Below are 102,436 nucleotides of genomic sequence, written 5' to 3'. Positions count from 1 at the left end.
TAATAAGGAAATGGATAGCTTGATACAGTTCCTTTTTTCGGTTTAATTTTTTATGAATTTGCTTTTGATGTTCTAGCATGGTTGGTTAAGCCAAAAAAATTTGAATTAGTTGATACGTTAAGTTATTTTCTATAGTGTAACTGAGAGTAGATCGATTTGAGATGATTTCAATTTTTATCACTAATTAATGGTGTGAGGTTCGAATCATTTAAGATGGTGTATATTATAACTTACAAAAATCTCCAAATTTATTACTACAAATCAAGTTACATAAAATAATGAAATCATGGATAAATGTGATATTGTTATTTATAAATAACAATATCACATTTATCCATGACTCTACATAATGTATGGTAGTATAAGTATTTCATTAGGATAATGGTTAAATGGGGAGTATTTTTTCATGATTTTACATGTTGTTTGATTTGTAAGATTAGTCAATAATAGGGCCGTGTTTTTTCTTCAGTCCAGATAGATCCATGATCTCTCCATTTAAGAATTGATGGTTTTGGAGATTAATTTAATTATAAGAAATAAAAGTATTTAGTTTACATTACTTTATTGTTTTTCATTAGGTCCATATATTTTAATAGTAATATGTAGTACTACTAAAATATTAGGTTCATCATGTACATTGACGTTTTCAGTTTTATTTAAGTACGAATATCTAATTATACACTTTTCCAATTTAATGACAAAATATCTGGAAGAATAATAGCTGGTACATCAACAGATCAACTGAATCCGTTTAGTACTTGACTCATAACGCATTAAATAAGTTAAGATTAAAATAATTAATTATTTAATTTGAAGAATCCTAACTATAGTATTATTCCAGCAAAATTGAAAATACAAGTAAATCAATCCAACAACAAAGTTCATCTGTACTCTGATAGTTTTATTCCTGTTAGTTCAATACACACATGTGGTATTGCTCAGAGGGGGACCATATTATCAACAAAATGGAATCCATCCAAATAATAGAATTCGGTTGCGGAAATATTTTGATGATGTTAAATCAATATTACTCTCTTTGTCTACCAATAAACTTCTTATTTAGCCATTTGCATCGGTCTATCAATAAACTTTTTATTTACATTTTAGCCACTTTAACTCACTAACATTTCATTATACAATTAATATATAAAAATAAGACTCACCTTTCACTAACTTTTTTAACCAACTTTTTACTACTCCCTCCTCCCAAGAAAGATAACTAATTCCTTGGACGGCACGAGATTTTATACAACTTTATTTTGTGTGTTAAGTAGAGAGAGTAAAATAAGAGAGAAAGAATAAAATAGAGATGAATGTGTTTTCATTTTTAGTAATGTATCATCTTAGTTGAGACAAACCAAAAAGAAAAGGAGGTCATCTTCAGTGGAACAGAGGGAGTACATTTTTTAAAACTCATGCCGGATCAAAACCTCCCTTGTATTGGTGAACAGAAGAAGTAGAATTGTTTAGGTATAATCGTCTTAATATTCATGTCAGCCAAGAGGAAAACAAAGTTAATGCGCAAGAAGGTGAGAAAGTGACAATTGATTTAAAGAGATTATATGATCATTTCTCATTGCACAAAATACCAAAAAGAAAAGTAGGTCATCTTCTATGGAACAGAGGGAGTACATTTTTTAAAATCCATGCCGGGTCAAAACCTCCCTTGTATTGGTGAACAAAAGAAGTAGAATTGTTTAGGTATATCGTCTTAATATTCATGTCAGCCAAGAGGAAAACAAAGTTAATGCGCAAGAAAGTGAGAAAGTGACAATTGATTTAAAGAGATTATATGATCATTGCTCATTGCACAAAATAACGAGCAAGAGAAAGATATAAAAACAAATTGTTTTACAAATAGTGATCAGCTCAATGTGTGAAATGCAACATGTGTACAATGTACCAAACATTGCTTCTCCCTAGCATTCAAGAATAGCTCCAACGAAAGCAGCAAACGACGATGTGGCAATGTTGCCTCGAGCAATGTCTAAGTTGCCACGAAACATATTCATACACGAAATCTACCTCACAAAACTTGCAAAACTAGCCCAGTTGTTTGACTCAAACAAATGCTTGTCCAGTCGAACTAAATTGAAGGAAAACAACAGTGTCTCATATCCATCAAAGTAGAGTTGTGTCATTCTAAGCATCTGTTGGAACGATTCTTCTTTTAATTTGGTGGAACAATTCTGACTCTCGAAAGGGACATCATCGATCTTTGCGGCCATGAGAAGCCAGCTCAAGGGATTAACCTCCTCCTCTACGACATCTTGCATCTTTGAAACCATATTTTCCAAACATTTGGGCAATTGGTACGAGTCCATCTCTAATATGAGTGTTGTAGTATCCACAAGTTAACTCTGAGGGGTGAGACTGTGTGCCATAGTGCCAGTGAACCTCGACCACTTTTCCTGACATATTGATTTCCCTAGCTCGGAAAATCACCTCTGCTTCTTTACAGATCCTTTTATGTGCAAAAACAACATGCTTGAGTACCATTCTATTAAGAACTCTCCATACGGCATCTTCCAAGTACCGTTTGCTTTAAAAAAATCGGTTCTTTCTAGATTTTGCATCAAACTACTGATACGCTCGGATTTTGCACTGTTTTAAGGCCTCTATTTGGTCCTTTTTAATGTCAAAGTCGCATTACACTTCCATCATTTGCATATTTATACATTTTGGTATTTTGATGTGTTTTGTGAGAAATGTGCATATTTGAGCTGAAAAAGGGAGTCAAAACGCAAAGTTTGGAAATCTGGAGTTTCAGGCGGCGCCCGACGACCTACATTCTGCAGCGGTCCGCCTCGGAAATTCTGTGCTAAAAAAGAAGTCTCGTCCGGCGACCGTCGGAGAACGCGTGGCGGCACGCCATCAATGAGTCAGAGACTCTGGACTGCTGCGTGGCGACCGCCCGCCGACGTGCGGCGGCCCGCCGTGAAAAGCGACGAATCAGATTTGACCTAGATTTCTCTCCAAGATTTACCATATTTTGAAGATCTTTTCCTTTTAGAATGAGGAACGACTTTTCCCTATAAATAAGACCTCAAGCTTCATCAAAACAAATCCTCTTTTTGCAACATATTTCCCAGAGATTAAAAGCTAGAGTACTTCATTTTGCAAGGAGTTGAAGACGGATTCAAGAGCATCAAAACGACAAGGATTCAACATACGAGTTTTATTAGCTTTAGTTTTATGTTCCAATTATTTTCCCTTCAATCTACGTGTTTAGATTATTACATCATGTGTAACTAAATTCATAGGATTCTAGGGATGTGTTAGTAACGACTTTAGTTATACAATTTCTTTTTCTATTTAATATTCGTTTTGTTTTTACTTTGTTTCTTCCCTAAGTTAATCTTGACGCTTCACGTTTGAGTGACACATTCTGTGCTGATCTAATATAACTTGCTTCATAATTGTGAGAAAATTCTAGCGAGTTAGGTCCACTTAGTATACACTACAATTAGCTTCCCTTAAAACAACACTGTTAATTGAGAGTGAGGACAAGGGTCTTAGGAGCTTTTGGGAATTACAGATTTAGGATTGACAACCCTAATGTTAGTAACCAACGTTTGCATCGCATGAGCATAAGCTAGGTGACTCGTCCTATCAAAGTACTCCATCCGTTCCTTCATAGTTGAGTCATTTCTCCATTTTGGGTAGTTCCCTCATAGTTGAGTCATTTCCATATATAGTAATTTTTTCATCTCTCTTACTTTACTCTCTCTTACTTTATTCATTTTTTACTTTATTCTCTCTACCTTTTTTCTCTTTCTTACTTTTTTATCTATTTATTTAACACACTCAACATTCATTTCTTAAACTCCGTGCCGAAAAGTTCCGCCTCAACTATGAGGCAACGGAGGGAGTATAAACTGTGTTAGGGTATTGTAGTTGGAATTTGTATAACCATAACTGTGAACGGCTGAACGCGCATCCCTGGAATTCCCTTATCTCTATACTTTTATCTCCGTTATTTATTTGCAATCAATTGTTTACTGCTTTCAATTGCTTTCAGTTTTCAAAATTCTCAAAAATCTTTCGGTTCTCCAAATAGTAATTGAGTTTTAGTAGAAGATAGACATTCATGTGTTTGTTTTCCTCGTTTTTGATATCCGGTACTGACCTTTAGTTATACTGTTCCTACTCTGTATACTTGCAGGTATTAATAGTGCTAAAAAATAGTGCATCAACTACCTGTTCCAAAATAGCATGCATCTCCCTATTCACACTTTTCTATGTTGTATGCACATGTATTTAGAGACGCAAGCATATACTGGCAAGTGGAATTAGGAAAAAGATATGTTCAGAATCACTATCTGGAAAAAGGAGCAATGACCGCCCGAGACAGAGATGGATGACTTTTTTCATGCCTTTATCATAACATTGAAATTCTCCCAGTACGAGCATACCAACCCCAATTCAACATATGAGTGGGACATGAAGGATATCTTAGTTCGCCATTAGGACCTAGTCAAACTTGGACCCCTTGAAACGAAAAAATTGCAACGAGAATCATATTTCATTTAGGAAGCAGCATCACGATATAAAAGAAACAAAATGACATCATATAACAAAGAAAACCATGACATGGTCGGTGTTACAGTAATCACACCACCAAAAAATGGTCTGAATGTGTCCCATGAAATCACCATATGCTTGGATTGGCGATCGTCCACATAGAACAAAAAGAATGTCATATCCTAGAGAAATGTATTCCATACTCCTCTTCCCAAATCTATCTAAAAATGATACATATGGGTCTCTTCATAGCTTCAAGCACCCATGAAGGAAGTGGAATCCTGGTTCCATCAGAAGGGTGAAAATGAGATCCAATACCAAGAGGACAAAGTAAGAGCAAATAGAGGGAAAAACGGAAACAAGAAATAAATAATGTGCACAAAGTAAGAGCAAATAGAGGGAAAAACGAAAACAAGAAATAAACAATGTGCACTGAAGAGTCAGCATCCAAGTCAAAACTTGAAACCTGCAGAGTGGACATGCTCAACCAATCTCATTTCTGTCAGGATATGTAAAGCTTCACTATCAATGCCCCTTGTAGAGTTGGGGTTACTTGTATATTGGCCAGAAGAAGAACCATATCGCTTTGAAGAGCTTGTAATTCTTGAAAAATTGGTACTCTCAAGGCAAGCCTCCCAATTTGTCCTTCATTCTGGATCCGATAATTTAATAGCTTCCTGATCAAGATGCAGAACAAGAATTAGAAACTAGCACGAGGGTCATAACTTAAAAATTAAGAACTTACCAAATCTGAACGTCACCTCTCTTCATGCAATATATTTTGGTTCTAACTTGATTATCCTCGTAATCTGTTTTGCAGCCTCCCAATTTCTCGAGTTTTGTGTTGAATGTTATCGTCATTTTCTTCCACTCTTTAGCCTCAAATCTTATTTTATACATATACCATGCTTCTCTTTTTTTTGTGATCATATCATGGAACAAATCTATCAGCAATTTTACTACTTGGATATCGAAGAGCAGACACATTTCTCCTAAATCTGCATTCACCATATCATTTCCCATTTCAATACAAATTCATACAAATCAATAAAACTTAACCAAACTCTATTGGGCAGATGCAATGTGTAATGAGAAGAGGCAGAGCTATTCTTAATATGTACTCCCTCCGTCCCATAAAAGATGTCACACCTGTGGGACGACACGAGATTTTAGGAGGTTTTGTTTTGTGTGTTAAATGGAGAGAGAAAATATAATTTTTATATTCATGTGAGAAGAAACTTTTTCCAAAAAGAGAAATGTGACATCTTTTGTGGGACAAACTAAAAAGGAAAGTGTGACATCTTTTGTGGGACGGAGGGAGTACTTATTTCCTCCTTATAATTTGGTATAAAAATTATAACTGCCCCTCCTAAGAAGCAGAGTTCTACATAATATATAAGTCAAGAACAGAAAAGTCACTGCTAAATTTCATTGCTTCCATGTTGAATAAACTCTACAAATTCCTGACTTATTTTAAGTATTCCAGAAAGTAGCATAACATAGAACATAGCATACACACCATCTGTTGAAGAATGGAACTAGAAAATTTGAAAATGAATTTGGCAGGCCCCCTCTGTCACAAATTATGACGTATGCTCGACCACTTAGGCCGACCTTAGGCAGGCATTTGTATTAACTTCATATGTGTAGTATCTTACAAATGAAACAGATTAAATATGATCCAAAATTTTCAAAGCATAATAACTTTGTAAATACATTTGTCAAGTATAGCATGTACACTACTTTACAGCATGACCAAATCTATATATACATGGGAAAGAAAAACAATAGAAATAAGCAAGGACCTCGATGAGAAATTTGAGAAACAAGAAGTAGTAGAAGCAAAATACTTACCTTTAGGTTCCTCTGCTCTTCTTCTCTTTTTCCTCTCCACTCTCCTCTCCACTCTATCCTCTCTCCTTCTCTTTTTATTTATGTGAACTTCATTGGATGACGAAATGGAAGAAGTCATTTCAATAGGATACGTAAAATCTTTCGAATGCTACAAATGTTATCAGAAGTAGGTGGAAGAAGAATTAATATTCCTCTGTTAATGAATGAATGCAATTAGTATTGTTGATATACAAAGTTGGCTGCGAAATAGGGTTATCCGACCCGAAATTCCAAACTCAAACCCGAAAGTTGGCTACATGCACCGATTTGAAAAGGATTGGATGGTGGTCAGAAAAGGATTTGATTGTTGCAGCTGATATAAGAGGCGGTGATATAAGAGGGAAGAGTGAGAAGCGATTTAAGAGTAGGTGTCAAATTCTTTTCGGCACGGAATTTAAGACAATAATATTTATTGAGTCAAGTGTATATAATAAAGTATGAGAGAGAAAAAAATAGGAGAAATAAAGAGAGAATAAAATAAGAGACATAAGAAGTGTTGCTTTTTGAAAAAAAATGTAATCAATCACTTGCGGTAACAATTGATCATTTACGGTAGTCGGTAGGACAAACCCAAATCATATTTAATTTGTAAGAATCGTCAAATAGCTGGTACAAACTAGGGCGGCTGGGGTCTGAACAGCCACCGAAGAAGGTACCGGTGCCTGGCCGGTGAAGCTCACCGGCGGTTACAGCATATTGAGAGAGATAGAGAGATAACAAAGAAGGATAGATTTCATTTCATTAAGCATAAAATCTCAATTGTGATTGCAGACCCTATTTATTGGGGATAAACTGCCAGCTCAGCTAACTAATCAGCTAACTAATTGACAACTCAATTAACTCATTATTCACTAATCTTCTTAACCATTTAACCTCTCTTCTTCTTCACTCCTTTTCACGTATCAAATCATCCCACCCGAAATCAACCTTGTCCTCAAGGTTGAAAATTTGAATATTTTCCGCAGCAAATCGTTGAAACCTTCCTTTGAAAACCCGAAAGACGTGCTCCGTACGATGCTTCGGTTCTTCAATCTTATGCCGAGCCGATTCAATTTCCCCATTCCTACGATTCCCAAGTTTGAGAATGGCCTCCAAGAGCTGGAAGAACAATCTTCTTTGGCCCAACTTCGAACAACCAACCTCGAAAACTTCAAATGATTATTGTAGCATTGACATCTCTTCATGAAGCTTGCCAACATAGAGCCTCAACTCTTCCTCAAATGAAGCATCCAAACACATTATTCTCTTCCCAAGGCATGAAACATGCTAAGAATCTGCAGTGAAGATGAACCTAGCTTCTGGCAACTTGCACCAGTAAATGCTGAGGAGATGTCTAGCTTCTTCCACTGGCCAAGTAAAAGTCGAACCACTTCCATCTATATGAACAATTGTCATTCCGATTTTTCCATCCCCGCCAAAAATCCAAACTTCATATCTGTCTGAGGGGGAAGAATATTTTGAATATAAGTCCATACCAATGATCGATGCTTCCTCATTGATATGAGCAAGTTCAGTCCACTCGACAGTTCTGCTGTCCATGAGCCTACCATAACCCGATGATCTTGGTCTCGAAATAGCAAATGTTTCAAATATATCACTGAAGTTATCTGCAACAAATGTTCTCTCTAATCTTTGAGAAGAAATATGAAGGTGGTGCAGCTTAATTGCTGAATTGAACCCCAGAATAACCAGAAGCAAAGAGACATAATTATATAAACATCTCCATGCTTCCCTCCCACTATGCTCCTTGATCTCGTTAAGTTCTCTACCATGCTGGTCCCTAACATGGCATGTGCAGTCTTCACCAACCGTGATGATTAAAGATTCACATATATAGAAGTCCCAAATTCTTGGATTATGCCCAAATAAAATCAAGCCCTCAGAATGCTTGATCTGTTTCTCAGTGGCAATGAATGAAATTCTTTTCTCCGTCTGCTTCTCCCAAATACAATCACTGCAGTCATTAAAAATGGAAACAAGTTTAGTCTCTTTCGAGAACCATGCCCAACAAAAAGGTGAATCTCCATGCCTTACAAGACTACTTATAAGATCATCTCTGTATGTGGACCTATGATAAGAGAAGCCCTCATCACCATTCAGCTGCAAATGGTCTTCAACATGACTTCTACTATGTATGTCCCCATTCTGACAATTGAATTCCCAACCAACTACCTCATTGAAGATAGTACCAAAAGCAATACGGAAAGATTCAATATCATTCCTAAACATTCTCATCGAATACAACAGACACCTCTCTGTTTCGTAGAAGTGTCCCTTTGCAACTTGAAGTAGTCACTCTGTACGATGTCTTGGTTCCTCAACTAACACCCGATGGTGTGAATATGGACTCTTCCCCATTAGAAGCACACATAACATAAATCCAAAGCTAGAAGCATCCACTATGTGATGTGGTGGAAGAAAAAATCTGTTACTCTCCTCCGGGGGTAAAGAACCAAACAAGCTTAGATTCAGCGAGCAACCTTTTCTTATGGAGAGTGACAGGTGCGATGGAGAAATACAAACAACTTCATCTCCTTTCATTCGAATCAAGAATGACACCCAATATTTATGGTGACCCAGCTTGAAAAATTCCCTCTGGCTCATAGCCTTTGTTATTGTCAAAGCACCAAGGTTTTGCTCTCTCTCTTAGATTCATGTGTTTTACTCATCAACTCATAGCTGCCTTCAGGTGGGAATTCCTTCTCCCCCTCGGTCACTACTAAAAGCATTTTGGCTCCTTTCACCTCTGCACATGCAAGGCTTCCTGTCAATGCAAGGTGTTCTATCACAACAGTAGCAGCTGCATCTTCTTTCCCTTGTTCCGTCTCAGCAATCTCCTTCTCATTGCACATGACTTCATTTGATCCTGTAGTGATTTTATAAGCCAACTCATGAGATAGCTCATGTTTAGTTGACGGTCTCCTGAAGCCCTCTTCCCCCTATGAACCTTCAAAGTCAATGATGCAACACCGAAGCATGTCTTCAAGCACTTGAATTACTCTCTCGGACTGTCCATCAATTTGCGGATGAAAAGCAGTGCTAAGCTTCAACTTGGTTCCTAAAGTTTCTTGAAAACTTTTCCAGAATCTAGAAGTGAACCTTGGGTCACGTTCGGAAATTATTGATTCAGGCACTCCATGCAATCTAACAATCTCAGCCATGTAAAGTTCTGCTAGTTTATTCAGAGAGAAATCCATTCTTACAGGTAAGAAATGGGCAGACTTAGTGAACCGATCTACTATAACCCATATAGCATTATTCTTTTTTTGTGTTTGAGGTAACCCCACTACAAAAACCATAGTCACCATCTCCCACTTCCACTGTGGAATTTGAATAGACTGAAGAAGGCCGGAAGGAACTTGATGTTCGGCTTTCACTTGCTGACACACAAAACATTTTTGTACAAATTCAGAAATTTCTCTTTCCATTCCCGGCCACCAATAATTCTCTCGAAGATCTCGATACATTTTATTTCCCCCTGGATGCATTACAAACCTACTACTATGAGCTTCCCGGAGAATATCCGACTTCAATTCCGAGTCATTAGGTACATATAATCTTCCTCGAAAACAAAGAGACCCTTTTTCATCAATACTGAAGTCACTACGAGTATTAGATTCGCAGATTTTTTTCTTAGCCATCAATTTATCATCAAATCTCTGGTTGTCTCGAATTTGCTGAGCTAGCGTCGGTTTGATTCTCATTTCAGCTAGTAACCCACCAACTGTATCAATCTGAAATTCAACCCTCATAGCACTTAACGCACATAAGGATTTGCGACTGAGAGCATCTGCTACGACATTTGCCTTCCCAGGGTGATACTCAATAACTAAATCATAATCCTTGAGTAGTTCAACCCATCTTCTTTATCTCAAGTTCAAATCCTTCTGAGATAAGATATATTTTAAGCTCTTGTGATCAGTGTATATTACACATTTTTCTCCATATAAATAATGTCTCCAGGTTCTCAATGCGAATACAACAGCGGCCAACTCAAGGTCGTGAGTTGGATAATTTTTTTCATGCACTTTGAGTTGCCGCGAGGCATAAGCCACCACTTTTCCTTCCTGCATCAGAACACAACCCAACCCTATTATCGAAGCATCACTGTAAATTACATATTCCTTACCTGATACTGGTTGGGTCAGAATAGGAGCTTGAGTTAGCAGCCCCTTTAATTTTTCAAAACTAGACTGTTGTTGGTCAGTCAAAACAAAAGGAATATTCTTTTGTAGCAGTTTAGTCATCGGAGCGGCAATGGTTGAAAAGTTCTCGACGAACCTCCTATAATAACCTGCTAACCCTAGAAAACTTCGAATTTCAGATATATTTTTTGGTGGAATCTTCCAATTTAGCACAGCTTCAATTTTCTGGTGATCCACCTGAATGCCCGCAGCCGAAATGATGTGACCTAAGAAGCCCACTTTTGATAGCCAGAACTCACACTTGCTCAACTTCGCATACATCTTTTTTTCTCTCAAAATTTGAAGAACGATCCGAAGATGGTTATCATGTTCTTCTTCGTTCTCGGAGTAGATAAGAATGTCATCGATGAAAATAATTACAAACTGATCAAGATATTGCCTAAAGATGTGATTCATCCAATCCATAAAGATTGCAGGTGCATTGGTAAGACTAAAAGGCATGACTAAAAATTCATAATGGCCATAACGAGTTCGAAATGCAGTTTTATACACATCTGCCTCCTTTACTTTCATCTGATAATATCCAGACCTTAGATCAATCTTCAAAAATACTTTCGCTCCCTTCAATTGATCGAAGAGGTCTTCTATCCGAGGTAATGGATACCGATTCTTAATAGTAAGCTTATTAAGTTGACGATAGTCCACACGTAGCCTCATCGAACCATCTTTCTTTTTCACGAAGAGAACAGGGGCTCCCCACGGCGAGATGCTTGGGCGAATGAAGCCTTTATCTAGTAATTCTTGTAATTGAGATTTCAATTCTTTAAGTTCTACTGGGGCCATGCGGTATGGTGCAATGGATACCGGGGCTGAAGTTGGTTCAATCTCTATCCCAAATTCTAATTCTCGATCGGGGGGCAAGCCAGGTAAATCTTCTGGAAATACATCCGGATACTCATTCACTGTCTTCAATTTCTTCAAGTCTAGGCCATTCGGTCTTGTGTCCAGTATGACAGCCAAGAAAGCTACACACCCTTTTCTGGTCATATCCAAAGCTTTGAGTGCTGAAATCAAGCCGCATAAACTATTTGCCCCGTTCCTGGTCACTATTATCTCACTACCCTCGTTGTGCTTCAACCGAACTTTCCTAGTTTTGCAGTCAACCACGGCACTAAACCTTGACAACCAATCCATGCCCAGTATCAAATCATAATCTTCAAACGGTAGTTCTAATAGATTGGCGGGAAAAAAGAAGTCTTGTATTTTAAGCGGGCACTCTCTACATATTCTCCCAACATACACTCTCTGACCTAGCGGGTTAGAAACTTCTACAAGATAGCTAGTTGGCTCGGCACATAGTCTTAGTTCATGGATGAGAGATTTACGAATGTAGGAGTGTGTAGAGCCTGGGTCAAATAATGCATAAACAGGAACATAATAAAGCTCAAAAGTACCTGATACTACATTGGCAGACTCAGTCTCTTCACCTGCCTTGATGGCATATGTGCGAGCTGCAACTCTCGCATCAGAACGGCCAGAAGGTGTAGTAGTGGCTTTCTGTCCACGACCGCCAGAATACCCTCGTCCATTGCCCCTACCCCTGCCACTTGTTGGTGCTGACCTCTGATTAGAAGCCGTAATAGTATGAGATTCATCGACTTGAGGGCAATTTCTTATCAAATGGTCTTTAGACCCACATCTGAAGCAAGCCCCCAATCTTCTCCAACAGGATGATAATGGTGACATGTGTTACATTATGGAACTGGGGTTCCACTGTTAACCCTACTGCTTCCCACGGATATAGGTTGGGACTGTGACTGTCCCGCCGATTTCTCACCTTGGAACCGATATGGTGTGGAGTGTAGACCTGTTTTGGCACTCTTGGAGAATGTCTTAGAAGGCGGGGCAATTCTCTTACCCTCAGACTTGGTTTCAGACGGTTTATGCATATATTCCTCGGCATAACGGGCTCGTGTTACCATGTCAGCAAATACATTATCTCTGTGGGGAGCGATTTATCTCGAATGGCAGGGTTAAGGCCTCTGAGAAAGCGGCTACACTTATTCCTTTCTGTTGACACAAATTCAGGAGCATATCTGCTTAATCTCATATATTCAATATAATAATCTTTAACCCTCGAGGCCCCTTGTTCAAGATTCAAAAACTGAATCTGCATACTCTCCATAAAAAGCTCCCCTACATATTCTCGCTTGAATGCATCAAGAAAGAACTTCCAAGTAACTTCACCCTCCGATATTGATCTTCGTTCCATTTCCCACCAGTGATGTGCTTCTCCCTGAAGGAGAGATTCAAAACATTTTAGTTTTTGTTCGGGAGAACATTCAAGATTCTTAAGTACTCGCTCGGTACTTTCTAGCCATGCTTCGGCCTCAGAAGGTTCGATTCCAGAAGTGCCATAGAACTTCTCAGCCCCCATCTTCTTAAGGTGCATAATAGGGTTACTAGGGGTCGTATGCGCCGTTGAAGTGGCAGGTGGTGGAAAGACTTGCGTAGCTTGACCAAGAAGCCCCATCAAATTATGCATGAACACTGCAGGATCAATGTGGGCTCCCTGAGCCGCGCCTCCGGACATAGAGTGTGTAGCACTTTCATTGACTTCCTCTTCGGAGCCATTTACGGGATTGACTTCAGGAGTAGACGACAGCAAAGATTCTGGATGATTTTCATCATCCGTATTACCAATAACAGAATTATCAGACATTCTGCTAAAACACAAGGGAAAAAAAATAGTGAGATTAGGCCTGTCGATAGCACAATTTAAACTTGTTTCTACAAACCCGACTCAGAAAAAATATGGTTAACATAATTAAAATACTTCACAAAAGAGAAAAAAAAAAAAAGACAAACTTACTTTAACATAATTATTAGAACTTTAAAACACACAAACGAGAAATTACAGAAATAAAAATACTTAGGAGCGACAATTAAAACAGCTCTCGGACTTTTCCCTCAAAGTAAAGTATCATAAAATATCATGTTTTTTTTTTTCTTTTTAAACGAAGCAACGTTAGTCACCAGCTACAGCTCTATACACGCACGATGACTAGTGTTGTTACGCTACCCAACAAAAAGATTTCTCCTTCAAAAAGTTTAAGTATATGCCACTAGAGTTTTAGTTCAAAATAAGTATGTACAGGCCAGTCAGATGTGCTATCATGCCATAATCTCTCGGTCTCCTTTTTCCTTGCTGAAACTACAAAAGAAAGTAAACAAAAGAATAAGCCACATGTACTTAATTAGTGACAATATAAGTTATATAAATGCCAACATACTAATAAACCCAAACACATCTCCATAGGTAAACTGAAAGCATAACTGAATGCTTATATATAAGAAAGTTTATCTAATGATTTAGGCTTTTATGCTAAAAGTCCTTTAATCAAGGCTCGCGAAGTGTTTAGATTTCATAACGGAAGTTCCAGAATTGGAACTAAGCCCTCCATAGAGGATACAGAACGGAGGCTTCTTTAACCATTGGGATAAATTCGGAATGAAAGTTGGACCATCCATATGTTTTTCTTTTACAGAATGGAGGCCAAGTCTTCCATAAAATAGGTACAGCCTATTCCAAAGAATTCCTGATACAATACGATATTGTACCGGCCACAGAATCCCAATATTTATAATATTTCATCAATACATTATCTAAACAAAGAAGTGTGATGAAAACATTATGAAAACACATATTTTCCATTCAACCCTCATAACCTTACTGAAACTTTCATCCACTAATTGTAAAATAGCAACACAAATAATTTTATCAATATACTCTATCATTCACAACTTACCATGATCACAAAATAAACAAGAACTTCTTAGGTATTCATAATTTGCATTATTTAAAGATACCATCAATAGCAATGTATACAATATGACGAGATTTTCCACATGGGTGAAATTGTGCTTAGTGCAATATACATATCACTAACCGATTACGAAGACTCGAGAATTCCTTAGCCCTTGATGGAATGAGAAGCTCTTCCGCTGCAATTAACTTCTTGAGCTTCAAAAGCATACCACAGTAATAACACAATTAAATTAGTAGCAATAACTCAAAGAAAATCAATTTCCTCCAGTATGTAGAGTAATTTAAAATGAAAGCCACAATTGATTATAAAAATTAGAGAAATTTAATAATCATTTAAGTCATTCAAAACTATTCACTATATGGAATAAAATTCTTCACGCCATTGAGGCTATGAAATTCCTCCAATTTCAATTAATTAAAAGAGAATCTAGGTCAATTGAAGAACAATTCAGCTCAAAACTCAATTAAATTTGCAGGGAAGGTCGAGCTCCTCCTAAATTTTGCAACAACTCACCTTAGATGTGCTTCAAGCCTTAGGCCTTAACTTTTCTGGGAAAGATGAATAAGGGAGAAAGGAGATAGGAGATAGACGAGTATATACGTCCTGATCGGAGCCGGAGAGTGGATTGGAGCTGGACCGAAGAGGACAGAGAAAGATATGCTATTCTATAAGGGATAACTATGTGTTTGTGTGTGAAAAGGTGTGTTTCACGACACCTAAGTTTTGAGGGAGAGAAAGATTTATATTCTTTCCCAAATTAACACCCTTAAGCCCACCTAGCAAGTTTCCCATTATTTAACTATTTTTTTATTTATTTTAGAAGCAACAAAGTAAACAAAAAAAAAAAGATCTTCTCTAATTTAGGAAAAACTTATAGCTCCAAATTCTCATGAACTCTAGGCCCAAAATTTTGGGTCATTACAGAGATTGGATCGACATTGATAGGGATCGAACAAGGTAACTGATACCACTTGGTACAGACTAGGGCGGCTGGGGTTTGAACAACCACTGAAGAAGGTACCGGAGCCTGGCCGGTGAAGCTCACCGGCGGTTACAGCATATTGAGAGAGATAGAGAGATAACAGAGAAGGATATATTTCATTTCATTAAGCATAAAATCTCAATTGTGATTACAGACCCTATTTATTGGGGATAAGCTGCCAGCTCAGCTAACTAATCAGCTAACTAATTGACAGCTCAATTAACTCATTATTCACTAATCTTCTTAACCATTTAACCTCTCTTCTTCTTCACTCCTTTTCACGTATCAATAGCATGCACCATTAAATCAACCATTTCTCCTCGCTCTCCTCTATTATGGGTCATTCCTTAACTTCAAACATCTCAATCAATTCCAAAGCTCTACTTAATCAAATAAAACAATATGGGTGGTGTGGCTTGATAAGGAGTTACGGGACACCTAAAAATACAAACATCTAGTATTATGCAACCACTTAATCATACCTATATGTTATGTATCTTTGTTCTAAAAGCTCAAACATCAAAGTATCAAACAAATAGTTTAGACCTCAACACTTCACAGTGAAACTTTTAATATCAAAATCTAAGTAACATGAACACATGGATCAAATGCAGGCACATATTAGACGAAGAACATTCCAAATTTCCATTTCATTCATGCATGTCACTAGCGGCGAGATTAATAAGAGAAATCAAGAATTAAGAATACTTACGCTAAGACCTAACAATTCAAACACTTAACCATTCTAAACAGATTTGAACAGACACAAATAACCTAACAATTGAGGATATTGTTGATTTCGGAGATAGAATACCGATCAGAAAGGGTTGAGAGGGCCCATACCATGCTGATAGAAGGCAATCATAGCCCGAACTCTGAGCTCGTAATGCCTCTCCAATTCCACAATCTCCAAATAGCCGCACCAACAAAATAGAACTATAAATGGTGACGAAGGGAGTAAAATGTTACGTGAGATTTTTAAACCAATGTAGACCACCAGTTCCAGAGAGTCTACTTAATTGCCTAAAAAACATTGCTTCAATTATGTTAACTTATGTATAAAAAAAGTACAAGTAATATGTTACTTGTAAAACAAGAGAATTTTGGGATGGGATCCTAATAACATTCAAAAGAAGCAAAAATATAGAGAAAACGAGGTTAACGAAAAGCATCATTATGAAAATTGAAAAGAAAGAAAGAAAAGCAAAAGGGTGAGAACCATAAATAGAGTATAGATCGTTTGACAGATTAGAATTCAGAAGTGGTGGTGGGCTTTACTTATATTTGAACTCTTTAGCATGAGAAATGAAGCATAAAAACAGTTTTAACTGATTTTTGCATTTGAATGAATTGTGCAATTGGTAAGATTGTAATTCGCTTGATTTTTATTATTAATAAAATCATATCGTGTAATGTTATATGTGTTACTCATTTACAACATTTCATTTGCTAATATGTATGTACATGTTACCCAATAAATTGAGAGATCTCTCAAGTGACTAAATATGGTGAATGATAGAGCTTTGACACACACATCTTCAGCATCGACCTAAACACCAATCGTCAGCCCACCGAGCTCGTTGACCGCATTGAGCCAAAGAGCCCTCATAACTAACAATTATAATTTTCAATGTATTAAAACAAACTAAATATATAAAATAAAATAAACACTGCTAGATATGCATTAACTAGCATGGTGATCACATAAGCATTATTTTTATATGTGTAGATGCATTGCGATTTGATGCGATATATACTTATAATTGGTTCCACAACATAAGAAATAATATCATATATTATTTGTATATATATTTTACTTTGGAGTACTATATTCCTATATTCTAGTGTTAACAATATAAGAAAATATCCATATTCCGTGGGATATGCCTTAAGCCCGCTAGAATGCATTGGGCTCAAACAATAGAAGCGATTGGGCCTGTAGAATTTTGACGTGGTCTAAGTCTATACTTAATCCCATTATTTTATACTGTCATTTTGTGTTTTGTACACTGTTATTAATAAAATATGGGGTATTCTTTACCAAAAATAAATAAAATAAAATAAGATATGGAGTATTAAGTATTAACCTTATCGAATGCTAAATTATTTTTAATGACCTCAATATTTTACTGTAAAATTTTAAATGACCTCTTCATATTAATTTAATTCATGATGTCGGAATTGTATATGGTAATTTAGTAGTATTAGGTTTTAATTAGCATTTTTAGTTCGGTTGGAAGTGTCATGACTCGTATTACTCCCTCCGTCTCATAAAAGATAACACAATTTCCTTCTTAGTTTGTCTAACAAAAGATGTCACATTTCTATTTTTAGAAAAAATTCTCTCTCATATGAATATAAAAATAATATTTTTTCTCTTCATTTAACATACAAAATAAAATCCCGTGCCGTCCCACAAGTATGACATCTTTTGTGGGACGGAGGGAGTAGTATATATATAGATATTTAAGTGCATTATGATTTATGAGTGACAAATATTCAGAAAATTACTCGCACAAAGATACGGTAACAGCTGGTCCCAGTTCGGTCAACACCGTCCAGGATATGGAGGTCCGACAAGCTTACGCTGGTAAGAGCACTCCCAATGGTTAGGTGATACACTCGGCGATTTTTCGCCGAAAATCGCCGAGTTATCGCCGGCCGTTGGGATGGTTTCGGCGATAATTCGGCGTTAATTCTACCGAATTAACGCCAACTCCCGATTCATCGCCGATTTATCGCCGAATCATCGACGCCCACTGTAGGCGCGATTCGGTGATTTTTCGGCGAACTTTTTTTTTTTTTTTTGCAACGGCTATAATTCCTACATTATATGTAATTCCTCCTCCTCCTCCATTCATCACACACAATCTTCATTCTCTCAATTTTTCAATCTCATTATCTCAATCTTCAATCTTCAAAATTATGAGTTCAAGTAGGAAAAATTCCCGAAAAGGTAAGGGCAGAGAGCCGAGTAAGCAAATTCCCAATCCCACTGATGAAGCAAATCAGCAGTGGATGAACTCGTTGTTGTCGATGGGTTCTCCTCCCGACCAATATCCATATGCGGGTACGTCCCCATTGGAGACTCCTCCGGTGCGCAGACTTTCTCCGTACTTCCAGTCTGCCCTCAGCATGCCCTCTCCAGCCGACGATGTGTATCGCCCCCAGATAGTCACATCGTTGTTCGACACCCCTGGATCAACCCCAGACAACGAAGGATCTCAGGACGCGACGTACACAACGGATCCGACACTCAGCACGGACGACTACGAGGTGGAAGAAACGCCCGCCGAGCCGCCTTCCAGGAGCAGGAAGGGGAAGGCGCCGGCGTCGACGGCTGCGACTGATACGGCTTCCGATGAGAAGCCAAAGCGGGTAAGGACTACTTACACTATGGAAGAGTCCGAGCTGATAGCCAACTGTTGGGCGGACACGACGCAGAACGCGGAGCGCAACAACTACCAGACTGAGCTCATGTTCTGGGAGCGGGTTGCGGAGAAGTACACGAGCAACAAGACTGCCTCGATGAAGGACCATGGCAGCGAGGCGATCCGCCGGCATTGGGAGCGCCTCATGAGGGACTGCGGCCACTTCAACGGTATATACTCTAACTTGATGACGAACATGACGAGTGGCCAGAACGAGCACATGGTCCGAGATGAGGCCATGCAGAGGTATAATGGCCAGTTCTTGTCGAAGGGCTTCAAGTATTGGAACATCTATGATAGGCTGAAGGATCTCCCCAAATTCCGGACAGGGATGCACACCGCGCTGCACGGGAAATCGGTGCGCTCGAACTTAGCGGTGCAGAGAGTGAGGGAAGCGCGACCCCCATCGACTTGACTGGGGATGGTCCGCACGAGCGCCCTGTGGGAGCGAAGAAGGCGAATGGGAGGCGGAAGGAGAAGGGCGCATCGTCGGATGCCATACAACAAGCCACGCTCTCTACCAATGTCGCCAATCTGACGCAGCTGTACACGTTGTACTTCACCGGCGGCGGAACCCCAGAAGAGAAGCAGTCCCTCTGGTCGACCATCCAAAATATGAAGATCCTGATGGGCCTCCCGCCGGATGCCCCTCCCTCTTAGTTTTTAAAATCTTTGTTTTTTATGGTTTTTTATTTGTAGTTTTTTTTTCTCGTTGTATTATATTTTCCAATGATTAATACAACGATGAATTGTTCATTATAAATCTATTTATTAAACACATTTGTAGGGAAAATTAAACAATATTAAAAATGATGATGCAAAAATGAAATGTTGAGTTAGGGAAAAATAAGGGAGAAATAAGGGAGAAACCATTGGAGCAGTTGGCTAAAAGTTGGCTAAAAACTGAGGATAAATTTTGGTGCTGATGTGGCGCTGATGTGGCAGGAGTTAGGGAGAAATAAGAGAATTTTTAGCCGGACCATTGGGAGTGCTCTAAAACTCACTTCCTTGTCCTTTTATAGTAGGAGTAGTTTTTATATTTTAAGGATCAATACACAGTTTGACATAACGTCACAAAAGTGTATATAGTTAATGGCGTAAAAATAAATTTACATTAATTAAAAATATAATATGTATATTTAAAATATATGGACAAAAATAATGTCAATATTTAAAAAATGCGCATCCAGGGAATCGAACCCTGGTCAGTACCGTGGGAGGGTACTATGATACCACTACACCAGATGCGCTTGATGTTACGCTTGGATTTAATATTATTATATAATATAACTAAAGCTTAGGTTTTGCTATTTGATTTTGGCTTTGTGCAGCTTGCTCGCTTAGTGTAAACTTCGACCGTGAGGTTCTGCACTGTTTGTTCGCGTTGAACTTTATAATTATCTTTGTTGATTCCGTTTATTTATTGAATTATTCACCAATGTTTGTATCATTATCAGCCACATTTAACAATTGATCTCCATCAACTACTCTAATTTTGAAATACCTTGATTCTGCTCAGATGTTCTGGTTTTCATTCCTCAATTGTTTCCAATCTTTCAATTGAATGAAAAGAAAACTAGTGCTGCAATTTCTTTGCTCGCATTGTCTATAAGCATCATGAATCAATCATTAGACTATTCGGTTCTTCTTTTTATCGGAATATCCAGTGTAATTCATTTAATTTTAGGTATTTTTTTGAGAGAGAGTGAATTTCAATGTTACTAATGTCAATGAATTGCAACGGATAACTGATTGGATGTATGCCTCGGGAATTGGCTGGCGGATGTTAATGGAGATTAGTTTGAAGAAGCATTTGATTCATGCCTTATTTGTGCAGTAATAGTTGTTGTGACCTTTTCTTAAATGCTGATTTTGGTATGTAGCTGATGTTTCCCAGATGAATGTGTTTGTACATCTGCTCCTATGTAAACTGCTGATAAGTTCGAATTGAACTCCACTTTTGAAGCTCTTTTCCTATAATTGAGCAGAGATTGAGCTTAACGTTTTGCACAGCACCGAGACAGCTCAAGATTTGTTGCATTGTCGAGGGAGGAATGTTCGTCTTCACATTATTTGGAATAACTAACTATGATTACTTATCTGCACTGAACTTTTTCTTTTGTGCATAATTGAGTAATGTGAAGGAAAATATAGCTTTGTGATTATGCTATAATTTACTCTGTGTGAAAAACACGAATGGATCGGGTTGCTTGAGTTACCTGATCATTTTATATGCTATTTAGGAGAATAAACTGATTGAGATTTATTAATCACTATCACAATTATACATTCTAGGGATATTTACAGACACAATGGTACTCAATTGATGCCCTACTACTTGTAGCTTCACATAAGTTTACATGCTTTGCTAAATGCCAAACTAAAACAATAGGATTAATCATAATCTATAGATGTTTACCTATAAAACTTATATGAATCTAATAACCTTAATAGCCACTTGCTTGGATATGCTTGCCTAGTCATCGTTTTCCCTCCAACAGATTAGCATGTAGAGGCAGCGGCGTATAATGTAGAGCCTCGCCCTTTGCTCCTTGAGAGCCTCGCATCTTGGGACGTAGATTCTGCTGCTGTTCTTTTGCCTGTATGGGACTGGCTTCCCCATTGATATATCTGCTTTCATAGTAAAGTTTACCTGTGGAGAAGTTGAGTTGTTATTATGGTGGAATTTACTTACACTTATCTTGGAAAATTGGTTTTTATTGTGTTGAAAGTTCAAAGACTGTTAGAAGCCTCACTTTTGTGCAGTGAATTAGGGGCCTTGTTTCCTGCTTTCAAGAGGGGGTTTTTGCAATGTGTCGAATGAGCCTGCTTTCGTGGTGTGCTGCCTCCTTGCCTTTTTCGTTTTGGATCGCTTCTATTTATTAGGCTTGTGTATACTCCTTGACCAAAACAATTCTCTTACACAGTTAACACCTCGCCGACTACTTGAGGTGATTGGATTGGCTCCTCTATCAGGACGGCATCATTCAAGGTAAATGCTCAGCAACATAGTCTTTGAAATATTTGTCTTTGTGTTGGTCAATGTCAAACTTAGTTAGCACATTTTACGCATAATTATGGAGGCTTTTATTAAAATACTCACTCGAGAATCATGAACCCCTCTCGTCGAGTCTTAGCAGAGTATTCCCTGTTTTAGCATTGTGTTCGTTATGTTCTTTTTTTTTCCGTGGTTGCTGAATGCTGCTCCGATGATGAAGTCTAGAGTTGTACCATATCGTTCCAATTGCTGAACTGCTCTTGCATGTTAGTGGTAATGTAGAGATGAAGGGACAACTGAGGAGCTTGTCTTGTCTTGCACAAAATAGTATGCATCAATTCTTGAGGGTCACCTTCCAAATCTCTTTGCCTTTTTTAGTTCTTCTATACCAAGGTTTTTTTCTGCCACTTTTTGATGGGTTTTTTGGTCTTTCTTCATGCCAAGGAATGTGTTTCTTATTTCTTTGAATACAGATTTATCCATGGATTGTTAGAGATAATTCTGCATACATTAATGAACCTTTTGTTATTATAAGTATGTTTTCGTATGTATGCAATGACATTCATACTAAAAATAATACTTTATTCACAATGAATATAATAAAATTGGTTTTTACTATAAATAAATTTTCTATATATGAGGAGAAGAATGAATTTATAACTTTTCTTACGTAGGAGTTTGTTAGAATGCAATTTGACCAATAAATTTCAAACGATATACAGCGTCATAAAAATTTATAATCTAAATACTAATACTAACCATTTACATCAAACTCAAACCCATTATTGAATATACGTCACACAAAAAAATAGTTTTACTCCAACTATTTAAACCAAATTCAATATTTACACCATTTTTGAGTTTTTGTCTTACAAAATTTTTGCAGTAACACTATATTTGGTATTGTTTCACAAAAAATACCAAAAATGGATTTGAGTTTAGTGTATGGATGGAGAAGATTTCTACACCAAAACTCATTTTTGGAGTATGGTTGGAGATGGTCTAAATACTCCCTCTGTCTATGAATAAATGTCTCATTTTTATCAGTTCGGGTTTTAAGAAATTATCTGACTTTATAAAAGAAAGTGATAGAAAAAGTTAGTAGATGTAATAGTAAAGGGAAATGAGACATTTATTAGTAGACGGACCATAAATGAAAAAATGATTTATTTAACTGCAGAAAAAGGGATTAATCCATTTATAAAGCTGAAAATGAAAGCGGTGAGAAAGAAGAATATGCAACGTGCGGTTTCACGATGCATGGACCGAAATGAAGAGAGAAAAGTGATGGGAATTGTAGACTTAAAAGGTTGTAGTGTCTGTCACCATAATTGAATAGAAGTTTACTAGCAATGCATTGCATAATAATATGACCGCATTTACAATCACGTCTCATAAATGCTTATCATAAGAAATCACACGTGTGTAACCATTATGAAACTTGTTACATATACCAATATTTTATAAATTATAAATGAGTGTTTTTTAATTATAAGATTATGAAAAAATAGGATGGATTTGATTTTTTTGAAATTTATAAATTAACGATTTCAATAGTACATGGCTATTTAATCTTAATAAGAATGAATGATATATAATCATATGAAAATTTAAGTAATGGTGGTGGGCTTGAAGTTAAAGACCCATTTGATGACCAGCTTAAAACCACCAAGTATATATTGTCCTCACTTTCATTTTCTTTTCTAGAGATTGACACCCCTTTTATATAATTAACACGATATAATGGAAATCTCTGTTAGTATAATAGTAGTTATATTAATATTTTATACCATGTCTTATTCTAATGAATTCGAAGCCAATGTCATCAAAATTAATGTTATATTATCACATTCAGCAAAGTATATAGTATTAGACTATCTACTTCAATAGATTTTCGATTGTTTTGTGATTTGATGTCCCTCACTGTGTTTTGAATATCGATTATGCATTTATTAGATGATAATATTTCCCCTCTTATTGAGAATCATTTACAGACTAAAGAATCTCAACTAATTTAATCCAACATATGCATTGAAATACAAATAATGCATATTTGATAGCTGGCTAGACCAGTTCCAAGCCTCACTCGCATAAAATTTTTAACATTTTAGTATGCAGAGAGAGATTTTTGTGGTGCCAAATCTTGAAGCGGTGGTGCCAGTCCAAATGATCATGCGACAGCTCAAGCCACATTTTTGAGACAATTATCAAAGTTATCAACACCAAAAAAAAATTGAGATACCCTTCTAATGGATTGTATAATGTTCATATACAACCTAAATAAGATAGTTAAAATAAAAACACCTGGCTTTGTTAGAGGTCAATGAACAATAATTGAGGCAACAAATCAATTATATTATTTATGATTTCTGAAAAGAAAAAAAAAGGTTATAGATACAAGATGCCCAAGTGATTGCCAAATAAGAAACCTATATGACAACATACATTAATAATATTTAGTTACCACACTCAACTATGTTAGTGTGTGTGTGTGTGTGTGGAGACAATAGATAATGTTTGAAGAAGAAGACACAAATTATGGACTTGCTCAAGATTGAGTGAGAGAAGTGAAGACTACTAAAGTGAACACCTAATTATGCTCCAAAGGGAGTGGAGTTAGTTGTCCTTTTAGTTTAAGTCATAAGTCCACATCAACCTAATGAAATGACAAAACTTTTATTAATTTTTTGCACCCTAAAATCAGCCATTCAAAAAATTAACTCTTGTATATGCTATAGGTTTGTGGATTCATGACATCAAACTAGAGATCCCCCCATTTAATAAGTATGAGAGTTTGATTCAAATCTACCATCTTTCTTAAGTTGGGTGTGTTTGGTGGTGGGTCATTTCATTAGTGGAAGTCATGCACCTTTAATAACACACAAAAAAGCCTAAAGTTTTGGAGATCAGTAGAATTTTAAACTAACTATTTTGGTGTATATGAAATGAATTAATTATCATATGCAAGTTTAGCAATATAATTATGCTAATTGTATCATAATTATATCTTTCTTGCAAGTTGCAACATACATAGGACAATCATCACCCCCATTATTGAAGAGTTGGTCTTTCTGGTATTAGAGGATGCTTGTAATGATAGGAAAAAGACAAATTATTATCGAAGTATTACTATAAATATTACTTACTTAAAAAATGGGTGGTTTTTAAATAAATTACCTCTTTGTTATTTTGCTCTTACTTTTCTAACCTATGCAAATGAAATACTCTCTCCGTCCCAAGGTATTAAACCAACTTTCCTTTTTGGGATGTCCCAACATATTAGACTCATTTCCTTTTTTAGCAAAAAAGTATCTATCTTATTTTATTCTCCATCTACTTTTTTCTCTCTTCTCTCCCCTACTTTTTCCCTCTCTCATACTTTACTCTCTCCACTTTAACTATTTAAATATCAATTCCTTAAATCATGTGCCCAAAAGAAGTGAGTCTAATACTCCGGGACGGAGGGAGTAGTATAACTTATAATTTTTGCAATTGGGTTCCAATTATATCTACTGGTTTGAAAATCAAATTGAAATTGTAAAAAGAATGTAAGTTGGTTATATACTTTGCAATTACCTCCCACAAAAAGTAAGTTAAATAATCCATTGCTATATAGTACTTACTTACTAATAAACTTTTCTTTCATATTAGATTCTAAATAATTTATACAGATCTCTCTTTATAAAGTTTGGCGTGTTTTACGTTTTGATTATGTGATAGATTGATCTTTCCTTGTTTTAAGTGGATCCTGATCTTATTTCACTAATGTCTTTTGTGGAAATCATTATATGGTTGTAGATTGAGAAAGATATAAAGTAATGGAGGTGGAAGCTAGTCCAATCAAACAAAGATTTATTTTGGAAAAGGGGATTAATTAATTAACATGCACAATTAACTATTAATATTAAGGTGGGGAAGCTTCAAGATTCTGGGTTCCCACAGAAAGAGTGGCAATCATTGAAATTTGGAGTATTCAATACACACCTCTATATTTTAATTTTATTTGTGAAAAGAGAAAAAAGTTTTCATTTAGAGAGAAGATGGAGTTAGTGGGAAGTCAATACAAACTCCACAAAAGTGTATAACCTAATGCCTTTATTATTGTGAAATTTCAGAGCATTGGTCAATAAGAGTTGGCTACAAATCGTCGGTTTAGAACGAAATTGTATTTAATTGATACTAAACTAAATTATTTCACGATTCCGCGTATCAAAATTTGCAATGAACACAATATATCTTTCGGTGGGAAAAACGTGAAAAATACTAATATAACTTGTTTTTTTTATTACTATAGAATAATTTACTTAATAATAATTTATTGTATATAAATTTTAATTCAAATTAAGGGCACTATGCACGTCAGCACGTGTACATTTATGTTAATTTATATTCACTATAACTTATTTTCTCAAGACTAATCTTACGCTGTCAATGTATTAAACTTTAAAATGCATTTATTATACTTAAAAGAGAGATCAATATAGATCCGTTTTTATTAACAAAATGGAGTATGATATAGACTCGCACCGCTTCTTACGCGGTATGGCTTAATTCATTGAGCAATATATCTATTTTTACGTAAGATATTAATATTATATTTTGTTAAACATGAGATCGAATCGCACGACTCAATCCTAGATGGATAATCATGAGATAATTAGTCAAGATTTTCCCCCTTCAACTTAAATAATCTCAAAGCTTAATCCTAGATCGTATATTGGTACTATTATATTTAAAGAAATCGAAGACCATCTATATATAATCAATATTTATATTGCATATCCGACCTAGAAGGTGGTATACAAAATACAAAAGGCCAACACAACGTAGCAAGGAGATTGCAGTGCCGCACGGCCGGGGAGTCCCGGAATGAGGCACTGTGCGTGCGACACGAATTTCAATTTGACAACTAAAATAGTGAATACTGTAAATTAATATGAAAGGCGTGAGGAGAGGCACCACACTAGTGCGAGTAATGGCCTGGTACAGAAGAGAATAATGACGTGACAGAGAGTTGGGACGCGATTAATTGATGCTATAATAGCTCGACCTCTAATTTGCTATTTGTGCTTTTAAAGATTTTTTTTAGGATTTTCTTTTTTCTTAGATAAAGTTTTACTGTAGTATTTTTAATCCATTTGGAACTTACCCATATGACTTGTACCTGGATGTGACAAGTGTTTGCTTACATTAGTCGTACACGCACCACAAACAAAATGGAGTACTATATCAAAGTGTAAATGTACACGCATGGCATGTACTTGGATGTGACTTGTGTTTTGTGCGTATGCTTTAATCGTATGTGCGGGTCAGTGGTGTATATAAGAGCGTCTCCAATGGCGGACGTCGCGGTAGGACGTTGCCGACGTCCGCCGTAGTGAATGGGAAGGGCGCCCATGCCCGTCCCATGTCCTCGCCCCTCAGCCCCACATCCGACCAGAGGTCCGACACTGCGGCGAAGGTCGGACGTCCGCGTTTTTAAATTTTTTTTTTTTTTTTTTTTTGTTGAAACTCTATAAATAGGTCTCGTTGAACTTCATTTCATTCACACCACTTGTGTTGACAAGTTTCTCTCTCTAACCTATTTTTTCAAGTATATCTAGAATGACGAGTAGTCGTGCGGGTGGTAGTGGCGGAGGCGCTAGTGATAGTTATAATGAATTGGATCTCACTGTGCAAGAGGCGATTGATCGATTGCTCCGGCAGAGACGGCAGCGGCGGCAGCAGGCGGCGGCGGCGGTACCTCGGCCGATCCATCGCCGACGTCATGTACCCCGGGACCACATTGCTGCACATATTCGGTTATATGAGGACTACTTTGCTCCGCAGCCGCGTTTTGGGGATGCCTTATTCCAGCAACGTTTTAGGATGCATCGTCCTCTGTTTATGCATATCGTGGGTGCTTTAGAGAGAAGATACGAGTTTTTCGGGATCAAGGAGGATGCGGCTGACAAACCCGGACACACGGCAATACAGAAGTGCACTGCCGCAATCAGGCAACTAGTGTACGGAGGCCCGACCGACATGTTTGACGAGTACCTCCACATTGGCGAGTCTTCAGCCGTCGAGTGTCTGTTGAATTTTTGCGCGGGCGTTAGATCGATATTCGGGGATCAGTATCTTCGGCGTCCGAGCCCCGAAGACTGCCAACGGCTGATAAATATGCACGGGTCGGTGCACGGGTTCCCTGGGATGTTGGGCAGCATAGATTGTATGCATTGGGAGTGGAGGAACTGCCCCGTCGCCTGGAAGGGGATACACACTTCCGGTTTCAAAGCCAAGCATCCCACGATGATCCTTGAAGTTGTAGCTGACTACCGGCTGTGGATATGGCATGCTTATTTTGGAGTTGCCGGATCGAACAACGACCTCAGCGTCTTCCAGTCGTCGCCCCTGTTCAACGATCAGTGCAATGGTGTTGGTCCCGCCATTAGTTTCGTCGCCAACGGTAACCAGCACAATATGGGATACTATTTGGCGGATGTGATATACCCAAACTGGTTCGTCTTTGTGAAGACGATCAAGCATGAGGTCGGACCAAAGAAGTCCTACTTTGCGACCCGTCAGGAGGCAACGCGCAAGGATGTTGAGCGCGCATTTGGTGTGCTCCAGAGTCGATGGGGGATGGTGAGGGGTCCGGCACGGCAGTGGAATATTCCCAACATCGGCGACATCATGTACGCATGTATCATTTTGCACAACATGATTGTCGAAAGTGAAGGGGACGAACTGACTCAGTGGACCAACGAAGATGATACGGTTGCCGGTCCAAGCCATGGCGTGGCCAGTGCGAATGTGAACATGAGGGTACCTCATGGAGAGGTTGAGCGGTTGTGCGCATTTGCCGACATGCGGCAAAGAGATGCTCATATTCGACTTCGGAGGATATCATCGAAGAGGTTTGGACGCGGAGGGGTGGACGTTGATGTGGTTGCTTTTTTTTCTATCTACTATGTAATTTTTTTTCCCGTATGATGTATGTTTTATTTTTAATGAAATATTCGCATTTCCCCGTTCGTATTCGTGTCGAATTTTTATTCCGTAAATTTTAATTTTAATTGTGAATTTAATTTTACTGCGGGAAGTCCTAGTGGGAAGTCCTAGTGCAGTGGGAAGTCCTAGTGATGTGCCAGTAGAATAGGAAGAGCTAGTGATGACGTGGCAGGCAGTTTTGTAGGAAGTCCTAGTAGGAGGGGCGTCACCGGAGACGCTCTAAGCTCTATCATCAAAGAAATCATAATATAAAAAGTATTGTTATACAAATTACAAAGTACATTCATTTATATAGAGAAATTACAACTCTAATCTTTGGACTTGCAATCACCCAAACTCATTGATCATTTGATACATAAGAAACTTGGCTTGTGCCAACTTTAAATTTCAAACACCTTAAAAATTGATATGATTCTATAGACGAGACTAGAGTTATAAATATAATACTGATTCATTCTTGCGTTACAAGTAGTTTAAGGTGGCGTTCGGTTGACATGACTAATTATCATGAGATTATCCATCTAGGATTAAATTGTGGGATTATTTTAGTTAAAGGGGGGAGGCTATGACTAATAATCATGAGACTATCTATCTAGAATTAAGTTGTGGGGATCAATCGTATGAACCAAACATAATATTATATATTTAATCATGAGATTTAGTCTTGCCAACCGAACACCCCCTGAGTGTATGAAACTCTGTCTAATGTTAGATTTGTGCAAGTCAATAAGTTGGTCATCAAATTGATATAGACTTTGGAAAAATTAGTAATAAGTCCACATTGTTAAGTTAAAAGGTAATCCTATCTATAATACTCCCTCCGTCCCATTAAATATACAATATTTGAGAAACGACACATATTTTTATGTAGTATTGTTTTGTGAGTTAATGAAGAGAGGGTAAAGTAAGAGAGATGAAAAAGTAGAGATAGAGATGTTTCCATTTTAGGAAACATTTTATTTTTAATGGGACAAACTAACAAGGAAAACGTTTTATTTCTAATGGGACAGAAGGAGTTTGCATGGTTCAACTCATCCAATCAGAAACTAGTATATATAATTATTACACTAACCTAATGTGCAAAGGGAGTAAGACCTATATGGTAAAAGAAAAAGATGAAGCATGATTCGTGAAGGATGATGATAAGAATTGCAGGAAAAAACACCTTTGGCCCCTTTTCTTTTTAATGGAAGACTACAACACTATGGAAGAACACTGAAGGCCCTCGAAAATTGTACCTTTTTTTTCTTTTTTTTCTTTTGATTTTTGACAATCATTTTCGCACGCCCATCTTTAAATTGCTTATCGTCGCTCTATAAATTAAAAATTGAATCTCTTGGTTCATATTCAACGGTCTATACCTCGAAAACTCTAATAGCGCCTTGATAAAGTCAAACAACTTATTCAAATTGAGTGAATTGAATCCTCTCAAAAAAGAGAAAAATATTCTGAATCGGGAATTATTTAAAGTGCAAAGTAGTTAGGTTCGAAGAACTAAAAATCAATATCATTACTATATATGATGAGAACGGATTATTGTAGATCTTGTTTTGTTTATTGTACATTGTTTAATTTTATCACACAAATTTCATTTGACTATGTACATAATTTAAGGTTAAGACGAAAGCCTCTTCTTAAATGAAAAGGAGTAGCTATCTTATACCGTATGGTTTGTGTATTTGCATTTGTATCAACATATGGTTTGTATTTCTATTTGGATGTACTCTAGCTTTAATGTCTGCTCTATACTATATATTTTTTTTGTTAATTCTATATAATATACGAATGTATATGTAAATTTCATGACGTTACACTCTCTCTTCTCGCTCTAAGTAGAACATTTCTAATTCAGCACGATATTTTATGTAGTTTTGTGTTGTAAGTAAATAGATAAAATTATGTTTTTATATTTAGAAATGTGTTATTTATAGTGAGGCAACTTAAAAAGGAAAACGTATCACTTTAGAGTGCACGGAGCGAATAATTAATTTGAGCAAAACTAATTTTCAGTTACAAGTTACAACTGATGATATGCCCTCACTCCGTATTCAAAATAATTCAAGTCCTTGATCTATCAATTAAATAAAATGTGTTTGTATTTCAATTAAGTTGCATTCTATCGTTAGATTTTCAACTATTATTAGTAAATTTTTTATTATAAAAATCTTGGTTAACAAGTGCGGTTACCTTCATTGTGTTTTTACCATCTTACTAAAATACAACAAGAGTGATTGCTCTCCAAAACAAATAATATAAGTAGATAAATAAATAAATAAAATATTGCTAGAGAAAAATAATAAGTACTGAATTTCCTTTAGAAAAAGTATTAGTTGGCTCAGTGCAATAATTATGGAAAGTTGATATTAGTATATGAATAAGGGCAAGGTGCCATGATATGTGTCGATCATTTCGCTAGTAGGAAAAGAGTTTAAAAAATCTAGTTATTTCCATGTGCTCTGCCTAGTTCAAAATCTACAATATCATAGGATTACCAACCTCAAACAAAAATAATAGGTAAATATATGTAGTGTAGTTTTAATTCGTTTCATGCTCATACTAGCTATATATAGATCTCACATCTTATTCTAACTTTAATTTGATTTTAAGAAGTTGATTCTTGATATTTTGAATGAATTTTAAAAGGTACTGATCATCGAATTCATGATATCAACAATTAGCTAATTCATGAAAATCAAATGAGTATTTAATTAAGTTAAATAATTTTATTAATAATGGATGTTTGACTAAGCTTATTTTAGAGAATTTTGTAAACTCTTGGAGCTTATAAGATGTAACGTTTTAAGAGCTTATAAGTTGCACAAGTATTTAGATGATTGAGCTTTTAAGATAATTTTAAATTACAAAGAAGAAATGATAGTTAGAGAGAAAATTAACATATGAGATAGATGAAATTAAAAACGTTATTTTGTTAAAAATATTGCATAAAAATAATAAAATCGTTTTTATAATTTATATGTGTGGTTTAAAATTATAATTTGGCAAACATTATTGAAAAAGTTATAAGCTAGCTCTTAAACAATTTTGAACTCAGTCTAACACCTTTCAAATCTTTTCACTTATATCTAACACAAAATTGAATATGAATGAAACTAAGCTCTAACTCGACGAGACGACGATCATATATGGCGTCAATGCTACTCAATATTCGCTATTGTGTTTGTTAATTTAAATACACTAATCATTTCATAATCATTGGATGTTGCACACTTTAATTTATTTTCTTTATTCTCAATTTACCATAAATCAAGGATAGCAATCTATCATGACATAGATTGTCTTGGAAATATCGATAAGTTAATAGGGTTGTCCTAATCTTATCCTTAAAGATTTTGAATTATTAAATTTAATTTATGAGATAACCCGAACTTTATGACGTGGTCCGAAAATATAATCCTCGAGTTTTATTCTCTAAAATTGGACTTATAGAAATATTACTTAAAAAAGAAAATTGACAGTAAAGTCATGAACTTTCAACACAGTTTGGTTTTTCCCGTAAATTTTAAATGTTGCATAAAAAGTCATAAACTTTACTAAACTGTGAAAATTTCTCATTCGACTCGACCCGATAGATATGCGACAAAAATTTATCCTACGTGACGCACCGGAGGTTTGACTTGACAAATGACAAATTTAGGGTTCAATTCGAATCGTGGAATTAATGTTACTTTTATGCTGAATTCGATTTGTATTTTTATGTCGATTTGTATGTTTTCATTTATTATACTAGTATGTTTGTGATAACTCCTGAGTCAGATATTGCAAAAATAGAAAAGAAACAATAAGAATTAGTGGAGTTTTGCCAAGTCACACCTCTTGCACACCACGTTGGATAAGCAATTGTGTCAGAAATCTATCGGGTCGGATCCGATGGGAAATTTACCATTCCGGTAAAGTTCATGACTTTTCATGCAACATTTAAAGTTCACGGAAAAAACCAAACTATTGTGAAAGTTCATGACTATATGCAATTTGCCCAAATTAAAATATAATACTACTCCTAGCTACTTCCTTTGTCTCACCACGCAGTTTTAGGAGTTTCTTTGGTTAAAACTTTTTACGAGAAAATGAGTAATAAAAAGATTTTATGATTTCTATCGCTCTATATAAGAATTGATGTGGAGTAAACCGCAAGCGACACAGGATAGAAGAAGTGCTCTTTTTTCTTTATGCATGTTATAAGTTATAATGCCTTTTATTAAGCATCATGTTGTCAACTTTCCTTCCCTCGTCTCTTGTGACAGGACAACCACAAGCTTTACTTCTCTTGGTTCACATATTTTCTTTTTTCTTGATTGCCGGATTAATTATTATTTAATATCTTAGATTATCACTATATACTCACTCCATTGTTTATAAATAAATTTTATAAAACGATACGAGTTGTGAGTTGTAAGGCATGATTGATAAAGTAAAGATAGAGATAGAAAGAATAAAATGGATGAAATATTGTTAGTGCAAAATCAGTCTCGCCTCAATAGTGAGCGAAAAATTTTCTAAAATAAAAAGTTTATATTTTAAGGGACAGACTAAAATGAAAATAGTTTCAATTTTTAATGGACGTAGAGAATATATAATATCAGTGTGTGACTGCGTGTGAGTGTGAGTGTGGGTGTGACTGTGCGCGCTCGTGTTTTGTGTATATATATATATATTGTGTGTGTGTTGTGTTTGCAATGTGTGAGTTTGTGTGCGAGTTGTGTTGTGTACGTGCAATGTATGTATAATTATATGTGCGCACTATATGTACTTTGCATGTGTATGTGCAATATGCTTTATGTAGTGTATGTTACTATGTTATGTGTTGTATGTGTCTTATATATATGTGTGTGTGTGTGTGTTTGTGATGTCGCATTGCTATTATTGCATAATCTCTTAATAATTGAAATATATGAAGCATACAAGGTATTTGATTTTATGGATTTTTGGACCTTTTGATTTCTGGATATTAGTATTTGTTTTGGGTTTTTCGAGTTGGCTTGATTTTCGTTGTCTAGTTTTTGGTTTTATTCGGATTTCAATTTGGTTCAATTTCGTTTCATAAATCAGTTTTTCGATATGATCTTTGAAAAAAAATCAGATTGAAATATGAATGCTCAAGTCTAAGTTTATCCCCTTGGATAGGCTACACATAATTGACATGTTACCATGGCACGGAATTACAAAAATGAGTTAGTGTTTAGGGCTATTATCATACTATCGTTATCGTGTTGATACTATAAATACACATATTTTCTATTATATCGAATATAGACTCGTAAACACGATAAAAACTAATATGTTACTCCCTCTATCAATAATTAAATGTCTCAAGTTTCTTTTTTTGTCCGTCCACAATTAATTATCTCGTTTACTTTTACTATTGTTTTAATAAGTCTAGCATTCCACTAACTCAGTTCACTCATATTTTATTATAAAATTAATACTGTATATAAAAACAAGTAACACGTTGCACTAACTTTATCTATTCACTACCCACTTTTACTTTTTCCTCTCTCATTTAACTCATCCAACATAATTTCTTAATCTCCATATTCAAAAAGAATGACCTAACTTAGCTGGAACAGAGGAAGTAGTATACTAGACTTAACACGACCTCAATTTTATTGTAACGGAAGTCCGTCACACATTTTTAATTTGAAATGTTGAGATCACTATTGAGAGGGCAGAGCAATAGAGCACAACTTCTAATTCATTCTACAAGAAAGTATGGATGAATTGGCTTTATTTTATTAGAAAAGAGGCTTTTATCTATAAAAGAAAAAGGACAACATATATACCTGGGGCATTAGCTTTTATTGTTGCTAGATTACGATTTAATTATTTATTTGAATTGAAGAACACATTCATCATTAAAAAGTTATGATTACTTTAATAATGAGTAAAGTCAGGGTATGGACTTTTTATCGCTGAAAATTTAATCATCATTTTTGGATCGACTACTCACTTTACAGTGTCTAAAATTCCCAATTTTATTGAAGTAACAATGCAATTAGGGGAATAATTGCTCAGCATATGACTGATCAATTTCTAATTGTTTTAGAGCGTGTTTGTTTGGCTCAGATTATGCTAATTGGTAAAACGGGCCTTAATAACAATTAACAATATGAAAGATTTTCATTAAAAAAAGTATACTACAGAAAATCAGCCACATACATTTAAGACCTTATATATTTACTAGGCACCGATGCTCACAATCAAAATCTATTCAGAACGATCGTAATATTCATAATTTATTGTGTTTCGTTACATATAATGCGAATGAATCTTAAGATAAAAAGATGTGGATTAATTCATTGTATAAGTTAAAAATGAGGGAAAATATAATGAAGCCAAATCAAATTATTTGTCACACCAAATTCTGCGGTTTCTACTCGTCTCAGGTTAGAAAAAGAAATACTCCCACCGTCCACCGTGTAAAGAGCTATTTTAATTTGACACGAGTTTTAAAAAATTGATTGACTTTATGAAAAAAAGTAATATGACAAAATAAGTAGAATATGAAATTCATTTTATATACTACTACTACTATGGAGTACTTATTAGTTTTATGATGAATTATAAGTGTAAAATTAGTGGAATGATTATTTAAATTGTGGGTATTTAAAATGACAAAATGTTTCTTTAAATGATGGAGAAAGAGTATATTAGTAGTACAACTTGCATTTTATATTTTAATTAGAAAACAAACATTAGAGGTAGAAATAAATAAATAAATACAATACATAAATACTCTCTATGTCCATAATATCAAAGTTCATTTTGACACGACATTGGTTTTAGAATAGTAGTTCATTTTGACACGACATTGGTTTTAGAATAGTAGTGAAAGAAAGTGAATGAAAAAAAATAGTTGAATATAAATCCCAATTTTATGTACAACATTCTATAATATAAACCAAATTTAAAATAACACGGGGTTTTATGTGTTACGTATTTGTAAATAAGAAAGATACAAAGAATAATGTGGTGACTTGTGAGTATTGATAGTGTATATTAAGTCATTCATTAAAAAGATTTCATTCATTAAAAGATTTTTACGGAAATTGCTATTTTGATGAGATAGATTAAAATAAAAAAAATATATTTTTATGAGATATAAAAAAAAGTGAGTTAAACATTTTAGTATTATGTGAGTATTATTTTTGTATATTAGTTTTATATAAAAAAAATAAGTTAGTGAAAATAGGGGTGGCAAAACGGGTTACCTGTGGGTATCCGCACCCAACAAGTCGGGTACCCGTACCCGATTTTAGCAAAATTTGTTGTCTCAATACCCGCCCCGCGACATACTGGAATTACCCGATATCCATGTCGGTTATCCCGTACCCGACATTGCGGGTATCCGTACCCGACCTGAAATCCTAATAAAAAATTTGAAAATCATAATAACCGTCAATGGTTCATAATTTACTTTATTAATATTGATGGTAAACGTTGAATAGATTGAGAATAAAAGTGAAGGGACACTCTATAGTTCCGGTGAGTTTTTAATTGTATGTTCGTTGGAATATGAAAATGTTTTAAAAGACTCTTAGATTATACTATAAAGTACTTCCACTACCCCGCCTTAATAAAGACATTTAATTTTCTTCACTCATTTTGAAAATATAATAATATAAATACTCCTCTCTATATTATTATTTATCTTACTTTATTTTTTCTCCCTTCTAAATATTTATTTTTAATTTTTCAAAATGAGTGCGTATATGGCTATTATTATTTAACTATTTGAAACACCTCTATTAATATGGAACGGATGTAATATTAAAAGATGGAATATGGCTAATACTAATAATAACGGGTATTATCAGGACTAACAGGTATACCCACGCGGGTAGCGGGTACACCTGCTACCCACAAAATTCTAAAACACACTACCCGATCCCGCCCCGTTTCCCGTTATCGTCTGGTAGCTGGTACCCAATATCCGGCGGGTAGCGGGTCGAGATGGGAATTACCTATTATCCGCTATCCATTTTGCCACCCCTAATGTAAGGTTCATTACCAAAAGTCGTAAAATTGAAACGAGACAGTAATAAAAGCGACTTACCAAAATAAAAATTGAGACACATAGTAAGAACGGATGGAGTATTAATTTTATAATATATATAAGTACAATATTTAGGGGAATATTATGATTGACTTGCCTGAAATATTTGTTAAAATAAGGCATAATTTTGCTGATGAAGCAAGTATCATCCATTAATTTGGCTGTGGTAAAAGTCTTTACTACGAGTAACTATCCTAGGCAAAAGTAGTTATGACAAATTGGTCAGATAAAAAGGTGAGTTATTAAATTAATGAGGCGAAATAAAAAAAATAAGCATTCAATGATTAAGAAATTAAAATGAAAATCAATGAATGACAAAGATGTAATCCTATCTTAATTGATTCCCAAATCCCCACTAATCCTTGGTTATAAAAATGCCTCCACCACCACCACCACCACCACTACCACCACCCCCACATATACATACATACATACAACTTTTGAATCTATTCGCATCGCCTCTGCAAAACCTGCAGAAAAAGAAGCCTAGGCCACTGTTTCTCTCTCCTACTCTGCGATTATTGACTCTGTTCATCTGCAAATTTCATATTTCTACGTACTTTACTTTTCCATCTCACACACTACACACACCACTTTTTTTTTTCCTTCGACAAAATCATGCTCGAGACGATTGGCTACCTAATCGGCACCGCCGGCGCCAGCGGATTCAGCAGCAAGTCCACTGCCGAGCAAGTCACCGATCTCTGCCCCGATCTCCGCCCTATCACCGCCATAATCACTGGTAATTCACCGATTAATTAATGTGTTAATTTTTTTTTTAATTTGTGTGAAAAAAAAAAAATTAAATCTCTGCGGCGATCGATTCGCAGGAGCGACGTCGGGGATAGGAGCGGAGACGGCTCGGGTGCTGGCGAAGCGCGGCGCGCGGCTTGTGCTGCCGGCTCGGAGCTTCAAAGCCGCCGAGGAGACGAAGGGGCGCATTTTAGCCGAGTTCCCCGGCTCCGAAATCATAGTCATGGGGCTCGATCTCAGCAAACTCGACTCGGTGCGCCGATTCGTCGCCGAGTTTGAGTCGCTCAATTTGCCTCTTAATCTTCTCATGTAATTTTCTTTTTCCTTTTTTTTAGTGCGGTTTAAATATACTATTAATAATGAATATTTACATTTTAAAATATCTTTTTGTAGAAATAATGCGGGGAAGTTTTCGTACGATCACGGTGTTACCGAGGATGGGATTGAGATGACTTTTGCCACAAATTATTTAGGTATTTTACTATTTAATTTCGTTTTATAATTGGCTAATTGTAACTGTGTAATGATTAGATTTTAATTTTTTTTGTTAATATTTAATTAGGGCACTTCTTGTTAACGAAGCTACTGCTGAAGAAAATGATTGAGACGGCGAAGAGTAGCGGCGTGCAAGGAAGAATTGTGAACGTGTCTTCGAGTATTCATACCTGGTTTTCGGGTGATATGATCCATTATCTCGCCTTAATTACCAAGAATAAGAGGTCAGTTTTATTAATTACTCTTCTTTTATTATAATTTATAATCATAAATTATATTCTTTGTTGTTGGTATCAACTGTTTTTTCCTTTTATTTTCTCTCCAACTCAGATTTTGTCTCACAGATGCGCTCTATGATTAACAAATTAGTTTTTTTATATTTCAATAGATACTAGTAGTACCAGATTTATGATTACAAATTGAACATTAAGAATTTTAAACTAATTGCACCTTCTTGCTTCAAATTTGAGATTAGGAGATAAATGTAGAAATTTCATTTCAAATTGGGTTGTTTAATTGAAGCTATTCGTGCAATGTCAGTGGTAAAGTAGTCAAACTTTTTAGTAATAAAATTAGAAGAATAAAAATAGTTTATAGTATTTGATGTTTGTTTAAAAGGAGATGACATTTATTAGCGTATGCATTTAAATCGGTGGTGCGAAGAATCCTAGGATCGAGGAGATACTGTGCTAGGTGATGAGTGATATAAATTGGAAAAATAGAGTTACCATTTATAATAGGTTTGACTTTATGCTGATATAATTCGTGTCGATCTTATTTTATTTAAGATATTGATTTTTGTGACAGTGAATACGATGGGACACGTGCATATGCACTCTCGAAGCTGGCTAACGTTTTGCATACCAAGGAACTTGCCCTCAGGCTCAGGGCAAGTTCTTTTTCTTCTTCTATTTATTTTCTTTACTATTTAATTGCTATAAAAGTCATTTTTGTTGTTTTCTCACAAAAATCATGCAACATGGATTTTCTCCTAAATTTATTAAACTCGAATTATTGAAATTGCAGGAAATGGAAGCCAACGTGACAGCGAATTGTGTTCACCCTGGCATCGTCAGGACCAGGCTCACCAGAGACCGTGAAGGCCTAATTACAGGTTTAACATATTATTTAATTTCAATATTTTAATTAATAGTAATATCTACATTGAATTTACAAAATTTCATTTTTTTATGTGTGTGCAGATTTGGTTTTCTTTTTGGCTTCCAAGCTTTTGAAGACTATACCTCAGGTAAATATTCAAAATTGTCACGGTATTTCATGTGCGAATATATTATATATGTACTGATGAAATGAAATACGTGATATTTTACAGGCAGCTGCGACATCTTGCTATGTAGCGACGGATCCAAGGTTGGAGAATGTGAATGGAAAGTATTTCTCGGATTGCAATGAGGCTTCAGCGTCTAAATTAGGATCGAGCTCTGCAGAAGCTGCGCGGTTATGGGCAGCCTCGGAAGCTATGGTCTCCACGCCGCGGTAGCTTACAAATTAATGTAGGAAATTAAATGAGAATGTGAAAATTATGAAGGTTATATAATAGGAGGGATATGTATAAGTAGCATGTGTGTATAAATAGTTTTGTTTATATATTTATTTACCCACCAAAAAGAAGAAAGTTATACGTATTGATTTGAGTAGGTCGGTCATGTTCGCAGCGTGTAAGCTTATTTTTGTAAAATAACGTTACTATTAGCCAAATTCAATGTCATGAGTGATGTAAGTGGTTAAATTCATTGAAATATCTTTTCCACGTATTTTATCGCATACATAAGTAACAATTAACGAATAACAATTCATGTTGCTACTCCAACAATTTCTTTGGACCAATCCTTTTTCATTTATATCAATATATATAGGAAAGTTGACTATTAAAAAATAACAGCTATATATCTTTCTGTACAGAGGGAAAAAGTAGTACAATAAATGAGATTTTTAATTAGGAAAATTTGAGATACCTGTAATATTTGGAATAATAAGTTAGGAAGTTATGACATACTTATAATAAGAGATATGCGTTGGAGAAAGAAGTTGAAAAACTAGTAAGCGTGCAAGTATTTAAAAAGATGACAGCCCAGGTCAAAATATTACCAATAATGCATATATTAATTAATGCAGCTATTACTATTATTCTCTCACATAAGATTCTCTAAGTATACAAGAATTAACAATAACTAATTATAATTTTAATTTCGAGAGGAAGGTTTGGGGAATCCATAACATGGTCTTTGTTGACCAGCATGTGGGTGTTCAAATTTTTATTTAGTATCTTTGGGCGTTGATATATATTAAAATGGGGCCTACTAACATGCATTATAAATTTATAATTAAATTTAATCAAATGTTGAATTCTAACATACTACATAAGTCATAACACTCTAGGCTACTATATAATCCTTGTGAACATAACATATAGTATACCCCTACTTATTCACCAACATCAATCCATTTATACATCGTCGAATTTTTCTCCTTTTTTGGTAATTCGAATTCGTATTTCTTTTTCTTATCTATTTTGATATTGTGCACATTACATTAACATTACTAGTGTTGGCTGATCGAAGAGTTCTTCCCTTTATTATACATTTTTATACCATAATAATTATGACAGGAACTTATGCAAAAGGACAACTGCATCCCTCTTCGTGAGGTTTCCATTATTGGATATAGGGTCGTATGATATTTTTGTATATAATCGTGAAATTTTTGGGAAAATAATCATGAAGTTTTTCCCTTTAATATGAATGCAAAGTTCTTTCATAAAAAAGTAAAAGGAACTAGGTTTGTACGTGTTATAATTAATATATCTATACAATGACGGGTGGAGTTGAAGGTTCACCAACTTCACTTTCGGCTTATGAAAGATGAAAATTTTCATTAAAGTCAGCCAATTTTACGGTGAGATAGGGAATTTCTGAAAAAAATCTCAAACCTTTTTAAGTTGTGGTTCATTTCCATAATGTTATTGATCATCCATCGCAACTGATGACCACCTATTCATCCTCTACATTTCAACCATAACGAGAACCTTCTTCATTGTATCCGACCCCACAAATTAAAATCGGTTAGTAAATTTATGAATCTTGCTTCACATAGTAGACATATTGATGTGTAGTTAGTAGTTACAACTTACAAACATCGATATGAGACAGTTAGATCATGTAGAATCATAATGTTAAAAGTTGAATTTGTAGCTATGAAGCATGAATCGTGGAATACTAATCCTAATAATAGCGATACGTGTAAAATAGTTGGGTAGTAATTTTGTCTAATATACTTGAAATTACTTTAGACGGTGTAATATATTGGTAAAAAATAATAAATTAAGTATTTCAAAAATATAATATCTAAATAAGCCCAACATTGAATTAATCAATTAACTGAAATAAGTTTAGGACAATTTTGAATTACTTTTATAAATACACCCTATCAGAAAAAGTAAATGCTCCCATAAGAGATGAATAATATAATTAATAAGACTTTAATTTTTACATAGTTTGTAAGTTTGATGACCCCAAAAAAAATTTCGATTCGAAATATTAGGATAAAAAATAATATTTGCATGAATAAAAGTATGCAAATAGCATTTAAAATTTGAGGCACTTTTGGAGGAATGGGAAATGGAAAATGGTGGGCCAAATAAGCTGAAATTGGGCCTGAAAGAAGATAGCGACTAATGCTTTAACACGGAAACAACTAATTTGTACAACACAAATCAATATGGCTCATCTTTATATTTATGGGTTTGCCTATTATTCCTTCACTTTATAGTTGTTCCACCACTATCTGCTTCCCACCTTTTATTTCAAATAAATAAATAAAATGATATGCTCAATTTGTATGTCATGTCAAAGTTTATATCTATATAAATAAATAAATTAGGAAAAAATATATGTCACTTGTCAACCTCGAGTTGAAATCTTCGTGTGCATTTCTTATTAGGGTGTCAATGTTTGGTGAGACGTGATATTCCATTTTCAACCTGTGTAAGATACAATATACTACTCCCTCCGTCCCGGCTAAGATGACACATTACTTAGCTGGCACGGAGTTTTAGGAGTTATTGGTTAAAGTGTTTAATTGGAGAGAGAGAAGATGGGTGTAAGTATTAAAGTAGAGAGATAAAGAAAGATGAATATTTTAATAGGAGTGAGAAAAAGTGGTTGAGTGTATTAATTGGAGAGATAAAGTTACCAAAAAAGGAAATGTGCCATCTTAGTTGGGACAAACAAAAAAGGAAAACGTGTCATTTTAAGAGGGACGGAGAGAGTAATAGACAAATTATTCAGTGAAGCTCAGTCATTTTTTAATATTTATTTTTTATTTTCTATTTTTCGCTTATACCGTTTGTATATGAAACAATGTACATGTTCCAAAATTATATCATAAGAATTCTAATAATTGTAAATTCGAGAAATCTAACAAAAAGATTGGTTGTGTGGGTTAATCTTCAAATCCCATATCAATTCAACACCATATATTAAAAATGGAAGAGGATTAGAGAAATTTAAAATTTCAAGGAGTGAATTTATGGTGTCAATATGCTCAAACAATGCTCCAAATTAGTGGCAAATCCATGAATTTCAGATTGAGGGTGCTATAAACAATTTAATTTTATTTTATCCATTAAATAACTTTATTGTATAAAATTTGGATGATTTTCTAATGTTATTACTTGGAAAATTTTCACTATTTGAAGTATAAAAAATTGGAGAACTTACTTTAGTTTATGCTTATTTTAATTAGGTAAATAGAAAAATATAAAAAAAATATATCATATTTTTAAAGTATAACATAATTATGAGTTATAAATAGAAGTTTAAGTTTGACCATGCTTTCTTGTGTAAAAGCATATGTCGAGAACCTTTGATAATGTACCACTACTAGTTAATAGTAATAATATTTTTTATATGAACTCAAATATGAGAACAATTAGAAACCGTAAATAATGTACTCCATCTGTCTTATTCAAGATGTCCATCATTTAAGATATTTATATTCTTGAGTGGCACTCAATTTTAGGTGTAGTTGTTAAGTGGAGTAAGCAGAGAAAATAATAGTTGAATATTTTAATAAGGAGAGAAGAGAGAGTGGTTATTTTTAAAATATAAAAGGTGGACATCTTGAATGAGACAAACTAAAAAAGGAAAAGTGGGCATCTTAACTGAGACGGAGAGAGTAATAATGATTAATACTGACATGCTACATGGTGTTAAAAAACAAAAAGACAACTTAATTACAACAAAATGCAAGAATAGCAACAAATGCATTAAAAAAAACAATAAACGATAAAAATTGAATCAATTACTCCATCCGTCCTGTCATAAAATACTTATGAGAGATGATAAAGTAGGAGGAGAGTAATTGTGTATTAACTTATCAACAAAAATATGACTCACTTTGAATAGGACGTCCTAAAAAAATAACACGATTCACTTATAATGGAATGGGGCAAGAGGGAGTACAAAAATTTAGGAATCACACTATACAGAATAAAACAATTTGCTTGTACTTTCTCTATTCCATAGTAGTAGTGTTAGGGATCGACCAGCCGAAGGCTAAGGTTGAATAACCTGAGTCTACACAAGATGTGAGGAGATCAACCCTCACTTATACAGATCAGTTACAACGACCTCAAGATCTAGTCTATTACTTGAATAGATCCTCCTGAAATACTTAACAAACCGATTAGTAACTTCAAGGGAATCCACGACTTAACAAGCAGATCAAAAGTATGAACAACAGAGACAAAGAATCAGAGAAAGATTTGGCTCAGGTTGCACTAGGTACAACTGCACAGGTCCTTTTAATACCGAGCCCACAATATCCCAAATCACAGATTGATCTGCCACAAGGATGAAGATGTGAACAAGTAGACCGCAATCTACCAAGTACTGTATCTCGGAAACCCTAGATCCAGTGACCATGCTGAAGAACAACACGCACACCACACTCCAGAATCCTTCACACAAGAACCCTCTACCACCACTGAAGCCTCACAATCCAGTCAAGAAGCACAGACCAGAAACCAGAGGTTTCTTCACCAATCCTCACTCTTCACACACCAGTGTTTACACACACAGAAGGAGAGAGGAAACGTTCTCAAGCTGGAGCACAGAGAACACACCCAAGAAAAATCCCTAGGAGAGAAAACAGAGAGAAGCTGCGCAGTGAATCAAAGTGAGGAAAAGGGATTAGGGTTGGGGTATATAAAAGACTCAACCCAATCCACCACCCAACAGCCAACACGTGGCACCAGACACAACACAAGGGCCAAGCACACAACAGCAATGGGCCATTGGATATTGGACCCGGTTACTAGCAGGCAAAATGGGCTTCTTCAATAAGGACCATAAATCCTCACAATCTCCACCTTGGGCCTTATCAGAAGCTGTGAGGGATTGACCTGTGCCATTCATCATTGCCAGATAAGGCTTACTGGTTTTTGGAAAGTTAGTAAGCCACAACTTCCAAAGGGAAGAAAACATTTACAGTTTATACAAACACAAAGCAAATAAACAGTAAACTCTTCTCATGGAAGTATACCTGACCAATTACCTATCCTAAGTCAATATGGAGTTTTCTGATACATGAGAGCATTTTCTCAACTGATAGACACTTAGTTCCCATATCTGCTGGATTACTGTCAGTGTGAATCTTTTCCAGCAGCATTTCACCTTTCTCCACAATATCCCTGATAAAATGGAATCTTACATCAATGTGTTTTGTCCTGTCATGAAAGACAGGGTTCTTACACATTTGGATAGCTGACTGACTATCTGAGTAAACAACAACAGGATTTTTGAGGAATTTTAATTCCCCTGCAACTCCCTTTAACCAGAGGGCCTCCTTCATTGCCTCAGTAATGGCAATATACTCAGATTCAGTTGTGGACAGAGCCACAAAATGCTGGAGCTGTGACTTCCAGCTGATGCAAGATCCACCTAGAGTAAACACATAAGAGGTGGTTGACTTCCTCTTATCCTGTCATTTGCATAATTTGAGTCTACAAAACCACACAAGTTAGTAGAATCTGTACACTTAGAATAATGAAGACCATAATGAGAAGTATGCTTCAAATATCTAAGTAACCATTTGAGTGCTTCCCAATGAGGTTGTCCAGGATTGGACATATACCTGGACAGACAAGACACTGAGTATGCAATGTCAGGTCTGGTACTCACCATAAGGTACATGACTGACCCAATTGCATTGGAGTAAGGAATACTATGCATTTTCTGAACTTCTTCCTCTGTCTTAGGACATTGATCCTTACTGAGGATGAAATGGGCAGCCAATGGGACTGTGGAAGGCTTAGCATTTACCATATTGAACTTAGTGAGGACCTTCTTTACATAGGACTGTTGGTGTAGAGTCAGCTCTGACTTATTCCTATCTCTGACAATGTCAATACCCAAAATTCTTTGAGCATCACCTAAATCCTTCATGTCAAAGTTAGTGCAAATCATATTTTGAACATATTTAACATCCTTTGGATTAGGACCCATTATCAACATGTCATCAACATATAAAAGAAGGAAAACAGGCACAGAATTCAGATTTTTGAAATATAAACAATGATCAAAAGCACTTCTGGAAAAACCAAGATATTGCATGCACTGATCAAATTTAATATTCCACCTCCTGGGAGACTATTTCAAGCCATACAAAGCCTTCTTTAATAAACATACATGGTTAGGAAACTTGGGATTTACAAACCCCTCAGGCTGCCTCATATAAATGGGCTTATCAAGGTCCCCATGTAAAAAGGCAGTTTTCACATCCATTTGCTTAAGTTCCCAGTTAAAATAAGCACATAAGGAAAGCATTATGCGAATAGTAGTAAATTTTACCACTGGGGAGAAGATTTCTGTATAATCAACTCCCTCCTGTTGAGTGAAGCCTTTGGCCACAAGCCTGGCCTTATATCTCAGGCCATCTACTTCTTGCTTCAGCTTGTAGAGCCACGTACACTCAACAATAGAACAATCTTAAGGTTCAGGGACTAGAATCCAAGTTTTGTTCAGAATTAAGGATTTCATTTCATCCTCCATGGCTAACAGCCACTTTGGATAAAACATAGACTTCAGGGCCTGTTTGTAGGACTGGGGCTCATTCTCATCAGATTCATGAATGTTGAAGGCCAGGGCCAACAAACTATTAACATCACCATATCTCTGGGTTTTGGTGATCTTTCTCCTTCCTCTATCCCTGGATAAGATGTAGTTCCTGAGATCATTGTTATCAGAGGTGTTATCCCCTGTAGTGTTGGTCGCATTATCAACAATAGGGTCAGTATTCACACCACTATCAGGACTAACATCAGGAATATCAGCAGGAGCAACAATATCAGAATCAGGCAAAGACTCTACAGGGACAGAGTCAGACATAACAGGACCCTCTACCTCACTTGAGGTGCCCTCCACCTTACTAGAGGTATCATCTGACCTGGGTTTAATAGTTTTAGCAAGACAAGGGAACTCAGACTCATTGAAAACAACATCCCTGCTGACAAAAACTTTAAAACCAGGTTCATCCCTTAACCACACTCTGTAACCTTTCACACCCTCAGGGTAACCTAAGAAAACACATTTTCTAGACCTAGGTTCAAGCTTATCAGTCTTTTAATGTATGAAGGCACTACAACCAAAAACTCTAAGGTGTGAAAGGTTCAAAGGTTTTCCAACAAAAACAGACTCGGGACATTTCCACTTCAAAGGAACAGAAGGGGATCTATTTATTAAATAGGCAGCAGTATGTAAAGCCTCCCCCCAAAAACTTTTTGACAGACCACTTAGGGAAAGAAGACACCTAACCCTTTCTAACAGAGTCCTGTTCATCCTCTCTGCAACACCATTTTGTTGTGGTGTATAGGGGACAGTCTTATGCCTCCTAATTCATGAATTCACACAGAGATCATTCAGTTGAGAGTTGCAGAACTCTAGGCCATTATCAGTTCTTAAGGTTTTAATCTTTTTACCAGTTTGATTCTGAACAAGGCACATCCAATCCTTAAATTTTCCAAAAACATCAGATTTGTGCTTCAACAGAAAAACCCAGACTTTCCTAGAAAAGTCATCTACCACAGAAAGGAAATAAGAGCACCCCCCATGAGAAGTAACAGAAGAGGGTCCCCACACATCAGCATGCAGGTACTCAAGCACATCTTTACTAACAGATACAGGCACATTAATAGGAAAAGAAACTTTGTGCTGCTTTCCTAACACACATGTATCACAGAAGGGAAGAGGCATGCTCACATCATTATCACACAAATAACCATTTTTATGCAGAATGTGCATGCCTTTCTCACTCATATGTCCTGGTCTATTATGCCACAGAACAGTGCTATTCTCCTTAACAACATGGGCACAGAAACATCATTCAAGGGCTTAGCAACACAAACATACAAGTTATGCATTTTAACAGCCTTAAACAAACATAAAGATCCCTTAAAAATCTTCATGATACCATTACCCCATTTGCCTTCCAGACCATCATGCTCCAAGGAGGCACATGATAGGAGGTTATAGCATAGGTTGGGCACATGCTTCACATTTTTCAGAGTGTACACTGCTCCAGAGTTGAATTTGAGGCATATTTTCTCCTATTCCTTCAATCCTGCACTTTTTTATTGTCAGCCATTGAGACAAAACTGTTAGTAACAGGAGTATAGGCAGTAAAAAGATCTTTGAAAGGAGAAATATGATAAGTACATCCAGAATCTACCAGCCATTCATTCTTACTGAACTCATTCTGCAGTGATGCATTAACTGACTGAATGTCAAAATGCATAAAGCAGATACCATTTTCATCATCAGATTTTGCCATATTGGCAACCAACTCAGTAGTTTCAACTGCATTACCACCATTTTTCTTATTCTTCTTTAGTGGGCACTCCTTTCTATAGTGCCCAAACTTATTGCATTTGAAACACCTTCTGGATTTTTTAAGGTCCTGTGAAGATGAGGACCTGGACTTACTCCTATGGTTCTTTTTGTACCCTTTGTCATTGGACTTCTTGTCCTTTTGCTTTGATGTTGATTGATAAGGCTAATTTCATGCATCGGTTATATAGTGAAAAACATTAGATTTTGCTGGGTCTAACACGGTTTTTAAGCCAGGTGTGTGACAGAATCGCTAGATCCAGGAGATGCTGAAGGAAACAGTCTAGCGAAGGAATGAAGTAGAAGTGAGCAGAATCTAAGGAAAAAGAAGGCTTGAAGAAGGGAGTGAATAGCTGAGGGCAACAAAGTCTATCTATACCTCGTTGGGCCCCACTTCAACGCCTATAAATAGAGGAGCATGCAACACATAAGATATCACTCTTTTTCGCTCACTCTTAGCTCACACACAACACACACTTGGGAAATGGGAGTTCTGGGGTAGTTTTCGGTTTCAAGGGGTAAATTCTTCAGGAAATTTCAGTCGTAACACCGTCCGCGTGAGGGCGAAGATACAATCTCTTTATTTTCAGTTTGTTTTGCACTCTTTCGTTCGAACTTCACTTTTGGAAGTCGATTTGGTTGTTGATGCTACTGATTATCTATGCACTTCTTTTAGTTTTCGTATTATTTGTGTTATTTCAAGTTGATTTACGTTGATCCTGCTGTTGAGAGTTTTTATTTCGGCAAGTTGTATGTTGATCTCTGTTTTTGTTACTTTGGTGCTCGATCTGGGAATTTGGCTGAAGATCTGCGGTGTTATTGTTGATCGGAGGTTGTTGGTTAAATCTGAAGTTATGAAATGTTTCTTTTGGCTGGAGTTTGTGTCGGACGCTTGGATCCGGAGTGGAATTAGCGCTCGAGGTTGGATCTGAACAGGGGAAGTCGAGTTATGCATGGATTTTGAGTTTTCTGCTTGCTTTCTGTTTTACTTCGTCTAGCATCCGTAGATCTGTTTAGTTCTTAATTGTTACTCATTAAAATTGTTTTAATCCAGCCTGCTCTGTTCCGATTCCGCTCATGCTGCTTTCTTCTGAGTTTTTTTTACGCAATTTGGTTGGAGAAGATGATGTCGCTGTTAGTTAGTACCTTAGTTAGTTGTTTTTCCAGCTTTTCGTCCGTACTCTGCTTTTTCAGTTATGGTCCCCACCGTCAGTTTGTTTCCCAGATCTAGGTAATTAGAGTAGTTTCTTAGATCTAGTGATTGTTCGGTTTAGTTTCCGTGCATGCTTTTGTTGTTCCGCCTAAATCTAGATGTTAGCGTAGCAGTTTAAAATCCCAAGTTAAGTTTAATTTTCCTCAACCCAAAAAAATGCGTGGCAGCAACCAACCCAAAAACAATTCCCAAATCCTTGAGTATGATTATTACGCATCCATCTCTGTGGGATCGATCCCTACTTCCCTGTGCTAGGTTTTAGTAAAGTGGTTGAGGGTTTTTTTTGAAGGATTGCTCTGTGTGTCCGACGACCAGGATTTTCCGAAGACCAACAAGTTCCTAGACCGTGTGATCTAGCGGATTTCCTAGACCTAGGAAACCTGTTATTTTCTTTCTGTGCACACAGTGACTACCCCCACCTACTAGTGTGTACTAGTAGATCTTCAAATGGCGCCGTTGCCGGGGAAGGATGGCGTTTATTGTTATTGCGTTTAAGGATTTGGTGTAAATATTTTAATTTCTGTTATTTTCTTTCTCCTTGACAGTTTATGAACGCAGGCTTCCACTCTGGAAGTTGGGCGAGCTCATCTGGGTCAGGGAGTGGCCAATACAAGTGGCGAGTCAAGGAATCTACGTCTACTGAGAGGTCGGGGTTTTGCACGCGTGTCGTAGGCGCGTGTCCCTTCCTATTCAACAAGATTTATAAGTTCCCACTTTCCGAAATACTATTAATTAGTATATGGTAAGTTAGGGTGTCGAACCCACGAGGAACGGTAGCATCCGTTATGTATTTCCACACTTAGAAGGATTTGGCGATGCCGCCACACTTTAAATTGGGGGTGGGAACTGAACTACGAAATATAAATAACACTTAAGCTAAGATTGGGAACTAAACATGCAAATAAAATGCAATTAGAAGAAAACATATAAACTGGAACGCAGACTGGGCAAGTTGGTAAACTGGGCAACTTAGCAGTGGCGAAAATAAGAACATTTCGGAAATGAAAACAAAGCAGCATCTAGCAAGAATTTTACTAAGTTCAGAAGCAAAAGGAACTAAGTTAAAAGCTAAGGAAGAATAAAACTAAAAGGAACTCCTAAAGGAAAGCTAGAAAACTAGGAAAGTGACATGTTCAAAAGGTGAACTTTAAAGCCCTAACTAATGTGACTTAAAGCTTAAATGAAAAGCATGTGGAGTGCAGAAATTATCTAATCTAAATGGCTGCCAAAAGTGAAAAGAAAGCATGTACTTGTTGTCTCCCTAAACCCTATTACCCAAGGTGTAAAACCAATGGATAAAAGCCTACAACTAATGGTCCTTTCACTCAACTTCTAAAAGCTGATATCTCTCCTAAATCTACACTAAGGCCACGAAAATAAGGAGGAGAAAGAGAGTAGATGGCTGCTACATAATTAAAAAGGCAAGAGAAACACAAGATCATCAATTAAACTACCTAAACATGCATTGAAAACACCAAATGAGAAAGCTGAAACTTAACCACTCCATATAGAAGATAAAGAACACTAAGAACATTCTACAATAGTGATGAAACACATTAAAAACGAAATCAACAAGCAAAACACAAACAACAATTAACTAGGCAAGAAATGAAAGTTAAAACTTAAAAACAAGGATCTTCACCTAAAAAATACAAGAACACAAGTACTAAGAGTAAATGCTTTAACACTAGAGAAATAAATACACCAAAGCTCTTAAAGATCAGCCTCCAAAAACCATTAACTAGAGAGTTAAGATGTTGGAATTAAGTTTCAACACAAGTGCTACAAAGAAACTAAAGCATTAAAGAAACTAAAATCTACTACAAGCTTCAACCCATGGTGAATTAAGATCTTGGCAGCCTTGAGTTTGAGATCTCTCTTCTTAAGGAAGAGAGAAAGTTTCCTAGAGAGAGAAAGTTAACTAAACTAAACTAAAGCTAAAGTGATAAGTGGAATAGTTGTTGGTGACTAAGTCTTTTTAATACATATATCCAATAAATGATATTTTCCTTCTTTTTTTCTCCCCAGGGACTGATATGGGCGTGTGTAGCAAGTGAGAGTTGTCCTTGATAAGTGTGTGGAAGTGGCTTTAGTCATTTTCCCGTCAGGTTCAAACTGGCCAGTCTAACAGCTTGGGCAGTTTTGGTCTTCTCTGCCCTCTTCCTCCACTTTCTTCCATTCTTTGTCATTTTTCCCTCTTTTTTGCATGTTTTCCTCTTCATGCCTTCATTCAGCAGCTACCGAACTTAATGGTCCATTCCCTGCCAAAAAAACATCTTTTTCATGCAAATATTCAACTAATAAGTGCGAAAAGTGATAAAATCCGAGTGACGAAAACTAGCCTATCAAACCTCCTCACACTTGGATCATACTTGTCCCAAGTATGTGGCTGGACTTTTCACTCAATTGCTAGTTTAAGTCACTTCCCTCTTCTCTCAACACACACTAATTAAACAACACACAACACAAAACACAAACATGTACAAGACACAAACACAAAAGTAGACTCAAACAAAAACACACAAAACTACAAGGGTCAAGCTTATCAAACACAAGCCATCCTCAACCTCCCCGAAATTCAAGCAAGAATGCAGCCCAACTGATTTTTCTCCCCAAAATATGGTTCATGTTGTCAATTTTGTCAAGATCGTTAAGCACTACACATAAGTTTAAGTTTCACTCAAGTCACCTCTCAAAGTGTAAAGTGTTTCACTCAAAGCTCACCACAAGCACTCAAAAAGATATCACTTAGTCAAAATAGCTCGAAAGGGGCTTTGAGAGGGTTGTAGCGGGGCTTACGGACCTTTTGAATTGCATCGGAGGGATCCTAGGGGTCCTAAGCTTGATGTAGAGAGTGAAACCATGCATTTGAACTGTGTACACACTTACAAAAATCAAACCAAAGCATGATGAACTTATGATCTTCAAATATAGCTTTGTCGCACTTCAACTTCCTTCGTGCTTTTTGTGCTTCCTTCTCTTTTCTTCTTTTTCTTCTTCCTTTTCTTTTTCATTCTTTTCTGTAATGTACTTCTTTTTCTTCTTTTTTATTCTTTCCTTGAATTCTTCCTCTTCCTTCTCTGTTTTCTTCTTCTGTCTCATACTTTTTTTTCTTCCTCTTTTCTTTTCTTTTCATGTTCTTCTCCTCTTCTCTGTTTTTTTTTTTTCTTTCTTCTTCTTCTTCTTTTCTCTCTTTTTTTTCTATTATTTTCTTGATCTTTCTCTAAAAGTTCTCAAGGAAACACCATTCTTCATCTCCAAACACGGATAAGATTCACCACATTCGGCTGACTAAGTAAGTGTGTAATATGCATAGTTGGGGTGCGGATGTAGGCATTCATGTGGCTTGGGCAAATATATTCTTGGCTATGAATGAACAAGGCCTAGGCTTCAAAATGGATCACTAGGGATAGCTCATTAGGTAGGATTATCAACAAAATTAAGGCTCAAGTGGCTATCCTAATGCCCTCTAACGTTTGCCAAAATGACCAAGCGATATCCAAGATTGTGCAAGTCACACACACTCAATAACACTCTCAAAAAGATAGTAGAAAGTATTCTACTTTTAGAAACAAAAACTGAGGTTAAACAAATGAGTAGTGCTCTACTTTTCCGTCGTACAAACGTCATCCAACAACCCATTATTTGGAAAGAGAACTTTGCAAAACAACCGCATTCAAGCTCGTTTTAAGGGAAGATATTTTGCAAAGCTTATGCATCAAAGCTTGACTAAAAACAGAAAAAGTTTTTTTTTTTTTTTCATTTTTTAGAAAAACTGACACGTTCTTAACAAACTGTTTACACAACTAAATGACGAAAAACAAAACACTAACAACAAATGATCCCCCTCCTCACACTTAGACCTTGCTTGCCCTCAAGCAAGTTTGGTTGAAATGTTGGAAAAGGAAACAAATCACATAAAACTTCAAAAACTAAGAACGACACACAAGAATCCAACCTCCTCACACTTGGGCATTGCTTGCTCGAGAGCAAGTAGACCAAGTGTTTAGAGAAAGATTACTAACAACACATAACAATCACGAAGGCCGGCAAGGCCACAATATATACAAAACAAGGCCGACAAGGCCACGATTACAAACACTTTAAAGCAAACACATACATCACACACATAACACATATATACAACAATTAAAAGAGAGGGATGGATAGAAATCACCTCCCCCGCACAAAGCGGGGGGTACGGGCTGATGTGGCAGATGGTGCTAGAGCTGGTGCAGCTGCCTCCTTTGGTTTTGATCCCAGGCTCATGTGTTGGCTTGGCGGCTCCTTCAGCTTTGGCTACTTTATCAACTATGGCATTCAGACTGCCCAATTCAGTAAACCGGGCAGGTTCCATGTGTTCTTCAAAAAATAGATCATCAAATCTTGTTTTCCAATCCTTCCAAGTAGAAGCATTCAATTTCCTTTTAGGATCCCTGTAGAGTTTGGAACCCTTCTCTGAACTCATGTAAACCATGCTAACATTGGGACTTATACTCACGATGTTGTTGGCCGAAGTCCAACCGGCCACCTCCTTATACCTCTTCAAAGATTTGATCAAATCATTTTCTTGAGTTTTGTCTAGGCACCTATTGTTGATCATGGAAATGGTATCATTCTTTTCCAAAGAATTGAGGCCGGAAGGAATGGCATTTGGCTCCAATTTAGGTAAATGAATCTGCAATGGTAGCAACTCTTCTTTTTCTCTCGTGTTGGGCAGCTCATTCTGACTCAGTACTTCCATAGGGTTGGGCAGCTTACATCTCTCAGGCGGGTTTGTGTGATCCCTCTTCTTGCACCAAGTCATGATTTCAACTTCTATCTCCTCATCACTAAGCTCTTGAGTGTTGAACAACTTACATTCACTAAGTCCTTCGAGCTTAACTTGTTCTTCAATTGAGGGCAATGAATACATATCTTGCAAAAACTCAGCTTCAAGAAAGTTGGGACCTTTCAACTCTTTGATCAACTTCTCACCTTGGCCATTTTCCATATCACTATCGATGATAACAGGGAGAGTGTCACTTTCCCCAAGACAGACATGCTCGAGGTTGGTGGGCAGCAGCTTCAACTCCAATTTTGGTGACCGAACTTCCGACGGCACCAATTCCTCCTCTGCGCTCAGACTGGGTAGTTCGCCTAGATCGGGCAGCTTGCTGGTAGACTTTGCATGCTCCAATTGGTTGCACCCTTTCATGATGGCCGATTCTGGACTCAAAGGCATAGGTGTAGGCCCATCAGGTTGAATGATGATATTCTCTTCAATCTCCACATCGCTATCCTCTTCATCTTCAAACCAAGCAGTGTTCTGACTTGGGCAGTGTGCTACACTGGCCAATCTGGGCCCCTGCTCCAATGTTTCCTCCGGTCCGTTCCTTGAGTTATTGATGAATGAAGCTTTCAACTCTTTCCCGGACCTAAAGGTAATCTGACTAAGGTTCTCCTTCCTTGGTGATTGCACTTGAGCCGGAACTCCTCCACCATTCCCACGCATATCATTGATGGAAGTCGCCAATTGTGTCATTTGGCGTGCAAGATGATCAAGACTAATCATTTGCTCATATTGTTCGTCATGCATCTCATGCACCACATTGTAATTGGCTTGCAAATTGTTTTGCATGAGTTGTTGGGATGTGATTAGATCCTCCATCATTTCTTCTAAGCACTTGGGCGGCATTGGCGGATGATTTGATTGATATTGGTCGAATTCTTGTGGCTGGAAACACAGAGGGAAACCACTTTGTTCCTGAGGCCAATAAACATGATTTTCACCTGACCCTTGAAAAGCTTGGTGATATACTTGTGGTGGTGGACCTTGATATTGTTGATTCGGGTCCGTCCATTCAAAATAGGAGTAATCACCCCAGCCATGATCGTAAGGGTCTGTGAAATGATCCATGAAGCCTTCAATGTCGCACCACTCTCATAATTGTCTCTTGAATTGGTTTTCTCCACACTTTCTGACTAGACAAGCTGGGCAGTATGTTGAACTGGACAGTTAGATGAACTGCCCTGCTTATCTTCTCAAACCAGCTTCCTCACGCAGCCTCTTCGTCGTCTTGTAAATTCCAATATCGAACAACAACCTTGGAGAAGAGGACCTGCTCATAAAATAAAAATAAAAAGAAAGAAAAAAAATCAAACAAAAGGAAAACAAGTCAAAAGCTATATACAATAAGTGTAGAAAAACATAACAAGACAACAACACCGTTCCCCGGCAACGGCGCCATTTGAGAGGTCGGGGTTTTGCACGCGTGTCGTAGGCGCGTGTCCCTTCCTATTCAACAAGATTTATAAGTTCCCACTTTCCGAAATACTATTAATTAGTATATGGTAAGTTAGGGTGTCGAACCCACGAGGAACGGTAGCATCCGTTATGTATTTCCACACTTAGAAGGATTTGGCGATGCCGCCACACTTTAAATTGGGGGTGGGAACTGAACTACGAAATATAAATAACACTTAAGCTAAGATTGGGAACTAAACATGCAAATAAAATGCAATTAGAAGAAAACATATAAACTGGAACGCAGACTGGGCAAGTTGGTAAACTGGGCAACTTAGCAGTGGCGAAAATAAGAACATTTCGGAAATGAAAACAAAGCAGCATCTAGCAAGAATTTTACTAAGTTCAGAAGCAAAAGGAACTAAGTTAAAAGCTAAGGAAGAATAAAACTAAAAGGAACTCCTAAAGGAAAGCTAGAAAACTAGGAAAGTGACATGTTCAAAAGGTGAACTTTAAAGCCCTAACTAATGTGACTTAAAGCTTAAATGAAAAGCATGTGGAGTGCAGAAATTATCTAATCTAAATGGCTGCCAAAAGTGAAAAGAAAGCATGTACTTGTTGTCTCCCTAAACCCTATTACCCAAGGTGTAAAACCAATGGATAAAAGCCTACAACTAATGGTCCTTTCACTCAACTTCTAAAAGCTGATATCTCTCCTAAATCTACACTAAGGCCACGAAAATAAGGAGGAGAAAGAGAGTAGATGGCTGCTACATAATTAAAAAGGCAAGAGAAACACAAGATCATCAATTAAACTACCTAAACATGCATTGAAAACACCAAATGAGAAAGCTGAAACTTAACCACTCCATATAGAAGATAAAGAACACTAAGAACATTCTACAATAGTGATGAAACACATTAAAAACGAAATCAACAAGCAAAACACAAACAACAATTAACTAGGCAAGAAATGAAAGTTAAAACTTAAAAACAAGGATCTTCACCTAAAAAATACAAGAACACAAGTACTAAGAGTAAATGCTTTAACACTAGAGAAATAAATACACCAAAGCTCTTAAAGATCAGCCTCCAAAAACCATTAACTAGAGAGTTAAGATGTTGGAATTAAGTTTCAACACAAGTGCTACAAAGAAACTAAAGCATTAAAGAAACTAAAATCTACTACAAGCTTCAACCCATGGTGAATTAAGATCTTGGCAGCCTTGAGTTTGAGATCTCTCTTCTTAAGGAAGAGAGAAAGTTTCCTAGAGAGAGAAAGTTAACTAAACTAAACTAAAGCTAAAGTGATAAGTGGAATAGTTGTTGGTGACTAAGTCTTTTTAATACATATATCCAATAAATGATATTTTCCTTCTTTTTTTCTCCCCAGGGACTGATATGGGCGTGTGTAGCAAGTGAGAGTTGTCCTTGATAAGTGTGTGGAAGTGGCTTTAGTCATTTTCCCGTCAGGTTCAAACTGGCCAGTCTAACAGCTTGGGCAGTTTGGGTCTTCTCTGCCCTCTTCCTCCACTTTCTTCCATTCTTTGTCATTTTTCCCTCTTTTTTGCATGTTTTCCTCTTCATGCCTTCATTCAGCAGCTACCGAACTTAATGGTCCATTCCCTGCCAAAAAAACATCTTTTTCATGCAAATATTCAACTAATAAGTGCGAAAAGTGATAAAATCCGAGTGACGAAAACTAGCCTATCATCTACCATCACCACCATGTCAGGTTTAAGGACGAGAGACCCATTTCCGTTCGAATCAGAAAGTGAGAAGGAGTGGAACTCATTAGGAGAAGAGGACCCGAAGTCGTCCACCGAAACAGAGCAATCCGAGACTGAGGAAGAGGAGGACGTGAATATGGCACACGTAGTGGACCCCGATCCGGAAATAGGTTCGCTCACTGCGCATCTAGACGGCGAGCCGGCCCATGCATTAGTCTCAAACCCGCGTAGGAGGTCTATTGATATCAAGACAAATGTGCTCGGAGTTTTGCCCACATTCTCTGGACGAAGGAACGAATGTCCTTACGAATTCCTAAACGAGTTCAGTAAGTTGTGCAGCATTCAAAAGAGACCTAACGAGGCGACTGAGGAGGACTACCGTTTACGTGCAGTCCCGTTTGCCCTAAAAGGGGAAGCCAATACTTGGTTACTAAGGCTTCCACCAGACTCGATTAACACATGGAAAGATTTCAAGCTGGAATTCTTGGATTATTTTTTCCCTTCCAACAAGACGAATGCCTTGAAGAAGGAGATTCAGGAGTGCAAGCAGGAATATGATGAGTCTCTGAGTTCTTATTGGTCCCGGTTCAAGGGGTTCTTGGATGCTTGTCCGAACCACAGGATGATAGAAGCGGAGACCTACTATCTGTTCTACGAAGGTGCAAATCCTGAATCAAAGGACTTGATGAATTCCTCGAGCGGGGGAAACTTTATCAAGAACAAAGCAAGTGAAGCCAGAGAAACTTTGGGAAGGCTGATTGAGGCGAAGAAGGCCTATGATAACCCGCGAAGCATATTGAGGAGAGGGTCAGCCAATGCAGTGACGGAACAAGATGACAAGAAGGTGGAAGATAGGATCGATAAACTGGAGAAAGCATTGCTGAATGCAATTAAGAAATACAATCCGCATGCTCCAGTAGAAATTGAGAAACCCCCTGGTCCAGAGGAAAGGCAACTTCAGCCGTATTACAGTCAGCCCTGTGAAGGGGAGTGCCAAGCTCAGGCAAATTCGATGGGAAGTTGGAATCCCGATGGAAGTTGGAATCAAGGAAGACAGAGGGATGCTCCATGGAGGACTCACCCAAACTTTAGGTAGACTGACCATGATCAAGTCCAGCCACCCCCACTTCAGCTCACGAATTATGCACACCCTCCGGAGAGGCAGTCCAACTGGTCAGGGAAAGGTCAAGAGGGGCAATTGCAACTGGGGTACAAGAATCAGGACCATACCAATTGGAAAAATAGGAATCAGAACAATCCAGGGAGCTCCTATGTGCCACCTCATCAGAGAAATAACCAGGGGAACTACCAGAATTCCCAACCGAACCATCAGAGGAATCAAGGATCTAGCAACCAATACAACAATCATCAAGGGAACTATCGTCAGAACCAAGGTCAAGGACCAAATTCTAATCAATTCAACTCCAGGCCACAGAGGAGTTTGGACGACATGATCCATGACCTAGTGAATTCACAACAGCTCAGGCAAATTCGATGGGAAGTTGGAATCCCGATGGAAGTTGGAATCAAGGAAGACAGAGGGATGCTCCATGGAGGACTCACCCAAACTTTAGGTAGACTGACCATGATCAAGTCCAGCCACCCCCACTTCAGCTCACGAATTATGCACACCCTCCGGAGAGGCAGTCCAACTGGTCAGGGAAAGGTCAAGAGGGGCAATTGCAACTGGGGTACAAGAATCAGGACCATACCAATTAGGGAAATAGGAATCAGAACAATCCAGGGAGCTCCTATGTGCCACCTCATCAGAGAAATAACCAGGGGAACTACCAGAATTCCCAACCGAACCATCAGAGGAATCAAGGGTCTAGCAACCAATACAACAATCATCAAGGGAACTATCGTCAGAACCAAGGTCAAGGACCAAATTCTAATCAATTCAACTCCAGGCCACAGAGGAGTTTGGACGACATGATCCATGACCTAGTGAATTCACAACAGTTCATGCAGAATAACCTGCACTCCAACAATGACGTGGTGCACAAATTGCAAGACGCTCAGTCTGAACATAAAGCCGCCATGGATATGATGGCAAAGCAACTGTCCCAGATTGCAGTTTCCTTGAATGAGATGCGGGGAAATGAAGGGAAACTTCCCGCCACAATCAAACCACCGGACCGAGCAAACATTAGTCAAATCACCTTGAGATCTGGGCGGGGTTATGAAGGACCGACTTTGGAAATTGACGAGGAAGTACCTATGCAAGTTAGTGAAGGAAGAAAAAGTCAGATGCATCAAGGGGATAGCCCTAGACCCAGGGAAATCTTTGTTCAGAATGACCTCCAGAGGGGAGATTTAGAGGGATCCCTACCTCGACCGAGCGACCCATTCTTCCTAGACTCAGAACCTGAAGAAGTAAACAAGGAAGGAAACATGGGAGTTGATGAAACCCAGGCTGGGACTTCCACAAATGCAGTAAAGCGAACAAAGCCATTTCCATACCGAGGGGAAGCAAAGAAAAAGAAGGATGATACAGAGGATCTCATGGAGATTTTTAGCAAGTTGGAAATCAACCTGCCATTCTTGCAAGCCCTAAAAATGCCTGCTTTCAGCAAGTTCATCAAGGAATTCATTGCAGGGAAGACCAAGCCAGACGGGAAGATTGTTATCGGGGAGAATGTGTCTGCTGTGATACAAAAGAGAAGGATGCCCTCAAAATGCACCGACCCAGGTATGTTCACATTACCCATCTCTCTAGGGGACATCAGGGTCGAGCATGCTATGTGTGATCTAGGGGCGTCCATTAATGTTTTACCGCTTTCGATCTATAAGAAATTGACTGGAGTAAGGATGGTTGCTACCAAGGTAGTGATCCAGTTAGCAGATAGAACTTGCATTTGTCCTGAAGGGGTGTTGGAAAATGTCATAGTCAAAGTGCATGATTTTCTATATCCTGCTGATTTTTATGTGATCAAGATGAATGATAATGAGTCTGCTGAGTCTAGTGGCGTGCTTTTAGGGAGACCTTTTCTGCGTACTGCCAAGACCATTATCGATGTCTTCGATGGAACAATTTGCTTGGATTATAATGGGGAAAAATATACTTTTAGCATAGATGAGGGGATGAAAAGGCCTTTGGATGTTGAGAATCTCTATGCTATTGATGTTATTAACCCCTTGGTCCAAGAATATCTTGAGACGGAATTGATGCAGGAACAAATTGACAACTCAGAGTTGAGCCATTCAATTGACAAAGTATATCATGAGACGGAATCTCTAGGCTAATTTCATGCATCGGTTATATAGTGAAAAACATTACATTTTGCTGGGTCTAACACGGTTTTTAAGCCAGGTGTGTGACAGAATCGCTAGATCCAGGAGATGCTGAAGGAAACAGTCTAGCGAAAGAATGAAGTAGAAGTGAGCAGAATCTAAGGAAAAAGAAGGCTTGAAGAAGGGAGTCAATAGCTGAGGGCAACAAAGTCTATCTATACCTCGCTGGGCCCCACTTCAACGCCTATAAATAGAGGAGCATGCAACACACAAGATATCACTCTTTTTCGCTCACTCTTAGCTCACACACAACACACACTTGGGAAATGGGAGTTCTGGGGTAGTTTTCGGTTTCAAGGGGTAAATTCTTCAGGAAATTTCAGTCGTAACACCGTCCGCGTGAGGGCGGAGATACAATCTCTTTATTTTCAGTTTGTTTACTCTTTCGTTCGAACTTCACTTTTGGAAGTCGATTTGGTTGTTGATGCTACTGATTATCTATGCACTTCTTTTAGTTTTCGTATTATTTGTGTTATTTCAAGTTGATTTACGTTGATCTTGCTGTTGAGAGTTTTTATTTCAGCAAGTTGTATGTTGATCTCTGTTTTTGTTACTTTGGTGCTCGATATGGGAATTTGGCTGTAGATCTGCGGTGTTATTGTTGATCGGAGGTTGTTGGTTAAATTTGAAGTTATGAAATGTTTCTTTTGGCTGGAGTTTGTGTCGGACGCTTGGATCCGGAGTGGATTTAGCACTCGAGGTTGGATCTGAACAGGGGAAGTCGAGTTATGCATGGAATTTGGGTTTTGTGCTTGCTTTCTGTTTTACTTCGTCTAGCATCCGTAGATCTGTTTAGTTCTTAATTGTTACTCATTAAAATTGTTTAAATCCAGCCTGCTCTGTTCCGATTCCGCTCATGCTGCTTTCTTCTGAGTTTTTTTTACGCAATTTGGTTGGAGAAGATGATGTCGTTGTTAGTTAGTACCTTAGTTAGTTATTTTTCCAGCTTTTCGTGCATACTCTACTTTTTCAGTTATGGTCCCCACCGTCAGTTTGTTTCCCAGATCTAGGTAATTAGAGTAGTTTCTTAGATCTAGTGATTGTTCGGTTTAGTTTCCGTGCATGCTTTTGTTGTTCCGCCTTGATCTAGCTGTTAGCGTAGCAGTTTAAAATCCCAAGTTAAGTTTAATTTTTCTCAACCCAAAAAAATGCGTGGCAGCAGCCAACCCAAAAACAATTCCAAATCCTTGAGCATGATTATTACGCATCCATCTCTGTGGGATCGATCCCTACTTCCCTGTGCTAGGTTTTAGTAAAGTGGTTGAGGGTTTTTTTGAAGGAGTGCTCTGTGTGTCCGACGACCAGGATTTTCCTACGACCAACAAGTTCCTAGACCGTGTGATCTAGCGGATTTGCTGGACCTAGGAAACATGTTATTTTCTTTCTGTGCACACAGTGACTACCCCCATCTACTAGTGTGTACTATTAGATCTTCATTGATCTACCCCTAACCTGCATGGCCTTATCAAGAGCAGCTTTGGAGTCTGACTTTTCTTTCAATTCCAATTCCTTGGATTTCAAGGTACTAATAATCATATCCAGAGAGGCTGTGTCCCTCCCATACTTGATGGCAGCCTTGACATCACTGTAGGATTCAGGAATTGAATTCATGAGAGCTATACTAGTATACTCATCAATTGTTTTGTCTCCACATCTCTTGATATCATGTACTAGCTTTGAAAAACAGTCAATATTGTCATCAATGTCCTTGGATAAATTCAATTTGAATTTGAAAAGTTTTTCAAGTAAGTACATGCGGTTAGACATAGAAGTCTCAGTATACAACACATCAAGTTTGTCCCACAGATCCTTAGCATTATCAATAACACCTACTTTCCTAATGACAGAGTCACTCAAACTCAAGAAGATAGTAGAGCAGGCAAGTTCATTTATCTCAGCTTTCTTGACATCATCATCAGAGTCAGAGTACTTACCATCAATGGCCTTGTAAACTTTTTGCTGAAATAAAACACATTTCAGTTTCTGTTTCCATATACTGAAATCATTCTTTCCATTGAAAGAAATGAGTCCAAAGGGGAGGTTGGCCATTTTTTTTTCAAGTAAAGACACACAGAAAAGACCAACCACCAAGAACAAGATTTGCAAAGCGCCAACACACCAAAGCAAAGAAGACAACAGGCAAAGCAAAAAAAAGAATGGAAACAAAAACTGTAGCGAAAATAACCAAGTAAACAAAATGCAGGGTCACTATAGCCGAGCCCAGAAAGAAGATCCAACACCACTGAACACCCAAACAATGGATTTCCCAGTTCACAATCGCTTGATATATCAAGGGCGCAGGGGGTCACACTGTGGGGTCTCAGTCCAGTGGTAACTAAGGTTTTAATAGATCACTATCTGGACAGTGACACAAGCACTACCAGTTATTCTCACCAAGAACACAGCCAAACACACAAACACCCAGACCAGAGAGGCAAGAAAGAAACAGAAAACAACACGGAATAGAGCACAGGGCCCAACACAGAAAGCGGAGAGGAGGGGAGAGGGTACAGAAAAACAATACCAGAGCAAGAGACCTAGAAGCAGATCTCTTGGCCCACAAGAACCACGAAAGGAGCCGGAGCCTTGAAGAGAATGTAACCACAAGCCTCGGCTGATCCTAACGTGGCTCTGATACCACTGTTAGGGATCGACCAGCCGAAGGCTAAGGTTGAATAACCTGAGTCTACACAAGATATGAGGAGATCAACCCTCACTTATACAGATCAGTTACAACGACCTCAAGATCTAGTCTATTACTTGAATAGATCCTCCTGAAACACTTAACAAACCGATTAGTAACTTCAAGGGAATCCACGACTTAACAAGCAGATCAAAAGTATGAACAACAGAGACAAAGAATCAGAGAAAGATTTGGCTCAGGTTGCACTAGGTACAACCGCACAGGTCCTTTTAATACCGAGCCCACAATATCCCAAATCACAGATTGATCTGCCACAAGGATGAAGATGTGAACAAGTAGACCGCAATCTACCAAGTACTGTATCTCGGAAACCCTAGATCCAGTGACCATGCTGAAGAACAACACGCACACCACACTCCAGAATCCTTCACACAAGAACCCTCTACCACCACTGAAGCCTCACAATCCAGTCAAGAAGCACAGACCAGAAACCAGAGGTTTCTTCACCAATCCTCACTCTTCACACACCAGTGTTTACACACACAGAAGGAGAGAGGAAACGTTCTCAAGCTGGAGCACAGAGAACACACCCAAGAAAAAACCCTAGGAGAGAAAACAGAGAGAAGCTGCGCAGTGAATCAAAGTGAGGAAAAGGGATTAGGGTTGGGGTATATAAAAGACTCAACCCAATCCACCACCCAACAGCCAACACGTGGCACCAGACACAACACAAGGGCCAAGCACACAACAGCAATGGGCCACTGGATATTGGGCCCGGTTACTAGGTGGCAAAATGGCTTCTTCAATAAGGACCATAAATCCTCACAAGCAGAGTCATTTTTTTCATTTTGAGAACGATCAAATAGGTCTAATACATCAAGGGATATGCAATACATTAGCCTTAACTTAGTGTTTCAGAAAGAAATCATGAGCTCGAAACAATACATGTAGTGGAACTGAGCTAAAAAGAGTTTTTACCCCTATAAGAATGAAATAGTCACAAATATGGTTGCTGAATAAGGAGGTGAACAAAAGTCCCACTCAATGTGCCATTCTCAGAGGAGAAATTTTTGAACAATAGATGAAGTTATATCATGAGAGTTAAAGAAACCAGGATATTGATCTTGCAAATGGGGGCATCATAGGAGACAACAACCAACAAAGGTGTTTGAGAACATATGAGTCTTCTGAATCTAGGATTTGAAAGTAAGTCACCACCTTCGTTGAAAAAAAATGATAGTGACTTATTACTTGCCAAAATGCGAGTCAATCAAAAGTCTCAAATAGACGGTAAGACACCCTTGTTAAGGATGTTCAAAATGAGATTATTTCGAAGGGCATAGTCGTAAGCAACTTTAGAATCGAAGGTTTATGACCGGAACTTAAGAAGTCAACACTTTACATTTTTTTTTTAATAACGAGCTCAACTACTATTGCCAATAAACTGAAAGAGAGCCACAACTTTCATAGGAAAGGAAAAAGTGAGGCATTACTTGCATAAATGCAAGTCAATCTAGAGTCTAAAGTAGACGAGGGCATTTTCATTAAAGAGGTTCATAGAAAGAAATCGATGGGGATCCAAGTAAGTACTGTTGACCATAATCATCTGTTCCAGTTATGTGACACTTTCTTGTTTGTTATTTTCAATATGTTCTCGATAAGTCAAAACGGTCATTCTCGTAAAACATTGTACTCTCCATCGTGCTTCATAGCGTACTATAAGTATTGTTTCGAGATCGCATAGCCTCTTTGATTTGCTACTCAAGACTGGATCACATAATTAGATCGTAGGTACGATATCTTTCATGTAAGGATACACCTCCTTTACTGGATCGAGGGTACGCTCATTTTGGTTATGATTGAGATCATGAAGACAAAGGGAACTTCATGTTGTTCAGATCATTTAAAACGTTCACAGACACCCATGTGCCGTAGGTAGCTTCTCGTATCTCGTGTGATCGTTACCATCTAAGAATAGATGGGTTATTTATAAATTATAAGGTTCATTTTTGTACATTTGGAATTGATCCAAATACAACATCATGAATCGTGGTTCCGTCAAGACATAAGATGAAGGACAAAGGTGTGAGGTCCGTTTTCGGACTCATTTATCCATATTTCCTTGCCCCTTTTCTTCTTCTCCTTTTTTTTTTTACAACATTAGGGGTTTGCCCTAACTTGCATAAACTCATTCGTTTTATCACTTAGAAAAGTGGTTGGGAATCATCAACTCGTATTACTGTTCAAGAGCGTTCAGCCTAATGTACTTCTTAGGCATCCTATGTTCGCATGCATTAGTCATTTCGTAACTTCCTAAAAACTTCCTCAATCTATCATCATACTTCACGTAATCAAGCATGCGTAACTAGTAATACTTTAACATTTGTCTCAAAGACATCCTTATGCTTAACATTTAAAACTTGAAATTCCATGGTTCGTAGGAAAAATGGAATATACATGCTTTTCCTTTAAATCCTTGAACATGTTTAAAATATCTTCATAACGAAATCATTTTTCCACTTATCAAGTTCTTTCATGAATAACTGAAAATTTTCTGGTAAGAACTTCTTTCTACCTCAATGTTGCGGTTGAACGTGACGAGTCGAGGTGTTGGGTCCTTTAACTTTCCATTTAAGTCATATTCTAGCCTAGTGCTATCATTCTAAACTAAGGCTTGAAAGAAGGTTCTTGGGTCCAGAGCGAAAGAACGGTGCTCTGATACCACTCTGTCACGACCACAAACTTCCTAATGATAGTGACTGCATCTAAACGTGATTCATTAGCACCTTAGAGTCAAGGGATGAAAAATAAACATGATTTAAAAGAAGAAGCCTAGGACAAAAGTCTCATAGGTGAAAGTGAAATGGGACAACATAAAGTCAGAGTGCGGTCTAGGTTCACAATCCTTCTAACATAGAATCCTATTACAGCGGAAACGTCCAAGACAAGGCAGTATGTATGGAGACATACTACCCTGGGCTACCTATTGACTTATTCGAGGATTCATACCCAACACCATCGCCTGCCCGTCCACGTTCAACCTGCACATTTAAAAAGAAACATGCAGGGCTGAGTATTTGATATACTCAGTGAGCACATTGCCAAAAACAGTTTTGATTTTAATTGTCAAGCCACAGTTGAGAGATTCACGGGGTTTTTATTTAAAAGGCCCGAGTCTCTAAATACTTTTCCTTTCATAAGAATTTTGATTGCGCAATCACGTATCATAGATATACCATATCTGATCATTGTGTGAACCGGGAATGTGGCCACATTCCACGACGGTCACTGGACCGGCCAACCCCTTTTGTTAGCTCACGGTCCCCTTATGTGTACACTAGTCCGAGTAGGGTTTGCGGCCCTACTGGGACCCGAATTCGATTTAACATAAATTGGCGTAGCCAAGCAGATAGGTAATCATAAAACAAAACATGGCATGACAACATATTTAAACAAGGATTTCACATTTTCATACTAAAATCACATTTCGAAAGGATGCCCACCTCAAAAGCTAAAGCTCCTTCCGGAATTTCCTTAACTTGGTCTTAGATGACGTTCGAAGACGTCCCTTTAGGAAAGTAAAAAGATACTTAATTAGACTTTTGAGATATCCATTAAGCTTAGACATGAATGCATCCTAAGTGCGATGATCATTTTATTCTTCCTTTAAATTTTCTAGAAGAGTCCTAGAATCCTTGAATATTAATTAAATCAGTAGATTTAACTAAATTAGAGGAATTGTTCACTTAACTAGAGGGTGCTACCTCGCATGCCATTTATTTAAACATACTAAAATTTTGGCTCGCGGTCTAAAATACTCGTTAGCGTATCGTAATTTCTTAAAATTAATCACTTGAGCACTCTTGCCAATTTTCGGAAAAATTAGACTTATCTTCGTGGAGTTAACTTCCGGACTCTTAATTAATAAATCTGTAGTATAGCAAAGCCCATGATTTAATTAAATTCCTACTTTAAATTAATTAGTGGCCCAAGACATTTATACATACTCTACTGGCCCATCTCTTTAATTAATATGAGGCCCAAACTCTAGAAAAAGGAGAGGCCCAAACAAAAAAATAAAAGGGAGAAGCCCAAAACATCTCACAAAACCATCGGCTCTCCCTCATTCCCATCCCTAATTCGAAACCCTAAAACAGAGAGAGAGAGAGAGCTCGGCGGCGCCTCCTCACCTTCCGCCGCCAGCCGCTCCGATCGGCGCCTCCCCGTGCGTCGCCGGAGACTCAGCCGCTTTCCCCTCCTCTCTCTCTCAACCTCATTTTCGCAAACCAACTCAAAACCCTACTCCAACTTTCTCTTCTCTCTCGGCGGCATCGCCGCCTCACCCGCTCGCCGCCATCTCGGCGTCAACGCCGCCATCTATTGACTGGCGACGATCTCGTGCCTCTGTCGTTGCTGGAGGATTTGGAATCGATGCCGCCGTCGGTCGCCGCCTCTCCTCTGTACAGAACTGCCACCGCTAGTGTGCATGCACCGGCGGCAGCTTCGGCCTCCACCCCGCCTTGCTCCGCCGGCTATCGACAGGTGAGAGGATGAATTTTGACTCCCCTTTACATTTGCTTTATTTTCTTAAAATTTTGTCTAGGTTTACAAGTTTTGCAAAAACTATTATGTAGGTTTGCAAAGGCTGTGGCTTTAGTGATGGATTAGAGGTGTGAGGTTGTCAAAGCTGTCTCCCGGGTACTTTAGAGCCGTCGCCGGAGACTGTCCAGCCGGGTAACCTGCCGCTCGTGGGGTCCCCGTTGCCGTCTACGGTGGTCTCCGAGGGATCCCCTCGTTCTTTAAGCTACGTTCTCAATTCCCTTTCATTTCTATGCATTTTGTTGAGATTTAGGCAGTAGTTATGTTGGTGGCTTTTGATTATTGTGATTTGAGTTTGTGATTTCTGAGATAAAACTAGCTCACTGGAATGAGCTCGATTTTGGGGCTAAAGTGTTGATCTTGAAAAGGTTATAGCTTGCTACTGAAAATTAGCATAAAGGCAGCCTATTGTGCTCTTGTTCCAATTATGTGTTAAGCTCTAAGAATGCTACTACTGTCATGAGATTCCTATAGCCATGGTTCTATATTCTTGAGCTAGCATGATGTTCTAACAAGGGCAGGGGGTGTGCTTGTGTCATATTGGCTGTGGTTCTTAAATTGTGGTGCCTCTATAAGATGATATGAAAATTGATTTGTAGGAGAGAAAGGGGTGGAGGTGTATTACCTCTGGAAAGGTTGAAGGAGTGGCTGTCTTTGATGAAATTCTCGGCTATGTGCCACTCTTCACTCTCTATCTTGCTGAAAATTTGAAGTGTGGGTGAAAGGAGTTGGTGTGTGGTGTGGAGGGGGATTTATAGGCAAATTGTGGTGTACTCTTGAGCCTTAAATGGCTGCTGCATCGTTTGTTGTCATGCAGCAAAAATATCACTTTTAGTGATCTCCTTGTCTCTCCTTCATGGCTGCAAAACTTGCATCTTTATGAGTAACTAGTACTAGTTATAAATTGAGGTTTGTTGGGATTTTGGCAGAGATTGAATCTGGACTCTTTGGCTCCTTGCTAGCTATTCTTTTGGTGGTTTATGGAGTATGTACTCGTGAGAAATAAATGGCTGTTGTGCAATAGTTGTTGCAGGGCTGACTTGCCTTCTATGGCAAATCCTTGGTCCTCTATAACTAAAGGAAATGTTGTTCTTTTCTTCAATTAATAGCCCCCTTTATTTTCTTTTGATTCCTAGCCACTAAACTTGTTTTTTTTACTTATTTTGTAGGTGAAAGAAAAGGCTTGGCTGCCTTGCTGCTGCTTTGAGACGTGGGCCATGCTATCCCGGGCTCGACGGCTCGTTCGGATATGGCGCGGTGGTAGTGCGGCGTGGGCTCGGGAAAAGAAGTCCAAGTGCAAGCTACCCTAGACTTTATTTCCTTGAGCTTTTGGTTCATTCAAGAGTATTGTAACATTAATATCCCATCTCATCCTTTTGTAAGACCATCATGAACTTCCAAAGAAACAAATTTTTGGGCATTATGTGGACCTTTTCTTTCGGGAACACTTGAATAGCATTCCTTTTTATTCCGCAACGTACATTAGTTGGTTTAGTTCGTTTGATTATTTCTTTAACTTTTACTTTGCAATTAACACTATTAAGTTCATCAAAGGCTCGAGTTCCATTTATTTTCACGAAACAAGAGAACGATAGATTTCTAGTTCGACGTTAACATATATGAAAAGATAATAAAAGAAGCGGGTGCTACAGATTAACTTAGCACCACAGAATTTATGTGGTTTAAGATTATTCCATCCATTATCTTTTAAAATTGATCAATTTGATAAACGTGAGACTTGAAGAGTGACCGGTCCATTTCATGTGTTCCAAGTATCTTGTTTTTAGGCATAGAGGGAGTATTTTTTATGTTTTGTTCAATGTTTTTATTTGAAAGGACACATCAATAATGAAGTTGGTTTACTATGATAGGAAAAAGTTGAGATATGATTGATGGCCCAAACACGACATATGGCCCAAATTGCCTTTTGAACCTCAAATTCAATCGAGCCCGTTAAAATGATTTAGAAGCTTTATGGCCCAATTGAAAAGCCCAAGATTCAAAAATGGAGATTAATTATCATGCAGATCTTCGTCTGCTTCATATTACTACTTCTGAAGGAAAATGAGAATCTTGTGTTGTCTTTTTGTTTAATTCATATCAAGAATACTTGATTGGATTGATTCTATTACATTGTTTTTACTTTTTGTATTTTGTTCATTGGCTGCATTTTCCTATATTCATCATGATCAATTGATTCATTGCCTGGACTCTAAGTTGTTCAAATAATTTCTCTCCAATTCTTGTTACTCGCGTTCTCAAATTGGATTAATTATTTGTTATTTAGGGATGCCGTTAAAATTCTTAATATCTTGTCCCACGTCGACTTAGTAATGATCTTAGCTCACCTATAAAAGTATGGATAACTCTCCCCCTTATAAGGCCTTTTAAGGGATGAGTGGCCCATTTTTAATATGGTATCAGAAAGAGTTCTAGTCGATTATGAAGTTTATCTCTTTATCTCTTCTCTTGCATACCCACGTGATGGAAGTCCGATGTGTCATTCCGGCCTACACGTGAGGGGGTGTATTAAAATTCTTAATATCTTGTCCCACATCGATTTGGTAACAATTCTAGCTCACCTATAATAGTATGAATAGTCCTCCCCCTTATAAGGTCTTTTAAGAGGCGAGTAACTCATTTCTAATAGATGCAATCAACTAAAGCTAAATATGCAAATGAAATCGAAAGACTGAAATAGAAAAACTGAAACACAAGATCGAGGCCGACAGCTCTTCCAACGTTTACAATACTTGATCTCTCATAGATACTCCTCTCTACTCTCGCTGAAATTACACTAAGATTCCTACTTCTACTTAAATGAGTTGGGGCAAAATAGTTATTTTAAAATTTGGGCCTAGTAGAATGAGTTGGGGCAAAATAGTTATTTTCAAATTTGGGCCTAGGCCATTATTAAATGGGCTGGGAAACTGTTGCATTATGCATGCTTAATAATGGCCTGGGAAACTGTTGCATTATGCATGCTTACTTGCCTAGTACAACTCAATCATTGTGGCATGGTAATGGATAGTCTTCACACTGAAACAAATAAAATTATACTAGTATTACTACTTTGAGTTAGCTAACGGCTTGTTCAAACTTATACAAAAACAACAATATTTTACTCCCTCCGTTCCACACAGTAGAGTCATTTTGCCATTTTAGTACATTCCATAGTAATAGAGTCAATATTTTAGTCCCTCCGTTCTATAGTAATAGTCATTTTGCCATTTTAGTACATTCCATAGTAATAGAGTCATTTCCCTTTTTAGTAAAAATCAACACATTTTTCCACATCTACTTTACGCTCTCTTACTTTTTTCTTTCTTCATCTCTCTACCTTTTTTATTTTCCACTTTATTCTTCCTTTATTTAACTCACCTAACATAATTTTTCTTAATCTCCGTGCCGAAAAGAAATGTCTCAATTACTATGGTACGGAGGTAGTAATAAGTAACATAGTAGGAATAAGGGGTGTGATCAATAGCTAATTTTTTAAGTTGTTAACTCTGCTAATTTATTAATGCAGTGTATTAAAAATGTTACTACGACGATATTAAAAATGTCAATACTTAATTTTGTTGACATTTCAATATATTGTATTGACATTATGTGTCGATATTTTAATGTCACCGTGTTGACATTTTTAAAACACTGAATTGATGAGTTAACAAAGTTAACAATTTAAAATTAGCAATACAAATTATCTTCTCCTGAATTTTACTGGACATATACTACTCTTCATGTCCCATTACAAATGAAACGTTTTTTTTTTTTTTTTTTTTTTCATTAAAAATGAAAGATTTTCTAAAATGAAAACAACATTATATCTACTTTTAATCTCTTTTATTTTACTCTCTCTTCATTAACTCACAAAACAACATTACATAAAATTTAATATTTCATATTTATTAGAGGGGGAGTATATAGTATATAAGATCCTAATAGATTTCTAACTACAACTTAAACGAATAACTACCATCACATCTAGTTATTTTTAAAATTTTATGTTATACGCGGTAAGATATAAGATCTGTCGGTCGTCCAAAATATTTTGTTAAACTGTTATCGTTACAAATTTTTTGTGGACGAAACTCGATAGGGAAAAAATCTTTTTTAGTAAACAAAAGAACAGATTTTCTTTGCATGTTATTTGGAAAAGTAGTCAGTCCTATTCTATCATGTGAGAATTAAATGGTATATAGTACTACTATATTTATTCTAAAATAACAATCGTCCATAAAAAAATACTACTCATTTTTTTGTCTTCGTAGAAATTAGTCTCTATAAAGCATAGTTATAGTAATTTTTTTTAAAATAAAGTAAGTCTCATTTTTTACTAATAATATTTTATGAACGAAGGCAGTATTAACTTTTGGGAAAGTATATACTATTATTGTAAATAAAATATAAAATGTAATACTTCATTCGTCTCAACTAAATTGAGTCGTATTTGTTTTTGGAATGTTTCAATAAGTTGAGTCATTTACTTTTTTTTTTGAAAAAAAACAAATATCCAACCACTCTTACTTTATTCATTTACTTTACTTTTTTTTTTATCTTTCCTATTTTATTCGTATCTCCTAGTTTTCAACATAATTTCTTAATCATCGTGTCTAAAAATTTACTCAAGTTAGTTGGGACAAAAGAAATATTATTTTTAAAAAGATCATTTTGCCGACAAAAGCGTCATAATTTAGATATGTCTAGTAATCGATTGTAGACAAATAATATTAAGTTCGAGTATAAGTTTGATATCGAAGATCGCATCTATCAAATTAGTGTCGGTAATGAGTTTATACAGACCCCAGCTTTAAATCCACTGGTCCAACAATGCTGGGGAATTGTCACATGATATGATTTAGTCGCCAGTATTTCAGTTAAAAAATTTAGATTAAAGATTGTTTATATATGTATGTCACATGGTCAGATTATTTTAACTACATCACTTTTGGTGATGATGATATATTAGTATATGAATAGGGATGAATATACATAAACGGTATATATACATATTATTTTTAAATTTTAAATTCAATTCAATTAAATTATAAATTAGTTATTTATATTATAGCAACAAAATGATATAAAAATTATAACTATGTTTTATATTATTTTTAAGCTTGATTCAAAATAATTAAACAATATTCAATGTATCAGAAGAAAATATGAGAAATATTATCATCACGTCTCAACAGCACACTGAAATTTCAGCCTAATGGTAGGAGAGACTTCTTGGCTTAATTTGCCACTATGTAACTTTCAAATTTGTTACATTGTTAAATTTGTGAAAGAAGAACTCTAATTATTTTAATCTCAATTAAGAAAATGACATTTTCTAAAGCAATAATTATATCTATTTTTGTTTTATAACCCGCACGTTTTTTCGATATCGCATCAATTAAGAAAAATAAACTTCAATTATATATAAAGAAAATGAAACGATTTAGACCTACCAGAGGTGAACGTGCCACGAATCGAGGCGCATATTTAATCATAATTAAAGAATCTTACCAATTCCAATTAGTATTATTTGTACTTCAACACATAATAAAAACTTATTTGTTTTTTCATAGTTGAATTATTTTTCATTTTGAAAAACTCCTACTATTTCTTTCATACATCATTCTCTCTTTTTATTTTATTCAATTTTCTATTTTATTTTCTCTGATATTTTTCTTTTTTTAATTCATTGAATATTCAATTCATAAACTACGTGCCTAAAAAAGTGCTTCAACTATGAATGAACAGATGAATTATAAAAAATGACAACTACTTCGATTAAAAAAATTCAATCTAATTGATAAGAGATGATTGATGCATAATAATTTTGATAAATACTCATTTCGACGACTACATTGTGTTTCTAAGATATTAGGGTTCCTACCATAAGGTTGGTGTCTAAGAGATTAGGGGTTCTACCATAAATTAAAGAATATTTCTAAAAGGTTGGTTTACTCATTTAAGCCTTTAGGTTATAGCAACTGTACGTAGTTTATGAGACAAATATCCTTATTACAATAATCTACAAATCTGTTAGGGTCAGTTCGGTACACAAAATCAGAATTGAATTGGAATTAGAATTTTACGAATTAAATTTGAAGACGCTCCTCATGAGTCGAGGCCAACAGCTCTTCCACTGTTTGTAATAGTACTTGATTTCTCATAGATACTCCTCTCTAATCTCAAGCAAGTATTTATAGGAATTACACTAAGATTCCTAGTTCCTACTCAACTTGAAAAGTAAATCAATACTTAGAAGCCTATTATTGATTCAAGACTCTTCAATAAAGAATAAATTTTTAATAAACTAAAGATAGCATCCGAGACTAATCTTGAAGCTCGTTGTAATCAACCATATATCGGCCTTAGATTGTAGAGTTTCGACCGGTATGAGACTTTCCCCTCGATGTTGAGATTTGTAAAATGCAGGATATATTTTTGTATATCTTGCTTTATAAATTTTATTAAATGCAAGATATATTTTATGTGTATCCTGCATGAATATATTTTATGTATTTTTATATTTTATTAAACAATATAGGTTGAAATAGTTATAATTAGATGGTTTTGATTTATTTTATTCGCTTTAGTTCGTAATATAATTGTTACTACATGATTTTAGAAGTACATATAACACTAATAATATCTATTAAAGAAATATGCATGTCCAAGTGTTGTAATTATTTTTTGAAATTTAAATGAATAGAAATCATTAGAATAAAAAAATCAAAATTAAGTTAAAATTTGGATGTAATAAATAGTGTTAATAGGACCGAGTCTAATCTTGAAATTTCATGGGCTTGGGCTCGGGTTGATCCTCAATTTAGAAAAATACATATAATAGGAGTCCTGAGTTTCATTATTGACCAATTAATGAATAGTCTTCACACGCAAACAAATACAAGTAGTACTCCTGAATTTGCTAACTGTTTGTTCAAATTTAAACAAACAGCAATATTTTATTATATAATATTATTATCCTGAATTTTACTGGATATATCAAAATATGAATATTGGTTTTGTATCAATTGTACTAATCCAATTTAGGACTCTGAAAAGTGAAAACTGACACGGCTTGTCAAATTGCCAGAATATATTTTTTCAGCAAACTATTCAATTAATACATCAAATATTAATATTACCTTATTTTGGTTGTATAAAATTTGGTTGTTTATCATTACTCTTTTTTATTTTGACTTATTAGAGAATATTTGTTTGAGTTTTTTTATACTTATATATCTTATTTTTATTCCCCCTTGCTGATTAAATTTTTATTTTGACTTATTAGAGAATATTTGTTTGAGTTTTTTTATACTTATATATCTTATTTTTATTCCCCCTTGCTGATTAAATTCTGGGTAATATAAGTTTGATTCTAATTTATAAGTTATATTGCCACTAGAACCAACTTGATTTTATAAAATATTTTTGTGAATCACAAACTATTGATTTTGTAAAAATTGTCTACAGTCCATTTTCCGGCGTCAGAGTGTAATGACAGATTTAACAAGATTTTATAAAAATTTACTATTACCTATATTGGAAAGAATAAGCAGGCCCCTTTGCATCACGTGATGTTGTCTACTTGTAACTCCCATGCATTAGGAGTGTATTGAGATTTGAGAGTACTGACATCCATCGATCGATCACGTCACATGGGCCACCTTTCTGCCCGGCCCGGCCCATTTTCTTTAATCCGTTTTGACAAATAATTGTTGCATGCACGTTGCACGTGGTCTTCTCCCGGCTACCGGCTGCTCCGGTTACACAGTAAAGTTAAAATATACTATTCCCTCCGTCCGGAAAAATAGGGCAATTGGTGTATAACACGGGTTTTAATGAAGGATTGGTAAAATAAGTGAGAAGGGAAAAAAATAAGAGAGAATGAGAAAAAGTAAGTGAGAAATAGCATTAGTGAAATGATGCGTAGGGTTATTATTTGTTGAAAACTTTTCATAAATAAATGTGCTCTATTTTTTGTGGATGACTAAAAATGGTAAATGCACCCTATTTTTATGGACGGAGGGAGTATTATAATTCAAGCAATATTTATATTTTTTAAACATAGCAGCCTCGGAGTGCACGACCAACTTGGTTCGTATTATAAAATTTACGACAGCGTGAATAATTGAGGTGATTATGATGTAGTGACGCCAATTAACAATTTAATCAGTAATAAAGTTGTGTTTCTTTATGGTTTAATAGTTGTTGCCATGATGGTTGGATCTTTTTAGCAGTTGGTTTACACATTTTATAATCTAGATTCTTCATTCAATTTGCTATATACTAGTAAAATATAGTCTAACTATCTAATTTCTTGATTAAGCCCATAAAAAACAAAGAATTCTTCCATGTGCATTTTGATGTGAACATGGGGCAAGTGAAGCTTTTAGTAATTCTTAGATATGGAAAGTTGGTAATAAAATTGGACCTTGACCTTTGTGAAAAGCAAGATATCATCATTTGTTTTTCTGCATTATTGGGATGATCAGTATCAGTGTGGATATCATGAACTGTGGGATGATTATTTGGTGAAGTAGTGAATACTATAGATTAATTGAGTAACCAAAAGTGAGATATGAAAGTAGCAAATTAATGTAGTTTAAACATCCCTCTCAAGCTTTTTATTATTGTATGTTACTCCAAAATTGAATAGGAAAAATTAGATCATAGTTATCAAATTATTGATCTTCTAATAGAACTCTCAAGTTATACATGACTAAAATTAATTACTTGAATTATTGACATTTAATATAGTAGTAGTAGTAGTACAAATTATACATATTATAATAATTAAATATCCAAACTACCACAAATTAAACAAACCAAAAAAAAAAAAAATCAAATCTCAAATCAATTTTTACTGTACATGACTAGTGTGATATGACCAAGTTTTCAACACAAATATATTATACTACTAAAGAATTAGCATTAAAGCCGCAATGGTTCATATCGTGCCCAAAATTTTAAAAAATAAATAGTTTATGACAATTTATATAAGTACCCCCAATGGCGACACAAAAACAAGGAATGAGAAACCCTAGGCTCCCAACATTTAAAAAAAATATCTACTTAAAAAATTTCAAAAATTTTAGATATTATCTTTAGCCCTCACCGAATTAATGCTTTTGAAGTTAAAATTGACATAGATTTAATGGGAAGGAGGGGCTGAAATATAAAACTACATAGGAAAGCTTAGGACATCCACGATGGGGCGGACGATGCGACAGACGATGCATCGTCCGCCCCTTAGTCCGCCACTGCAGCAACCCGCCCTAAGCACACTCCTTAGTCCGCGGACTATGCATCGTCCGCGGACTATGCATACATTTTTGCATAGTCCGACCTATAGTCCGCCCCATTGCAGGGGCGGCGGACTATAGGTCGGACTATGCATACATTTTTTATTTTTTTTAAATTTTTTTTTGTATTTTCTTCTATATATATCACCAATTTTTTACTTCATTTCACACCTTTCACTCCACTTTCTTCCCCATCTCAATTTCTCTCTAAATTCAATAATGAATTCCGACGATTTCCATATTTGCAAGCATAAAATATAAAAAATAAAAAATAAATACTGACAATAGGATATGCCTTTAATTTGTGGTGTTTTTATATTTTTATTCTTGCTAATTAATATATTTGCAAACATAAAAAATAGGATTTATGAATTTTTGTAGTGTATAAATATTCAAATAATAAATAAAATGCTTAGGGCGGAGCTTAGGGCGGACTATAGTCCGCCCATTGCAGGTGGAAGGGGCGGAGGATAAAATGCTGATGTGGCGGTGCATAGGGCGGGGCTTAGGGCATCGTATAATCCGCCCCATTGTGGATGCCCTTAAAAGTTAAAACAATGGCTGCTGAGGAAGATTGGGAAGACGATAAAAAAATATTGTATAATTAGAGGTATCTAACGAAAAATAATGTAATTATTGTATAATCAATCGAATGTGTTGAAACTTAAAACTGAAATTCGTTTACAATTAACCCCTTATATTTTGCATGTGTGGTAGCATACAAAAGATAAGTAAAAGAGAAGAACTATTTGTGTGTTGGATCATTCAATGAAGGAATTCAAAAAATTACATATTGCTACAAGTTTACTTCAGTTATTCGAATTTACCTCCAATAATTAATTCTTTGTACAAAATAGTACTCCAAACCAATAATTAATTCTTTGTCGTTTGGTAATCTTCATTTTCTCCCAATGCATGTAAACCATTCATATATTTATCGAGACAAGATAGAAGACCCTCTCAATATTAAATTTGGCTCCATTTGTGCAGTACATATGTTAGGGTGCAAAACCACACTACAAGGTAATGTGTTGCTATTAAGGAGTCTATTTTGTAAACTGAATTATACATAGAGTTACTAAAATACTACTCCTTCCGGCCAAGCTTAAGTGAGACATTTTATTTGACACAATAGTTAAGAAAATATGTTTAATGAGTTAATTGAGGACACAATGAATTTACTAGTATGAAAAAAGCAAAAATAAAATATAAGAAAATAAAGTATATAAGAGGAAAAATAAGAATTAATTTTTGTTTAAAAGATAAATGACTCAATAAATATGGGAATGTGGTGAGTATTTAGTAATTTGAATGATACAAAAAAATGGGTAAATTAGCAATATGAATTGTTTCCTATTTTGATAAACTTAATTGTACACTGGACCAAAATAGGAAAAAACCTGTCGAATACATGGTCCATTAAGTCAATTATTTCTTCTAAAATCATCAAAACTTCAGCCTCCTATAATTGAAAACATGTCAACATTTAATTCTAGAAATCATTTAACAAGACACTCGATGTATACTCCCTCCGTCCCACTTAAATGAAACATTTAGAAATCGGCACGGAATTTTATATAATGTTGTTTTGTGAGTTAATGAAAAAAGAATAAAATAAGAGAGATGAAAAAGTAGAGATAGGGTTATTTCCATTTTAGGAAACGTTTCATTTTTAATGGGACAACGAAAAAAGGAAAATGTTTCATTTTTAATAGGACAGAGGGAGTATATATCAAGAGCCAACAAAGTTATAGTAAAACAAATAATAAATTGACCTAAATGGTTTGATGACAAGCAAAATAATTTAAAATTAAAATTAAAATACAAAATCTGTACCACTTCTATTATTTGTCCCACAAAATTAGAAGAGCTGGCCGAATCCATAAAATTGACAGCTTTCATCATGCTTATTAAGAACTTAATATAAATAATGAAACAAATTTTTTTTATGAAATCTCACATAGTACTCAATAAAGAGACGTTTTCAAAACTATGTCTGTTAGTTTAATTAAATAGTAAGTGAATAATGCATGAGATTAGAGTCTCGTAAATAAATCGTTTAACTTTAATATAATTATTGCAATATTTATTTTCAATCAACGTACAACTTTTTTGATTTGCAAATAGAATATACTCCCTTCGTCCCATAAAAATATAGACTTTGGTGATGACACAGATTTTAATGCGAATTTGGTAAAAATGAGAGATATAGAAAGAAAAAATTATTGAAATATTATTAGTGGAGAATGAAGATCCATTTTTATAAGAGAAAAAATATTTATCAAATACAGAAAGAAGCTATTTTTGTAGATCAAGACTAAAATGGAAAAATAAAATTATATTTATGGGCAAGAGGAAATAGTATTGGAATAATTATTTTTATTTATGTGGTCACTGAGATTGTCCATATATATACTGATTTGTTAAATTGTCGATTTTATGTGGGCGAAAATCAGCCAAGATTATTTATTTTAGAGTGAACTACATAAATGGTACATGATCTTTCACTTTCGCACGTAAATAATACTTGACCTTTATTTTATACTTTGGTACCTACAAATCACATTTTTGGTACCTGATGCAATTTTCTTCCCAAAATGTCCTCTAAACAAATGCATTTTCTCATTTATGCCATAAAGGATATTTTAGGTATACATAAAATTAGTACCAAAAGTGATATTTTAATATCTTCTCTCATTCTCCTCACTCTTTATACTATTATTATTAATCAATATTAATATTATTATTTTAATGTTATAAATTAATAATTAATTTGTTTTTAATATCATTCAAATATAGTAGTTAATTATAATTATAGTTATAATTATATTTAATTATTATAAAAATATTATTGTTATAATACTAAAAACTACTAGTAATTAATAAATAATTATAGTATAATCATATAAATTATGAATCATATAATATTATGTAATAATAATTGTGAATGGTATTCATAATGCTATAAAGAGTTGAATATTTTTAGTTAGGTATTTCAATCTTAAAATGAGTATAAAGTAATTTAATAAAAAAAATTCAATTGATTTAATTAATTTAAATAATTAATTTAATTAGACATTTTGTTCTTGATTTATATTATGAATGCAATTGATGTATGTATAAAAAACTAAAAGGAAAGAAGTAAAAGAAGAAAAAGAAGATAAAAGAAAAAAGAAAGAAGAACAAATATAAACTAAGGAGAAAAAAAGAGAGAAAAAAGAAAGATAAGATACTAAAAAAAAGAAGAAAATGAACAAAAAAGAATGAAGAAGAAACTAAAAAAGAAAGGAAGAAAAAATAATCACATATTGGGTACTATTTAATTGAAATTTCTAAAAATATCCTCCATAACAAAAAAAATCACATGTTTGGTACCTGAGGTTATTTTTGTCACAGGGTACCAAAGCCGATATAAAACAAAGATCAGGTACCATTTATGTGCGAAAGTGAAAGATCAGGTACCATTTATGTAGTTCACTCTTTATTTTATGCGGAAAAGTAGTGAGTCCTTTTCTGACATTAATCACGACAAATGGTAGTTATATTCAATCTAAAATACTGAAGTTTTTTTTCAGAGAATAAATAATACTGAAGCTAAAATATAATTTACCAAAAAATTTGGGCATGAAAATTAAGAAATTATATTAAGAAATAGGAGTAGAAAAAATAAATGAATTATGAAAGATGAAAAGAGAATAAAATAGTTGATGAAATAAAGTAAGAGTGATTGAATATCTTATTTTTTATCAAAAAGAAATTATTTAATTTAGTTGGGATATCCAAAAAGGTTATAAGTACGACTCAATTTAATTGGAACAATGGAAGTATTATTCTTCTATTTTAAAAAATCCATACACCGACTAAACGTCATAATTTAGATATGGCTAATAATCAATTGTAGATAATTAATATAAAATGTGACTATAATTAGTTTTGATATCAAAGATCGTATCTGTATCAAATCAGTACTATCGGCATTACCTAATCAGTTCCAAGTTTTAAATTTATTGGTCTACCATCCTGGAATTGCCACCTTGTATGATTTAGTCACCATATAAAAATAGTTCATCAGATTATTATATTTTTCAATTTTATTATTTCAACTAAATCACTTTCATTAAAGATTTTCTATTGGTATGTCACATTGTCAGATTATTTTAACTGCATCACTTTCGGTAATGATAATATACTATATATGTGTGTACATACATATAATTGTTGCATTAAAATATATTAGAAATAATATCATCAATTCATGAAATCTCAATAACAGGCTCAACTTACGTTCTATTGGTAGCGATTTCCACGTGTACTAATCAAGTATATGTGTGGCGTATAATTAGACACTTTTGCAATGTAATATATCTTATATATTTACTATATTAAAATCTTTTGCGATGTTATTAAATCAATGAAAACTTTCTCTATAAATAAAAACGACAAATAACATTTTTAATGTAATTAAGGATGTTAATTTGTGTTTCTAATTATACCACAAACGCTTTTAAAAATCCTCATGTCTATCATCCCAATTCAAATTAGAGGATGCAAATGAAAACATTCTTGAAATCAAAAGATTAAAATAATTTTACCTAAATTTAGAGATATTTTCTTTTAAGCCCTAAATTATTAGAAAAAATTCAGTGGTCACGGTATACCAAATGACAGTATGACGTGGTATGCCCCACAAATAATTTTTTGACACGTGGATTTATATAGACTTCACTAAATACATTAATTTCTTTACAAAAATAGGTATTATTATGAAATTTGGAAACTATCTAAAATAATCTAGGAGTTCCTATATTTATAACTTAATATACTTTACGTTTTTTTTGACCAAATTTCTTGCACCATGACTTATAGATTGTTTCAGCCTTTTAGTTATCAATAAGAACATGAATTTAACAAATTAAAATACTCTGTACATGAAATTTATATAGATTATATTTTGTTTATAGACGGACAAAGATTTAATATAACAAGATTAATTTTCATGTCATTTACTTACTATTATTAGCTACGATTATATTTAATACGGAGTAGTATAATTATTTATAAATAATATATGGTAAAATAATATATTAGAATGAAACTATAAGTCATTCATAATTTCCCATAGTTAACGTAATTTATGATTTCATTATGGTTAATATGTTTTGTTTTATTGATAACTTAAATTTCTTATTTTCTTTTTTTTTCCTTGTCAAATAGCAGTGATTTCCGAAATTATGAGTGATTATGTAAATTCATTCTTATAGCATTATTTTACCATTTTACATGTATGAATAATTATACTCCATTAAATATAAAGGTAGCTAATATAATAATTAGTAAATGATCTGAAAACTACTTATATTAGGTACTCATCTGTCTAATATAATGAGTAAATTCTAAAAATAAATATACAGGAAATATACTAATATTTCATGTATTTTATTTTAAATTCATATAACTAAAAAGGACGAAACAATTTATAATTCATAGTACAAAATTAGAAGTGAGTATAAGTTACTATAGCAACTTCTAAATTTTTGAATAGTTTCCAAATTTAATAATAATATCCATGTTTATAAAGAAATGAATGTATTTAGTGGGGCCATTATAAATCCACATGTCAAAAAGTTATTAGCGGGGCATACTACGTCACACTGCCATTTGATATGCCGTGACCATTGAATTTTTTCTCCTAAATTATGGTTATTTTTCAAAAAAATTCAACACAAGTAATTCTGTCTATATTTTTGTGTTCCTATGTAATGAAAAGAGCAAGATAGATTTTTGTAGTGTTTGAACAAACTTAATTTCAAGTAGCTAGTAATCTCTATGTAGTTCAGTTTCAGTTGGTAATGTACAGTGTATTATTAGCTTTTATTTTAAAGTTTCAGTTGGTAATGTACAGTGTATTATTAGCTTTTATTTTAAAACTAAAATATGTACAAGAAACATTATGTAAAAATTTAAAGTATGCACCGAACGCAAACATATGACCAGCTACATTGCACGAAGATGGAATGAATTGCAGCACCATAATTCACTTTGTTGCATTAGGAAATTTGTTGAAGAAGAAAGAGGAACAAATACTATATTATGACACTAAAAAGATAGAGAGCTTATCACTATCATTTTTATCAAGAAAAGACATTCCACACATTGAAATGAAATAGTCTATTTTAACCTGTTACATTGGATGTCACTTTTTGGAAGCAATAATTAAATCTAATTTGTTTTATAACGCCCACGTTTTATGCGATGTCACATTAAGACAAAATCAATTTCAATTATTTATAAATAAAATGAGACGATATAGACCTTAATTAAGGAGGTGAACGTGCCACGAATCGAGGTGCATATTTAATCATAATTAAAGAATCTTACCATTTCCAGCTAGTCATATTGTAGTACCTCGATATATAATAAAAATAAAATAACCTCATAAAGGCTCCACTACCTAGTTTGAATTACTCAATAACGGAATGATTTTAATAACAAAATAAAAATTCATTCTAATTTTATTTTATTTTTTTATTATTCAAAATGCTTGAGCCAAGAGAAGCGACCTGTGGACTATGTATCAACAGAAACAAAACGAAAACAGCAACAAAGGGAGCAACAAACTCCTCCCCAATCAAAGCTAGAAAAGAAACTACGACAAGCGATAGGAGCCGTAAAACCACTGTAAAGAAGGCCACGAAAAGCTAACCACCTAGCCTCAGGTTGACAAGAACCTGCCCACTTCATGACTTCCTCCAAATTATCAAAACTTTGTCCGCCCGAGAAGGGAAAATCGTGACACCAACCCCGAGTCCACATGCCGAGGCGCCAAAATAACATTTTTTTCTCAAACTCCCATTTCGGGTTGAGGCCTCGGAAAACATACTTATTCCCCCGATATCCCAAACAGTCCAAGTAATAATAGAGAACATTGACAACCAAGATTTCATATCAAATTTTGTGAGCAGTGTACCACGCCATGAGAGTAGATTTTCCATTGCATGGTTTGAGTTTAAGAAATTAGGGTTTCTGCAACTTTAATTTTAATAACCTATAAATCGATTTCTGTCACTTTTAATACACATCCACCCTGATTAGGTGACTTGAGCCCAACCAAATATATCAGTGAATGTTGCACGTTAGGGTGAAGTAATTGCCCCTTGTCTCGTCTCGTCGTTTTCACGGCTAATCAATGCTCCACAATTGTTGTTTCGAATAGTCCACATGCGTTGGAAGTGAGTCTCAACTCACGAGCTCTTTCATGAGTTTATCTTCGTTTCATTCTTATAACGTAATACAAGAGCATGAATTGACGTCGATAGCCACTCCATTAGCCATATTAAATTTTTCGAGATAAGTTAAAACTCAACGTGTAAATCGAAAATAAACTATGTGGTTGTAATTTTTTGTAATTTTGGTCTCATCAATTTTCATTGTCGTTACTCATAAATCATTTTCAACCGAGACCATGAGCGTCACGTGCATTCAATTCATTTTGTACTGCTCTCTCAAGTCTTATTCAGCTAATATAATTGTACCCAAAAGAAAAAGGATCGTGTGAGTGGCCACACGCAGTCCACACAAAATGATATGCAATATTGATTATAAATAAAGATATGCTACAGTTGTGAATCTTAAAAGTTGACTATATATATATCTACTGATTTAACTAATACTTCCGCAATTAAATTAAATGTCGACTCGAGATTTAATCAAGAAAATGTATAGAAATAAATCAATCGTCGTAAACAAAAAGAGGTTTGCAGCTGGGTGTTTTTGTTTAAATTATTTAAATGACAAATGTATATGCTTTAAAATAAATATTTCATAATTTTCATGCACTTCATTCGAATAGTAGAATATTCGGTCATATTCATAGATATGAAATAGCATTATGAGTAAAGTAAAGATAAGCAGAATCATACCAGTATATGTTTAGATCTATATACTTTTTTGGAGAAGCAGTACATTTGTTTTCTTTGGAATTTTATTTCTAATCCGATATCATCCAACATTATTATTTCACTTTAAAATTTCATAATATAATCGTCCCTCGTTGTTATAGAATTAAATTATTATATCTAATTTGAGACATGTTTGTTCTAAATTGGTGTAAGTATGTCCTTCCTTATTCTGCTGTTTTCACTGGACTTATGTCAGTGTGAGTTATCCTATTCTGATGTATTGAAGAATACGATTTTTCTTCATATACATTACTTAATTATCATGTGTTTCAGAATATATAAAAGAAAACTGGTAAAATATTGATCTTATAGTCAAATTCAATTAATTAATAGAGTGGATGTTAATTAAAGGAGTAATTTAAATTATTAGTCGAAAAAATAATAATTATCGTAATTGTTATTAGTCTAGTTTATTGTAAAATAATACTTTTTCATCCGTAAAAATTATTCTCATTTTTTTTTTATTTCTATTCATCAAAATTAGTTATCATTTTCTATTTATGAAAACTTTCTCATTACATTACCTATTTTTTCATTCTCTCATATTTATATATGCTAAGTAATTTGTAGGAGTATTAAAATATGAATCGTTTATAAATAATAGTAATCCTATTTTTTGTGGAGGGATGTGAGTACTATATACCTAATATATAAAAGTTCCGGAACTCTTTAGGAAAAAGATATCTAAGAAATGTTATGATATAAGAATGCTGAAAATTTGCACCATTAATTTACCTTTTAGGATTTTGAGTAATTTCTTGTCCGATATAAAAATAAACAGATACAGAAATTTAAAAATCACGAGCCAAAATTTTCTTTCCCAAAGCAAAATCATGCCAAACAAACAAGCTCTCTTTGATTTGTTTTGACTTTTGAATGCATGGCTAGTGGTGTTTTATAAAAACCAAAAACAAAAAAGGCTTCTAATTAGCTATTCTACAACTAATCAAATTTGAAATTGTTTTTCAATTTCTATTGTTGCAAAGGTAGAATCAATTTTGGAAAGGCGAGAAATATTAAACATATCTTATGATGGCATATCATCATTAATAATCACAACTACAACATTTTCCATTCTTCCTCTCTTCAAATTTATCAAGAAAAGTGAGAAAATGACTTTAGGCGGCCTTAATCGCCGGTCTGAAGAACTTATAACCATTTCAAAACTTAATTAAAATTTCCAAGTGGACTGTGGACGTATGAAAAATAAGAACTTTTTATTTGATCAAAGTAATGTACTCCTTCCGTCCTATATAAAATGGCTCATTTTTATTTTTAGTTTGTCACATCTAAAATGACCTATTATTAAAAATAGAAATTTATTTATTTCTATTTTATTTATTTTTTCTTACTTTATTCTTTCTACATAATGCATAAAATAAAACTGCATAAAATCACGTGCCACTCAAGGAAGGGGTCGTTTCCTTGGGACGGAGATAGTATTAATACTGGATGATGAGTTAGTTAAATGAAATAGGTAATGAATACTTCAACTACAAGGTACTAGATGTCACGACCGCGCTTTGCTAAGGATAGCATTACTCGGTAAATCGTGACCAGGGGAGGGAATTAAGAAGAGGGGGTAGAAAGGGAATGAAAGAATTCATGATAAGACATAAATATTTCTTCATAAGATGAGAGATGTTCACGAGACAACAAAGATCATGAGAAATTTGAAAGAATGTTTATCACAGATCACTCGTTACTGGTCGTTTTTCCTATGACCCATCTATTACAAAATACTACGACAAAAGCACAGCGGAAGGAGTTGTAACCATGTGGCCATGTGTATGAAGACACATGCCACGAAAATCCTACAAAAGAGATAATACGACCACCAACTCCACTCAGCCACCATTTCATCACTTGCTCAACCTGCACATTTAGAAATACATGCAGGGCTGAGTACGGGGTACTCAGTGAACACATTGCCGAAAGATACACATATAAGAAAAAGTTATTATCATGCCATCACAGTAACGCACGGGGGTTTTCTTAAAGGCCCGAGCTTACTAAATTCATTTTCATAAAGTTCGCTTGATCAAGCTAAGTTCATTCCATCCATCCGCCATATCTGATGGTTCATTCCATCCATCCGCCATATCTGATGGCTCATTCCGTGTCGGGAAGGTGGCCACCTTCCACGATCACATTGACCGGCCAACCCTTACGATGACTCACGGTCCATTCCTTCGTGCACATTAACTCGAATAGGATCTTGGTCCTATTGGAGCCGAATTCGTTTCATTCATTCATTCCTTTGGCATCGCCAAGCAGATAGGCATCATAAAACAAATAATTTATGGCACGATAACATTTAAAAAAAGTAAGTGCAATTTTATCAAACAAAAATCATTTCATATATTTGATAATTTTATCCACACTTAATGTGTTGGATATAAAGCCCACCTCAAAGCTTCCGAAAGAAATGCTACAACGCTTTGCCTTGGAAATCAAACCCCGCGAACACGCCCTTCTTGAAAGAGTATAATGATTTAAAAATTAGCTTTATGAACATACATAAGGTGCATGACATGACATGATCCTACATGGAGTATGTGTCCTACGTTCGGGGTTCGATCAAGATTACTTCTTTCCACTCAAGGAAAGTGGACCTCTATTTTATGAGACACCTTAAGATAATTAAATAATTATTTGGGAAGAGGGTTCATTAAATCCATACATTCTTATTTTCAAGAAATTTAATTAATTAATTTAGGAGGGCAAGACATTACTTTATCGTAAGATTAATTATTTAAAGGCTTCACATATTTTAAGAAATATTAATTCACAACTAAGAGATAAGGTTCATTTTATTTCTTATACTTCAAAGCCCAAAATTCCCATTTCCTCTAAATTCTCGGCCCAAAGAATTAATACTAGGAGACCATCTTGTTAAATAAATTCTTTGGCCCAAAGAGGAGGCCCAATAGGCAAAAGTGTTGCCCTAATTACTAAAAGAATTACTCCTCCCATTCTTTCCTCCATTTCAAACAAACATGCCTTCCCCTCTCTCCCACTCTCTCTCTCCCTCTCGGTTCTCCCCTCTGCCGGCGCCCTGGCGTCGCCGGCGAGCGGCGCCGGCGCCGGCGCCGACCTCTCCTCTCTCTCTCGGCCTCTATCTCTCTCCCTCTCGCGGCTCTCTCTCTCTCTCTCTCTCGGCTCTCGGCTCTCCCTCTCGCCGGCTCTCCCTCTCGGCTCTCCCCTCTGCCGGTGCTGCTTCTCGCCGGCGGTCTCGCCGCCGTCGACCGAAAAGGTAGGGTTCTCCCCCCCCCACTTCCCTTTCTTTCTCTTCTTCTTTATTTTTCTTAAATTGGAGGCCTAGGACTAACAATTGGGTCTTGAAATGTGAAGATTTGGATAGATCGTGAAAAATGGGGTCGGAAGAGGTTACTTTCGGCGCCAAACGCCGGAAAAACCACCGCCGCCGCCGCCGGACTGCCACCGCCGTCGCCCTGCCGCCGCCGCCGGACTGCCGCCGCCGGTCAGTTTCTTGTGCTCATAGGTGAGCTCTCCCAAAATTGTTATTATTGTGTGTTGAAGATTTCTTAGTGGATTAGGCTTTGTTTAATTGTTTACTTAGTCTAAGCTTATATGGATTAAGGCAAAAATTCTATTCTAGATAGTCATGCATAGTTGATATGAAATCATTAGGGAAAAGTATTCAAACACTACTATGATTTGTGGAACCCAAAAGTTCATGCTTGAAAAGTATAGAAATGGCTATGTAGTGAAGATTGTTGTTAGGAGAATTACCTTAAGAAAAGGAAGATGAGAAGGATGGTAGTGTAGAAATTTTGGCTCCTCTTCTTCAAACACTTGCTAGCATCATTAGTTGAAAAGAGATTTTGTTTAGAGAAATCTAGTGTTGAAGCAAAAGTGTAGGTGAAGGAGTGGTGTAGTATTTATAGAGGAAAAGAATGCATGGCTTTACATGGTTAATAGCTTGGTTTAGGAAGGCAATGCATTGTCCAAGAGTCATGGACTTTTTGCCAAAAGAGGCAAGTTGTCCTATCAATCAATTGTCATGCCAAAAATGGCAAGAATATTATGTCTCGTCACCTAAAAAGGCGTGAGCCGTCGTTTGGAAAACGTGAGCCGTCGTTTGGATTGCGTGATTGATGTGATTTGATTTCGTCGATTGTCTCGTCTTGATTTAACGTGCTTCTTATCCATTCGTGTAGGTATCGGGATTCAAGGTGTGGCTATTGCGCAAGGTCCGGAAGGCACGGAGAGTATTTTATTTTATTTTTAGATATTTACTTAAACGTTAAATTCGTGTACGGATTTTTATTTGAAACTCGGTCTTCACAAACGGACTTTTATTATAGCAACCATCTATATTGACTATTACTATTTTTTTGTTCACTACCTCAACATATACTTCACAACGGTTAATTATAACAAGAAGTAATAATAAGAAGAATTAGACGCGAAACTTATATTTATATATATATCGATGTTCTAAGCCTTAGGGTAAAAAGTCGGGGTGTTACATTCCTTCCCCCTTACAAAAATTTCGTCCCGAAATTTGTAAGGGTCTATTCAAACAGTTCCGGGTATTTTTCTTTCATCTCGTCTTCCAGCTCCCATGTAGCTTCTTCGTATCCATGATGCTTCCACAAGACCTTCACCGAAGTGATAGATTTCGTCCTTAGTTGTTGCACCTTCCGGTCTAAGATTGCTTCTGGCTTCTCCTCGTAACTCAAGTCTGGGTTTAACATCATCTCTTCATGGTGGATCACATGTTTCGGGTCATACACATACTTCCGCAGCTGTGAAACATGGAAGACGTTGTGCACGCTTCCGAAACTTGGTGGCAGCGCCAAACGATATGCAACGGGTCCGATTTCCTCCAAGATTTCGTAGGGACCAATAAAACGAGGCCTAAGCTTCCCTTTCACTCCAAAACGTATTATCCCTTTAGAAGGAGACACCTTCAAGAAGACCTTGTCTCCTACCTTGAACTGCAGGTCGGTCCGTCGAGCATCTGCATAGGACTTTTGTCTGTCTTGTGCTTCCTTGATTCTCCCTTTGATCTGCCGCACGATTTCAACCATTTCGTTGACTACTTCGGGACCCAGCATCTTCCTTTCGCCGACCTCATCCCAGTATAGTGGTGATCTGCACTTCCTCCCATATAGCGCCTCGTAAGGTGCCATATTAATGGTTGCCTGGTAGCTGTTGTTGTAGGCAAATTCTATCAGGGGCAGAATTGTCTCCCAACTTCCTCCCCTGTCGAGTATGACGGCTCGGAGCATATCTTCCAGCGTTTGGATCGTTCTTTCCGATTGCCCATCAGACTGTGGGTGGAACGCGGTACTGAAATTTAACTTCGTACCCAGTTCTTCTTGCAGACTCTGCCAGAAATTTGAAGTAAATTTTGCATCTCGATCTGACGTGATTGAGGCTGGGATACCATGTAAGCGCACGATTTCCCGCACATAAAGTTGAGATAGTTTTTCAGATCCATAAGTGATTGGAATTGGCAGGAAGTGGGCACTCTTGGTGAGGCGATCCACGATCACCCAGATGGCAGTGTTTCCTCGCTTGGTCCGTGGCAAGCCCGTCACAAAATCCATGGTTATGTGTTCCCATTTCCACTCAGGAATTTCTAAGGGATGCAATTTCCCGTACGGTCGCTGATGTAGAGCCTTGACTTGTTGACAAGCCAAAATTTTTTCCACGAATGAGACTATACTTCTCTACATGCCATCCCACCAAAATTTCCGCTTTAAGTCTTGATACATTTTGGTACTTCCAGGGTGTGCGGTGTAAGGCGTGTCATGAGCTTCGCTCAAGATCTCATCTCTCAGATTCTCATCCTGGGGCACACACAGCCTTCCTTCGAAAGTGAGGGCGTTATCCGCCCCCCCCTCGTGGTAGGTCTCGTGTTCGTCAGTCCTCACCTTTGCTCGTATTCTTTCCATACCTTCGTCCTGTCTCTGTGCAGCGATGATACTCTCTCTCAAATCTGGCTCCACCGCTAGAGTAGTTATCCTTGCTTCTACCGTTTCTGGGCACTGAACATCTCCAAATTGAGCTAGCCGAATTCTCGTAGTAGTTTCTCCTCGATGGTGAACATGTCTGTCAAGTGCTGTGTCTTTTGGCTAAGAGCATCGACCACCACATTCGCTTTTCTGAGATGGTAGTTGATGCCACAAATCGTAATCAGTCACCAGTTCCAACCATCTCCTCTATCTCATATTCAAGTCTTTTTGTTCGAAGAAAATACTTGAGGCTTTTTTTTTTTTTTTTGGTTCGTGAAAATTTCACACCGAACTCCGTAGAGGTGGTGCCTCCAAATTTTGAGTGCGTGCACTACCGCGGCTAACTCCAAATCGTGGGTAGGATAATTAAGCTCGTGCGGTCTAAGTTGTCATGATTCATATGCTATCACTCTGCCATCTTGCATGAGGACGCAGCCTAATACATTTTTTTCGATACGTCGGTGTAAACTACATAGTCTACCGTCGGGTCTGGAACAGCCAGGACTGGCGCGGTGGTCAATTTCTTCTTTAGTAACTCAAAACTTTCTGCACATTCTAGGGTCCACGAAACTTTGGTGCCCTTCTTGAGTTGTTGCATCATCGGTCTTGCAATCTTAGAGAAGCCCTCAATGAATCTCCTATAATAAACTGCTAATCCTAGGAAGCTTCGCATTTCGTTGTGTTTTCCCGGAGATTTCCAATTTTGCACGGCCCCCACATTTGCTGGATCTACTTGAATTCCTTCGGCAGTCATAACCAAAGAAATTCACTTTGTTGAGCCAAAATTCGCACTTGCAGAATTTGGCATATAACTTCTCGGCCCTTAGCGTTTCCAAAGTGGTTCGTAAGTGTTCTTCGAGTTCCTCCTTGTCCATTGAGTAGATGAGCACGTCGTCTATGAATACCAACACGAACTTGTCAAGATAGGGGTGGAATACTCGGTTCATGAGATCCATGAATACTGCAGGTGCATTTGTCAAGCCGAAGGGCATCACCACAAACTCGTAGTGACCATACTGCGTTCGAGAAGCCGTCTTTGGAATATCATCTTGCCGAATCTTCAGTTGATGGTAGCCAGGCTTTAAATCCACCTTTGAGAAGACACTAGCTACTCGGAGCTGGTCAAATAAGTCATCAATTCTTAGTAACGGGTATTTGTTCTTCAAAGTCAGTTTTGTTCAACTCTCGGTAGTCAATGCACACTCTTAGCGTCCCATATTTCTTCTTCACAAAAAGCCTTGGTGCTCTCCACGGAGAGACGCTTGGTCTGATGAAACCTAGGTCCATCAGTTCTTGAAGTTGCATCTTTAGTTCCTCCAAGTCCTTTGGAGCCATTCGATACGGAGCTTTCGACACTGGTGCAGATTCGGGTTCGAGATCGATGGTGAATTCCAGTTGCTTATCTGGTGGTAAGCCAGGTAGATCGTCGGGAAACACATTTGGGAACTCTCGCACTATTTCCACATCTTCAATTTTCCTTTCTTCTTTTCTTTCTTCGTTCAGGTAGACAAGATAGGCCGGGTGGCCTTTTCGTACAAGCGTTGCAGCTTGTAGCGCGGAGATTATGGATTTCCGCTTACCCAAGGTAACCCCATGAAAGTTAGTGGCGTCCTTTCCGGGAGGGTGAAAAGAGATTTGTCGTTGGTTGCACATGATGGTGGCATTTTTATTTTTATATTTATTTTTTTGCTAGACATTCCATCCCAAGGATTATATCGACGTCGGACATGGGCGTAATACTCAAGTTGTCACTCGTGATCTTAAGTTCTCCCCACATGACTTCTACATTCGAGCAAATACGTCTGATCCGTCCAATTCTTCATATTGGCGAAAGACTCTAATTCTATGCTTAACTTGCTTCGTTTGAAAGTCTAAGGCCTCTACGCAAGGTATTGTTGCTAGATTCTCTTGGCTCCCTTATGCCTTCTTTAGTCTTATAGCATAGGTGTGATCCTTTAAGAGTAGTCTCGGTCATCGAGGTTGTTGATGTTGTGACAGTTAAGGTAGTTGTGTGGGTGGTTGCTAAGGTTGCCTCTCCATTACTTGTAGTTGTGAGCATTGTGCCGGTTGTTTCAACCTTGTTTATTTCTCCCATTTGAACTTCAATTCGTCATGATTTACATCCATGTATCGATCAATCAACTACTTATGCATGTAAGGATCTACGAGATGTAAGGATCTACAGGGACCTTTATATCTATTTTTTTTATTTATTTACTTATTATTATTATTATTATTATTTTTTTAGCATACTATCTATGTATCTAACGTACTGTCGTTCTTCTAGAGGGTCATCACAAGTGGTACTTGGTCGCGGAATATAATAAACTTCTTGTCTTACTTATGTTGATCCTTCTGGTCAGTGTATCACATTTGCGTATGTCCACCTAAGGCACTTCCTTCTCTTGTGAATAAAAGATTTAAAGCATTGTCCTTCGTGCATGCCTCATGTAGAAAACTCAGGGGTTTACCAGTCTTAACTTGGATAAAGTGAGTTGATACTGAAAGGAAATTGGAATTTTGAAATAATTCCAAGGTTATCTAGAAGGATAAAATGACCACCGTCACTATTCTGATCAAGCAATCATGGGTTTCACAACAACCTCTCACACAAGCTTGTAACAACTGATTTTCAAAATAGCGCAAAGACTAGGTTCAATTGGGTTCATCACACCCACTTAAGAGAGACACATACTTCTACACCCTAAGCTATATCCATAGAGCTTAATAGGAAATTCTTGTGGGAAGTTTGGTAGATGGAATAAGTTATGGAAGCATGGTATGAATGAATCGAATCTAAATTCTCATAGTTGACTGTCAATTCAATTGACCAAACAGGTTTGAAAAAGTTGAGAGAACATTGGATGATGTATCTATCAGAGTAAGTCTCGACTTACCCAATTAATGGAGGAATTCAAAAGACAATTGTTGTGAAGTTGTATCGATTATTGATTCATCACATCATAATAATGAAAAAAAAAAAAAAATTGATGGTTCTCCAAGTCTTTCATAGGTAATACAATCAACTCTCCTAGGGAGAAAGAAAAATTTAAGAGTTAACTTGGAGTTCAGAAGGATTTAAACATGAGACGAAACGTGCAAGAGTTTTGTGGCAAATGCAAATCCTGAATTTGTAAAAAGAGAATTTACAATTCATATATTGAAAAAGAGAACGGTCAACGAGATATTCAAGGCCAAAATTGCCTCTAGAGAGGACTTTTTGTACATAACAGATCCTCCTACATAACATACGAAAGTCCCAAATTCTACGCGATCGACAAAAGAAAAGCGTGAAACCGTAGGAAAGAACAGTTTTCACGTCACAAGGGGACTAGAGATAAAACTACTAGCATCAGGACGGCCTCATAAAGGGTCTGTTGCTGATGGTACATAACTAACACTACTCTACCAGTCGCTATCCGAGTCTAGAGAGCTCAGCCCAGAGCTTCCCTCAAAGTCATCGTCGCTACTGATCTCAATTGGGTCATCTGCGGCCCCTCCTGGTAACACCTCCGGCACGGGATGAGGTATCGCAGCGTCCGGAACTGCCCAATCCTCACGGTGTATCTCATCCCTAACGATAGTGAGGCCGTCCTCAAAGTATGCCAGCCATCGTCTCATGTCAGCTGCCCATCGCTCCCATTCAGTTTCCAACTCATCGGGTGGGGGTAGTCCACCAGGCAACCCCAAGAACTGTCTGTGCTCAAACGGACTCCTCATCGGTGGAGCTGCTTCATCATCTGCCTGATACTCGATCGGGTACTCATCGTTATCAGGGGCAACAATCATGGGGGCCTCGCCCCACCATGTCGGGTCATGCTCTGGGTGGGAAAACTGGTGCACCCCCTGGGGTATGTCATAGCCCGGGAGTAGGTCCCTCTCATGTCCGTGTGAGGGTCCAGCCTCATGATCGTGCTGCCCCTGAGGCGCGTCATCGGGGATAATCGATCCACACCATTGGAGCGGAGGGGGCGGCAGGTCGCCCGGGCAGAATGTCGGCGTGTCCCGATAGTGCACATACTGAAGGAAAACGAAAGTAATGAAACCTCGAAAGTCTCCCTCCAACTCTTGATTATTGAACACACGGTAAATGTAGCTGCTCGACAACCATATGGCCCATGGCACCCAATCCATGGGTAGTAGGGAAATCAGGTGATGTATGCCATCCAGTCCTGAAATGCCATGCTCGTGAGCTGCCTCCCACAACTCAAAGAACTCGTAGAGGATCCGTATCACCTTGTCCGTTGGGCGTGGCCGATAAGACCGATAAGCAAGGATGGCGTTGTCCGCCACCATCTGCGGGGTGTTCTGATCGTGTGAGGTGGTTTTACCGTTCATCTACAAAAGGAGTTTCATTGTAACCATTAGCAAGGGAGAGATAATGGGGTAAGCATTCGTGCGATACTTCTTTTGGTGAAACGTAAAGGGTGTACTTGGCCAAAGCCGCACGCATCGGGATAGGCGTTCATTATTAAAGGACTTTTTGTAAGCGTAAGATCAATTAGTCCTAAGATGAGCATCGGGAAATGCTTTATTAGAACGGAGGTACTTCAAACTCGTTCATCAATGCATAGGAGATTTTTTTTTTTTTTTTTTTTTTTTTTTTTTACGTATCTCTCGGTACTCCTAACAAGAATTTCATAACATTGGCATAAGAGATCGCATCGCTCGGGAAAGCGAGGATCACACACAAAACTTGTTTCTTCTAAGTTCTCATTTCAAAAGTGCTCATTTTATCAGTTCGATAAAGTTCTTAAAAGACATCTTACAAGAAGAATAAATTACCTTCATTCAGGTTGAGGGCGATGAAATTGGTGCTGAGTTGTGGTCGATCTTGCTAACTTAGTCTAGCGAATCAAGTCTAGACTTTTCTTTTCAAGGAAGGACTCACGGTTACAGAGCAGAAAACCTAGGCTCTGATACCACTCTGTCACGACCGCGCTTTGCTAAGGATAGCATTACTCGGTAAATCGTGACCAGGGGAGGGAATTAAGAAGAGGGGGTAGAAAGGGAATGAAAGAATTCATGATAAGACATAAATATTTCTTCATAAGATGAGAGATGTTCACGAGACAACAAAGATCATGAGAAATTTGAAAGAATGTTTATCACAGATCACTCGTTACTGGTCGTTTTTCCTATGACCCATCTATTACAAAATACTACGACAAAAGCACAGCGGAAGGAGTTGTAACCATGTGGCCATGTGTATGAAGACACATGCCACGAAAATCCTACAAAAGAGATAATACGACCACCAACTCCACTCAGCCACCATTTCATCACTTGCTCAACCTGCACATTTAGAAATACATGCAGGGCTGAGTACGGGGTACTCAGTGAACACATTGCCGAAAGATACACATATAAGAAAAAGTTATTATCATGCCATCACAGTAACGCACGGGGGTTTTCTTAAAGGCCCGAGCTTACTAAATTCATTTTCATAAAGTTCGCTTGATCAAGCTAAGTTCATTCCATCCATCCGCCATATCTGATGGTTCATTCCATCCATCCGCCATATCTGATGGCTCATTCCGTGTCGGGAAGGTGGCCACCTTCCACGATCACATTGACCGGCCAACCCTTACGATGACTCACGGTCCATTCCTTCGTGCACATTAACTCGAATAGGATCTTGGTCCTATTGGAGCCGAATTCGTTTCATTCATTCATTCCTTTGGCATCGCCAAGCAGATAGGCATCATAAAACAAATAATTTATGGCACGATAACATTTAAAAAAAGTAAGTGCAATTTTATCAAACAAAAATCATTTCATATATTTGATAATTTTATCCACACTTAATGTGTTGGATATAAAGCCCACCTCAAAGCTTCCGAAAGAAATGCTACAACGCTTTGCCTTGGAAATCAAACCCCGCGAACACGCCCTTCTTGAAAGAGTATAATGATTTAAAAATTAGCTTTATGAACATACATAAGGTGCATGACATGACATGATCCTACATGGAGTATGTGTCCTACGTTCGGGGTTCGATCAAGATTACTTCTTTCCACTCAAGGAAAGTGGACCTCTATTTTATGAGACACCTTAAGATAATTAAATAATTATTTGGGAAGAGGGTTCATTAAATCCATACATTCTTATTTTCAAGAAATTTAATTAATTAATTTAGGAGGGCAAGACATTACTTTATCGTAAGATTAATTATTTAAAGGCTTCACATATTTTAAGAAATATTAATTCACAACTAAGAGATAAGGTTCATTTTATTTCTTATACTTCAAAGCCCAAAATTCCCATTTCCTCTAAATTCTCGGCCCAAAGAATTAATACTAGGAGACCATCTTGTTAAATAAATTCTTTGGCCCAAAGAGGAGGCCCAATAGGCAAAAGTGTTGCCCTAATTACTAAAAGAATTACTCCTCCCATTCTTTCCTCCATTTCAAACAAACATGCCTTCCCCTCTCTCCCACTCTCTCTCTCCCTCTCGGTTCTCCCCTCTGCCGGCGCCCTGGCGTCGCCGGCGAGCGGCGCCGGCGCCGGCGCCGACCTCTCCTCTCTCTCTCGGCCTCTATCTCTCTCCCTCTCGCGGCTCTCTCTCTCTCTCTCTCTCGGCTCTCGGCTCTCCCTCTCGCCGGCTCTCCCTCTCGGCTCTCCCCTCTGCCGGTGCTGCTTCTCGCCGGCGGTCTCGCCGCCGTCGACCGAAAAGGTAGGGTTCTCCCCCCCCCACTTCCCTTTCTTTCTCTTCTTCTTTATTTTTCTTAAATTGGAGGCCTAGGACTAACAATTGGGTCTTGAAATGTGAAGATTTGGATAGATCGTGAAAAATGGGGTCGGAAGAGGTTACTTTCGGCGCCAAACGCCGGAAAAACCACCGCCGCCGCCGCCGGACTGCCACCGCCGTCGCCCTGCCGCCGCCGCCGGACTGCCGCCGCCGGTCAGTTTCTTGTGCTCATAGGTGAGCTCTCCCAAAATTGTTATTATTGTGTGTTGAAGATTTCTTAGTGGATTAGGCTTTGTTTAATTGTTTACTTAGTCTAAGCTTATATGGATTAAGGCAAAAATTCTATTCTAGATAGTCATGCATAGTTGATATGAAATCATTAGGGAAAAGTATTCAAACACTACTATGATTTGTGGAACCCAAAAGTTCATGCTTGAAAAGTATAGAAATGGCTATGTAGTGAAGATTGTTGTTAGGAGAATTACCTTAAGAAAAGGAAGATGAGAAGGATGGTAGTGTAGAAATTTTGGCTCCTCTTCTTCAAACACTTGCTAGCATCATTAGTTGAAAAGAGATTTTGTTTAGAGAAATCTAGTGTTGAAGCAAAAGTGTAGGTGAAGGAGTGGTGTAGTATTTATAGAGGAAAAGAATGCATGGCTTTACATGGTTAATAGCTTGGTTTAGGAAGGCAATGCATTGTCCAAGAGTCATGGACTTTTTGCCAAAAGAGGCAAGTTGTCCTATCAATCAATTGTCATGCCAAAAATGGCAAGAATATTATGTCTCGTCACCTAAAAAGGCGTGAGCCGTCGTTTGGAAAACGTGAGCCGTCGTTTGGATTGCGTGATTGATGTGATTTGATTTCGTCGATTGTCTCGTCTTGATTTAACGTGCTTCTTATCCATTCGTGTAGGTATCGGGATTCAAGGTGTGGCTATTGCGCAAGGTCCGGAAGGCACGGAGAGTATTTTATTTTATTTTTAGATATTTACTTAAACGTTAAATTCGTGTACGGATTTTTATTTGAAACTCGGTCTTCACAAACGGACTTTTATTATAGCAACCATCTATATTGACTATTACTATTTTTTTGTTCACTACCTCAACATATACTTCACAACGGTTAATTATAACAAGAAGTAATAATAAGAAGAATTAGACGCGAAACTTATATTTATATATATATCGATGTTCTAAGCCTTAGGGTAAAAAGTCGGGGTGTTACACTAGAAGATACTAGTATATAAAATATACTGACACAAAATGAAAGATAATTGAAAATCTAAATATTTATAAATTAGGTGTAACAAAAATATATAGATTTAAAATTAAATTACAATTCCAAATTTCTCTATTCTACAATTTCAATTCCCTGTCTAAAATAGATGATTGGAAATATAAATATTACTAATAAATTAGATAACTCCACTACATATATCCATAGTGCACACACATTTCAGACACACTACACACAACTATACACAAAGAATTTGTATTATTTGTGTGTACATAAATTCTTCAAATTCAATTTCATATAATGCATAGGATTTCAATTCAATTCTATAGAACTTTAATTCCGATTCAATTTCAATTCCATCGGCAAGCCGGATTATGCTTCAAAAATCAAAACTATTGGTCCAGTTTTACGATGAATCAATTGTCTCAATTTTGCCATGCAACATTCTCTGTAACCTCATATATTTTTTAAGTTGATCCGCAAAACAAAAATTTAGTCAAATTTTGGCAATTTATTTACATACATAAAATTTGTGTAGTGCAAGAAATTAATATTCAACCATTGATCTATAGTTTACAAGTTATTAAGAACTCCTAAAATGCTTCAAGTTCTCTAAGTAATTCTAATTAGCTGTGTTAAGGCGTGGATTAAAGGAGAGCAAGGAATCGCTTAGATTGTGGAATTGTGTAGTTGTTGATTACTTATTTGGATATCCTATTGCTTCTTATCCATGCATGCAAGGTAGATTATTTCGAAGACTTTCACAAAATAATTGGAAAGAACCAGTTTATGGGGCCAGATAGTAAATTTCAAGAGGATGCCAAAAAAGGGGATTGACATACTTTTTTTAGATAAATTAAAAATTTCACTAAATAATTAACAAATGAATTAATTTTTTAATAAACCAAAATATAACAAGTCACGTTATAACTGATCAACATAACTCAACATAAAATATAATCGCAATCGTGGAAAGTAAATGCAAGATTGGTAGTACTATATTTTAAACTCCGAGGCGGTTGCAAGAGTTGATCTATAATGAAATCACACGTAGTACTATATATATGCAGCTACTTTAGCAGAAACTTGCTGTACCCATGTAATGAAATTATTAAAAAAAATCAAATTATTTACATAAGAAAAGGCTGGGGACATTTTCAATTTCCAAAGTTTCAAGAGTATTTAATTCTATAAATAACAGCTTAGATTGCTCGAGCAAGTTGCTAGTAAATTAAAGACTTTTACGAGATCTTGATTCAATTATATATAGGTGGTAGTTAGTCAATTAACAATTAAAAAGTCGTTTTTTTTGTTTTGGATCCACCATTTTTGGAGATTGCTATTTTCATGGTTGATTTAATAAACAATTAAATATATATTTTTTTCTGTATTTTAGACTTTTAGTGGTGTACAAACATACAATTGGTGAGATCGGAAGCCTTGGAATATCCTTTCATGGTAATATCGAAAGATATTCAAAAAGATTAATAAGAGACGAATTTGTCTATATATATGAAAAGTAGTTACATTCAATATAATTTTATTGTGTACTTCTCATTGATCTTTTGCTAAATAAAATGATCATTTAATGCCTTTATCACTTTGGTTGATCGAGTTTGAAAAGGCACCGTGGTAGAGATGTAGACCGAAGGTTTGTAATTCAATAACATTCTAACTATAGATAATTACCACATCCACTTGCAAATTCGGTCAAGCAAAGATTAATCAAAATTCGCAAAAAGCAAATTTAATACAGCTGTGATCAAATAAAAAAAATGCTAAATTTGGATGGGATGGGAAGTTACATTTGTAATGTAATATTATCAATCTTAACATTTTAGTATTTGTTATTATACATCATAATCACATCTGCATTACTTCTAATCATACTTGATTTAGCTTTAACAAGTTGAATATTTCTTGAGGAACCAACACACGTGATTGCAAATACTATATTCTGAAGAATATGCTGTGCAATTTTTTCTTAAAAATCTTTTGTTTATTTATATTTATTTTTAGGAGAATGCAAGGCTCCAAATTAATTGACTTCCATGAGTTGAGGGCCCTAACCGTTGCTTTGTATCGATCTAATTCAAACATGTATCTACTTTTAAGTAACGCCTTAATTATTTATTTGTTGTTTGATAGAGAAATCGATTTATATTGCATAGTTGGTACAACTCTTCGAAGTATATTAAATTTATTATTTTTTCTTCAAACTTGAACCGTTCATTCATTTGGGAAGAGGACAGAGAGAGACATATCTACAGACGATTCATATCACGAGGTGTTCTTTTTTTTAATTTATAATATAATGCAAATTGCAATTATATTGCCAAAAGGTAGCTTTATGCTCATCATCGCACATTTCATTATCTTTTTATTATTTTCTTTATAATATAACATTAGCAGCAGTTTGCAATCATTTGAATAGTAGATTTCAACACAATATTTTATCAAATTTGTGACTACAGTACCTTTTAAATATTCGCATTTATAATATAATCTTCCTTATTTGCAATCATAGCACTACATTTTCCTCCTCGTTCGAACACAATCATTTCACAGAATCAAAAACTATTGTATGCCACATGATATAAATTTTTGGTGATGTTATAATTTAAAAAATTAAAAGATTTTGTTGTGATCAAATATTTGTAAAATCGTCTTGTAATTGCATATACAACAAAAAATCACGTTAGATCTGTCAATCGTGCTATCTACATAAGTTCTATTTCTTTTTTATAAAACTCAAATAGCTAGGTAAATTAATGAGTCAAACTTTAGAGTATTCAACTCTTAATTAGTAGACACTATTCAACTTGTCCCTTATTTTTATAAGACTGTCGAATTTAGTTTATAACTTATTTTTTACGCAATTGATGACAAAAATGGGATTGCTGCATGTAGACTATATATATCTTTTATTAGTAGTTTGAGTACCTATAATAAATGCACTATGTTTATACAAATTCGATTTTTAACCAAAATTACCTTTGATTTTAAAAAAGAGTAAACTATAAATAATAGTATCTGATCTTTATTTTATATCGTTTTCGAACCTATAAATAACATTTTTGATACCTAGTATAAATTTTGGCCCAAAAATACCCTTTGACTCAAATTTAGCAGTAGAGGGTGTTTATGGAAATGCACGAGATGACACTTTTCAGACTTGCAGGTTGATTTGATTGCAAATATATGTATGTATACACCGTGTATCATCAATTTTGAATTTGTGGAGAGATGACTAAATTTGAGATAGTTGTTGTCACAAGAATACTACTCCCTCCGTCCCCCATATTTGTAGTACTCCCTCCGTCCCGGCTAAGATGACACATTGCTTAGCCGGCACGAGATTTTAGGAGTTATTGGTTAAAGTGTTTAATTGGAGAGAGAGAAGGTGAATGTAAGTATTAAAGTAGAGAGATAAAGAAAGATGGATATTTTAATAGGAGTGAGAAAAAGTGGCTGAGTGTATTAATTGGAGAGAGAAAGTTACCAAAAAAAGGAAATGTGTCATCTTAGT

General features: G+C 36.3%; 5 protein-coding genes, 3 long non-coding RNA genes, 1 other non-coding gene and 1 pseudogene across 13 annotated transcripts; 4 read left to right on the top strand and 6 right to left on the bottom strand.

Moving 5' to 3' along the window:
- Positions 1–2,021: 2,021 nt before the first annotated feature.
- LOC125220203 (beta-amylase 1, chloroplastic-like) lies at positions 2,022–5,385 on the bottom strand (annotated as a pseudogene).
- A 2,298-nt stretch (positions 5,386–7,683) lies between these two features.
- On the bottom strand, positions 7,684–9,269 carry LOC148934397 (uncharacterized). Its single transcript, XM_089062290.1, has 2 exons — positions 9,045–9,269; positions 7,684–8,562 (listed from the first exon to the last, which is right to left on the bottom strand). Exons 1-2 carry the CDS (start codon positions 9,267–9,269, stop codon positions 7,684–7,686), a joined length of 1,104 nt encoding a protein of 367 aa, XP_088918416.1.
- Positions 9,270–12,537: 3,268 nt separating this feature from the next.
- Positions 12,538–13,771, bottom strand: LOC148934396 (uncharacterized). Its single transcript, XM_089069831.1, has 2 exons — positions 13,718–13,771; positions 12,538–13,288 (listed from the first exon to the last, which is right to left on the bottom strand). Exons 1-2 carry the CDS (start codon positions 13,738–13,740, stop codon positions 12,538–12,540), a joined length of 774 nt encoding a protein of 257 aa, XP_088925957.1. The 5' UTR covers positions 13,741–13,771.
- Positions 13,772–19,984: 6,213 nt separating this feature from the next.
- Positions 19,985–20,055, bottom strand: TRNAG-CCC (transfer RNA glycine (anticodon CCC)). The gene has a single exon. It is a non-coding gene; the product is annotated as a tRNA-Gly (tRNA).
- A 118-nt stretch (positions 20,056–20,173) lies between these two features.
- On the top strand, positions 20,174–22,337 carry LOC125185364 (uncharacterized). The gene is made up of 2 exons (XR_007170117.2): positions 20,174–21,642; positions 21,733–22,337. It is a non-coding gene; the product is annotated as an uncharacterized LOC125185364 (long non-coding RNA).
- Positions 22,338–37,263: 14,926 nt separating this feature from the next.
- Positions 37,264–39,869, top strand: LOC125218672 (short-chain dehydrogenase TIC 32 B, chloroplastic-like). Its single transcript, XM_048120391.2, has 8 exons — positions 37,264–37,609; positions 37,698–37,929; positions 38,014–38,093; positions 38,183–38,339; positions 38,923–39,004; positions 39,142–39,229; positions 39,318–39,364; positions 39,449–39,869. Exons 1-8 carry the CDS (start codon positions 37,486–37,488, stop codon positions 39,614–39,616), a joined length of 978 nt encoding a protein of 325 aa, XP_047976348.1. The 5' UTR covers positions 37,264–37,485; the 3' UTR covers positions 39,617–39,869.
- A 6,255-nt stretch (positions 39,870–46,124) lies between these two features.
- Positions 46,125–47,450, bottom strand: LOC148934395 (uncharacterized). Its single transcript, XM_089062289.1, has 2 exons — positions 47,045–47,450; positions 46,125–46,711 (listed from the first exon to the last, which is right to left on the bottom strand). Exons 1-2 carry the CDS (start codon positions 47,448–47,450, stop codon positions 46,125–46,127), a joined length of 993 nt encoding a protein of 330 aa, XP_088918415.1.
- A 3,496-nt stretch (positions 47,451–50,946) lies between these two features.
- Positions 50,947–68,833, bottom strand: LOC148934394 (uncharacterized). 5 transcript variants are annotated; one of them, XR_016137659.1, is made up of 4 exons: positions 68,352–68,817; positions 66,631–66,695; positions 63,008–66,168; positions 56,538–57,085 (listed from the first exon to the last, which is right to left on the bottom strand). XR_016137659.1 is itself a non-coding variant. In XM_089069794.1 (3 exons), exon 3 carries the CDS (start codon positions 55,130–55,132, stop codon positions 53,240–53,242), a length of 1,893 nt encoding a protein of 630 aa, XP_088925920.1. In that variant the 5' UTR covers positions 55,133–55,334; positions 66,631–66,695; positions 68,352–68,830; the 3' UTR covers positions 50,947–53,239. The 5 variants fall into 5 exon arrangements, 2 of the variants coding, with proteins under 2 accessions (XP_088925920.1, XP_088925921.1); XM_089069794.1 differs by lacking the exons at positions 56,538–57,085; positions 63,008–66,168 and adding an exon at positions 50,947–55,334 and having other exon boundaries at positions 68,352–68,830; XR_016137657.1 differs by lacking the exon at positions 63,008–66,168 and having other exon boundaries at positions 68,352–68,830.
- Positions 68,834–87,991: 19,158 nt separating this feature from the next.
- LOC125208031 (uncharacterized) lies at positions 87,992–89,345 on the top strand. Its single transcript, XR_007174046.2, has 3 exons — positions 87,992–88,245; positions 88,344–88,494; positions 89,174–89,345. It is a non-coding gene; the product is annotated as an uncharacterized LOC125208031 (long non-coding RNA).
- Positions 89,346–97,401: 8,056 nt separating this feature from the next.
- LOC148934393 (uncharacterized) lies at positions 97,402–98,755 on the top strand. The gene is made up of 3 exons (XR_016137649.1): positions 97,402–97,655; positions 97,754–97,904; positions 98,584–98,755. It is a non-coding gene; the product is annotated as an uncharacterized LOC148934393 (long non-coding RNA).
- The last annotated feature ends 3,681 nt before the right edge of the window (positions 98,756–102,436 follow it).

Source organism: Salvia hispanica, chromosome 1 (assembly GCF_029641045.1).
Source record: "Salvia hispanica isolate PSC_SH4W2 chromosome 1, Shi_PSC_v1, whole genome shotgun sequence".
In the NCBI taxonomy this organism is placed as follows: domain Eukaryota; kingdom Viridiplantae; phylum Streptophyta; class Magnoliopsida; order Lamiales; family Lamiaceae; genus Salvia; species Salvia hispanica.
The sequence above is the reverse complement of the archived record's forward strand: the minus strand, read 5'-3'. Positions and strand labels throughout refer to the sequence as shown.

Excerpts from the sequence above, each read along its gene's own strand:
- LOC148934397 (XM_089062290.1), bottom strand. The coding sequence starts at position 9,269 with ATGTGCAATGAGAAGGAGATTGCTGAGACGGAACAAGGGAAAGAAGAT. Across the intron at positions 8,563-9,044 it reads AGAGAGAGAGCAAAACCTTG|AATGGGGACATACATAGTAG; the intron begins GTGCTTTGACAA and ends TTCAATTGTCAG.
- LOC148934396 (XM_089069831.1), bottom strand. The coding sequence starts at position 13,740 with ATGATAGCACATCTGACTGGCCT. Across the intron at positions 13,289-13,717 it reads ATAGCACATCTGACTGGCCT|CAGAATGTCTGATAATTCTG; the intron begins GTACATACTTAT and ends CTTGTGTTTTAG.
- LOC125218672 (XM_048120391.2), top strand. The coding sequence starts at position 37,486 with ATGCTCGAGACGATTGGCTACCTAATCGGCACCGCCGGCGCCAGCGGA. Across the intron at positions 38,094-38,182 it reads TTTTGCCACAAATTATTTAG|GGCACTTCTTGTTAACGAAG; the intron begins GTATTTTACTAT and ends ATATTTAATTAG. Across the intron at positions 38,340-38,922 it reads TTAATTACCAAGAATAAGAG|TGAATACGATGGGACACGTG; the intron begins GTCAGTTTTATT and ends TTTTTGTGACAG.
- LOC148934395 (XM_089062289.1), bottom strand. The coding sequence starts at position 47,450 with ATGAGTGAGAAAGGCATGCACATTCTGCATAAAAATGGTTATTTGTGT. Across the intron at positions 46,712-47,044 it reads CTCTCAACTGAATGATCTCT|GTTACCCTGAGGGTGTGAAA; the intron begins GTGTGAATTCAT and ends GTGTTTTCTTAG.
- LOC148934394 (XM_089069794.1), bottom strand. The coding sequence starts at position 55,132 with ATGGATCATTTCACAGACCCTTACGATCATGGCTGGGGTGATTACTCC.